Raw genomic sequence first — 144,179 nt, 5'->3', positions numbered from 1 at the left:
TATACTGTACTCGATACCATCTACTGTATGCTGCTCTGTACCATCACTCATTCATATATCCTTATGTACATGTTCCTTATCCCCTTACACTGTGTATAAGACAGTAGTTTTGGAATTGTTAGTTAGATTACTTGTTGGTTATCACTGCATTGTCGGAACTAGAAGCACAAGCATTTCGCTACACTCGCATTAACATCTGCTAACCATGTGTATGTGACAAATAACATTTGATTTGATTTGATTTGATTTGAATACGGGCCCAGGTGCCCAAGACACTACATTATTTGGACGGAGGGTTCTCCTCACCGAATACCCAGCTCGGTGGTGCCATGGTGGCCATTTTGCACCAGGAAGCTCAAAACAGATGGTTTAGGAATCCTTTGTTAGCAGTTAGCAATTTGATTGTATAGCGACAAAAGTTGATTTATAAATCTGATGAAAATAATAACATATTTTGCATGGAAATTTGTGATTTATAATTCAAACTTGTTTATGTATGTGTGATCGAAAAAAAATATGTTGTTCAGTTTGTGTTCATGTGTTTCCTCAGTTTCCCTGAAGAGCTGATCTATGTATGATCATAGTCCAATACAAATAAAAAAAGGACAGAACCTGAGATAGCTATCTCTTTCAGTGTCAAGAAACCATGTCACAATCAACTACACTTAATGTATATAAATCACTGTCTAGCTGTGAGAAGGAGAAACAGAGAGGGCATGATACAAAGACATAGACGGCGATAGTTGAAGAGAGACGGTTGGAGACTAAATGAAAAAAAGAAAGAAACACGAAGACAAAGAAAATAGAGAGAGAGGGGAGAGAGAGAGAGAGAGAGATCCTCAGGTCAAGCTGTTTTCCTGAGCAGGAGAATGAGGACCTCACCTTTCCTTGCGCTGGCAGTGGGGAAACCCCTCTGGGGCCGATCTGGCCTGCAGCGGCAGCCACATGTTCTTCCTCCAAGATCAAAGGAGGGCCCTTATTAAATCAGCTGTCATGCCAAGCTGGCACCATGCCAACCGGCGTGTTGACCTGCCAATCCCAGCTGTGCCCTGACCCCCTCAGTACCCCCTAATGAGTCTCCACAAGTCGGCCCCGCATGACCTCCCACACCCTGATCCCCCCTCCTTGTCAAACCCTATCCCATAACCTCATACCCCACAATATATCAACATTTCAAGGTTCGCAAAAATACTTAGACTTTATTTGTTTACTCCACTGAGACCATGTACAACAGACATTGTACCAGATGTTTGTATTGATGTCTCGCTTCACGTGGGAACCGTATGTTTGAGGAGGGCTGATGGAATCTCTTGGAACATCCCAGACACCCTTCATTCAAAAACAACCTCCTTCCTTCTCTTGGCAGCCGCTCCCTCTCTCCTATGTGCAAACAGCTGCGTGAGGAACGGAACATCTGTTAGCACTAAGCTAGCTAGCTAATTCTGCAGCGCTAGCTGCTGCTGAGACTCTGCCCTATCTGACTATTACTCTGCCTCGTGTCAGCTATGGGCTGGATGATGGATTTGAGGTAGGTTTAGCTGTCTCTCAAGGGGTCATGTCAGGTATTTCAATTGAAATATTGTCAATCCAAAGAATGAACTAAAATCCATATGAGAAATTGTTTGATCAATGACAATGCTACCCTACATTTCTACAGATAACATTTTTTTATTGCATTTGTTTGATGAGAAGTGCTCAGATTAGAGACCTATACTAATTCTAAAGCAGAACAATCTTCTAATAGTTCAATCATGGGTAAAGGATTTGGCTATTGATGATGACGCTACTGATTGGGAGAATATATTTCACTCATCAAAGAACCCAAACCATCAGTCAATCCATTTAAGCTCTGTCATAGGTCGTACTGGACACCAATTATACAATTTTATAAAAACAGGCTCCAAGCCCAAACTGTAACGTATGTTCCCTGTACACCTGGGGTTGTTCAATAAAGGGAGATGTTGTGTTTTTTTATTGGTTGTATTGCCTTTGGTCCAATAAAAACAATTGTTCACAAAAAAACAAGGCATAGTAGTGTCCAGTCTAGCAACATAAACATTTAGAGAGCTAGGGTTGCAAAAATCCTGTAACAAAATTCCCAGGTTTTCCAGAAAGATTTCTAGAATCAGGAGGGAATGAGCAGAAAATCCAGATGCCTCCAACTAGGATTTCTGGCAAACCAGGGAGTTTGGGGAAAGAAACCAGAATTTCGCCGCACTAAGGACAGTGTAACTTACTCAAAAACAGGTCTCACCATCTAATATGGACAATACTAGGAGACAAGCAAGGATGTCGAGGCAGAATGAATAAGGAAACTGGCCAAAGGAATAAGTTACATCAGGGCTTCAACTGTTCCCTTTCAAGTTCCGTTTGATGTCCGTTGAAGAAAGAACCTGTGGATATCCATTGATTTTCGAAGCAGTTCTGTATGTTTTGGAAACCCTTCTCTTTGATGTCTGGCAGATTTTTTTTTACAGATTGAGACTGTTTCCCTAGGTTATCCTACATCTAGGCTGTGTCCCAGAGGTCACCTTATTCCCTATTTAGTGCACTACTTTTGACCAGGGCCCATAAGGCTTTGGTCGAAAGTAGTGCGCTATATGGAATATGTTGCCATTTGGAACAGAGCCCTAGTGTGGGATACATAGTCAGCTGACTGTCCTGAAGAAAGGAGAGTGGTTAAAACGAGAGGAAACAAGGGAAAGCCAAAGGAAACACAGTTCTCTTCGGGACGAGAACCATGAAAAGCTCTCTCTTCATCCTCCTCTTCTGACTTGTTTTCTTGCCTTGTTCTCTCTATCCCCAATGAGGCTGCTTTCCTATCAAGCTTTTACTACAAAGTACCTGATTGAGTACCTGATTGTTCTCAGCTTCAGATAAGCACTCAAATTCTTTACATGTCCAGTATCCACCTTTGTTGCCGATTTGTGGGGTGACCGTTGTAGCACAAACAGGACTGGGAGAGGGTAAGCTCCCAGCTAGCACATAACGTTCTGAGAACCATATGTTTCTTAGAGCATGGTGAAAGCGTGGTTGTCCTATGGTTATTTAGCATACAACCTTCCCACAACTTTCTGGGAATGGTGCAGGCTAGTTGCTTGGCTTTGATTTTCTTGGTATTTCATTACTTTAACAGAATGTTCCCTAAAAGTTCAAACGTGGTTACCCGGAAGTTGTAGACATGCAGACCCACAATTAAGAGGAATCAGGCAGCTGGGGTTCTTGTTTGCTTGTAGCTGTCATGACGTTGGCCTGGGGGTAGGTTTATGACAGTCATAAGTACCTCTTCCCCCCTTTTTCCTCTCTCTACCCTACTGATGTTACATTTGCAAACACCTTGGTTAACATAGAGATTCTGGGAACATCAGAAGGTGGGGGGAAATTAACTATATTCTGGTAAGCCGACCAATTGAACATATGCGGTGGTACTTAATGAATATGATGTCAGTTCGGTTGTCATCTGAGACATTCTCATCAATGATATGATGACAAACTTATTGGATTCACATGGAATTGTTGTTCAATTTAAATGTTTGAATATTAAATTATTCGTGATGGGCTGAAATGTGATTTTAGCTTCTAAAACCGCCCCTGTGAAGGGACATGGGCTATAAAACTTTTCAAACACGCCCTCCTCTCCCTTCTTATATAAAGCCTTGACGATAATATAACCTCCTGTTCCGAGGATGTGAGGACGACGGTCCGATGTCAGAATGGTTCAGATAATAACTACAGAACGAAGCCAACATCAGCGTGAGCTTTGGTTGCAAATGGTATGAACTTTGAACTCTTATTCACTACAGAAGTGACACCTCCTAGCAGTTGAGTTATCAACAGCAGCTGCAAACGCAGGTTAGGAAGGAACAGACAGAGTATCCCGTCTACCACACAACGACGTTACTATAACGTAACCAATTGACCACCAGAGACATTCTTCAAAGGGCTCGGTTGGGCAACATGGCCTTCCATCTACCACCAACCTACCGAAGCGCAGCTCAGAGTAAATATTTATTGCATTTTCCTTTTCCAAATGGGCGGTAATTTAGAATGCATAAGATACTGTATTTACGATAGCAACCTACAACATTCTTTAAATGCTTTATATATTTGTATATGAGTTTGTATATGAGTTTCTACAATTTAGAGTTGGTTTGAGGTTTTTAAGTAATTGAAATTAGGCTATTGGAATTTTTAAACATATAGTTGTCCCATGTACATTGTGTAATTTAACAATGGTCCCTAACTTGCCCCATAGGGATATCCATAGTCAACCCGAATTTACCAAAGGCATTGTGGATGGCTGCAAACTTTCTACTTTTAAACTCGGACAAAACAGAGATGCTTGTTCTAGGTCCCAAGAAACAAAGAGATCTTCTGTTGAATCTGACAATTAATCTTAATGGTTGTACAGTCGTCTCAAATAAAACTGTTAAGGACCTCAGCGTTACTCTGGACCCTGATCTCTCTTTTGAAGAAATAGAAGAAGACCATTTCAAGGACAGCTTTTTTCCATCTATGTAACATTGCAAAAATCAGAAACTTTCTGTCCAAAAATGATGCAGAAAAATTAATCCATGCTTTAGTCACTTCTAGGTTAGACTACTGCAATGCTCTACTTTCCGGCTACCCGGATAAAGCACTAAATAATCTTCAATTAGTGCTAAATACGGCTGCTAGAATCCTGACTAGAACCCAAAAAATGTGATCATATTACTCCAGTGCTAGCCTCTCTACACTGGCTTCCTGTCAAAGCAAGGGCTGATTTCAAGGTTTTACTGCTAACCTACAAAGCATTACATGGGCTTGCTCCTACCTATCTCTCTGATTTGGTCCTGCCGTACATACCTACACGTACGCTATGGTCACAAGACGCAGGCCTCCTAATTGTCCCTAGAATTTCTAAGCATACAGCTGGAGGCAGGGCTTTCTCCTATTGAGCTCCATTTTTATGGAACGGTCTGCCTACCCATGTCAGAGACGCAAACTCGGTCTCAACCTTTAAGTCTTTACTGAAGACTCATCTCTTCAGTGGGTCATATGATTGAGTGTAGTCTGGCCCAGGAGAGGGAGGGTGAACGGAAAGGCTCTGGAGCAACGAACCGCCCTTGCTGTCTCTACCTGGCCGGTTCCCCTCTTTCCACTGGGATTCTCTGCCTCTAACACTGTTACAGGGGCTGAGTCACTGGCTTACTGGGGCTCTCTCATGCCATCCCTGGAAGGGGTGCGTCACCTGAGTGGGTTGATTCACTGATGTGGTCATCCTGTCTGGGTTGGCGCCCCCCCTTGGGTTGTGCCATGGCGGAGATCTTTGTGGGCTATACTCGGCCTTGTCTCAGGATGGTACGTTGGTGGTTGAAGATATCCCTCTAGTGGTGTGGGGGCTGTGCTTTGGGATTATATCCTTCCTGTTTGGCCCTGTCCGGGGGTGTCCACAGTGTCTCCTGACCCCTCCTGTCTCAGCCTCCAGTATTTATGCTGCAGTAGTTTGTGTCGGGGGGCTAGGGTCAGTTTGTTATATCTGGAGTACTTCTCCTGTCCTATTCGGTGTCCTGTGTGAATCTAAGTGTGCATTCTCTAATTCTCTCCTCTCTTTATTTCTCTCTCTCGGAGGACCTGAGCCCTAGGACCATTCCCCAGGACTACCTGACATGATGACTCCTTGCTGTCCCCAGTCCACCTGACCGTGCTGCTGCTCCAGTTTCAACTGTTCTGCCGTATTATTATTCGACCATGCTGGTCATTTATGAACATTTGAACATCTTGGCCATGTTCTGTTATAATCTCCACCCGGCACAGCCAGAAGAGGACTGGCTACCCCACATAGCCTGGTTCCTCTCTAGGTTTCTTCCTAGGTTTTGGCCTTTCTAGGGAGTTTTTCCTAGCCACCGTGCTTCTACACCTGCATTGCTTGCTGTTTGGGGTTTTAGGCTGGGTTTCTGTACAGCACTTTGAGATATCAGCTGATGTACGAAGGGCTATATAAATAAATTTGATTTGATATCACAACCTATGTGCTGTGATAATTGCGTTGTCTGCTCTATAACCTGTTAATTCATGATCGTGATATATAGGCCTAAAGGCCAGGACAATAGGAAGACACATTGTCAGAATAAATTCAACCACACCTTTGTTTTAGCACAAAACCGGAGAACAACCTCTGTCCAGTGAAGTCAACAAAGCATGTTGCATGCACAGTAACAGACAGTTAGTTATATGGTCTGAGCAAGGTCAAGCAAGTTCATGTTTCTGACATTTTTGGACCACTAAACAACTATAGATTTAGAACCATAGAGAGTTACCACAAGTCACAAAGAAAACAGGAGCTGCCTCCACTATTCCAACCCCATTTACACTTCAACATCATCGAATCAATTCTCCTTAGTCAAATACAATGATGACTATAAGATACCAACAACTATTTAGTTAAATATGTGGCTGTCCATAGTTCTGATTTTTGTGTACGTGTGTGTGTGCGTGCTCATTTGAGCAAGTAGAAAACCATGTTGACTCACCCTATTTGTAGAGAAATGCAAATGTCATCCTCCTCTCTTTCTCTTTCATGTTGCCGAAGCGATCTATCACTCTGTCATACAGTACAGGCTTGTATTTTTTGGTTGTCCTAGGATACCTGGCAAAAATGCTTGCTCGATAGCCTAACTTCCATTCATGGGCAACATTAGCTAGTTAACATTAGCCTTCTACATCTAGCTACATATTGAACTTTCATCCTCTTAAGCCAGGGCACAACAAGGTAAGAATTCATGGTTGGATCAGATTCACTGTTATAATCATTAACCGGTATGGAGAATTCAGTAAAACCACAAGTTCAAATCCATTTCTCCATCCATGGCTAATTTTTGGAAAGGGACAAAAAAACAGAAAAACATTCAAATAAATAATTTACCTTTGAAGAACTTCAGATGTTTTCAATGAGGAGTCTCTCAGTTAGATAGCAAATGTTCAGTTTTTCCTGAAAGATGATTTCTTTAGCAGAAATCGCTCCCTTTGGTGCGTCACGTTTGGCTACCAAAAAAAAATGAAAATTCAGTTATCAAAATGCCGAACCTTTTTCCAAATTAACTCCATAATATCGACTGAAACATGGTAAACGTTGTTTAGAATCAATCCTCAACGTGTTTTTCACATATCTCTTCGATGATATATCGTTCGTGGAAGTGTGCGTTCTCCTCTGAATCTCAATGGAAAATGCCTCCAGTTGAAGATTACGCACCAATTTAGACAAAGGACACCGGGCGGACCCCTGGCAAATGTAGTCTCTTATGGCCAATCTTCCAATGATATGCCTACAAATACGTCACAATGCTGCAGACACCTTGGACAAACGGCAGAGTACTTAGGCTCGTTCATGGCACATTCACAGCCATATAAGGAGACAATGGAAAACAGAGCCTCAAAAATTCTGCTCATTTCCTGTTTGAGGTTTCATCTTGTTTTCGCCTGTAGCATGAGTTCTGTGGCACTCACAGATAATATCTTTGCAGTTTTGGAAACGTCAGGGTGTTTTCTTTCCAAAGCTGCCAATTATATGCATAGTCGAGCATCTTTTCATGACAAAATATTGCGCTTAAAACGGGCATGTTTTTTTATCCAATAATGAAATACTGCCCCGAGAGTCTCAAGATTAAGGGAGACCAAATGCTCGCTCGTTTGGACCAGACATCATCAGATAGATGGCCTACACATAGAGAGACAGAGGGGCACTGTTTTGCTCGCTCGGATGCTTTCTCCTGTGAGATACATTCAGCCTCTTGCGATTTGAAGGAAAATGATGAAACACAAAAAACTCTAGACATACAAAAACCCTAGACAATACAAAAACTAGCATACCCACCCTCGTCACACCCTGACCTAACCAAAATATAAAGAAAACAGAGATATCGAAGGTCAGAGCGTAACAACTTTTTTTGTAAATAAACTATGCAATTTATGTAACACACAAATGCTATTTTATCTACTTATTGCTTGAGCTTTCTGAAATATTTTGGATGTTCAACACTTATAGACCCAGATTATATATTCATGAAAACAGAGTGACCCAAGTCTCTCCACTATGTGAGTACAGTACTGTGTGTGTGTGTGTGTGTGTGTGTGTGTGTGTGTGTGTGTGTGTGTGTGTGTGTGTGTGTGTGTGTGTGTGTGTGTGTGTGTGTGTGTGTGTGTGCGTGCGTGCGTGCGTGCGTGCGTGCGTGCGTGCGTGCGTGCGTGCGTGCGTGTGTGTGTGTGTGTGTGTGTGCTTGCACGTGTGCGTGAGAGAAAAGAAAGAAATTGAGCTGCAGTTCTGAGGTAGAGACACTGACTATAAAAAAACTCTAGTTTCGCCACTGGTTACAATGATACGATAATTGTGAATAGTCAGATTAATATAATAGTGTGTTTAAACATTTACATGCTTTGCAAAAAAAATCGATTTCCCTAATAATCCAGATTAAATAGATGGACACATCTGAAATCAGGCTACTTGATGGGATTTTTGATAAATGCAGAAAATTGTTCTACCACAGTGGCCATGCTATTTTTATGAAGACTATTTGATTCTGAGTTTATACATAACTATTTCTAAGATGCATACTTTAAATTGTATTGTAATTTGCGCATAAAAGGGAGGCTTGCGCTAAAGGTGCTGGCACATGCAGCAGATAAAACACACCGCTGGAATGCCGATTAAAACCAGGTGTTTTAATCGGTGTATGATTACTTCGATTATGACTTTACGAGTAAGGTGTTTACATTACTAATGCTGCAATCGCATTTCTGCAATAAATCCATTGAATAATTAATTATTAGTTGCGTGTAAACATTCAATCACGTGCAAGTAAATAAGCTATTTCAATTGGCTGATGCGCATTTTGAGATAGAGAAACGGTTTAAATTTAAATAGTTTCTATGTTCGCAAGTATGGCCCCTGCATATTTTATCTGGGACGGGATTCAATCCGATTGCGCTTTGTCCGCAATGCAAGTTTTAAAGCCAGTGTTCCCATGTTCTCAAAAACCACATTCACGGAAATGCAGCATGATGTAGGCTCAATCTGAAAATACCTTTAAATGACGCATTGTCCAAATCCCGATCAGAGTGGTTACATTTCTCCGGACCCATCCCTCAACTGTTTAACCCAAACATTTGGTGGGGTGACCAATTTGTTTGTACTCCTCTGTTATTTGTCACAAGCTTTCATTGGTAGGACACAGGACAGTCAGTAAGCGGGACAGGACAGACAGGAGACTACAGTGTCAAAGATTCGTACCCACACTAACATGGTACATGTGTGCACTGGGGGGCAGTGTTACTAACTGCTCGACCACCACTGACCACATATCATTATCCCCTCGTTTAGATAGGTTAGGCTGTTGCACTTTATAGACAGGATAGAGAAAATAGGACTCTTAATCCTCTGAAATGGCCTTTATCCACGCCCTTTCCTTAATTTCCAACATTTTTTAAATGATTGGACAGGATTCCAAAACATTGCTTCTTCTGGTCATGTGCTGTCAGATTACTAATCAAGGAGCAGAGGACATGAGGAGGGGAAAGTTTTCAGAAGAACCCACCTTTACAGAATTTAGAAATACAGTACTAACCATGGTTCTATTCAGTCTACTCAGGGATTGAATTGAAATTCTCTTCATAATTGTTTTATTTGCCTATAATTCTTTTGGAAAATTGTCCATTATATTCTGAGGAATTTTCCATCAGGAAATGAATTTCAATGTTGAATGTCCCCTCTGGAATTCTGAAAACATTAGTGAAATGTTTCGAAAAGATTCTCTTAAACCCTAGCTTTATATTGGAGAATGAGATATATAGAAGATCAACAACATGTTGTATGGCTTTTGCTATGGTTTTTCCATGCTCAGCCTCAGTCAACTACAGAGGTAGGTAGAAAATGACCTTGCATATCACATGGGTGGGATGGCATCAGGTTGCACCAGCGCATACCGCCACCACTTGAGCTTGCTCACACTGACATACTCAAACATGCAGAGAGAATAAACATACGCGTGCACAGCACAGAATTCTCTCTCACACAGACACTCCCTCTTTCCCTATCTCTCACACACAAGTGAGGATTCTTGTGCATTACACACTTTCATTTGACAGGGACTCACAGCGTCACACAGGCAGACACAGAGATACACGATACACCCAATTGGAAACACAACCACACACATTCTTGCCATACTGTAAGCACTGCACTGTCCCTATACCCGTGTCAGAGACTCCACATGCTGAACTCTTATCTCTCTGCCATGCACAAAAACACACACACACCCACAGCATCACTGTCCTTGTCTGTATCACAGACCTTCGTTCTATCAATCTCTCTCCCCAAAACACACACAGCTGGCACTGTCCTTGCCTGTCACAGATCTGTCCTGCAGTAGCTAGCTTGCTAAATCGGCCCTTTACTAAGCCATGGATGGAGAAGGAGATTTGGACTTGTGGTTTTTACTTAATTCTCTGTTCAGGTAAATGATTATGATGGTGATTCTGATCTAATCATAAGTTAATATATTGTGTCACTGGTCTGAGATGATTGAAGTTCAATATGTAGCCTAGATGTTGCCTAGCAGGCAACGTTAACTAGCTAGCTAACTTACCTGGTTCATTGTTGCCCATGCAAGGAAGTTAGCCTAGCATGCATTTTAGCTCGGTAGTCTTTGACAACAAACATTAAAAGTGTACTGTATGACAGAACCAATGACTGTTTTGCCAACATGAAGGAGAGGAGGACGGCATTGACTTTCAACTAGTGTTATGCAGGTGAGTGAGGACTCAAAAGCGACTTAACAGAAACTGAGTTTATTAAAGTCCAAACAGGGAAAACATAATCCTCAATCCTTTACAGGAGATGTCCAAACAGGGAAAACATAAATCCTCTAGTTGTTGAGAATTGCAGGACAAGCGGCAACAGACTGCAGGTCCCTTGGGTAGGCGCGGGCCGTAGCGGACAGAGACACCTGCTCACACGCAGCATCTGATGAAAAGGCAAAACACGACAGGACGGAACAAGGACACAGCAAACAAGAATCCGACAAGGACAGAGGCAGAAACCGAGAGAGAAATAGAGACCTAATCAGAGGGCAAAATAGGGGACAGGTGTGAGAGAGTAAACGAGGTCGTTAGGAGAATGAGGAACAGCTGGGAGCAGGAACGGAACGATAGAGAGAGAGAGGGATAGAGAGAAAGAAAGAAACCTAATACGACCAGCAGGGGGAAACGAAGAGAAGAGAAAGCACAGGGACAAGACATGACAATACATGACAGTACCCCCCCACTCACCGAGCGCCTCCTGGCGCACTCAAGGAGGAAACCTGGCGGCAACGGAGGAAATCATCGATCAGTGAAAGGTCCAGCACGTCCCGAGATGGAACCCAACTCCTCTCCTCAGGACCGTACCCCTCCCAATCCACTAAGTACTGGTGACCACGTCCCCGAGAACGCATGTCCATAATCTTCCGGACCCTGTAGATAGGTGCGCCCTCGACAAGGACGGGGGGGGGGGAGACGAACGGGGCGCGAAGAAAAGGCTTGACACAGGAGACATGGAAGACTGGGTGGACGCGACGAAGATGTCGCGGAAGAAGCAGTCGCACTGCGACAGGATTAACGACCTGAGAAATACGGAACGGACCAATGAACCGCGGGGTCAATTTGCGAGAAGCTGTCGTAAGGGGAAGGTTACGAGTGGAGAGCCATACTCTCTGACCGCGACAATACCTAGGACTCTTAGTCCTACGCTTATTAGCGGCTCTCACAGTCTGCGCCCTATAACGGCAAAGTGCAGACCTGACCCTCTTCCATGTGCGCTCACAACGTTGGACAAAAGCCTGAGCGGAGAGAACGCTGGACTCGGCGAGCTGGGACGAGAACAGAGGGGGCTGGTACCCAAGGCTACTCTGAAAAGGAGATAGCCCGGTCGCAGACGAAGGAAGCGAGTTGTGAGCGTATTCTGCCCAGGGGAGCTGTTCTGCCCAAGACGCAGGGTTTCGAAAGGAAAGACTGCGTAAGATGCGACCAATAGTCTGATTGGCCCGTTCTGCTTGACCGTTAGACTGGGGATGAAAACCGGAAGAGAGACTGACGGAAGCCCCAATCAAACGACAAAACTCCCTCCAAAACTGAGACGTGAATTGCGGACCCCTGTCCGAAACGGCGTCTGACGGAAGGCCATGAATTCTGAACACATTCTCAATGATGATTTGTGCCGTCTCTTTAGCGGAAGGAAGCTTAGCGAGGGGAATAAAATGAGCCGCCTTAGAGAACCTATCGACAACCGTTAGAATAACAGTCTTCCCCGCTGACGAAGGCAGACCGGTAATAAAGTCTAAGGCGATGCGAGACCATGGTCGAGAGGGAATGGAAAGCGGTCTGAGACGACCGGCAGGAGGAGAGTTACCTGACTTAGTCTGCGCGCAGTCCGAACAAGCAGCCACGAAACGGCGCGTGTCACGCTCCTGAGTAGGCCACCAAAAACGCTGGCGAATAGAAGCAAGCGTACCCCGAACGCCGGGGTGGCCAGCTAACTTGGCAGAGTGAGCCCACTGAAGAACGGCCAGAGGAGTAGAAACGGGAACGAAAAGAAGGTTCCTAGGACAAGTGCGCGGCGACGGAGTGTGAGTGAGTGCTTGCTTTACCTGTCTCTCAATTCCCCAGACAGTCAACCCGACAACACGCCCCTCAGGGAGAATCCCCTCGGGGTCGGTAGAGGCTACAGAAGAACTGAAGAGACGGGATAAAGCATCAGGCTTGGTGTTCTTAGTGCCCGGACGATAAGAAATAACGAACTCGAAACGAGCGAAAAACAACGCCCAACAAGCCTGACGCGCATTGAGTCGTTTGGCAGAACGGATGTACTCAAGGTTCTTATGGTCAGTCCAAACGACAAAAGGAACGGTCGCCCCCTCCAACCACTGTCGCCATTCGCCTAGGGCTAAGCGGATGGCGAGCAGTTCGCGGTTTCCCACATCATAGTTACGTTCCGACGGCGACAGGCGATGAGAAAAATACGCGCAAGGGTGGACCTTATCGTCAGAATGGGAGCGCTGGGACAGAATGGCTCCCACGCCCACCTCTGACGCGTCAACCTCGACAATGAATTGTTTAGTGACGTCAGGAGTAACAAGGATAGGAGTGGATGTAAAACGCTTCTTGAGGAGATCAAAAGCTCCCTGGGCGGAAACGGACCACTTAAAGCACGTCTTGACAGAAGTAAGGGCTGTGAGAGGAGCTGCCACTTGACCGAAATTACGAATGAAACGCCGATAGAAATTCGCGAAACCGAGATAGCGCTGCAGCTCGACACGAGACTTAAGGACGGGCCAATCGCTGACAGCATGGACCTTAGCGGGGTCCATCTGAATGCCTTCAGTGGAAATAACAGAACCGAGAAATGTGACGGAGGAGACATGAAAAGCGCACTTCTCAGCCTTCACATAAAGACAATTCTCTAAAAGGCACTGGAGAACACGTCGAACGTGCTGAACATGAATCTGGAGTGACGGTGAAAAGAATCAGGATATCGTCAAGGTAAACGAAAACGAAGATGTTCAGCATGTCTCTCAGTACATCATTCACTAATGCCTGAAAGACAGCTGGAGCATTAGCGAGACCGAACGGCAGAACCCGGTATTCAAAATGCCCTAACGGAGTGTTAAACGCCGTTTTCCACTCGTCCCCCTCCCTGATGCGCACGAGATGGTAAGCGTTACGAAGGTCCAACTTAGTAAAGAACCTGGCTCCCTGCAGAATCTCGAAGGCTGACGACATAAGGGGAAGCGGATAACGATTCTTAACCGTTATGTCATTCAGCCCTCGATAATCCACGCAGGGGCGCAGGGTACCGTCCTTTTTCTTAACAAAAAAAACCCCCGCTCCGGCGGGAGAGGAAGAAGGGACTACAGTACCGGCGTCGAGAGCAACAGACAGATAATCTTCGAGAGCCTTACGTTCGGGAGCCGACAGAGAGTATAGTCTACCCCGGGGGGGGGAGTGGTCCCCGGAAGGAGATCAATACTACAATCATACGACCGGTGAGGAGGAAGGGAGGTGGCCCTGGACCGACTGAAGACCGTGCGCAGATCATGATATTCCTCCGGCACCCCTGTCAAATCACCAGGCTCCTCCTGTGAAGAGGGGGCAGAAGAAACAGGAGGGATAGCAGACATTAAACATTTCACATGACAAGAAACGTTCCAGGATAGGATAGAATTACTAGACCAATTAATAGAAGGATTATGACACACTAGCCAGGGATGACCCAAAACAACAGGTGTAAAAGGTGAACGAAAAATCAAAAAAGAAATGGTTTCACTATGATTACCAGAAACAGTGAGGGTTAAAGGTAGCGTTTCACATAATATACTGGGGAGAGGACTACCATCCAAGGCGAACATGGCCGTGGGCTCCCCTAACTGTCTGAGAGGAATGTCATGTTCCCGAGCCCAGGCTTCGTCCATAAAACAGCCCTCAGCCCCAGAGTCTATCAAGGCACTGCAGGAAGCTGCCGAACCGGTCCAGCGTAGATGGACCGACAAGGTAGTACAGGATCTTGACGGAGAGACCTGAGTAGTAGCGCTCACCAGTAGCCCTCCGCTTACTGATGAGCTCTGGCTTTTACTGGACATGAAATGACAAAATGTCCAGCGGAACCGCAATAGAGACAGAGGCGCTTGGTGATTCTCCGTTCCCTCTCCTTAGTCGAGATGCGAATACCCCCCAGCTGCATGGGCTCAACACCTGTGCCAGTGGGGGGAGATGGTAGTGATGCGGAGAGGGGGGACACTGTTAACGCGAGCTCTCTTCCACGAGCTCGGTGACGAAGATCTACCCGTCGTTCTATGCGGATGGCGAGTTCAATCAAAGAATCCACGCTGGAAGGAACCTCCCGGGAGAGAATCTCATCCTTAACCTCAGCGTGGAGACCCTCCAGAAAACGAGCGAGCAACGCCGGCTCGTTCCAGTCACTGGAGGCAGCAAGAGTGCGAAACTCTATAGAGCAATCCGTTATGGATCGATTACCTTGACATAGGGAAGCCAGGGCCCTGGAAGCTTCTTTCCCAAAAACTGAACGATCAAAAACCCGTATCATCTCCTCTTTAAAGTTCTGATACTCATTAGTACACTCAGCCCTTGCCTCCCAGATTGCCGTGCCCCACTCACGAGCCCGTCCAGTAAGGAGAGATATGACGTAGGCGATACGAGCTCTACCCCTTGAGTATGTGTTGGGCTGGAGAGAGAACACAATATCACACTGGGTGAGAAACGAGCGGCATTCAGTGGGCTGCCCAGAGTAACATGGTGGGTTATTAATTCTGGGCTCCGGAGACTCGGAAGCCCAGGACGTAGCTGGTGGATCGAGACGGAGATTGTGAAAATGTTTTGAGAGGTCGGAGACCTGAGCGGCCAGGGTCTCTACGGCATGCCGAGCAGCAGACAATTCCTGCTCGTGTCTGCCGAGCATCGCTCCCTGGATCTCGACGGCTGAGTAGCGAGGATCCGTAGTCGCTGGGTCCATTCTTGGTCGGATTCTTCTGTTATGCAGGTGAGTGAGGACCCAAAAGCGACTTAACAGAAACTGAGTTTATTAAAGTCCAAACAGGGAAAACATAATCCTCAATCCTTTACAGGAGATGTCCAAACAGGGAAAACATAAATCCTCTAGTTGTTGAGGAGAATTGCAGGACAAGCGGCAACAGACTGCAGGTCCCTATGGGTAGGCGCGGGCCGTAGCGGACAGAGACACCTGCTCACACGCAGCATCTGATGAAAAGGCAAAACACGACAGGACGGAACAAGGACACAGCAAACAAGAATCCGACAAGGACAGAGGCAGAAACCGAGAGAGAAATAGAGACCTAATCAGAGGGCAAAATAGGGGACAGGTGTGAGAGAGTAAACAAGGTCGTTAGGAGAATGAGGAACAGCTAGGAGCAGGAACGGAACGATAGAGAGAGAGAGGGATAGAGAGAAAGAAAGAAACCTAATACGACCAGCAGAGGGAAACGAAGAGAAGAGAAAGCACAGGGACAAGACATGACAATACATGACAATACATGACAACTAGTCTACAAGTAGGATGAGTCCCAAAAAATGTTTTACTTATTGGCATGAGCACACACACACACATACACACAAACAGACAGACAGAAATCGGTACCATGGACAGCCACATGATATTTATCAACAATGATCTGTGGTTCTAAATCAATAGTTCTGTGGTTCTAAATCAATAGTTGTTTAGTAAACTGTCAAAAACCTTATTAACTTGCTTGCCCAGGTTGCAGGTCATATAACTCTTTTTTTGCCCTTTTTCTCCCCAATTTCTTGATATCCAATTGGTAATTAAAGTCTTGTTTCATCGCTGCAACTCCCGTGCGGACTCGAGAGAGGAGCCTTGTGTACTCCGAAACACAACCCAACCAAGCCGCACTGTTTCTTGATAAAATACCCACTTAACCCGGAAGCCAGCCGCAACAATGTGTCAGAGGAAACACCGTACACCTGGCTACCGTGTCAGCGTGCACTGCTTCCGGCCTGCCACAGGAGTTGCTAGTGCACGATGGGACAAGGACATCCCTGCTGGCCAAACCCTCACCTAGCCCGGACAATGCTGGGCCAATTATGAGCCGCCTCATTGGTCTCCCGGTCACGGTCGGCTGTGACAGTGCCTGGACTCGAACCCAGAATCTCTAGTGCCACAGCTAGCACTGCGATAGACCACTGCGCCACTCGGGAGGCCCGTGTAACTCTTTGTTAGAAACAATATTTGTTTTGTGGACTTTACCTGACAGATGTTGTTCTCCGGTTTTGTGATGAAAGAAACGTATGAGTAGTTCCATTTATTCTGCCACTGTGTGACTGTTGTCTTTTTGTTGTCTCGGCCATATTGTATTTCACCGTGGCGTATGAATAAATGGGTTATAGAGCAAACAACACAATCATCACAACATACATGTAGGTTGTGATATGGCTTTGTTTTACTGGCTTGGCTTGCCCACTGATTTTACCCACGCACCACTACTGATGCCAACTGGAGCATTGGGCCAGTCGTTCATACGTAAATATCACCTGTGCTAGCACAGGTGAAACTAACGACTGGCTAACGAGGCGACAAGTGACACACATCCTGACCAACAAGTATGAATCCATTCAGGGCAAGCCACATCCAAACAGAACCAACTTCAAAAACAAAATCGAGCAACACCGCAAAGCCTATAACACATCTGACCATAGCACTGGTTCCAATCCAAGTGTCAATGCCATTTATCAAACTCCAGGGGCCTCATTTATCAACTGTGCGTACATTTCTTAGTAAATTCCGCCCTACATGTGCAAAACAAATTATCGGGACTTATCCAAATGTTGCACACAACGTATATGCATGTTTTCATTGATAAATCAGAGCCATACTATATTTGTGCGCTCGTGAACCCCACCAGGAAAATGCCCTCCAGTCACCTATTATCAGACAGCAATACCGTAGCCTACCAATACCCCACCTGTTCTGAGCCCCACATGTTTAGCAAAAAAAAAATACAGTTGAAGTCGGAGGTTTACATACACCTTAGCCAACTACATTTAAACTCAGTTTTTCACAATTCCTGACATTTAAAGCCGAGTACAAATTCCCTGTCTTTGTCCCCATGTGCAGTTGCAAACCGTAGTCTGGCTTTTTTATGGCAGTTTTGGAGCAGTGGCTTCTTCTTTTCTGAGCAGCCTTTCAGGTTATGTTGATATAGGACTCATTTTACTGTGGATATAGATACTTTTGTACCCGTTTCCTCCAGCATCTTCACAAGGTCCTTTGCTGTTGTTCTGGGATTGATTTGCAATTTTTGCACCAAAGTACGTTAATCTCTAGGAGACAGAACATGTCCTGAGCGGTATGACGGCTGTGTGGTCCCATGGTGTTTATACTTTCGTACTATTGTTTGTACAGATGAACATGGTACCTTCAGGTGTTTGGAAATTGCTCCCAAGGATGAACCAGACTTGTGGAATTTTACAATTATTTTTCTGAGGTCTTGGCTGATTTCTTTTGATTTTCCCATGATGTTAAGCAAAGAGGCACTGAGTCTGAAGGTAGGCCTTGAAAGGCATCCACAGGTACACCTCCAATTTACTCAAATGATGTCAATTAGCCTATCAGAAGCTTCTAAAGCCATGACATAATTTTCTGGAATGTTCCAAGCTGTTTAAAGGCACACTCAATGGCACACTCAACTTAATGTATGTTAACTTATGACCAACTGGAATTGTGATACAGTGAATTATAAATGAAATAATCTGTTTGTAAACAATTGTTGGAAAAATGACTCGTGTCATGCACGAAGTAGATGTCCTAACCGACTTGCAAGAACTATAGTTTGTTAAGAAATTTGTGGAGAGGTTGAAAAACTAGTTTTAATGACTCTAACCTAAGTGTATGTAAACTTCCGAATTCAACTGTTTATATACAGTGCCTTCGGAAAGTATTCGACCCCTTGAGTTTTTCCACATTTTGTTGCATTACAGCATTATTCTAAAATTGATTAAATAAAAAAATACTCAGCAATCTATACACAATATCCTATAATAACAAAGCAACAACAGGTTTTTAGAAAACATTTTGCAAATGTATTCAACAATAAAAACAGAAATACCTTATTTACATAATTATTCAGACCCTTTGCTATGAGACTTGAATTTGAGCTCAGTTGTCTCCTGTTCCATTGATCATCCTTGAGATTTTTCTACCTGTGGTAAATTCAATTGATTGGACATGATTTGGAAAGGCACAAACCTGTCTATATAAGGTGCCACAGTTGACAGTCCATGTCAGAGGAAAAACCAAGCCATGAGGTCAAAGGTCATCCTGTCTGTGGTCATCCTATCTGGGTTGCCCCCCCCCCCCTCCCCCTTGGGTTGTGCCGTGGCGGAGATCTTTGTGGGCTATACTCAGCCTTGTCTCAGGATGGTAAGTTGGTGGTTGAAAATATCCCTCTAGTGGTGTGGGGGCTGTGCTTTGGCAAAGTGGGTGGGGTTTTATCCTTCCTGTTTGGCCCTGTCCGGGGGTGTCCTCGGATGGGGCCACAGTGTCTCCTGACCCCTCCTGTCTCAGCCTCCAGTATTTATGTTGCAGTAGTTTATGTTTTCGGGGGGCTAGGGTCAGTTTGTTATATCTGGAGTACTTCTCCTGTCCAATTCGGTGTCCTGTGTGAATCTAAGTGTGCGTTCTATAATTCTCTCCTTCTCTCTTTCTCTCTTTCTTTCTCTCTCTCTCTCTCTCGGAGGACCTGAGCCCTAGGACCATGCCCCAGGACTACCTGACATGATGACTCCTTGCTGTCCCCAAGTCCACCTGGCCGTGCTCCTGCTCCAGTTTCAACTGTTCTGCCTTATTATTATTCGACCATGCTGGTCATTTATGAACATTTGAACATCTTGGCCATGTTCTGTTATAATCTCCACCCGGCACAGCCAGAAGAGGACTGGCCACCCCACATAGCCTGGTTCCTCTCTAGGTTTCTTCCTAGGTTTTGGCCTTTCTAGGGAGTTTTTCCTAGCCACCGTGCTTCTACACCTGCATTGCTTGCTGTTTGGGGTTTTAGGCTGGGTTTCTGTACAGCACTTTGAGATATCAGCTGATGTACGAAGGGCTATATAAATACACTTGATTTGATTTGATTTGAAAGGAATTGTCCGTAGAGCTCCGAGACAGGATTGTGACGAGGCACAGATCTGGGTAAGGGTACCAAAACATTTTTGCAGCATTGAAGGTCCCCAAGAACACAGTGGCCTCCTTCATTCTTAAATGGAAGAAGTTTGGAACCACCAAGACTCTTCTTAGAACTCTAGAGCTCTGTCAGAGTGACCATCGGGTTCTTGGTCACCTCCCTGATCAAGGCCCTTCTCCCCCGATTGCTCAGTTTGGCCTGAATACTTATGTAAATGTGATGTTTTAAAAAGAAAATCAAAAGATTTCAATTAAATTAGCAAACATTTTAAAAAACCTGTTTTTGCATTGTCATTATGGGGTATTGTGTGTAGATTTATGAGGGGAAAAATCAATTTTATACATTTTAGAATAAGGCTGTAACGTGACAAAATGTGGAAAAAAGTGAAGGGGTCTGAATACTATCCGAAGGCACTGTATATATTGTTGTTGCCTGTTTTGCATGTTATTTTGGCATCAAAACGTGTCACATATCAGTTTGCAAACAGTAAAAAATATATATAATTGAGTAAATAAAGCCTCTTTCTTGAGTAAGGCAACTCCAAAATGCAGGTGTTTCAACCTAACTCAGTGCTTTCTGTGGTGGAGAGGCAGTCAGAGGCAGTCAGTGGAAAATATGGATTGTAGGTGTTGGTAATGTTCTCTAGTTGCGCCGTAATTGGCACAGTGTTCTGTAACTAATGGAGACACTACGTCACTGCAGAATCTATCGAGAGAGCTCAAATTCAAGCCCCCTGGGTGCTGCAATAGAGTAACATTACAAGTGCCCATCCAAGAAGGCTCAAGGTCATTGGCCATAGATAAAATGACGTCAAATCACTTTATATCTACCGTAGCCTTGATTGGACTGATCATGTCAACATCATGCTTTCAAAATCTTAGCTATCAAGCTAGACAAGCAGTCATAATCATGAATCAAGTCGACAATCTACTGGCAAATCATTTTCAATCCTTGTCATATGAAGAGAATTTATAGATAAAATGTATCGATGAGCTTCGGCCATTGGACATAAACATTACACAACAAGTTGGAAATCGCAAATTCAACAGTGAGTGGTTTGGAAGGAATCCGTGGCTAACTGCAAGCATTACAAAGCAATCACTAGTGTGCTATTCAGTGGAGTGGGTGTGTGGTCCATGTCTGAGTTTAAGGGTCTCTTTCCAAGCATAAAAGGATAAACATTCAAAACCATGGGCCAGAAAAGGATCCAGTATGACTTCTGCCGCATTCAAACACCCGAATATCTCAGACTTCAGTGAATTCACTAGGAAAAAACTTTTTGAACGGTCATCCAACTTGGACCTCTTTCTAGACCTCTGACCTGAAGATCACTGACGTCATGATTCAACCTTGTTTTTCTCTCTCCAGAGTTTCCAGTTGTCTTGAAAGCAACATAAATCCAGAGAACGCCAGACTATGATAAAAAAGTTTGATGACAAAATTTGCCCACAAGAAGGACAGCCGCACCACCTTCCTGTTCAAGTGAGCACAGCACAACAAGTCTAAAAATGTATTGTATGCTGCTGCATAAATGATGTAACATGCCACGGAGATATGTATACTGTAGCTAAAAAAGTAATAATAAGTGTATGTTGTGTAGTAAGCTGTTAGTAGCCCAAATAATTTGGTCCCTTTCCCCCTCATAACTTAGCCTACTGTTCTGACTTGGTGATGCACATATAGACTATACATGTTTAGAGAAATGTAATCATCAAACATTTTAAGAGCTGTCATTGTCTGCTTATATGTCCCCTTTATTTATCCTATGGTTCTGACTTGGTGTACAGGTAGAATACTGTAAAAACAGCCCAAGTTCTGAATTCGGTCGCTGAACATTTAAAAAGTGCTGAACAAATAGTTATATTGAATAGGTCTTCCTAGCTAGCTCATAATTGTCTTAATCAAAATTACGGATTGCCTCTTATCCACTCATCGTCTCCTTATGCCATAGTTTGTACATCCCAATTGTCAGTAGAAACCACATTTGTTTAAGCAAGTCAGCCATATCAGCTATGTTTTTTTTAAAGGCAGTAAAGGAGGCTGAATGAACTGTGTCGCTGCCAGACAAGGCTCCGCTAATAGCCAGGTGGGAGAAAAGCTCTGCAGTTGGGAGAGATTTATGTTGTCCTTAACAGTTTGTGGGCACATTTTGTCACCGTTATAGTGCAATTAATGTTTTGTTTCAGTTTGTGTTGTGTAGTGGCTTTGCTTGCATACATCAACATTTATTTTTTTGAGTTTGCCCCATCAAGATTTTCATGCTAAAATCGGCAATGTCCATACTGTGAAATATTTTAAATAGGCTACCTACCGGTCTAATTTACCTTCGATTATGCTTGGCTATTGAATGAGCGAAGTTAGGCTAATATTTTTTGTGTAGCGGAAATGAACCAGTCATGTCAGAAAAGGAGAGACATATGATTACGTAATAATTACGATTTCAACCTATATAATTAAAGTAAACTAAATCTATTAGACTACATGTGACTATGAGATCTCCTTACCAACGTCAAATGCATCGTTTTTTTCATTAGGCCTACATTTGATTATTTTTATTAGCCCACCATTATTAGAATTCCTGTGCATCAAACACTTCCATCCCCCCAAATTTGCTTGCAATAGAATTGATCAACCACTAGAAGTTGTGCCGTACGCATGGTCTGAGTTGTACGCCTAGATACGCACACTTTCTGTCAAGTTCAGAATTATAAATATCAATCATTGAGGAAGAACTGGAGCATGCAAGATTTAGAGCATTTTTTGTGGGCACGCACTTTTCATATATGAGGCCCCTACATTTTGGCGATTCCACGCCAGGACAGCCCCAAAATATTTTTGTTCTGATTGTTCTGCCAATTCTCACATAGGAACTTAATTGGAAAGAAGGATGTTTGACATGCTTTCTACATTTGTATCACTTTTTTATTTTATCATGAAGAAAGTTGCCATTTTAGGTCCTTTTTAGACCTATACATGCTTCCGGTAAAATACTATAATCCATGAACTGTACATGATACTCCTTGTGTAACCCAGTGTGTTCTGAAATATGGAGTATGATTGCAGCAGTGGTGTTTTTCCTGAAGAGACTGATAAAAAAGGTGAAAAAGTCGGAGACCCAGAAAGTAGACATGTTGGCCTCCCGGGTGGCACAGTGGTCTAAGGCATTGCATCGCAGTGCTTGCTGTTCCACCAGAGACTCTGGGTTGGAGCCCAGGCTCTGTCGCAGCCTGCCGCGACCGGAAGGTCCATGGGGTGACGCACAATTGGCCTAGCGTCGTCCGGGTTAGGAAGGGTTTGACCAGTAGGGATATCCTTGTGTCATCACGCACTAGCCACTCATTGGTGCGGCTGGCTTCTGGGTTGGATGCGCACTGTGTTAAGAAGCAGTGCGGCCTGGTTGGGTTGTGTTTCGGATGACGCATGGCTCTCGACCTTCGTCTCTCCCGAGCCCCTGTACGGGAGTTGTAGCAATGAGACAAGACAATAACTACTAATAACTGGATACCACGAAATTGGGGAGAAAAAGGGGGTAAAATAAATCAATAATAAAACAAAGAAAGTGGACATGTTTGTGGAGTGGTTGACTGTTGTGGAGAAGTTCAGGGGGCCTTGGTACCCTGACAACCCCAGCAAAGGACAGGAGTATCCAGAGCTGCTGCAGGCCTGTCAGGAGAGTGGGTTTCAGTACAAGGACCGTGGCCTGCCCAGAAAACTCACTCTGTGGGTGGACCCAGGGGAGGTGTGCTGCAGGTATGGAGAGAAGAACCATGCTTTCACGGTAGCCAGTTTCTTTGGTGATGAGGATGTGACAAAGAAGGTGAACAGCGCAGTGGAGGGTGACATCTCACTACCACTCTGGTTCATCCTCAGATGAGGACAGTGGCATCAGGGAAACCTGTTCTCCCCGTACCTTCCCCCAAAATTGCCACGCATACCAGGTGATCTACCCAGCTGCTCCTTTGTGGCGTCCTCCAGTGCCCAAGCAGCCCTCCACGTCCTCCTCACTATGTCTTCAGACACCAAGGCAGACCCACCCAGCCCTTCAGACACAACGGCTGGGCTCTGCCTGGCCAGATAGGGGGGGCACAGATACTAGTGTGTTACTCCAGGCCTCCAGACCACTGTAGCAAGTGTTGACTTTATTAGAATTAGCATGTTCAAGGTGCCCAGGTTCCCTGAGCTATTGAGGGTAGCCACTAGAGCAAAAAAATAGGTCATGGGCGGCATGTAGCCTAGCGGTTAAGAGTGACATACTCCATATGTTAGAGCACAATATAAGGAGTAAAAAGCATGTCCCCCCCCCCCCCCCCAATTAAGTTTCTATGTGAGAATTGCCAGAACAATCTGAGGTACCAAAAATATTTTCAGGCTGTCATGGCATGGAATCGCCTATTTGTTGGTTGCTCTCAATAAAGTTTTTTTCTGATAACCATTCAAAAGAGCCTATTGGCATGGAGTTGGCGTCTTATTATAGATTTGGAGACAAGTTATCCATCCGTTGGATTTTTTCTTTGCGTCCCGAAAACATCTTCCTCATTGTGCTTGGGAACAAGATACACTTGTGTCCAATACCAGACAAGTTTACCACTGTTAAAATGCTTAATTGTTTCCCTAATGTCGGGGTTCCATCTACGATTTACCCCAATATTTTACCCAGAAGGCTCAGAATTTTCTGTTTCCATCTACACGAGCCAGCACCATGTCTCACTGGGACATGGTTCCGGCAGACATGCTCTGACTTGGGGCCAATTCCAGGCCACTGGTACTTTTCAGCTGGCATTTACATGACAAGGCTAACTGTGAACTTTAATACCTCACAAAGCAACTGTTTTGATGATGCAGAGATTGTCAATTCTGATCCCCTAACTGGGGGGGGGGGGACTGTCTACAAAAAGTGCTGTAATTTCTAAACGGTTCAATGAAAATTATGAAAATACCCTCAAATTAAAGCTGACAGTCTGCACTTTAACCTCATAGGCATTGTATAATTTCAAATCCAAAGTGCTGGAGTACAGAGGCAAAAACACTGTACCAATAGTTTTGGAGCTCACTGTAGCTATCACACACAGAATTACCCACCCACGCACACACACACTACCAAAAATGGGCAAAGAGGAACTTGCAGCAGAAAAACAACTGTGCAACACCTGGCCTGACATGTCCTCACAATCAAAGTGCCAGGAGTGGAGAACCTGCATGCCCAAACACACCCACACAGTTTAATAATTTTGAATGCTTTGAATTTGTTTTTATCCAGAGTGAAGCATTACTATATGATTAGAAAGGAGCCAAAAATATTTCTGACGTCATGAAGATGCCTTGACTCGTGTGTCAAATAATTAGGCTATGGGGTGAAGTTTCCCCTATGCACAGACCTGGGCACACATCAAGTAAGTGCAGTCCAGTGGCAATAAGATGGAAAAATGTGCATTCTAGATCTGAAAAGTGATAATTCTCTAATCATTCTGGTGTGTCAACATGTCAACCTTGAAAGACTTACGGTCTCATGACTGGTGGAATTCAATCGAAGTACATTGCCAGTTAAAGCCTACTGCATTCTCATTGGCACATGTCCACACATTTACTTAATTTCATACCCAGGCATGACACAGCCACTGTCAGAATATTGCACAGAATTCCTTATGATAATGGATCGTTTGTGCCATAGCGTTCAACTGTGGTAAAAACAACAACAACATGGAGTTAGAAGTGGAAATGTACTGAGACGTTTTGGCTTTGGATTCTGCCAGGAATGTGGGTATGTATGGTATGTAAGTTGATTTGACCTATGCTGCAGGTCCAAACTTCACCATAACCCAAGGTGGTGGTGGTGCTACCTGTTGCAGCATGTGCTCAACCCTCTTTGATTGTTCCACTCTTTTTGTTTTAAATCAAGCCTCAAGAGCTACAAATGAAACATAGCGATGACTCATGTCCATCAATTTGAAAATAAATATTTTTTAAACGACAGTGAGTTTGTTATTTTGGGGTATACCCTGCAGACAATTTGCAGTTTCTGGTAGACAACGGAGAGTAGTCTGTCTGTTTGATCAATTTTGAAACGTTTCAGTAATATTACAGCAAAATATTCAGAACTTCAGCGGGACACTCTTTGAACAGATTATTAATATGATATTACAATGTCTTGATGAACATGATTTGATTGGTTGAGAGCATGTGAAATTCAGGCTTGTGTTGAGTTAGAGGGGGAGGATTTGTTCACTCTTGAGTTGATTCAAAATGTAACAAGATAGCAGGGCTCAATGAAATTGCACTCTTACAGATAAGAGAAAAGTTTGTAGATACACATGGTCTGGAGCTTGCTTATAGTGGTACGCATGTTTTCGAATTTCCAAGTTCCAGGTTGATGAATCACAAAGGTGGCCTGGAATCTTGATTGGATCATCATCATCTGGTCATCTGGAGTCAGCGGGATGAAAAGGGAATCCTCCAGAGATGCCTGTCCTCCATTGAGATTTTTATTTTATTTTAATTTTACCTTTATTTAACCAGGCAAGTCAGTTAAGAACAAATTCTTATTTTCAATGACGGCCTAGGAACAGTGGGTTAACTGCCTGTTCAAGGGCAGAACGACAGATTTGTACCTTGTCAGCTCGGGGGTTTGAACTGGCAACCTTCCGGTTACTAGTCACACGCTCTAACCACTAGGCTACCCTACAGTGCTGTGAACCAGCCCTGCCAATAAGCAACATAATTGTCACTTGGGGCCCTGCGACCACTAGGGGACCACTGACCAAGAGGGCCCCTGAAAGGTTAGGGCCGGCCCTGAAGACACTCCTCCTCCTCCAGTCCTGTGTCCCTCCTGAGCTGATTCACATATGTGATCTCTGGCCTGCCCCTTCTAGTGGTCACTAACAGGGGTGTTCTTTTGCCAATACAAAATGGCTGACAAACTGCAGTTATAACTTTACATGCTGAAATTATGTTGGATACAGTATGTAAAGTTATTGGTGTTGACATGGTCATTGTACCTACAGTCGTGGCCAAAAGTTTTGAGAATGACACAAATATTAATTTCCACAAAGTTTGCTGCTTCAGTGTCTTTAGATATTTTTGTCAGATGTTACTATGGAGTATGTTACTACTAAGATGCTTGTAATTATACTACTAAGTATAATTACAAGCATTTCATAAGTGTCAAAGGCTTTTATTGACAATTACATGAAGTTGATGCAAAGAGTCAATATTTGCAGTGTTGACCCATCTTTTTCAACACCTTTGCAATCTGCCCTAGCATGCTGTCAATTAACTTCTGGGCCAAATCCTGACTGATGGCAGCCCCTTCTTGCATAATAAATGCTTGGACTTTGTCAGGATTTGTGGGTTATTGTTTGTCTACCCGCCTCTTGAGGATGGACCACAAGTTCTCAATGGGATTAAGGTCTGGGGAGTTTCCTGACCATGGACCCAAAATATCAATGTTTTGTTCCCTGAGCCACTTAGTTATCATTGTTAGGCATTGTTCGTCACCAAACTGTTCCTGGATGGTTGCAAGAAGTTGCTCTCGGAGGATGTGTTGGTACCATTCTATATTCATGGCTGTGTTCTTAGGCAAAATTGTGAGTGAGCCCACTCCCTTGGCTGAGAAGCAACTCCATACATGAATGGTCTCAGGATGCTTTTCTGTTGGCATGACACAGGACTGATGGTAGCGCTCACCCTGTCTTCTCCGGACAAGCTTTTTTCCAGGTGCCCCAAACAATCGGAAAGGGGATTGATCAGAGAAAATGACTTTACCCCAGTCCTCAACAGTCCAATCCCAGTACCTTTTGCAGAATATCAGTCTGTCCCTGATGTTTTTCCTGGAGAGAAGTGGCTTCTTTGCTGCCCTTCTTGACACCAGGCCATCCTCCAAAGGTCATCGCCTCACTGTGCGTGCAGATGCACTCACACCTGCTTGCTGCCATTCCTGATCAAGCTCTGTAGTGTTGGTGCCCCGATCCCGCAGCTGAATCAACTTTAGAAGACGGTCCTGGAGCTTGCTGGACTTTCTTGGGTGCCATGAAGTCTTCTTCACAACAGTTGAACCGCTTTCCTTGAATTTCTTGATGATCCGATAAATGGTTGATTTGGGTGCAATCTGACTGGCAGCAATATCCTTGCCTGTGAAGCCCTTTTTGTGCAAAGCAATGATGACGGCACGTGTTTCCTTGCAGGTAACCATGGTTGACAGAGGAAGAACAATGATTCCAAGCACCACCCTCCTTTTGAAGATTCCAGTCTGTTATTCGAACTCAATCAGCATGACCTCCAGCCTTGTCCTCATCAACACTCACGCCTGTGTTAACGAGATAATCACTGACATGTCAGCTGGTCCATTTGTGGCAGGGCTGAAATGCAGTGTAAATGTTTTTTGGGGATTCAGTTCATTTGCATGGCAAAGAGGGACTTTGCAATTCATTGCAATTCATCTGACCATTCTTCATTACATTCTGCAGCATATGCAAATTGCCATCATACAAACTGAGGCAGCAGACTGTGAAAATGAATATTTGTGTCATTCTCAAAACTTTTGGCCACGACTGCAGTTGTACCAATTTGGAGAAAACCACTCAAATCATGACCACATAGAGGAAACAAGTGAGATTTGCATTTTAGAAGGTTGATGTACTGCAGTGAGCCTCATAGTAGCACGTTGGAGATTCAACCCTAAAGGGAATTCCCTTTTCTATGTTATATTGGATAATATAATAATTAATAATATACTGAAAGTAAAGTGTTGATTTCATGTTCCATGAGCTGTTCCACTCTTTTTGTTTTAAATCAAGCCTCAAGAGCTACAAATGAAACATAACGATGACTCATTTCCATCAATTTGAAAATAATTATTTTTTTAAAGACAGTGAGTTTGTTATTTTGGGGTATACCCTGCAGACAATTTGCAGTTTCTGGTAGACAACGGAGAGTAGTCTGTCTGTTTGATCAATTTTGAAACGTTTCAGTAATATTACAGCAACATATTCAGAACTTCAGCGGGACACTCTTGAGCTGAAATAAAAGATCCCAGACATTTTTCAAAAGCACAAAAAGTGTATTTCTTTAAAAATAATTGCACACATTTGTTTACATCCCTGTTAGTGAGCATTTCTCCTTTGTCAAGACAATCCATCTACCTGACAGTTGTGGCACATGATCATTACACAGGTGCAGCTTGTGCTGGGGACAATAAAGGGCCACTAAAATGTGCAGTTTTGTAACACAACACAACTTCACAGATGTCTCATGTTTTGAGGGAGCGTGCAATGGTTATGCTGCCTGCACGAATGTCCACCAGAGTTGTTGCTAGAGAATTTAATGTTAATTTCTCTACCATAAGCTACCTCCAACATTGTTTTAGAGAATTTGGCAGTACGTCCAAACAGCCTCACAACCTCAGACCATGTGTAACCACACTAGACCAGGACCTCCACATCTGGTTTCTTCACCTGCAGGATCGTGAGACAGCCACCCCGACAGCTGATTAAACGGAGGAGTATTTCTGCCTGTAATAAAGCCCTTTTGTGAGGAAAAACTTATTCTGATTGGTTGGACCTGACTCCCCAGTGGGTGGGCCAGGCCCACCCATAGCTGCACCACTGCTCTAATGAATTTGTTTCAATGGACTGATTTCCTTATATGAACTGTAGAGCAGTTAAATCTTTGAAATTGTTGAATATTGCGTTTATATTTTTGTTCAGTATAATATTTTATATTATAAAAAAATCACAGATTTGTTTTCCCACCACACAAGCATGCATGCATGCACACGTGCACACACATAACCTTAAAATAATCAGTTTCCCCAGAAAATCAAACTGTTTCCATCTCTTTGTTGCGCCAGTGTTTACACTCCGTGCCATGTCGGTGCCTACCTCAGGCAGCAGAGTGTGGGGGACAGGCTATGCCGCAGTGCCTAGGGGAAGCTCCTGTACCGGCCAAGCCCCTCATCCAATTTAGCCAGCCAGCGCACCATGGCTGGGAGCCCTGCTTTGCTCCAGCCCGTGGTGCCAGCTGCAGCCTGCATGCCCAAGCGTGCCAGCTTATAGCCCAGTAAGGAGAGTTTATGTGTGTGGGTATGTGTTATGTTTGTATGTGTGTGTATGGAGAGGGGGAGGAAGGGGCAAGGGCTTAGCCCCACATCCTGCAACCCAGCTGCCACCACAGTCGGCTGGTCGAAGAGACAGACACACACAATCAGGATATACATGTGTATAAAACAACAATCTATTCTAGGGGATTTTGTACCTTTCTATTTTGCATGAATTTCTTTCACAAGGTTAGGTATATGTATGACCTTGAAGTATAAACCACTCGTGTAGGGTGTCAAGCAACAGACATGCCCCGCCCACCTGAGGATCTGTCTTTTTCAGCCATTTATTTCCTGTGTTCGAGGGGTGCAAAATTACTCATGTGACTCTTTCATACTCTTGAATGTGCCTGTCGTTTTTTTCCCATTAATGTTACAACTGCAGAAATGTTTGTAATGACCTGTCAAACACAAACCAGAAATGGGCTCAATGGAATACATTGTCTTTCATCTATAAGAACGCTAAAGCTTAGTCTGAGATTTATTGCATCATCTCGACGGTTACATCACAACTTTATTTTGATGGGTGTTAATTTTTGTGGACTTGAAAATAGTTATTAATTAATACAGTTGAAATGTTTACAAATGAGATCAACTTCCGATAATGAACACAAAGTGGAGTCGCAATTCAACGGCTACGTATGTGGCAGGGTCTAGAGACAGTCACTGACTACAAAAAATAAAAACTGCCACATCGCGGACACCAATGTCTTTCTGCCGGACAAGCTAAACACCTTCTTCACCCGCTTTGAGGATGACACAGTGCCAACGACGCAGCCCGCTACCCTCCTCCTCTGACGTGAGTAGAACATTTAAACGTGTTAACCCTCGCAAGGTTGCTGGCCCAGACGGCATCCCGAGCCGCGTCCTCAGAGCATGCGCAGACCAGCTTGCTGGAGTGTTTACGGACATATTCAATCTCTCCCTATGTCAGTCTGCTGTCCCCACATGCTTCAAGATGGCCACCATTGTTCCTGTACCCAAGAAAGCAAAGGTAACAGAACTAAACGACTATCGCCCCATAGCACTCACTTTTGTTATCATGAAGATCTTTGAGAGACTAGTCAAGGATCATATCACCTCCACCTTACTTGTCAACAAAAACCCACTTCAATTTGCAATAGCCATTGTACTGCACACTGCCCTGTCCCATCTGGACAAGAGGAATACCTATGTAAGAATGCTGTTCAGCATTCAACACCATAGTATAGCTCCATAGCTCAGCATTCAACACCATAGTACCCTCCAAGCTCATCATTAAGCTCTGGGTCTGAACCACGCACTATGCAACTGGGCCAAGAACTTCCTGACAGGCCGCCCCAGGTGGTGAAGGTAGGAAACAACACCTCCCCTTCTCTGATCCTCAAAACTGGGTTCAAAAATGTTTACATATTTTGCATTGTATATACTGTATTCTATTCTACTGTGTTAATCTATGCCGCTCTGACATTGCTCATACATATATTCTTGATTCCATTCCTTTACCTAGATTTGTGTGTATTGTTGTGAAATTGTTAGATTTTACTGTACTTTTGGAGCTAGCAACACAAGCATTTCACTACACTCGCAATAACATCTGCTAAACACGTGTATGTGACCAATAACATTTGATTTGATCAGTCATTGTAAGTGTTTGCACCAAGCACTGATCTGTGGACAGTGAAGAGAAGAAAGGAGTGGCTAGAGGGCCTATGGTCTGAAACCATTGTCAGATCAGTTTGACTCATGTTAAATAATAGTTTGGGGTAGGCACCAATGATTTCAGATCTGTGGTTTGGGGAAACATTGTACCTGTTGTCTATGTCTGACTAAAGTGTGTGTGCCTGACGTTTTCAGTGTGGGACGGACCCACTGTGTGTTCATAAATGCATGCTGCTCAGACACTCTTGACTGCAGGGAGCCACTCCTGGAAGGAATCCGGTGTCCGCTTTCAACTGCAGTCTGGGATATGGAGACAAGGAGCGCCAACGCATCACACATCTCATCCTGCATGTGGGTCAGGGATGTTCTAAGATTCCAATATTCTAAGATAGGGAATTAATTTACGACTAAGATGTTGCTTATAGCCGCAATCAGCATTAGAAATGTATAGCCACAATCAGCATTAGAAACAAAGGGTGCTTACTGTTTTGGTGAAAAGCTGAGGGATGGGGCTGGATAAATTTAGCCACTCTCAAATTCAGAACTACAGTGAAGGAAAAAAGTATTTGATCCCCTGCTGATTTTGTATGTTTGCCCACTGACAAAGAAATTATCCGTCTATAATTTTAATGGTAGGTTTATTTGAACAGTGAGAGACAGAATAACACAAAAATCCAGAAAAACGCATGTAAAAAATGTTATAAATTGATTAGCATTTTAATGAGGGAAATAAGTATTTGACCCCCTCTCAATCAGAAAGATGTCTGGCTCCCAGGTGTCTTTTATACAGGTAACGAGCTGAGATTAGGAGCACACTCTTAAAAGGTGTGCTCCTAATCTCAATTTGTTACCTGTATAAAAGACACCTTTCCACAGAAGCAATCAATCAGATTCCAAACTCTCCACCATGGCCAAGACCAAAGAGCTCTCCAAGGATGTCAGGGACAAGATTGTAGTCCCACACAAGGCTGGAATGGGCTACAAGACCATCGCCAAGCAGCTTGGTGAGAAGGTGACAACAGTTGGTGCGATTATTTGCAAATGGACAGGGGACAGGACAACTTCACAGCATCAAAGCGACGCTGGACGGGGCCATGTACCGTCAAATCTTGGGTGAGAACCTCCTTCTCTCAGCCAGGGCATTGAAAATGGGTCGTGGATGGGTATTCCAGCATGACAATGACCCAAAACACACGACCAAGGCAACAAAGGAGTGGCTCAAGAAGAAACACATTAAGGTCCTGGAGTGGCCTAGCCAGTCTCCAGAACTTAATCCCATAGAAAATCTGTGGAGGGAGCTGAAAGATCGAGTTGCCAAACGTCAGCCTCGAAACGTCCGATACAATTATACGATACAAGGTGTTAAAATTGACCATCATTCATATACTGCTATTTTCACATACTGTACACAAGGAAATGGATTCATTTATTTGCAAAGAGGAGTGGGACAAAATCCCTCCTGAGATGTGTGTAAACCTGGTGGCCAACTACAAGAAACGTCTGATCTCTGTGATTGCCGACAAGGGTTTTGCCACTAAGTACTAAGTCATGTTTTGCAGAGGGGTCAAATACTTATTTCCCTCATTAAAATGCAAATAAATTTATAACATTTTTGACATGCGTAAAGGTAAAATAACAACCCAGACAGTTTTATGCAAAGTGGCTTAGAGATGGATATTGGTTAACACATATATTTAGTATTCTGTAATGTTACTATAGATGACTATCCATATAAACACTATCAACTAACTACCAACTGCAACTATTTTAATATGCAACCGTTTGCTAGGGGTTAGGTTTAGAGTAAGGGTTAAGTTTAGTAGATGGATGGATAGCTGAAATGTAGACAGGCAGGTGAACATCACTGAACCATCCCTGTGGAACCAGCCAAATAAAGTGAGAGGGAGTTTGCAACACTACACCCTCTCAAATAAGACAAGTGATGTGCATGACGGGGAAATTGGTTTCAAAGCACATTTGACTGGAAATCATAATGACCAAACTGACTGGAGATCAGATGTAACTGCATTCCCCAAGTCACCGATGGAATAGGGAGCAGTGAGCACTCACTGAACCGAGCATTACTCAACATAGTAAGTTAACCCATGTAAAGATCTACAAAATCGTCATATTGACAGATACACAGCATCAACATTGATTGAAACTTGAGATGTTTTAAAAGGTAGACTCAGCGATGCACAAAGTAAACCGCAATATCGGGCCGACTTCCGCAACAACTAAGAGCTTGATTCAATCTCTAGCGCTGAAGATCAATTGGAAATTACCTTCACATTTTGATTGCGCATTAACGCTGAACTTTGGCAATACGAATTTAATCCAGCTCTAAGAGCGCTGAAGCGAGGCTAAACTTCTCTGCCGTTTTGGTCCCGTAGTTACTGACAAAGTTGTAGGAGCACGAAGCGCACCGGTGCACATGCACAAAGAACATGCATTGGCACTCATCTCTATGGCCATGTTCGAGAACATGAAAACATGACGTAACATGGGCAAATTGTGACTGATTAATCTAAAAATAACAATAGTTATTTATAATACAAGGTGTCTAGTATGTCGAACGTGCCATCGCCAAAAAGGCTGAGTCTACCTTTAATGGCAATATGGCCCTTACACCTGTGTAACAATTCTATTGCTCATCATCACTTACAATCATAACTGTCATCCTTCATTTTACTATTGTTTATCCTTACCACCCCTTTCTTCATCAATCCCATTATTACCCATTTTACCAGTCATCATACTCATCTATGGTTCAAGAACCCTATCATCAACATCACTCAATTATATTTTAACTACCATCATCATCACCATTACCAGGAATATTCATTCATCTTTTATTTTTTTTACAACATTCATTGTCTTTAGCAACATCAACGTTGGCCCTTCTCCCTCGTTCATCTGTTGCTGGCCGGAAAAGCCTCCTGCGGTTGGGGCTCGGGCACTTCCTTCCTGGGGTGTAAGCCGATCCAGACTTCCCTCCACAAGAGCGAGGGATGGTCCCATTAACCTCGGGCAGACAGGGCACCCATGGGAGATGGGAATAGCACTGCCCTCCCTCCCCCCCCACTCACAGCGCATGAACGATGGGATGGAAACGCCAGCCTCCCATTGGTGGAGCCTCGATCGGCTGAGAACTGGAGACCACGCGCCATTGGTGTGTAGGAGGCAGGGTGGCGTGATCGAGTGGGGCAGTATTGTATCGATCTAGACTCATCCTCAGCCCTTGGCTGAAGCAAGGGCAAACATTACTCCATTTCTTACCTTTGTCATTGATATATTTGCCCAGTTAGGCCCTCAAATGAGACGGTTTGACTTATGTAGGTATTGGAATGGTATAGAGCTAGTGAATTCCAGTTGTCCAATTATGGAGCTAATGGGGAACTGAAATCACTTAATGTTGATCCTCATATTTATTAACAAAAGACAGAATTTGATTAACATTCAGCTGTGGAAGACATACTTCGGTGAATGCAATGTCAGCGCTGGTCAGAAAAACGTTGATTCTCCCCTCTTGCATACCAGTAATGTATAAAATGCTTTAAACCAATGAGTACCACCACAATGCTGGCGCAATTTTGCCTTTTTTAAACATTGTGTTTGTCCTACAGACTTCTGGGTAAAACCTCTGAGGTTAAATATAAGGGCTGGACATGCAGAAAAATGAAAGTCAGATAAATGAAAAGACGATTTTTGCTGGGGTCTCGGGACTGAGAAAAGAAATCCAAATGATTTATTAACCAATCATTTTTAACAAATGACAAAATTATCCAAATAACTTTTCCAAGAGCAACCCTTTTTTTCATTTGTACAAAAAAAAAGAAGTCAAACCTGCCCTCCCCCCTTCCATTTGCCACAATCCTCGCCATTATTAAGCATACCCAACGTTCACTTTACCAGGTAGGAGTTTTAAATTCTTTATTTTGCTGTGTGCCATGAGGAAACATGGCTGTTTGAGACGTTAACATGAATTTGAAGGGCAAAAGAGAACAGAAAAACAAAAGAAAACATCTGTAATTTGCCAACTTCTGAGGTAAATCCTTTTGGATTGAGTTGGTACCTCAAAACACAACTGCATTATAAAAGCAAAATGTGTTCCCTTCATTGAAGCCTTGAACCAGAGCAGGCTAAAAGCAGATGCGAACAATACAGTATTTTTCACATGGTTTGACAAACTAGTCTTGCCACAGGTTAGGAACGTCCATCACTATTTTCCCAGAAAACTCCTGACAGCAGAGTGAAACAGGGAAGAGAGAGCTTTACTGAGGCGAACAAAACACGCCACGATACACCACACAATTTTTAAGAGATACTTTCCTTAATAAACAAACCAACAAAAAGATGACCGTTGATTAGATAAATATAACTTCACATTAAGGAACCCTCTATAAAGGCTTTACAACTTGGGGAGTTTTTACACTAGTATACAAAACGGGCAGTATTGAATACCAAAATATCGTTCAGAAATCATTGTGGTAGTGCTCGCCAAATAGAAGGCTGTTATCAATCCTTCAAACAAACCCTGGTTCCCATCAGACATGATCTAGAACCCTGGTCATCACAGTTACATTTCCCCGGATGATTTGGTGGCACCCGTAATAATCAGGAGCAGATCTGGGTATATTATGATTTCACCCATTTGCTCACTATCCGGCAAGCACTAAAACAACAGTCACCATTCAATACATTACAACCACTACCCTGTAAATGTGGATTGAGGATGTATAACATATGTTTAAAAAGGAAATAACAAGAGTTAATCAACTACTTGCAACCCGTCATAAGTCCTTTATAAGGGGCACCTTAATGCAAATGCTCTTGACTGTGGGACGCTGTATATTCTCCTTTGAACTGGCATAAATAAAAGGAATGGCATTGTAAAAAAAATAAAAAAAAATAAAAAAAGTGAATTGTCTTTAAGTTACTAAATTCAAATATACACAGCGACTCCTTTATTATATACACCTATGTACAGATTTCTAGTTTTTTTAATCGAATACCTTTGAAATGGTGTTGCTATGAGGGCGGACTCTCTGGATACACACCTATCCCTTTGAGTGGTAATCATTGGGGTCAAACTGGGCAGCGAGACTCGGGAACCTCTGCTGTAGTATGGAGTATTACAGAGCTCATAGAAAGGCACTTGCTACCAACTCAAATACTGCAATGCTTTAAACAGAGCTTTCAGCCTAGAAAACCAAGAGATGTGAAAACCGAAAAAATGTGAAGGCCACATAGTAGGCACAGGGGTTTCTTTCCCCCGAGGCTGTGCTCTTGGTAAGGCTGGCGCGGGACGGCTGCAGACGGGCACGCCGGGCAAAGAAAGAGATGGGTGGGTTGCCGCAGTAACCTCTGTTGCAGTGGTCAACCGAGTCCCCCGAAAATCCCTCCCCCCCAGTCTCTGTCACAACCAAAAGGGCCCACTCACAATTAAACAAAATCACAATCAACAAACAAAAAAAGTCTTTATACAGGTTATTTCCCCCCCCCCTCCATTTTGGACTTTATCTTCGCTCATTTTAACAGTACAATTCAAACAAAGGCGAGGCCTCACTTTTCCTCGTTCAAAAGTAATACAATTATGCTTCATCTGTACATAAAAAAGAAACGCCCCCCTCGCGTTATCATCCCCCCCAAAACAAATCATTACAGACGACAGCAAATTAACTGAAAAGCCGCTCTTTTAATAGTACAATATATAGGATCCTCTCCATCTTTCCTCGGTCGGGGCTGTGGAGGGAGTCCGTTTCAGAGTCCTGTTTGTTCATACAAAATGGTCTTTGACGTCTTGGCCAGCCAGGGAGGCGTTGACATTTTTCCAGAGGTTGTCTTTGGTGGTGGTCCGGATGGGTGTTTTTAAGGGCAAACTCCGCAAAGTGCAGATCACATCCCCTTTGGACTGCACTCCGGTTTTAGAGTACTTACAGACGGGCCCCTTGCCTGATTCCGCTTCTACGTCCTCCTCGAACTCCATCTCTCCCTCTGTCTGCTCCTCCTCCTCCTCCTCTTCCTCCCCTCCATCACGCATCCTGGAGGGGGAGCCCATGAGCTTTTTGCGCTCCTGTTGGGCCTCATTGTTGTCTTTGAGCTGCGGTTGTTGACGTCCTCCAACGGGCCGCAGGGGCTCCCACTGGTTGTTGACGCTCTCGTCGATGGGGCCGCGCACCCTCCTCTCGCGCTCTTTTCTCCTCTTGCGTGTCCACCACACGCACACAATGATGCAGAAGAGCCAGAGTACACAGAAGACCACACACAGAATGGGCACAAGGTAGTCTACGCCACCAAGAGAAAGAGGGAAATACAGAAAGAGAGAAAAGAAACTGGGTTCAAATGGATTGCTCAACATAAAACACAGCAAAATTATAAAGCTGCAATATGTAACGTTTTGGGCAACTCGACCAAATTCATATAGAAATGTGAGTTATAGATCTGTCATTCTCATTAAAGGAAGTCTATGAATTGGTAGACCTGATCTATTTATATGCTTCCCGTGCTCAAGTTTTGTTTTTGAGTCTTTCACTTTCAGTTCGAACAGCTGCAAATACAATATTTTTGCAGTGGTTTAGATGGTACAATGATGCTTTTACCAATACTTGCTTGTTTTGTCATGTCAACTGAAATTAAGCAAATTATTCAAATTTTAGCAAACAGAAAATAGCAGAGCGATTTCTGAATAATACATCTTTAAGTAGAGCTGAGGCAAGCCAAGTTAGAATGCAAGGATGAAATACCATTCTCCCTACGTGCAGTTGGTCATCTTAAGGACTCATGACATTTAATAGTGTACATGGATGCACTACACGTGTGCAGACTGAGGTTGTTAGTGAGTCACCCCATTAAGGTAACACGCAGGGGTTTTTAAGCCCCGTTTTTGAGACGTGGGGTGACGGCCACTGACACGGTTTATGACCGCGGCTATAAAATCAATTGGCTTCAGCAGTTAAACTTAGTGCCTTTAGGAAGACAGCGCCTCAAATGAGGAATTGAAGGACTACAACAACACAGCCCTGGGGTCAACCTCAGGCATTTTACTTACCCACTGTGGGGGGCATGACCTGCGTTTCCACTTTGACCTCAATGACAGCCAGCATGACTGTGCTGTTGTGACGCTTAGACAGCGTGCCCACAATGGTGCTGGCCGCCTCTTGGATCAGACTGTGGTCAGGCTGCTCATCCGGCTGGAACGACTGGAAAACAGTAAAGAAAGGGGGAAGGGGTGAGAAAGAGGAAGTGTGTGTGGCATTTTATTTACAGGATTAAACTCCTTGAGTAGCATCATCCTCATCCTGTATCTGTGCGTGTGTCATTAAGTCTACGAAGCTGTGTGTGCGCACACGTGTAATGGGTAGTGAAACTAATCATTTAATGCAAGGCACATTAAAATCACCCCAAAACGGTAACGTGGTTAATGATCATAAGAACCTCTTACACAAACCACCAAAACACATGCCCCCAATTTCATTAATAATAAACCCCTCACCTTAACAGTAACCCCACCACACATTTCCATGCATACAGCTCCAGGCAGCACAGTTGTTACCAGACAATGCCCACTCTTTATCCCAATACAATCAGAGAATTGTTCCATGGACTTTAAGCTCAAATTAAATACAATAGACAACCATCAGAATCAGTTACAACAACCCCAGACCCAAGTCATTGGAATACCCCCAACCCAACTAGCAATTCAGACCAGTTCGAATGGTGGCGCCAACGATGCGGGAAAAAAGGGGGCCGGGGGGTGGCAGGACTCTTAATATTAGGATGGTATTTTTGAATGGGCGCATCTCTCTGCCTGTCCTGTGCGTTCAGAGCAACAATGTATTGATTGATTCATCACCAGCCACTGAACAAACCATCACACTGGGCCGATGTGGGTGGGCATCTATTTTAATAAATCCTCTGAATATACACCATCAAAGAAAAAAAAGCCTTTTTTACTTCATATTAGGCAGGTTCTAAGAAACATTTTAAAGAATAGAATATTGAGTTCAGTTATGTTACTGGTCTATGCCTATAGGCTACATGGCTGCACAATGCAAATGAAATCAGAAGTTTAAGTGATATTTTTAAAACAGAGCCCATGCAACAAAAAAGTGATTCTCAAACAGAGCCCAAGCCCTTTCCTTTTTGAGAGCTTGTAGGCGCCTGCATGTGCTTTAGAAACCTTAAACACAAAAAGGGGATCTATTTGCATATATTATGGTGTTGTGATGCCTGGCTGAATTCTGGCAAAGACCATGTTCTTTTATCTCAGCATGTCTACAGATTGTCCCGGTTTTTGTATGCTTGGAAATGTTGATACTGGAGACTTATCAGAAGAAACTGTAACCTAGCATTCATAGCGGCTAAGAAATGCTTTGCCATTAAGTTTAAGGTTGGTTATCCTCCCACAATGTTTAGCAGAAATGTCAAGTTATTTATCACTAGATTTGAATGATTACTAGATTAAGTGTATACTGTGCAACTTTCATAAGGTCTGATGCTTTATATGCAATACTGTACAACAAAAGGAGTCTGTATTGAAAACATGCCAATGTCAGGGAAGACAGCTATTTAGTCAATCCCTAGCTTCTGTGCTGCTCAGTCCTGGCTCTGGGGATCTGCTGTACTGATGGTAGTCACTCTGGCCTTGGCCTAACACACCTGAAACCAATAATTCATGTTTCACTAATATCCTAGAGTGAAATGGGGTTGGGGTGCTGCAGGGCCGTGGACCCCTAGGGGCAGGACGGGGTGACCCAGCTATAGTGTGTGCAATTAAAAGAGCTTTACAGTATTATTAAGGTCTATGATATGAATTATATGGAGGATATACTGTTTGTGTTTTAATGTGTGTTTTTATTAAACTTATGATTTCCAAACCCTTCCCTTGATACAGCCCCAAAAAAGACTAAGGAAGTTGTTGGGGAGAAAGTCGAGTTATTGACTAGACTGGTGAGGGTCTGCGTGCACGCGGCTCGGGTTGGCTGAAATTTGATAGAGGATGTCATAAAGACAAACACAAGTTAGGTCTTCATACAAATAAAGTAAGAACTGTTCACTTGTGATGCAATTGGTTAAAGGAGCAACACAATACTGATTATTGAATTATCATTGATCTAGTTCAGTTTAATTGCTTAAAAAATATATATTTTTATGTTTTTATTTCATCTTTAACCAGGTAAGCTAGCTGAGAACAAGTTCTCATTTACAACTGCATCCGTGGACAAGATAAAGCAAAGCAGTGTGACAGAAACAATAGAGTTACAAATGGAATAAACAAGCTTACAGTCAATAACACAATAGATAAAAAGAGTCTGTATACAGTATGTGCAAACGGCATGAGGTGTTACGGCAATAAATAGGCCATCGTAGCAAAGGAATTACAATTTAGCAGATTAACACTGGAGTGATAGATGAGCAGATGGTGTGTAAGTAGTGATACTGGTGTGTAAAAGAGCAGCAAAGTAAATAAAAACAATATGGGGGATGAGGTAGGTAGATTGGGTGGGCTATTTACAGATGGACTACGTACAGCGATCGGTTAGCTGCTCAGATAGCTGATGTTTAAAGTCAGTGAGGGAAATTGTAAGTCTCCAGCGTCAGAGATTCTTGCAATTCGTTCCAGTCACTGGCAGCAGAGAACTGGAAGGTGGCCAAAGTAGGTGTTGGCTTTAGGGATGACCAGTGAGAAAAACCTGCTGGAGCGCGTGCTACAGGTGGGTGTTGTTACCGTGATCAGTGAGCTGAGAAGGCAGAGCTTTACCTAGCATAGACTTATAGATGACCTGGAGCCAGTGGGTCTGGCGACAAATATGTAGTGAGGGCCAACCAACTAGAGCATATAGGTGGGTAGTATAAGGAGCTTTGGTACAGATGGCACTGTGATAGACCACATCCAATTTGATTTTACTAGCGTTTAAGAGCAGTTGGAGGCCACGGAAGGAGTGTTGTATGGTATTGAAGCTCGTTTGGGAGGTTAGTTAAGTGTCCAAAGGGCCAGACGAAAACAGAATGGTGTCGTCTGCATAGAGGTGGATCAGGGAATCCACCGCAGCAAGAGCGACATTGTTGATATACACAGAGAAAAGAGTCGGCCTAAGAATTTAACCCTGTGGTATCCCCATAGTGACTGCCAGAGGTCTGGACAACAGGCTCTCCGATTTGACACACTGAACTCTATCAGAGAAGTAGTTGGTAAACCAGGCGAGGAAGTCATTTGAGAAACCAAGGCTATTGAGTCTGCCGATAAGAATACGGTGATTGACAGAGTCGAAAGCCTTGGCCAGGTCGATGAAGACGGCTGAACAGACTGGTAAATAGGGGTTGCAACAATAGCGGCGGATCATTTTAAAAGGAGAGGGTCCAGATTGTCTTGACCAGCTGATTTGTACGGGTCCAGGTTTCGCAGCTCTTTCAGAACATCTTCTATCTGGATTTTGAGTGACGGAGAAGCTGGGGAGGCTCGGGCAAGTAGCTGCTGGGGGTGCGGAGCTGTTGGCCCGGGGTTGGGGTAGCAAGGAGGAAAGCATGGCCAGCCGTAGAGGAATGCTTATTGAAATTTTCGATCAACATGGATTTATCAGTGGTAACTCTGTTACCTAGACTCAGTGCAGTGGGCTGCTGCGGGAAGGTGCTCGTGATCTCTATGGACTTTACGGTGTCCAAAAACCTTTTGGAGTTAGAGCTACAGGAAGCAAATTTCTGTTTGGAAAAGCTAGCCTTGGATTTCCTGACTGACTGTGTGTATTCCTGACTTCCCTGAACAGTTGCATATCGGGGGGACTATTCGATGTTATTGGAGTCCGCCACAGGATGTTTTAAATAACTTTTAAAAAGCGACCAGGCATCCTCGACTGACGGGATGAGGTCAATTAGAAAGGCCTGCATGCAGAAGTGTTTTAGGGAACGTTTGACAGTGATGAGGGGTGGTCATTTGACCGCAGACCCAGAGTGGGAACAGGCAATGAGGCAGTGATCACTGAGATCCTGATTGAAAACAGCAGAGGTGTATTTGGAGGGCAAGTTGGTCAGGATAATATCTATGAGAGTGCCCATGTTTACAGATTTAGGGTTGTACCTGGTAGGTTCCTTCATAATTGATTGGAGATTGAGGGCATCTTGCTTGGGGTGTTAAGCATATCCCCGTTTAGGTCACCTAACAGAACAAACTCTGAAGATAAATGGGGGCAATCAATTCACATATGGTGTCCAGGGCACAGCTGGTAGCTGAGGGGGGTCTATAACAGGCAGCAACAGTGAGACATTTCTGGAGAGATTCATTTTTAAAATTAGAAGCTCGAACCGTTTGGACAGACCTGGAAAGTATAACAGCACTTTGCAAGCGCTCTCTGATCTCTCTCATATTTAATAATGGTCTCTCATCTAGCTTGATGACTGTGGCATTTCTGCATTTTTGTTCTAAATAGAGATGGCTAGAAGGGCCATGCATCATAATAGATTGCATAGAAATTCAGGAAATGAGCAGTAGATGCCCCAAAAACTGGGATGACCATCAGACCAAGCCAAGTTGTCCCCCTCACTTCAAAAACCAAAGTTGAGCGCCCGGCATGAATCTTCTATTGACATCAATGCATGATTTACCAGAATGTCGGAAAAGAACAACAACCTGCAGTCAGTTGTCCCTAATGGCGGAAGTCCGAGATGAGGAATTGATTTCGATTGGCTAGCCAGAGGAGCGGACTTACTATGGCAACTTCTACAGCATCCTGATTGGTGTAGGAGAGGTCACAGAGCACAAGGAGGGCGTGGTCTTTGGCCAGGGATCGGGTGGCAGGCAGGTATCTCAGCTCTGAACAGATGTTCTCCACCGTCGTGCCCTGGAGATTACACAGATACAGTTTGTGAATGTAGGAGGAAAGCAACTTGCACCACAGTGCTTCCTGTAAAGCTGGTACTTCCATTCTATGTGATAACATCAAACATCGGTGTGTACAAAGATATGACACTCACCACTGGCACTTTGGCCCGGTTGAAGATGAGCGTGATGCGGGCACAGCTGTTGTCCAGGTGCCCACTGTTGGGCTGGCACTTTGTGTGGTCGTGGGGTGCGGGCTCACCACTGCTGGAGGAGGATGAGCACACCCCCCAACGATGGCAGGGGGGCGAGAAGCAGGCGAGGTAGCTGTGCTCCTGGCACTCACGCCCACCTGGGCCCGCCTGGGCACATTCCTCACCCGTTGACTTTGATGACCCTGGGAGAAGGCACAGCCGCTGTCCGCAGAGGACCTGTGGGGGTAAAAGGTCAGAGGGAGGGGTCAACCACAAGCCTCTGGACCAATAAGAGGCCCCGTTTCAGTTTTGTACGCTCCAGGTATTGAAGTCCCAATTAGTTTAATTTATTACGAGTGAGTGTGTGGTGTGTGCACGAGCGATATGCATGTGTGAATTAGGCAAGAGTGTACACTCACCTTGGTACACTCCACTTTGCCATCGACACAGTGGCAGTTGTTGCACTCCTCTTCCCATCGACTGCCATGAAGGAATTGCAGGCCGGCATAGTGGCAGCTCTTCCCGATACCGATAACTACAAACGCGCACAGACACACACACAGTAACATACTGCTGTCAATCAACTGAAACCTCAGAGGCTAAGGTCAATTGTGTCTAGGCAGACAGTAAGAGCATGTTGTCATAAGACATGAAGGTCTTGATTCTCTAATGAAGTGACACTCATCCTCGTGCGTGCATCACGAGGGGGGGAAGTGAGACTCACACTCTTGGCACTGTGGGCCCGTTCGCCCCAGTGGGCAGACGCAGCGGAAGCCGTTGATCTCATCCACGCAGGTGGCACCGTACGCGCAGGGAGACGACTGGCACTCATCTATATCTGAACGAGAAGAGAGAAGATGAGAGGAAGGGAGATTATAATAATAATAACAATAGAAGGAATTATTTGGGGGATTTTCCCCCCCTTTTTGTTGATATGCAATTGTGATCCAATTATGATCTTGTGTATCTTTGCTGCAACTTCCCAACGGGCTCGGGAGAGGCGAAGCGCGAGTCATTTGTCCTCCAAAATATGACCAGCGAAACGGGGCTTTTTAAACACTCGCCCACTAAACCCGGAAGCCAGCTGCACCAATGTGTCGGAGGAAACAACGTTCTACTGCTGACCGAAATCAGCCTGCAGGCGCCCGGACTGCCACAAGGAGTCACTAGAGCACGATGAGCCAAGTAAAGCCTCCCCAGCCAAACCCTCCACTAACCCGGACGAAGCTTTGCCAATTGTGCGCAACCCTATGTGTCCAGGTTACGGCCGGGTGTGACAGAAGTGTTTTTATGCTTACTTAGACAGGCATGAAACAGATGGGAAGAGGAAGGATGGAGAACGATTGAACCATGGTATCTGGTAGGGAGGCATGTACAGTGGGGCAAAAAAGTATTTAGTCAGCCACAAATTGTGAAAGTTCTCCCACTTAAGAAGATGAGGCCTGTAATTTTCATCATAGGTACACTTCAACTATGACGGACAAAATGGGGGAAAAAAAAATCCAGAAAATCACATTGTAGGATTTTTTATGAATTTATTTGCAAATCATGGTGGAAAATAAGTATTGCTCCTAGCTAGCAGAAGACATTCTTATTTTCAATGACTGCCTAGGATCGGTGGGTTAACGGTGGGTTAACTGCCTTGTTCAGGGGCAGAACGACAGAATTACCTTTTACCTTGTCAGCTCAGGGATTCAGTCTTTCAACCTTGTGGTTAACAAGTCCAACGCTCTAACCACCTGCCTCACGAGGAGCATGCTTGTTGCGCGAATGCAGTAAGAATTCAAGTTGCTAGCTAGCATTAAACATATCTTATAAAAACAATCAACCATAATCACTAGTTAACTACACATGGTTGATGATATTACTAGTTTATCTAGCGTGTCCTGCGTTGCATATAATCGATGTGGTGCGCATTCGCGAAAAAGGACTGTCATTGCTCCAACGTGCATCTAACCATAGACATCAATGCCTTTCTTAGAAGTATATATTTTTAAACCTGCATATTTAGCTAAAAGAAAAATTAGCAGGCAATATTAACTGTTTATGACTTCATGCCTATCAACTCCCGAGATAACGCTGGTGTTAGAGTGCGTGCTCATGTTCTGAGCAAGGAACTTAAACGTTAGCTTTCTTACATGGCACATATTGTATTTTTACTTTCTACTCCAACACTTTGTTTTTGCATTATTTAAACCAAATTGAACGAGTTTCATTATTTGAGGCTAAATTGATTTTATTGATATACAAGTGAGGGGGAAAAGTATCTGATCCCCTGCTGATTTTATACGTTTGCCCACTGACAAAGAAATGATCCGTCTATAATTTTAATGGTAGGTTTATTTTAACAGTGAGAGACAGAACACAAAAATACAGAAAAATGCATGTCAAAAATGTTAAATGAATTTGCATTTCAATGAGGGAAATAAATATTTGACTCCCTCTCAAATCAGAAAGATTTCTGGCTCCCAGGTGTTACCTGTATAAAAGACACCTTTCCACAGAAGCAATCAATCAGATTCCAAACTCTCCACCATGGCCAAGACCAAAGAGCTCTAAGGATATCAGAGACAAGATTGTAGACCTACACAAGGCTAGACTGGGCTACAAGACCATTGCCAAGCAGCTTGGTGAGAAAGTGACAGTTGGTGCGATTATTCGCAAATGGAATAAACACAAAATAACTTTTTCAATCTCCCTTGGCCTGGGGCTCCATGCAAGATTTCACCTAATGGAGTTGCAATGATCATGAGAACGGTGCGGAATCAAGCCCAGAACTACACGGGATGATCTTCTCAATGATCAGGGCGGCTGGGACCATAGTCACCAAGAAAACAATTGGTAAGACACTATGCCGCGAAGGACGGAAATCCTGCAGCGCACGCGAGGTCCCCCTGCTCAAGAAAGCACATATACATGCCCGTCTGAAGTTTGCCAATGAACATCTGAATGATTCAGAGGACAACTGGGTGAAAGTATTATGGTCAGATGAGACCAAAATGGAGCTCTGGCATCAACTCAACACAGTGTTTGGAGGAGAAATGCTGCCTATGACCCAAGAACAACATCCCCACCGTCAAACATGGAGGTGGAAACATTATGCTTTGGGGGTGTTTTTCTGCTAAGGGGACAGGACAACTTCACAGCATCAAAGGGACGCTGGACGGGGGCATGTACCGTCAAATCTTGGGTGAGAACCTCCTTCCCTCAGCCAGGGCATTACATGGGTCTTGAATGGGTATTCCAGCATGACAATGACACAAAACACACGACCAAGGCAACAAAGGAGTGGCTCAAGAAGAAACACATTAAGGTCCTGGAGTGGCCTAGCCAGTCTCCAGACCTTAATCCCATAGAAAATCTGTGGAGGGACCTGAAGGATTGAGTTGCCAAACGTCAGCCTCGAAACCTTAATGACTTGGAGAAGATCTGCAAAGAGGAGTGGGGCAAAATCCCCCTTAAATGTGTGCAAACCTGGTGGCCAACTACAAGAAACGTCTGACCTCTGTGATTGCCAACAAGGGTTTTGCCACCAAGTACTAAGTCATGTTTTGCAGAGGGGTCAAATACTTATTTCCCCCATTAAAATACAAATCAACTTATAACATTTTTGACATGTGTTTTTCTGGATTTTTTTGTTGTTATCCTGTCTTTCACTATTCAAATAAGCCTACCATTAAAATTATAGACTGATCATTTCTTTGTCAGTGGGCAAACGTACAAAATCAGCAGGGATTCAAATACTTTCCCCCCTCACTATTATAGTAAGTTAAAATAAGTTAATTCAGTATTGTTGTAATTGTCATTATAACAAAAAAAAGGAAAAAAAGACACTGGCCGATTAATCGGTAGTGGCTTTTTTGACCCTCTAATAATCGGTATTGGTATCGGCGTTAAAATCATAATCGGTTGACACTAGTATCTGGGGCGGCCACCAGCTGCATTAAGTACTGCAGTGCAGCTCCTCCTTATGGACTGCATCAGATATGACAGTTCTTGCGGTGAGATGTTACCCTTCTCTCCCACCAAGGCACCTGCAAGTTCCTGGACATTTCTGGGGGGGAATGGCCCTAGCCCTCAATCTCCGATCCAACAGGTCCCAGACATGCTCAATGGGATTGAGATCAAGGAACCTCGCTGGCCATGGCAGAACACTGACATTCCTGTCTTGCATGAAATCACGCACAGAACGAGCAGTATGGCTGGTGGCATTGTCATGCTGGAGGGTCATGTCAGGATGAGCCTGCAGAAAGGGTACCACATGAGGGAGGAGGATGTCTTGCCTGTAACGCACAGCATTACGATTGCCTGCAATGACAACAAGCTCAGTCCGATGATGCTGTGACACCGCCCCAGACCATGACGGACCCTCCACCTCCAAAATCGATCCCACTGCAGAGTACAGGACTCTGTGTAATGCTCATTCCTTCAATGATAAACGTGAATCCGACCATCACCCCTGGTGAGACAAAACTGCGACTCGTCAGTGAAGGGCACTTTTTGCCAGTCCTGTCTGGTCCATCGACAGTGGGTTTGTGCCCATAGGCGACGTTGTTGCCGATGTTGTCTGGTGAGGACCTGCCTTACAACAGGCCTACTAGCCCTCAGTCAAGCTTCTCTCTGCCTATTACGGACAGTTTGAGAACTGATGGAGGGATTGTGCATTCCTGGTGTTAATTCGAGCAGTTGTGGCCATCCTGTACCTGTCCGCAGTTGTGATGTTCGGATGTACCGATCATGTGCAGGTGTTGTTACGTGGTCTGCCACTGCGAGGACCATCAGCTGTCCGTCCTGTCTCCCTGTCGTGCTGTCTTAGGCATCTCACAGTACGAACATTGCAATTCATTGCCCTGGCCACATCTGCAGTCCTCATGCCTCCTTGCAGCATGCCAAAGGCACGTTCACACAGATGAGCTGGGAACCTGGGCATCTTTCTTTTGGTGTTTTTCAAAGTCAGTAGAAAGGTGTGTCCTTCTGTGTCCTAAGTTTTCATAACTATGACCTCAATTGCCTACCTGTAAGCTGTTAGTGTCCTAACGACTGTTCCACAGGTGCATGTTCATTAATTGTTTATGGTTCATTGAACAAGCATGGGAAACAGTGTTTAAACTCTTTACAATGAAGATATGAAGTTATGGATTTTTATGATTTACCTTTGAAAGACAGGGTACTGAAAAAGGGAAGTTTCTTTTTTTGCCGAGTTTAGTTCTGTTTACATAGGTCTGTCCATAAGAGATTAGTGCCGACAAATTCAATATTGTTTTGACGTTGGCCGATTTTAGGTAGCTTCGCATCATTGAGACAAGGCACTTTTAAAGGACGGTTAACCTGCTACTTCTGCCCCCTACTTTTTCGAACATTCTGTTAAAAATCGCGCATCATTTCAGCGCCCTGCTGCTCATGCCAGGAATATAGTTTATGCATATGATTAGTATGTGTGGATAGAAAACACTCAGACGTTTATAAAACTGGTTAAATCACTGCTGTGACTTTAACAGAACGTGCGTTTCATCGAAAAGTGCAGGAAAATCTGATCACTGAAAATGGAAATAAATATCCATGCGCAACTTCCAGGAATTGTTAAAGGTGAACCGGATTAAATGAGGCCGCGGTTGCAGTACCTACAGCTTCCACACGATGTCTAGAGTCTTGTCATTTGCTTCGGCTTTGATTCTTGGTCAAACCGACAAGGGAACCGATTCCCTCCGGTCTCCGACCGGATGTTTTGGTTGAGATTTCTCCTGACATTTTTTCCAGACGGACACCTATAGAATTTACATCGCCTCCTGGTGAATTTTATCGCTTATTAACGTGTACTAATACCTAACGTTGCATTACAAAAGTATTTCGAAGTGTTTTGTGAAAGTTTATCGTCGACTTTTTTAATTTAAAAAAATGACGTTACGTTATGAAGCGCTATTTTTTTCGTTTATCACACAGTCTTCATAGATTGATATCTAGGCTATATATGGACCGATTTAATCGAAAAAAAGACCCAATAGTGATTATGGGACATCTAGGAGTGCCAACAAAGAAGATAGTCAAAGGTAATGAATGTTTTATATTTTATTGTGCGGTTTGTGTAGCGCCGACTATGCTAATTATTTTGTTTAAGTCCCCTGCGAGTCTTTTGGGGTGTTACATGCTATCAGATAATAGCTTCTCATTGTTTCGCCAAAAAGCATTTTAAAAATCTGACTTGTTGCCTGGATTCACAACGAGTGTATCTTTAATTCAATAGCCTGCATGTTTATATTTAATTGAACGTTTGAGTTTTAACTAATATTATTTGCATTTAGCGTAGCGCATTTGCATTTCCAGATCTCTAGATGGGACGCCTGCGTGTCAGGTAGGAGCAAGAGGTTAAAAGGAGGCTGAAATAAATCAAATCATTTTATTTGTCATATACAGTTGAAGTCATAAGTTTACATACACTTAGGTTGGAGTCATTAAACTCCTTTTTCAACCTCTCCACAAATTTCTTGTTAACAACCTATAGTTTTGGCAAGTTGGTCCGGACATACTTTGGGCATGACAAGTAATTTTTCCAACAAACTGTATCACAATTCCAGTGGGTCAGAAGTTTACATACACTAAATTGACTGTGCCTTTAAACAGCTTGGAAAATTTCAGAAAAGTATGTCATGGCTTTAGAAGCTTCTGATAGGCTAATTGACATAATTTGAGTCAATTGGAGGTGTACCTGTGGATGTATTTCAAGGCCTACCTTCAAACTCAGTGCCTCTGACATCATGGGAAAATCAAAAGAAATCAGCCAAGACCTCCAAAATTGTAGACCTCCACAAGTCTGGTTCATCCTTGGGAGCAATTTTCAAACACCTGAAGGTGCCACATTCATCTGTACAACCAATAGTATGCAAGTATAAACACCATGGGGCCACGCAGCCATACTGAAAAGGAAGGAGACACGTTGTCTCCTAGAGATGAACGTACTTGTGTGAAAAGCGCAAATCAATACCAGAACAGCAGCAAAGGACCTTGTGAAAATGCTGGAGGAAACAGGTACAAAAGTATCTATATCCACAGTAAAACAAGTTCAATATCGACATAATCTGAAAGGCCGCTCAGCAAGGAAGAAGCCACTGCTTCAAAACCGCCATAAAAAATCCAGACTACAGTTTGCAACTGCACATGGGGACAAATATCGTACTTTTTGGAGAAATGTTCTCTGGCCTGATGAAACAAAAATAGAACCGTTTGGCCATCACGACCATCGTTATGTTTGGAGGAAAAAGGGGGAGGCTTGCAAGCCGAAGAGAACCATCCCACCCATGAAGCACGGGGGTGGAAGCATCATGTTGTGGGGTGCTTTGCTACAGGAGGGACTGGTGCTCTTCACAAAATAGATGGCATCATGAGGAAGATAAATTATGTGGATATATTGAAGCAAAATCTCAAGACATCAGACAGGAAGTTAAAGCTTGGTTGCAAATGGGTCTTCCAAATGGACAAATACCCCTAGCATACTTCAAAAGTTGTGGCAAAATGGCTTAAGGACAACAAAGTCAAGGTATTGGAGTGGCCATCACAAAGCCCTGAGCTCAATCCTATAGAAAATGTGTGGGCAGAACTGAAAAAGCATGTGCTTTTAAAACAGGGAATTTTAACTTGGATTAAATGTCAGGAATTGGGAAAAACTGAGTTTAAATGTAAACTTCCGACTTCAACTGTACATGTGTTTAGCAGATGTTATTGTGGGTGTAGTGAAATGCTTGTCTTTCTAGCTCCAACAATGTAGTAATACCTAACAAAGTATTAGTAAAGTAAAGGAATTCAGAATATATAAATATTTGGGCGGGCAATGAGTCATTTTTCTGGCTTGGTCATCAAGAAATTCAAAGGCCATGACTGAAGCCAAGTTGTGTTGCGGGGATTTTAAGGTGGGGATCGCTTGTGTGTGTGTGTTCGGATGTGGCATGCGTTTGTACATTCCCTCTGCAAAAACAGTACCCAGTCATTCACCATTCTAGATAACTTGAGTCTTAAAGAGACTTGAGTCTTAAAGTCGCATTGGCTAGCTAGTGCTAGCCAACTTCTTTCGCCAATTATCTTCAGCTGGTTGCAGTTCAACCATGGCAAAATTGGTTTGATATTGGAAAGCCCATCTGAGGCTAGTTAGGGAGAGTCAATAAATTACACAATGTAAACTAAACAATATTAACATGTTGGCCATATTTAAGTTGTCTCATTAAATGCTTAAGTCATTGAAATTTGGAGCTATTGACTTTAAAATATTGTCGCATGTACGTGGGGTAATTGACTGATTGACATTCGATATCCCTATGGGACTGGTTGGGGACAAACAAAATTAACCATGGGCATTACTATTAGATTGAATTGATGATCATTTGGGACCTATCATCTGTGGGCAGGATTAAAATAAACCCAACCAAAGGAAAAATGTTAGTGCCCTCCCTTCATTCCATGATATACAATGTTATCCTATCATCTCATAAATCTGACTTTATGACCAAAATGCTCCTATTTACACTTTGTAGTCCATTTTGACACTATAATAAATGTTTGACTCATATTTATGCCACGCTCTTTAACGCTGACTAAATTCGAACAGTTTCTTGGTTATTTGGATGTCTAATATGCCACAATGTTAGAAGAGCATCTGATCTTTCGCCTAGCCTAGCCAGTGTGAGAACTGTGTAAAAGTCTGAATGAAAGACAACCACTAGTCATCTGACAAAGGCGAGAGAGGAGATAGAAATTTCAGGGTCATTGAATAATTCATCTACTCAGTTTATGTGCGTGCGTGTGCCTGAAACACAGAAAGATAGTTTGCGTGTGTGAGAGTATGTACGTGTGTGCGTGCGCGCGCCGAGGGAGGAAAAGAGGAAGGATGACCTCTACTCCCCAATAGGTCAAAGGGATGTGTCGCCCCCCTGTTCTTTCTGTCATTGTCATGGTTACGTTTGTGGTGTCCGACAGCTCGGGTAGTTGATGCATTGGTGTGTGTGAGAGTCAAAGGCCTGCTACACTGGACATTTCAATGAGCATAAGCAGCGTGTTTGCTCCAAGATGATTTGGATAACCGTATTGTGACTTACTGATACGACAGTCCGGTCCGGCGAACCCGGGGGCACACTCGCATCGAAACCAGTTGACACCGTCCACACAGATACCACCGTTGTAGCTGTAAAGAACGAGGGACGGAAAAAAGAAAGAGGGAAGAGAAAGTGTGAGAACAGTGAACATGAGGTTAGATAGGCCAAAACAGAGCGTACCTGTCTTGACTCATCTCACACATAACAGCAAAGAGGGGAGAGAGTGCAAGTGTGTGTGTTGGGATCCAAGTCACAAAGGCTAAATTCTGCTCATCAATACACACCTTTCAAATGCTAATATCTACCCCCCACTCCTCAATCCAACCCCTTCCAGCCTCCTTCCCCTCCTTGTGCTCCCTAGGTCAGCAGTGAAGAATGGAGGGGAGGGCAGGAGAAGAGAAGGGGAGGTGGAGGAGAGGTTGCTCCCCCGTTGTTCCTATATGGGGGAGGTGGAGGGACTCATTTAAGGCCCCCAGAGCCTCCATTGTCCCCTCCCGTTCATTTAAAACCAAAGCTGGGTTTCGGATTAAGGAACATCTTTCCTGTATCTTACGAGTTGGGGGGGGCGTTGAGACAATTCATGGTGGTTGTTGTACAGCAAAAGGGAGGTTCGAAACAGAGAAAAGGCATGACAAAGGGGGAGGACAGGAGGAAATGCACGTACCAGGGGTGAGGGTTACAGTCGTTGGTGTCTGGAGAAAAATACAAGATAAAGTCATAAGAAAGTGAAAACCATGCTTTAAAAATATATATATATGAATCTAAAATGGCAAAATCTTTAAGTTGCATAAGTGCATTCGAGTCAGGACGAGGCCCTTGAAATAGACATATCTACATGGACATGTGCAGGAGTAAGATTGAGGCGCCGAGAAAAACTCTGGGTTTTGTTTATCTTGAAGTGTACACTCATTCACTACTTCAAACAAATCTAAAAGCATTGGATTGGTGGTGTGGCCTTCGGGGGAGTTTCCACCATACCAGTCATTTCCTTTCAAATAAGTGAAGACGTAGCCTCTGTGCGACACTGGTAGCAGCGGTGGGATCTAAGCCACGACTTACTTTGGGAGCAGGTGGGGCCCTCCCAGCCCTCTTTGCAGATGCAGGTGAAGGAGTCGCCGCCTCCCACACAGGTGCCTCCGTTGGAGCAGGGGCTGGACACGCACATGCTGTTCTTGGCTGGAGTGAAAGGGACGGTGACAAAAATAATAATAAAGTGGTGAGATACGATATGATACAGATTGAATACATTGAATCGATAGAGACGAGAACGACTGTGATACAAACAGAGAGATATTCAAATAATGCATAAAAGCACCAAACCCCCTCACCTGTGTTACAGGTACTGCCGCCCCTCCCAGGGGGGCAGGCACAGCGGAAAGCGTCCCCGTGGTCATAGCAGGTGCCCCCGTTACTGCAGGTGTTGGCATCACACTGACTCTCACCTGTGTGCGCACACATTTTAGATGTCATACCGAAGATGCTTAGACCCAATAGACCTCAGTCTGTCCAATTTAAATTATGCAATTAATTTCATTCAACACATCTGATTAGCACACACGCAGACACTGCAGGGCTTGACATGACCTTTTTTTAGCCACTTGTCCTTCAGACAAGTAGGACAGATTTTTTACTTGTCAGAAAGCGCAAGTTATTTACACCCCCCCCAAAAAGGTTTAACACTATGGGCCAAAAGGATGATTGAGAATTGTATTGTGTGACTAGGGTAGAAAAATTAGATTAATTTGAGCATAATTCCAAATTTCCTACTTATTCTCACCTGAATCTTTTAACTGGGAATTCTTGATTTTGGAAAGATTACCAGAATTTTGCAATCCTATGAATGATGCTAGGAACAGCTTCATAAAATAATACCTGGATGACATTCAGAGTAGCCTATTTGTTTGATACACAGATTTTTTTTCTTCTTGTCCATTCATACAACATAAATCTATAATCTGCTTGTCTGAATGTTTATTTTATTCTTTTTAACTTCCTCCGGGCAAGCGTTAATGTCGAGCCCTACACACACTTACGGGAGTGGCAGGTCTTGCCCTTCCAGTTGTTGGTACACTCGCAGTAGAAGTCGTTGACCAGATCCACACAGAAGCCACCATTCTTACACGGGTTACGGTTGCACTCGTTCACATCTGAGGAGGAAGGAAGTAAAGGAAAATAAAATGTCAATGGCTGTGTTAAAAGGAGGTGGTGAATGGGAGGGAAAGGAAGATGGAGAAAGGGGAGGAAGAGTAGTATGGTGAAGAGGAGAAAGATGAGAAGATAGGAGTAGGAGAAGAACGACAGGGGGAAAGGGTAGGAAGAAAAAATTATTGGAGAAGGAGGATACAAAAAGTAGGAGGAGAAAAAGGAGAGCTAACTTACTAAGGTCACAGAGCCGGCCCTCCCACCCATCAGGACAGAAGCACTGGAAGGAGTTGACCCCATCGATGCAGGTGCCTCCGTTCCGACACGGACTACTCACACAGTCGTTTACGTCTAAAATAGAAAATTAAATAAATACTTTTTTGCCTTTATTTATCCAGGAAGTCCCATTGAGGTCAGAACAGGGGATTTCAAACTATTTGGGCCTGGGATCCCTTTTGTTATAGCAAATTCATCAGGGACCTCCGAGAATGGTGAGAATTTAGCAGTTTTAAAGCTAAAATTGCAGTGCATTTACGCTGAAAATAACATTTTTAGGGCATACAAGAAGTATAGAGTTGAAAACTGGATCAATGACGAGAGTACTGTGGATCCCTGTGAGCCTCCCAGGCATCTAAGGGTAGCATATATTGCAGATTATCTATATTACATTGCAAAGTTTTCACCCTCAATTTATTTCACAAAACACTCTGCCAAATCTGTTTAAATCTGTAGTTCCCAGCAATATTTATTTAAACAAAATAATTAAATGTAAAAAATAATCATTCTGGCAGCAGACCCCTTGCAGTACCGCCACAAACACTGGTTTGGGAACAACTGGGTCAGCAGACCTCTTTTACAAGGGAGACATGTCCCAATAACAATAACATCTGCTTTGTCCTGAAGTGTGCACTCATTCACTACTTCCCATAAATCTAAAAGCATTGGATTAGTGGATGCACGGGCTAGTGGGAGTTTCCGCCACATTTATTATACTAGTTCTCCTGCAAATCAGTGAAGGGAATTGAACAAAACACTTTGGTAAGAAGGAAAAATAATTAGGACATAGCCCTAGACTAGAGTGGTTGCCACAACCACTGAATGAGATCCTCAGGAAGCGATGTTTAAATCGGAGAACTTCTACCCAGACTGAGGTACCCAGTTAGACGGGCTGTCAGACAGGCAGAGAGACAGTGTCCAGCTGGAAAAATGGTTCCATTATTATAAGACATTGTAATCTTCTGCCATCATGGTCAGGTTGTATACCGGATGTATAAGGACCTTAACAGCTTTTTTAGCGACCAGAAGAATTGCTGTAATTTTTCAAATTTGTGGTTAGATATATATTTTTTAACCTTTATTTAACCAGGAAGGCTAGTTGAGAACAAGTTCTCATTTACAACTGCGACCTGGCCAAGATAAAGCAAAGCAGTGCAACAGTTTCCCATGGAACAAACATACAGTCAATAATACAGTAGAAAAAGTATATATAGAGTGTGTGCAAATGAGGTAAGATAACGGAGCTAAGGCAATAAATAGGCCATAGTGGCGAAATAATTACAATATAGCAATTAAACACTGGAGTGATAGATGTGTGCAAGTAGAAATACTGGGGTGCAAAGGAGCAAAAATAAATAAATAGATAACAGTATGGAGATGAGGTAGTTGGATGGGCTATTTACATATGAGCTATGTACAGGTGCAGTGATCTGCTCTGACAGCTGGTGCTTAAAGCTAGTGAGGGAGTAAGTCTCCAGCTTCAGTGACTTTTGCAGTTCGTTCCAGTCATAGACAGTAGAGAACTGGAAGGAAAGGGGGGCATTACAGTGTCCCAGAACCTTTTTGGAGTTTGTGCTACAGGATGCAAATTTCAGTTTGAAAAGCTAGATATAGTGTAGTCAACCCAGAAAACATCATTTTCAGGCTGTCACCTGGTTAAGACTTCATGTCTCAAATGTATATACTCTTGGCAGTAGGTGTCACTGAAAATTAGAATTGAAGAAAACCATGCTTGGAATGGAATTAAAATCATATTTAAAAAAAAAAAAATAATCAAAAACTTGATTATAAATTTTGAAATTGCAGTTAAAAAATAATGTTATATCAATGTTTTTATGAATATCGCTAGCAATAGAATACACATTTTGAATTACATAGTGCTGTCAGAAAGTACACACCCCTTGACTTTTTGCACATTGTGTTACAAAGTGCTATTAAAAACGGATTTAATTGTTGTTTTTTGTGAACGATATACAAAACTGTCATTGTTGAATAAAATCTTGTAAACAAAAATAAAAAATTAAACGAATATATCTTATTAGATTCAACCCCGAGTCAATACATGTTAGATTCACCTTTGGCAGCGATTACAGCTGTGAGTCTTTCTGGGTAAGTCTCTAAGAGCTTTCCACACCTGGATTGTGCAACATCTGCCCATTATTCTATTAAAAACATCAAGCTCTGTCACATTGGTTGTTGATCATTGCTGGACAACCATTTTCAGGTCTTGCCATAGATTTTCAAGCAGATTTAAGTCAAAACTGTAATTAATTCACCGTCTTCCTGGTAAGCCACTCCAGGGTAGATTTGGCCTTGTGTTTTTAGGTTATTGTCCTGCTGTAAGGTCAAGTCATCTCCCATTGTCTGGTGGAAACAAACAACCAGGTTTTCCTCTAAGGACTTTACCTGTGCTTAGCTCCAGTCCTTAACGATTACAAGCATACACATAACATGATGTAGCCACCACTATGCTTGCAAATATGGAGTGGTACGCAGTAACACTTTGCATTCAGGATCAAAAGTGAATTATTTTGCCACATTTTTTTGCCACATTACTTTAGTGTCTTGTTGCAAACAGCATGCACATTTTGGGATATTTTTATTCTGTACAAGCTCCCTTATATTCAGTGTCAATTATGTTGGTATTGTGGAGTAACTACAATGTTAATCCATCCTCAGTTTCTCCTATCACAACCATTAAATTCTGCAACTGTTTTAAAGTCACCATTGACCTCATGGTGAAATCCCTGACCGGTTTCCTTCCTCTCCAGCAACTGAGTTAGGAAGGACACCTGTATCTTTGTAGTGACTGGGTGCATTGATACACCACCCAAAGTGTAATTAATAACTTCACCATGTTCAAAAGGGATAATCATTGTCTGCTTAAAAAATAAAATAATAATCTATGCCCTTCTTTGCGAGGCATTGGAAAACCACCCTGGTCTTTGTTGTTTAATCAGTGTTTGAAATGGATTGTTTGACTAAGGGACCTTACAGATCAGTGTGTGTATGGGGCACAGAGATTGAGGCAGTAATCTCAAAAAATCATGTTAAACACGTATAGCACACAGAGTCAATGCAACTTACGTGACTTGTAACATTTTACTCCTGAAAATATTTAGGCTTGCCACAATACCAGGGTTGAATACTTATGGACTATTTGTAAACATAATAAAAATAAATTAAAAACAATTCCACTTTGACATTATGGTGTGTAGGACAGTGACTAAAACGAATTAGACTAATTACATTTAATACATTTTGCATTCTGGCTATAAAATGTTGAAAAAAAATCAAGTGGTATTAATACTTTGAAGGAACTGTACCTACAGTCGTAAATAAGATCCTAATTGAGCAAATTACACTCACTGAAGTTTCTGACATAGCGAATAGGCTACCAGTGCAGCAAGTGCTGCTGGCTAGCTACAGATTGAGAGAAGACTTGAAAGACACAAGATGGTGGGTCACACATTGTTGGGACTACTTCATGGAGCAAAAAACCTATTCATTTTAATAACAGAACACTTTTCTGAATTCATAACAGACCCCCTGCAACTGGACAATGACAGACTCCTGTTTCCACGAATCGAGGACAAAGACCGTACCGCCAAGTTAAGGTAGGTCAACAATTCTCCATGCTACACCAAACAGTACCTAACCTGTAACTCTCAGTATAATGGATACCATTTTTTGGGGGGAAGGGGGGTTAACTCACATTATCTGGCGTTACAATCTATTGCTAGTTGCTGGTAACTTTCTTGACTTGAAAACTAAATGGTTGCCAACACATGGCTAACATTTGTTTAACCAGCTAAACAGCTGCTCTAAGCGAAAGTGTTCGGAGTTACCTTTCTAGCTAATAGGCTGTGTTAAAAGTTTACACACTTCCTCTTCCAATTATGTGGAGAGGTCAAAATAATAAAAAACGATCTACCAAATCAATTAATTTTAAAGTGTTGATTACTTCTCCTTTCCATTATCATTCACCTGATAAGTCAAATGTTTTATTAAGTATGTTGGGGTCGCTGGGTTACCGGTTTGCCTGGGAGGGGGTACCTTGGAAAAAACAAGTTGAAGACCACTGCCTTAATACAACGCAGGCTTGCATAAAACATTGTGCTAGTTTACAGAGATCAGTTTAATTCCAATTGGAATCCAATCAGAGAGAATATCTAGGAATTGGGAAAGTACACCATTCACCTCATGTGGAAGGTATGGAAAATTAAAAATCAGTACAACCATTTCAATAACGGATGCAATAGGGATGTGCACGGTTATTTGAATTATTCAAATACTAATACTATACAATTTATAATTATAAGCCTCTTAACACCGAAATATTTTAAAAATAAATAAAATATCCATATAACATAACATTTCAAATGATTAATTTAATAAAACAAACCTTCAAAATGTAGTTTAGGATGTGCACCCCATAAGACAGGTAGATAACCGGTAGCTTTCAGGTGTGTAGCTTGTTGTTTATGTTGGCCAATCAAAATCGGCAAAGACGCTCAACGTGTAGAAAGTGGAGTGAGTTCACAAACAATGCAAGACAGAGTACAATTACAGAATTAAAAAGTTTGAGAAATGAGGAGTAGGCTACAAGCAAACCGGTAGGTTTTTAATTGGAATGGGGTTGGGGGGGCAAAATGTAGCCTCAATTGGCCTAGCAAGCTATAGCTGGCTTAGCTAGCTTCCCTAGGCTACACCATGCACTGTTATATGGGGTAATAAATAACATTGTGGCTGCTTCAAGTTGGCTAGTCTTGGCTGTAGCAGAGTTTCCTTGGCGTTCTCTCTCCCCCTCCGTCTGCTCGCTCCCATCTCACACACACATGCACACAACACCCCCTCCGCAGCTCCATGTGTGAAGTTACTGTCTTGTTGATTTATGTATACCCTGTATTAAGATTTACACAGACTAAACGTAAATTCCACAAATGTTTAGTGACCAATGTCTGTACTTTCATTAAAAAAAATTACAAATAATAACAATAGAGTAGAATTCCACTCTACCGTTTGTATTTTTGCTTAATTTAGATAAACAGATTGGGTGAGAATAAAGAGGGAGTCATTGAATGAAAGGTACAGACAGGAATTGAAACCTGGTCTCCAGTGGGGAAGTATTTTGCATTTACAGCATTATCCCATGCTGTTCAAATTAAAACAGCTTTTACTTGGTCAATAGATTTGCCTAATAACAGATGTGCATAAAAAATTGACATCTTTATTCAGCTTTCCCATAGGATGGTTTAATATTGATAATGTTTTACAGCTTTATGATTATGTTTTAATACGAAAAACATTGTATTATTTTATATATTTTAGGTTTATACAAACTTAAACTTCCTGAAAAGTGTAAGTCAGGGTGCATTTAAGGTTTCCAGGAATATTACCCCAAAATGTGTAAAGCTAATTGGAATTTAATTTGTGGAATTGACCCCAACCCTGGCCACTGAAGCCCAGGTCACATGAACAGACATACAGACAAAGACAGGAGACAGACAGACATACTCTTGTGGCAGTAAATGCGACTGAAGCCCTGGTCTAAGTTTGGGTGGCATCTTGATTTTCAGACAGTCATACTGTATCTGTACCATACGGTATTACCGGAAGTGCACACAAGGGGATAAATTCTTCACAAGGGGATAAATTTAGCCAATAGGGATCTTGATCCAGGGAGGGGATTGAAGGTCTCATATGCTCACACTTTATATAGACTTTCTTTTTCCACCCTATTGTGTTGTTTATTCCATGTGTAACTGTTGTTTGTGTCGCACTGCTTTGCTTTACCTTGGCCAGGTCGCAGTTGTAAATGAGAACTTGTTCTCAACTAGCCTACCTGGTTAAATCAAGGTGAAATAAACATTTAAAAATTGCCCAAGTCTACTGGTCACAAGGACAGATGGCAGCCATGCGGACCGACAGAGAAAGACGCACATACTTTCGTGGCAATAGGTGCCGCTGAAGCCAGAGTCACAGAAGCAGGTGAAGTTGCCGCGGGGCTGGCTGATACAGCGTCCCCGGGGGCCACACACGTTGGACGAGATGTGACGAAAGCCACCCTCGCCCGCGGAGTCATTGGTCGCCACGACAATGGTGCAGCTGTCAATTACTGAGAGAAAAAAAACGAGGGATGAATGAGGTGTCTGCCTCTACCTGATCCAGTGTCTAGTTCCCCTAGGTACAGATCTATTTAAAAAATAATAATAATTATGTATAGGGAACAAAACAAAAACCGGTCCAGAATCAGTCATGGTGTGTGGCTCTACCTTGGCAGGGGGTGGTCCTGCAGTGGTCCCTGAGGTGGGCACAGGTCTTGCCCTCGTAGCCATCGGGACAGGCGCAGTAAAAGTCACCCGTTAGGGCGTGGCACGGTGCCTCGTTCTCACAGGGGGTTGGCTCACACGGGTCTGAAGGAGACCAACCTGGGACCTGTGGGGGAGGGAAGGAGAACGTTCACACATGCAAGCATGTACACAAGCACGAATGCACAAACGAGTACTACACAGCCACATGTACACATTCACATGTACAAACAAGTTTTACATTTGTACTTAGTTTCATTTATTTTATCCACTTTATGCAAGTACTTCAGTTAATGAATCCTTGCCACCCAGTATGGACAGAAATGGTGAGTGTGAGTGCGGGAGAGAAAGAAAGTGTGTGAGAGGCCTTGCAACACTTCACACAAGTTGTTCTTTAAGTATATAGATAAACACAAAGGGCTAACCTGTGGAAGCCTGGCATAAGCTCAGAGGTACCTGAAGATCACCAACACATCTGTGTGTGGAGGTAGTTTGTGTGTGTGTGTGTGTGTGTGTGTGTGTGTGTGTGTGTGTGTGCGGTTTAAATTAATTTCAATTTCATTCAACCAGATAGTCCTCGGTGACATGGCGGCGGCTCCAGTTTCTACATTTTCTCTGTTCTCAGGGCATCAAGTAGGGAAAATTCACAACAAAAAACAGTGTAAACCATGGGGTACAACTCGCTGCCATTTAAGGCACTGAGTCGGTCAGTAGTGTGGTGCAACGGGGTGGGCTGATCCACTTGGGTTATGGTGCTCTCCTGGTCATGGTGCTCTCTCACAGATTAATACACACGCAGACACAAACTCAGCCTGCGCAGAGACACACACACACACACACACACACACACACACACACACACACACACACACACACACACACACACACACACACACACACACACACACACACACACACACACACACACACACACACACACACACACACACACACACACACACACACACACACACACACACACACACACACACACACACACACACACACACACACACACACGACAGATACATGCACCCAACTTGTTCATTTGACTTTCTGATGGGGCAGAGACGTATTTATTCTATTCTGTTCTGTTTAAAGGCTTCTCTGAGTGCTGTGGCCATGAAAAGTATGTGTGGGATGTAAACTGAGGGGTCTGAGGGCTAAAGGCTGGGACAAGTCCCATAAATCTAAGCCCCTCCACAGAAAAGGAAGAACACTTAAACACCCGGTCTTTCAAACAGCCCACCCAAAACCACCTGTAATGCACGTCTCAAACGCCCAATCCCAAATCAACTCAGTCAAATTGGTGTGCAGAAGGACATAGGGGTGTTAAAAGGGTGGGATAGGTGTGCTAAGAGATTGTGTGTCAGGCATGCCAATTGCATAGGTGTGTCATAGCAGTGCCTCGGCATGCCATACGAGTGTAGTAGGAAGGCAGGGGAGAAAGTAAGCCGGTATGTCGTCCTGGCAAAATTAATAGTGGGGGTACGCAGTACCGGTATAACATGAGCCTATCACAATAATTAAAACAAAATGTCAAGAAAACTGTAGGCCATTACTTAACATTACCATGTCAGCCACATGAAATCTGAGCGAATTGTCTTGAAACCGGGTTGTATATGCTCAAAATTGCGTTGTAGTTCGATAAAAACTAGTACATCTGGCCAAGGCGGAAATGAGTTGCCGATACAGAGACGTACGGAGAGCAGTGGATGCATGAAGTATAGGCCTAATGACAATCTCAAAACGTCATTACAATACACTTTGGTGTTTTGTAACAGAAGTCTCTTTCCATTCATCAAATTGTGAGTGCACAATGCACTGTTTGGATGTTGTAATCATTTTGTGAGTGCACAATGCACTGTTTGGATGTTGTAATCATTTTGTGAGTGCACAATGCACTGTTTGGATGTTGTAATCATTTTGTGAGTGCACAATGCACTGTTTGGATGTTGTAATCATTTTGTGAGTGGACAAAAGTGCACAGGTAGCCTACAGGAGGGCATTTTTTGAAAACATTGACTGGTTGTATTTATGTCACATTAAAATATAATGTGAAGTTATAATAGGCCCATAGGACATAGAATTACATAGGCCTAGAATCCCTATGATTAGCTAGGCTAACAACAAAATGTGTGCAAGCACTTACACACATAGGGATTCCCGTACCTGTAAGAAACTAAATAGGAATGTCATATGTACAACATGTTGAACATGTGCAGGAGTTTATAGTGTCATCATGTATGCGGTCTGAGTTTAGCAGGAGTGCATAGGGAAGTCATACGCATGTTGCGTTAGAGTAGCAGGAGTGCATTTGTGGCATATCAATGCAATACAAGTGTAGTAAGTATCATACGCATGTCACACGATGGTAACAGGAGTGTAAGAATAGAGCCACAATTCCACGACAGGCATAAATTTAGCTTCTCAATGCCCTGGAGTGACTGAGTGGGCACAGGGCCATAGTAGAGTTGCCTCATTCAAGAGGGTTCGTATTTATAGCCGGTTACGCCAAGTACAGGACTGGGCTCACAACCAGTACCGTCTGCCGTTCAGTCAAAGCAAAACAGTACAGCGCTGTCTGTGTGTGTGTAGTTCTAGGAGTGCGTGCGTGTCAATTCTCTTATGCGGGAGTTTTGCTTTGACTGAATTCAGGACATACCGTTGTTTTTAATCTCACCGTAAAACAGACTGTGCGCACGCATATATACCAAAAGGACCAACACTTGAAAGCAGCGCAAACTGGTCCCGAGACTTCGGCCTTTGAACTAATGGCTCACCTCACACAGTTCCCCGGAGAACTTGGTCGGGCACTCGCACACAAAGCCGTCCAAAACGCTGTGGCAGTGCCCACCGTTCTGGCAGGGCCCACTGGCACACCTGTTCCGCTGGATCTCGCAGTGCGTGCCCACAAAGCCTGACGGGCACTGACAGAGGTACCCCCTGGGCCCTTCCTGAAGGGAGATGGTGGGAAAATAGATATATCTGACATAGATCTAACACATGAGAATCCTATAGGACAAGGTATGACCTGCTAACATGTAAAGGACAAGTAGAATGCAAGAAAGGACTTGACAGTACATGATATGGATCCATGGTTAACAGGATATCTAGGTGAGCATGTCCTCTAGGGTTCAGTCTGAGAGCCTTCTTAACCTCCATTTACATACTAACTCTTGGTCATAGAGTACCAGTCAAAAGTTTGGACACGCCTACTCATTCAAGGGTTTTTATTTTTAACCATTTTCTACATTGTAGAATAGGGAAGACACCAAAACTATGAAACATATGGAATCATGTAGTAACCAAAAAAAGTGTTAAATAAATCCAAATAATTTTATATTTGAGATTCTCCAAAGTAGCCACCCTTTCTCTCAACCAGCTTCATGTGGAATGAATTAATGAACAGGTGTGCCTTGTTAAAAGTTAATTTGTGGAATTTCTTTCCTTCTTAATGCGTTTGAGCCAATCAATTGTGTTGTGACAAGGTAGGGGTGGTATACAGAAGATTGTCTTTTATCAAATATGGCTAAGTCCATATTATGGCAAGAACAGCTCAAATAAGCTAAGAGAAACAGTCCATCTTTACTTCATGACATGAAGGTCAGTCAATCCGGAACTGTTCAAGAACTTCTAAAGTTTCTTCAAGTGCAGTCACAGAAACCAAGCATTATGATGAAACTGAGGACCGCCACAGGAAAAGACCCAGAGTTACCTCTGCTGCAGAGGATAAGTTCATTAGGGTTACCAGCCTCAGAAATGTAAGCATTTATTTGGGCTGCAGAGTTCAAGTAATAGATACATCAATTGTTCAGAGGAGACTGAGTGAATCAGGCCTTCATAGCCAAATTGCTGCAAAGAAACCACTACTAAAGGACACCAATAATAAGATGACTTGCTTGGGCCAAGAAAGATGAGCAATGGACATTAGACCTGTGAAAATCTGTCCTTTGGTCTGATGAGTCCAAATTTGCGATTTTTGCTTCCTACCGCCGTGTCTTTGTGAGACGCTGTTAGTGATTACTTTAGAATTCAAGGAACACTTAACCAGCATGGCTACCAAAGCATTCTGCAGCAATTCACCATCCCATCTGGTCTGCACTTAGTGGGACTATCATTTGTTTTTCAACAGGACAATGACCCAACACACCTCCAGTGATTGAGTTCCGCATCAGATGACCTGGCCTCCACAACCCAATTGAGATGGTTTGGGACGAGTTGGACAGCAAAGTGAAGGACAAGCAACAAACAAGTACTCAGCATATGTGGGAACTCCTTCAAGACTGCTGGAAAATCATTCCAGGTGAAGCTGGTTGAAAGAATGCCAAGAGTGTGCAAAGCTGTCATCAAGGCAAAGGGTGGCTACTTTGAAGAATCTAAAATACATGCTGATTTGTTTAACACTTTTTGGTTAGTACATGTTCCATGTGTTATTTCATAGTTTTGATGTCTTCACTTATTCTACCATTTAGAACATAGAAACCATTAAGAAAAGCCCTTGAATGAGCAGCTGTGTGCAAACTTTTGACTGTTACTGTATATAGTTCAGAGTTGAACGTTTTACATGAAATAATTAAAGAAATGGTTGAGCAGATAAAAAAAAAAACATTCAATTATTGTCTGTGTGGCATCGAGTCACAAGGTCCAGAGAAGGGCGCATACCTTACACGTCGCTCCATTCTGACATTGGCTGTGGCAGCCCTTGACATCTGAGATCGGTGAGAGAAAGATGGTTACACACAGAAGGGTTTTTAATAACTATTGCAAAACAGACCCACCATTTTAATGTGCAATCAAGGCAGGTAATGTAGGCATTTTGTTAATGAATTGAAGACGTAAAGTTAGTCGTCTTTATGAACAAAGCAAACAGTGCCTTTAGAAAGTATTCACACCCCTGTACTTTTTTAAACATTTTTTAACACCAATTTAGATTTTTTTTGTGGCCTACAGACACACGCCTCATAATGGAATTATGTTTTTAATTTTGCTCTATTAAGTCATAGGAAACCTATAGTTCACAAGTAAACATTTAAAACAAGTCACATAAGATGCATGGAGTCACTGAAATGCTATTTAACATATTTGAATGACTCCCTCATCTCCATACCACACACACAATTATCTGTAAGGTCCCTCCAACAGTGAATTTCAAAACAGATTCAACCAAAGACCAGGGAGGTTTTCGAATGCCTCACAAAGGTTACCTATTGATAGATGGGTAAAAAAGAAAGAAACTGACATTGAATATCCCTTTGAGCATGGTGAAGATATTACACTTTGGATAGTGTATCAATGCACCCAGTCTCACTACAAAGAAACAGGTGTCTTTTTAACTCAGTTGCAGGAGAGGAAGGAAACCACTCAGTGATTTCACCATGAGGCCAATGGTGACTTTACAACAGTTGCTGAGTTTAACAGCTGTGATAGGAGAAAACAGAGGATGGATCAACAACATTGTAGTTACTCCACAATAACCTAATTGACAGAGAGAGAATAAAGCCTGTACAGAATAAACATATTCCAAAACATGCATCCTGTTTGCAATAAGGCACTAAAGTAATACTACAAAAAAAATGTGGCAAAGCAATAGACTTTGTTATGAATACAAAGCGTTGTTTGGGGCACATCAATTACAAAACATTACGGAGTACCACTCATATTTTCAAGCATAGTGTAATGGATATGCTTGTAATCGTTAAGGACTGCAGAGTTTTTCATAATAAAAAAAGAAACTGAACGTAGCTAAGCACAAGCAAAAATCCTAGAGGAAAACCTGGTTCAGTTGGATTTCGACCAGACACCAAGAGATCAATTCACTTTTCAGCAGGAAAATAACCTAAAACACGAGGCCAAATCTACACGAGCTGCTTACCAATTAGACAATTTTGACTTAATCTACTTGAAAATCTATGGCAAGACCTGAAAATGTTGCACAATCCCGGTGTGCCAAACTCTTAAAGCCAATTTATGCGCCATCCGAAAATGTGTCGGAGGCACTATATGGATGGACGGTTGGTGCGATGCAATTACAGAGCATCCGGAGGCACGCAGAGGCCAAATGGAGCTCTGTACCGCATTGGCATGCGCCGGCCCAAAACATTTACGATGCGGAGGGCTCCTTAAAGCTCAGCATTGACATGATTGCGTATATACTGGCACTCACGCGCAAACTCACTTCCTTGACAACTTCCTTCACAACAACTCGGCAACGCGCAAGTATAAATGCCCTGACTTCTGCACAGGCCGTATCGCATAAATGCTGTACGTCCACTGCAGACATCAGATTAACCAATCAGAGCCTTTTAGAGACTTACCCAGAAAGACTCACAGCTTTAAATCGCTGCCAAAGGTGCTTCTACAAAGTATGGACTCAGGGGTGTGAATACTTAAGTAAAATAAGATATTTATGCATGTTCATTTTCAATACATTTATGTTTGCAAATTGTCATTGTGAGGGTAGAGTATAGATGGGTATTTGTATATAGTTGATGCATTTTGGCTGTAACAAAATGTGGAGTAAGTCAAGGTTATGAATACTTTCTGAAAGCACTGTATGCAGTTGACAAGAAGCTATACCCATCATGCAATAAAAACCAGAGGCAAAGTTGGTGAGTTTTACAGAGACAGCTAAGGAGATGGTGGCCTCTTTGGAAAGTGACAATGCTAGAACGTGCCAATGTGACGTTGCCCAAAGCCTAGAGAGACCGAGAAGAGTGGTAGAAAAACACGGATCAGTAGCAAGAGTGAAAATAACGAGAGAGAGAGCGAGAGAGACTGTGACGACAATAAAGGGGAAAGGAATACTGACTGATGTCACAGTTTTGTCCGGACCATCCTTGAAAGCAGTCGCAGTGATATCCGCCAATTAAGTTTTTGCAAGAGTAAGCGTTTACACACGGTTTCCCCACACACTCATTCGCATCTGTGGAGGCAGGACATGGGAGTCAGTCAATGGGTAAAGGGAGGAAAGAAGGAAAGTGAGGTAAGAGAGAGAGAGTAGAGGTCGACCGATTAAATCGGAATGGCCGATTAAATTAGGGCCTATTTCAACTTTTCATAATCGGAAATCGGTATTTTTGGGCGCCGATTTTGCAGACTAAATTATTATTATTTTAAAAACCTTTATTTAACTAGGCAAGTCAGTTAAGACATTCTCATTTTCAATGACAGCCTAGGAATGTTCTTACCTTGTCAGCTCAGGGGATCCAATCTTGCAACTTTACAGTTAACTAGTCCAACGCTCTAACCACCTGATCACATTGCACTTACACGAATGCAGTAAGCCAAGGTAAGTTGCTAGCTAACATTAAACTAGTCTTAAAACAATCAACGACTGTCGTTGCTCCAATGTGTACTTAACCATATACTTTTAAACCTGCATATTTGGCTAAAAGAAATCCAGGTTAGCAGGCAATATTAACCAGGTGAAATTGTGTCACCTCTTGCGTTCATTGCACGCAGAGTCAGGGTCTATGCAACAGTTTAGGCCGCCTGGCTCTTTGCGAACTAATTTGCCAGAATTTAACGTAATTATGACATAACATTGAAGGTTGTGCAATGTAACAGGAATATTTAGACTCACGGATGCCACCCGTTAGATAAAACACTGAACGAAAAACACGGAACGGAACGAAAGTTTTGTTTTCAAGGTGATGTTTCCAGATTTGACCTAAGGCTCGTATTTCCGTGTGTATAGATAAGTCTATGATTTGATAGAGCAGTATGCCTGAGGGGTGGTAGGCAGTAGCAGGCTCGTAATAGTCAAAGGTATATGGTTTAGAGAAAATAGTCGACGCATTATAATTCCTGTAATAACCTGCGGCTGAACTTGAAAGGGGTTCCTTCGTTATTTTACCGTTCATGTCTTCCATAGAGAATGTCTTTACTCCAAATAAGGTCTGTTTCGTGCAGGCTTAAACCGCCGAGGCGTTTTTGGTACCCGTGTAAATCTCACTAGAATAAGGTAACGTTTGTCAACATATTTTCATAAACACTCTACAAAAAAAACTTTGCTTATATTTAGCCAATATTGATCAGTCACCTTGTCCTATGGATATCTACACAGTTATACGAAACAGACATTTTAAGTGAATCTAAAAATATCCTATGGATTAAATGAATGAAGGAACTGCTTTTCAGTTTTTGCTAGGTGTCATGGGAATTATGACTCACACTTTGGTAGTCAAGTCTTACTATGCCCATTATTAAAATAGGATTTCCTGCATATAGAAATTAGTTTGTTTTCAACATTCATGTTATGAGACTAAATTGATTTTATTTATGTATTATATTAAGTTTTATTTTAAGTGTTCATTCAGTATTGTAGCAATTGTCATTATTACAAAAATGTGTATATACAGTGGGGCTAAAAAGTATTTAGTCAGCCACCAATTGTGCAAGTTCTCCCACTTAAAAAGATGAGGCCTGTAATTTATCATAGGTACACTTCAACTATGACAGACAAAATGAGATTTTTTTTCTCCAGAAAATCACATTGAAGTGTTTTTAATGAATTTATTTGCAAATCATGGTGGAAAATAAGTATTTGGTCAATAACAAAAGTTTCTCAATACTTTGTCATTGCCAACAAAGGTTATATAACAGAGCTTATATAACAGAGGTCAAACGTTTTCTGTAAGTCTTCACAAGGTTTTCACACACGGTTGCTGGTGTTTTGGCCCATTCCTCCATGCAGATCTCTAGAGCAGTGATGTTTTGGGGCTGTTGCTGGGCAACATGGACTTTCAACCCCCTCCAAAGATTTTCTATGGGGTTGAGATCTGGAGACTGGCTAGGCCAATCCAGGACCTTGAAATGCTTCTTACGAAGCCACTCCTTCATTGCCCGGGTGGTGTGTTTGGGATCATTGTCATGCTGAAAGACCCAGCCACGTTTCATCTTCAATGCCCTCGCTGATGGAAGGAGGTTTTCACTCAAAATCTCACAATACATGGCCCCATTCATTCTTTCCTTTACACGGATCAGTCGTCCTGGTCCCTTTGCAGAAAAACAGCCCCATGATTTTTTCACCCCCATGTTTCACAGTAGGTATGGTGTTCTTTGGATGCAACTCAGCATTCTTTGTCCTCCAAACACAACGAGATGAGTTTTTACCAAAAAGTTATATTTTTCTTTCATCTGACCATATGACATTCTCCCAATCTTCTTCTGGATCATCCAAATGCTCTCTAGCAAACTTCAGACGGGCCTGGACATGTACTGGCGTAAGCAGGGGGACACGTCTGGCACTGCAGGATTTGAGTCCCTGGCGGCGTAGTGCGTTACTGATGGTAGGCTTTGTTAATTTGGTCCCAGCTCTCTGCAGGTCATTCACTAGGTCCCCCCTTGTTGTTCTGGGATTTTTTCTCTCCGTTCTTGTGATCATTTTGACCCCACGGGGTGAGATCTTGCGTGGAGCCCCAGATCGAGGGAGATTATCAGTGGTCTTGTATGTCTTCCATTTCCTAATAATTGCTCCCGCAGTTGATTTCTTCAAACCAAGCTGCTTACCTATTGCAGATTCAGTCTTCCCAGCCTGGTGCAGGTCTACAAAAAAAAATTCTGGTATCCTTTGACAGCTCTTTGGTCTTGGCCATAGTGGAGTTTGGAGTGTGGACAGGTGTCTTTTATACTGATAACAAGTTCAAACAGGTGCCATTAATACAGGTAACGAGGAGCCTCTTAAAGAAGTAGTCACAGGTCTGTGAGAGCCAGAAATCTTGCTTGTTTGTAGATGACCAAATACTTATTTTCCACCACAATTTGTAAATCAATTCATTAAAAATCCTACATGTCATTTTCGGGATTTTTCCCCCCTCATTTTGTCTGTCATAGTTGAGGTGTACCTATGATGAAAATTATAGGCCTCATCTTAAGTGGGAGAACTTGCACAATTGGTGGCTGACTAAATACTCCTCCACCCCCCCCCGTGTGTGTGTGTGTGTGTGTGTGTGTGTGTGTGTGTGTGTGTGTGTGTGTGTGTGTGTATATAAAATTAAAATAAACATGGTTTTTAAATATTTAAAATCGGCCGATTAATAGGTATCGGCTATTTTGGCCTCAAATAATCGGTAGCGGCGTTGAAAAATCATAATCGGTCGACCTCTAGAGAGGTGAGAGAAAGATGAGTGAGAGGGGGAAGAAAGAGGTGAAAAGGCACATTGAAGCCCCACCACCAACACATCAGCACAAAAGGAGTCCACGAATGGGTCTTCTTGTCAGTCTCTCCCACTTATAACAAACTACAGTAAAGAACTGTACAAAATCCCTTTAACATACAAAGGTTTGGGTAAAGCTCCCCTTCATTTCTGGCAAGTGGAGGGAAATGTATAAGCCTATACTACAGGTGGGAGCATTACACTATCCCTGAATCCTAAATTGATCCCGAGTCCCTCCTCCTCCTACGCACACTACATGAGTGGCAAAGAGTTGAAAAGGAGGTTGTGGACTGCATCTCCTCCACCTGTCCTCTCTCAACTCCCTCAATCCAGCTACCCAGATAACTTGTTTGTGCCTATCCCGTCAAAAAAGCAGATGACACCTGAGACGCTAATATTTTTAAACCACCTCCTCAAAAAAAAGAAAGAAAGCCCTGCTGCTTATTAGCACATTAAATATTCAGGAGGGGGGGCTGTGCCTGGGAGCATGGCCAGTCCACTTGCACACCTGTACTCCTCGAAACCCAAACATTCAACGCTCAGGTAGTAAGGGGAGACCAGGTTACGGTTCCAGCTTTGTAAGGGGAGACCAGGTCCCACCCCGGAGCTTGTTTCCAGGTCATAATCCTCTCTGGCACACCACGCTTCCTCTCAACAGGTACGAGTGGATAAATAAAAAAAGATAAAAGAAGAATGTGACACGGGACTCTGGTCATAGACAATAGCACTCATGACTTGTGGTCATTGAGGTTCGAGTGTAGCGGTTGCCAAGCAGTTTCCGGTGTACATCGCTGTGCTCTGAAGGCACCCGCATCGTGTTGCGGACAGTAGTCATCTTAATTTGAGCGGCCCAGTGTAATGACCACAGGAGTAATGTAGACTCAATGGGGTGGAAGGAAGTACACACACAAAAACACATATACAAACCAATCATACAGGATTGCACGGCTACCGATAGCATTGCTCATTGTAATGTGATTGGATGTACACATTTTATTCCTGCAATGTCAATGGTTGCAATCTGAATGGACATGGCATTACTTCCTGTAATTTGAGTGGAAGGGAGGGAGAGGGGGGGCTGAGAATCAGTAAAGCACAGTGCACTACTTTTGAGAAAAAAATATAGCAGTCTGTAGCGCAGGTACATCGGTCCATTAATACAGGACTAGCAAAGGCCCAGTACACTACTTCAGTGAAGAAAAAAAGGGTGTACAGCAGCACCCTCCTTCCTGGGATTATGGAAGAAACTATTGGTAATTGTCATGAGAGTGGACTCTCCACTGATCAATGATGTACTTAAAAGGATAGTTCACCAAAAAGCTAATATCAGCGGAAGTAGCTAGATTCACAAATCCAAAGAATGGATTGCCGTCTCTCGCGGTCGATAGACTTCAGTCATTGCAAGTAAGCAGATATGTACATTTGTAATTTGGATGAACTATCCCTTTAATGTCAGAAAAAATAAAATTTGACCGAGTGTCACGTTTTTTGACCAATCAATTCTTTATATAAATATATATATTAGAGTTGTATTTAACCCCCTTTTTCTACCCAATTTCATCGCTGCTCAGCAGTCCCCTGAAACATGACCCGCCAAACTGAGCTTCGTAACTCGGAAGCCAGACGCACCAGTGTGTCGGAGGAAACACTGTTCACCTGACAAGCAGTCAACCTGCAGGTGCCCGGCCGACCACAAGGAGTCATTAAAGCGTGATGAGCCAAGTAATTTAAATTTTTAATTTTACCTTTATTTAACTAGGCAAGTCAGTTAAGAACAAATTCTTATTTTCAATGAGGGCCTAGGAACAGTGGGTTAACTGCCTGTTCAGGGGCAGAACGACAGAGGGGGTTTGAACTTGCAACCTTCCGGTTACTAGTCCAACGCTCTAACCACTAGGCTACCCTGCCGCCCCCTAAAGTAGGCCCTCCCTTAAGCCAGACAACGCCGGGCCAATTCCACGCCACCCTAAGGGACTCCCGATCATGGCCAGTTGTGATATAGGCTGGGATCGAACCTGGATCTGTAGTGACACCTCTAGCACTGTGATGCAGTGCCTTAGACCCCTGTGCCAATCGGGAGGCCCAGGGTCAACATTTTTTACAATGTATTTTCCCCTATATATAGACATGCCCTATGTGTTTTTTCTTTTTTTTTGGGGGGGGGGATTTTTCCCCCTTTTTCGCCCCAATTTCAGAGTAACCAAATATTAGTAGTTACTAACTTGTCTCATCGCTACAACTCCCGTACGGACAGGCTCGGGAGAGACGAAGGTCGAAAGTCATGCGTCCTCCGAAACACAACCCAACCAAGCCGCACTGCTTCTTAACACAGCGCGCATCCAACCCGGAAGCCAGCCGCACCAATGTGTCGGAGGAAACACCGTGCACCTGGTGACCTTGGCTAGCGTGCACCGTGCCCGGCCCGTCATAGGAGTTGATGGTGCGCGATGAGACAAAGATATCCCTACCGGCCAAATCCTCCCTATCCCGGACGACGCTAGGCCAATTGTGTGTCGCCCCACGGACCTCCCAGTTGCAGCCGGCTGCAACAGAGGCAATACACTATGTGCTTTTAATAAAATCAACTTTATGCCTGATATTTTGGGCACACTGATTAAATAATTAGAACACACAAGTGACTGAAGAGGGAGCCAAAGATCAAGATCCCCTAAACAGAAAAATAAATGGGAAAAAAAAGTGTTCTGGACTCTCCTCCAGTTACTGCTGGCCTTTGCAGATTATGCCATTAAGCTCCTAAAGTAGCCGGTAGGTAATAGGCTACAACTGGGGTGGTCAAACTTTTCTATTTGGAGTGCCAATTTATGATTTTCATATACACATTCAGGGAAGTTTCATTTAATTTATAATACAATCTTTGTATCGCAATCATTATGGGGTAAATCAAAATTCTAAAGATCACTTTATTACTAACTATGTAAAAATTGCCTACATAAAGCCAATAAACAAAAACATTGCAGCCTGAAGGTATAAAATACCCTGATAAAATATCCTATAAATTACATTGTTTATGCACAGCCTGTCTGCAAGGAACTTTAAACATTGTAACAACTAACTTGGGTCTGGCCTGAAGCATGCACTAGCAAACTTGCAACATTGTATAAAATATTGTGGCCCCTCAGAGTTTCCCGTGCCACTGAGCTCTGAACAGAGAACGCTGTAGGCTATTTGCACAAGACCATATCAGGCCCTATTTTATGTTTCCACCGGATTAGAGGATAATTTTTTTTTCCCATTTCCACACTAGGAGCTTGAAAGATTTTACAAATAGGCTACGTTGAAGAACTATTGTCATTGTCAATGGACAAAGACAGATTTAGTTTACTTGCTGTTTGAGGTGAAGAAAATATCTTTGAAAAGCTTCAGTGGTGGTAAGCTAAGACAAGTCAGAAATACTAAATCAGACCCACAAATGGGCACATTTATAGACCTACATTTGCACACAGGCCAGGTAGCCTAGGCCTACTTCTATGCATAATCAGGTGCGTGTCCTTACTCAACTTTGTCTTTTGTCTGTAGAGCTCCTGTCAATCAATAAATTGACAACTTGTAAATGGAAAGAAAAAAACTAAAACTTTTACTCACAAGTGTAGCCTATGTTGTGTGGGTGACAAACAACGTGTCCACTGACAATTATAATAATAAATTAATGCATTAACAAATTATCGTAACCAAATAAACATTGTACATTAGATATTATGGGAATTCACAGTAAATATACTACTGGTGAGCCATCCCCGTAGCCTCCGCAATGGATTAGTCCACTGAGACACGTCTGAATCAAGAAAGGAGTCTCGTCTGCCATATATATATTTTTTTAAATAAAAAGAATAATGCTATACGACACTGCTTGATAATTTAAAATGTATTTAGTCAACTAAATGGGGTCAGCCCTACTTTAATGGATTGTTGTAAAATCATGTCTGGATGCACCACTGAGACACTCATGCAGTCTGATTTGGGTGGGGTGTGTGATCAGGGGGTCTTACCGATCTGGCAGGTCTTCCCACCCCACTGTGGGGGGCACACACACTCAAAGCCATTCTCCAGATCGATGCATGTCCCGCCCTGGGCACAAGGACTGGACGCACATTCGTCCAAGTCTGAGTAAAACCAAAAACACAAAATTAAACAGCACAAACTCATTGACACACATTTGGCATACTATACTAAGTCAGTGTTCAACATTTAACAATGCATCACGTTTAATATGAAATAATGTGGTGACCGATTTCAATTGAATACAACCTCTACTTTGTTATCCAGTAACAATTTCTATAAACACAATGGCCCGGTGTGGCTCAGATGGTTGAATTGAATGCATCTTTATTGATTTGCCGAAGGCATTTGACACCGTGGACCATGCTTTGTTGGTGCAAAGATTAAGGTTGTGGAATTACTGGTCATGCTCTAAATAGGTCATTTATAAACCAATCAAATTGTACACAATGTGTAATGGCGGATGGTTGTAAATCTGAGTCCATAAAGTTGTGCTCAGGTGTTCCGCAAGGTTCTATTTTGGGCCCACTGTTGATCATTTTGCATAACATTGGGGATTATATTGAAACAGTGGATGTTTGTTTTTATGCAGATGACACTGTTCTTTATTCAAGTGGTAGTAGTTTATCTTAAGCATTTGAAAATGCCCAACAAGCATTTAACACCATATAACAGAATCTGTATGATTTGAAGCTGGTCTTGAATTCAGGTAAAACAAAATGCATGCTATGTTCTAATGCCAGGCATGTTACTAATCATGTCATTGCTACATTGGATGGACATACTATAGAGCAAGTCAAAGGGTACAAATATTCGGGTGTGGGGGTTGGTGACAAGCTGAGCTTCACTGTTCATGTGGAGAACTTGATAAGGAAGCTCAAGATAGGTTTTAATTACTGGCATAAGGCTTGTTTTTCTCTGAAGGCCAGGAAGGCTCTGGTACGATAAACATTACCGGCAGTCTTTTGTGAGATATATATATGCCTCAACCACTAACTACCCTGAGCACACTTGATTCAGTATATCATGCGGCCCTCAGGTTCATTATCAGTCAAAAACGTCTAACACATCCTTGTGATTTCTACAGCGCCGTCGGCTGGTCGTCATTGACCTTGCAGTCTTAAACACTGGTATATACACTGAGTTATAAGGCCATATTGGGTAAAATGCCACTGCTATTCTTTAATCAGTTCAGTGAATAATTATTAAAATTACAGTCCCATTCTCATTTGCTTTTAAGAGCAGCAAGAATTAGAACAGGTCATGTTAGAAATAGCTTTAGTTACTCAATTCCATGGTCCTGGAATTCTCACATGTACATTTTAAAAAGTCACGTTGGTGGAGTTTAAAAACACCTGGTCAATGTAAATATCATAGAAGAGTAACTGTCTTTAGGTCAGTTGTTTTTTAGTTATGACATGTAACTGTATGTGTCTATAGTTTTGTTCAATGTGTTAGTGCATGCAAGTTAGTCTGAAACTTTGTTCCCCCTGCTGCTGTTGGACCAGGTTTCTTGAAAAATAGATTTTATCTCAATGAATAAAACCTGTAGGCCAAGGTTGTGGGTTCAATTCCTGCAGCGATCACATAAAAAAACAGGCACTCAATGTACTGTTAGTCACTTTGGATGAGATTGTCTGCTAAGAGGCATGTATGACTTTAGATAATCACCTCCCCTATAAAACAAAGGTCGCAAAATTCCAGTTCTCAAAATATCCAGGTTTAGAGGATTACTGAGTGTCCTGCTAATTCCATCCTGATTCCAGTAAACGTCTAAAGATTGATAGTATATCATAACGCTACCCTTCGCTACAATTCACCTCCGGCATCTTGTTAAAGCGTACCTGAGCTCACTAGTGCAGATGAGTTGGCTAACTGCATTTCATTATTTTAAAAGTGACCACAAAGCCTATTTTCAGGAGCTTGTTGCCAGAAAGCATCAATAACTTATCGCAGCACCACATGCTAAGAGTCTTACACAGTCACTGAGAAAGAGGAAGGGAGTTAGAGAGCAATAAGATAGTTAAAGGGGGAGTCCAAGAGATGCAGTTGAAAGAGAAAGAGCACAAGAAACATGAGATGTTAGAGGTAGAGTCAGAGATGCAAGAAAGAGAAAAAAGACAAATAAAGCAAGAGCAATAGAGAAAGCAAAAGAGCAGAGAGAGAAAGCAAAAGAGAGCGAGAGGGAAGACTGTCATGGTAGCATAACACGATTAGCATAATCCAGGCCCCAGCAGATTAGCTGCTATTAAAGCCCTCTCCTTGCACTTCTGATACAGGCATGGAGAAACAAACACAGGACTTCTGCAATCATACAGTCACTCTCCATTACCAGTGCAATACTTTAGGCCAGATAGCTACACACTTTGGGGGACTAGGGAAAGCAGCTTGATGGGACAGGTAGGGGTGGGGGGGGGGCACACATTGTGTGTATGTGTGGAAGGTGCAGCGTATTCTCCACACAATGCCACCAATGCGGCCTGGTTCAAAGAGAGGGCAGGTTATGCAAATCACCCTTCCGGGTGAGTCTTCTGCCCGAAGGGTGTCTAATCCTAGCCCCTATGAAGCCGGGGCCCCCCACAGGAGCACACACACTCTACTGCAGGGATGGCCACCAAGGAGAGGGAAGGGGTTAAAGGAAGAAGAGTGGGATGGGCAAGCTAGATGGAGAGAAAACAAGTCACAGGCCCTATTCCAATACTTTCAAAATGCACGATAAGAGTAGGATAAGATTGGCGCAATAAAATATGATTCTAGATCTGTGGTTTAGGGGCAAGTTCCACAGGAGCTGTTGGAACGAGGCCAAGGTTCACTGTTTGTATCAAGCTCGGAGGGAAACGCAAGCATCACAAAGGAAAGTGTCGGAGACGGTACAGATATGGAGACAAAAAGGGGTGGTGTTCTCACCGTTGGCGCAGGTCGGCCCCTCCCACCCCGGAGGGCAGTGGCACTCGAAACCAGAAGGGACCTCGTGGCACGTGCCGCTGTTGGCACACGGGTCGGACACACAGGCGTGCTCAGCTGTAGAACACACACACACGTGCAGATACACAAACACATCACTATACAAACGAGCAGGTCAAAATCTGGGAAAAGTCCTAAAGGGGTCAAAATGCAACAGGACCTTTAAGCCCACCTGGCGTGGTAACTAGGGTAAGAGGGCAGAGGTCAAATGGGAACAGGCCTTTAAGCCCTTCCAAAGTATTTGTGAAAAACATGGAAGTGGCCAGCGCAGAGCTAGGATCTAGGGGAAGAAATAGAGCTGGGCCTTTAAGCCTTTTTGAGTGGTAGCTTGTATTCTGTGTCTCACCTATCTCGCAGGTCTTGCCAGAGTAGCCGTCGGGACAGGCACAACGATACTCATCCGGCTCAGTGTTCATGCAGGTGCCGCCGTTCACGCACGGCTGGTGTCTGCCACAGTAATTCAGATCTGGGCATAATTACACAAACAGATTAGGAACACTAAATCAAGCCCCCCCCCCACCTCTCTTACACTATCATTCTGGTTCTCTACAGCACCCCACCAGACACTGTGTGCAGATGTGAAATGACTGGAAAGGTGTAAGCCTATCCTGAAGGCAAGACAGAGCTAAAGTATTCCCATATAGCGCATTTTTAAATACTGTTCAGTTCTACAAAAATAACAAAAAAATACTTGTCTGGAGGCTAGGGGAATTTAGATTTGGTAAGCACACACTGGGTGCGTCCCAAATAGCGCAAAAGGGGTGTCATTTGGGATGCACCCCAAAGTCAGCCAACATAGTATTATGGAAGTGTACGATGTATCAAGCCCTGAGGCTGTTCTGTGTCCCCCCCTAAAGGCCTTGTGAATAAATAAAGAGGGATTGGACCCCACTAGGGACCTGTGTACCTCCTCTCATCCTAGAAAGTACACAGTGACTGAGGGCAGAGGGAGGATTGGGTGTCCCTATGGCCACTACAGTAAAGTCTTGACACTAGTATCCTATCACCATGCTAACTTCACCCTAAGAAGCACGACAGACGGTACACAACGCAAAGATTTGGAGTGTAATGCAGTACGAGAACGTAATTTTTCATCACAAAATGGGTAGCTCCTTGTAGTAAGTAGTTCCGCCTATAGGCTTTGCATCATATAAGCAGTCTACTGTTCAAACTATAATTCAAACATTGTAGCCTACTGGCAGGCACAAAACAAGGTAATGTAAAACAAACCTCACCTTTCATTACAAGTAGCTATTATGTAAATATGCAGTTGGTTCTTTTTCAAATTAGCGTACAGTAGTTATTTTTCTAATTATTTCTTTGTCTTTACCACAAAATGGGAAGACAATGAGAATCTCTGCCATTGCCCCCTTGTGAAAGTTGCCATTTGAGAGTCCAGGAATGCATGCAAAAAAATAAGAAGAATCCACACCCAAGTATAATAATGGCGTGAATTGGAGCGATTAACACAAATGAACAATTACTATGTGTTAGGTGTTTATGCTAACAGCTAGAGGGATTTCCTCTGCTGTAACCATCAGTATCAACTCAAATAAACACCCTGTTAACAGTAACGCTAACAAAAAAGTAGCATTACTACTATCACTATGTACTAGCCGTGTTGTGTTTATATAACTATGCCAACAGCTAGAAGGACGTCCCTTTGCAGTAGCCACAAGTTTCCATCTCCACCAGTCATTAGCGGGGCCCGATTGTCAGCTCTGGTTAGAGGTTCCCTCTAGGATCAGTTTTCCCTTGCCAACTCCAAAGCTTAAGTATTACAAAGAGTGAAGAAACCAAGTTGATCTTAGATTCATTATCTGAGGCAACTAAAAACAACAGTCAGGCTTTGGGCCGGTGTCCCGATAGCGATGGAAATTAGGGTTACTAATTGTTAAAACAATGCATTTTTCCCACAACGGCCAAAGATGTAACATGCGTTGCCCAAAAAGCAGACAGAACTTTGCCTAAGTGAGTCGTTAAGGCAGTGTCGATACTGATAGGATCGGAAGAAAGGCAACGCGGCTCTCAGATGAGCTTTCAACATTGAATTCTTACCTTAACATAATTATTCCATAATACTGATGATGGATCAGCTCCTAGAGAGATATTAGCTATGGCTGCAAATATTGAGGTGGCTTATCCTAATGCTTAACCTATAATAACACATTAACTCAAGACTTGGCACATTGCGCACGTGGTTACATATCATGAAATACATTGAGGTAGAAATTAGATTGCTAATTGTAGGCTAAATACATTTCAATTGAATGAACAACCTATGTAGCCTATACATCTGTTAATTCAATCATCTCGGTTTTCATTTGATGCACCTTTTTATGCTTTGATTGTAACAATTGCAATGACATCAGCAACTTCGTATTTGTAGTCAGCTTCATTGTGAAGTTATCAGTCGTCACAGAAAGACATCTCAATTGTGTTTAGAGATTTTTGGTGTATAAAATGAAGCTGTAGGGGGAAAACGCATCTAGCGACAGACTTAGCCGTTCTACGAGTGGTCTGAGACAGTCTAAATAACAAGCTCTTTCAACTGCAACTTTAGTAAATGGTTTTGGGAAACACTGCTCCTACGGAAGTCCTCACAATGAACTTAGCCTTAAGATGCATTTGGGAAATCAGGCCATTTTCTACTTTAATTTGTGCATTATGAATAGGGAACAAAGAAACAAAAACAGGATCAGTTACTAAGGGGATTGGTTTGTCTCCACAGCAACCAGCAATGCTGACGCCGCAACAAGCAGCAAATCTGCTTGTTGTAATAGGCAGTAATGCTATTTGTTACAGTGCAATGGTTTTGCGTCTCTGGAACTAGTGGGCATGCTCTGGTCACGGCAGCAATGTTCCAACATCTAGTGGAAAGCCTTCCCAGTAGAACGGAGGCTGTTATAGCAGCAGAGGGGGACCAACTCAATATTAACACCCATGATTTTGGAATGAGATATTCAACGAGCAGGTGGCCAAATACATACTTTTGGTAATGTACTGCAATGCATGCATGTACAGTTGAAGTCAGAAGTTTACATACACCTTAGCCAAATACATTTAAACTCAGTTTTTCACAATTCCAGACATTTAATCCTCGTAAAAGGATCACAACTTTATTTTAAGAATGTGAAATGTTAGAATAATACGAGAGAATGATTCATTTCAACTCTTATTTCTTTCACCACATTCTCAGTGGGTCAGAAGTTTACATGCTACCAAATACTAATTGAACGTATTGGCTTTAAATTGTTTAACTTGGGTCAAACTTTTCAGGTAGCCTTCCACAAGCTTCCCACAATAAGTTGGGTGAATTTTGGCCCATTCCTCCTCACAGAGCTGGGGTAACTGAGTCAGGTTTATAGGCCTCCTTGCTCACATGCTTTTTCAGTTCTGCCCACAAATTTTTCTATAGGATTGAGGTCAGGGCTTTGTGATAGCCACTCCAATACCTTGACTTTGTTGTCCTTAAGCCATTTTGCCACAACTGTGGAAGTATGCTTGGTGTCATTGTCCATTTGGAAGACCCATTTGCAACCACGCTTTAACGTCCTGATTGATGTCTTGAGATGTTGGTTCAATATATACATATCATTTTTCTACCTCATGATGCCATCAATTTTGTGAAGTGCACCAGTCCCTCCTGCAGCAAAGCACCCCCACAACATGATGCCGTCACCCTCATGCTTCACGGTTGGGATGGTGTTCTTCGGCTTGCAAGCCTCCCCATTTTCCTCCAAACATAACAATGGTCATAACAGCCAAACAGTTATATTTTTGTTTCATCAGACAAGAATACATTTCTCCAAAAACTCATTTTACTGGGGATATAGATACTTTTGTACCCGTTTCCTCCAGCATCTTCACAAGGTCCTTTGCTGCTGTTGTGGGATTGATTTGAGTTGAGTTTTAGTTTATTTTTTATTTTTACAGGGACAGTGCACATTAATCAACGTTTCAGTAAAAGTGCAGGTTTTAGCCAGCCGGCTAATTTTCAACCGCAGTCCCTGGGCAGGTTATTAAAAACAATAGCAACATAGAACAAGCAAAACATAGCAACATAGGACAAGCAAGACGTAGTATACAGACAGAGCAACATAGAACAAATTTGCACTTTTCGCACCGAAGTACGTTCATCTGGAGGAGACAGAATTCGTCCCCTTCCTGAGCGGTATCATGGCTGCGTGGTCCCATGGTGTTCATGCTTGCGTACTATTGTTTGTACAGATGAATGTGGTACCTTCAGGCATTTGGAAATTGCTCCCAATGATGAGCCAGACTTGGACGTCTACAATTATTTTTCTGAAGTCTTGGCTGATTTCTTTTGATTTTCCCATGATGTCAAGCAAAGAGGCACCGAGTTTGAAGGTAGGCCTTGAAATACATTCACAGGTATACCTCCAATAGACTCAAATTATGTCAAATGGAGGTGTACCTGCAAAATAATCTGTCTGTAAATAATTGTTGGAAAAAGGACTTCTGCACAAAGTAGATGTCTTACCCGACTTCCCAAACTACAGTTTGTTAACAAGAAATGTGTGGAGTGGTTAAAAAACATGTTTTAATGACTCCAACCTAAGTGTATGTAAACTTCTGACTTCAACTGTGTGTGTGTGGTTCGCTTTTCATACACACACGTTCAAAATTTAGGGGTCACTTAGAACTGTCCCCAAAAAATGTGCCCATTAAAATAACATCAAATTGATCAGAAATAAAGTGTAGACATTGTTAATTTTGTAATAGACTATTGTAGCTGGAAACGGCAGATTTTTTATGTAATATCTACATAGGCGTACAGAGGCCCATTATCAGCAACCATCACTCCTCTGTTCCAATGACACATTGTGTTAGTGTTGTAACTAATGTGTTAGAGTTAATGTTTAAGTTAATTCATTGAGCTGTATCTAAAGACATTTCTTTACAGTTATTTACATATGTAATTGTATTGGTTAGTATTGAATTACACTTTTGACTGCAAGTTCCAGAATGCCTTGCAACAGGAATGAGAGAGATAACACGCCAGTTATGTGCAGGTGCAAGGTGATTAAGCTGATTTTCTGCTAGCATCTTACCTGCATTGCTCTGTAGAATCTAAAGTTGTTAAATGTAACGTGAACAAGTATTATTCCTAAAAGAAGCTTTCATATCAAACCTGACGTCCGAGTCATTACTTTGATGACAGTTAATCTAAAAGTTAGCTAATCCAAGATTATTTTAGAAGGCAAATTGATCATTAGAAAAGCCTTTTGCAATTAGGTTAGCACAGCTGAAAACTGTTGTTCTGATTAATGAAGCAATACAACTGGCCTTCTTTGGACTAGTTGAGTATCTGGAGCATCAGCATGTGTGGGTTCAATTACAGGCTCAAAATGGCCAGAAACAAAGACCTTTCTTCTAAAACTCGTCCTTCTATGCTTGTTTGCAAAAATGAAGGCTATTCCATGCGAGAAATTACTAAGAAAAACACCAGTCTCAACGTCAACAGCGACTCCGGGATGCTAGCCTTCTAGGCAGAGTTCTTCTGTCCAGTGTCTGTTATTTTGCCCATCTTAATCCCTCTCTTTTATTGGCCAGTCAGATATGTATTTTTCTTTGCAACTCTGCCTAGAAGGCCAGCATCCTGGAGTTGCCTCTTCACTGCTGACGAGACTAGTGTTTTGCAGGTACCATTTAATGAAGCTGCTAGTTGAGGACTTGAGGCATCGGTTTCTCAAATTACACACTAATGTACTTGTCCTCTTGCTCAGTTGTGCACCAAGGCCTCCCACTCTTTCTATTCAGGTTAGAGACAGTTTGCGCTGTTCTGTGAAGGCAGTACAGAGTTGTACAAGATCTTCAGTTTCTTGGTAATTTCTCTCATGGAATAGCCTTAATTTCTCAGAACAAGAATAGACTGACGAGATTCAGAAGAAAGGTCATATCTGGCCATTTTGAGCCTGTAATCGAACCCACAAATGCCGATGCTCAGATACTCAACTAGTCTAAAGGTCAGTTTTATTGCTTCTTTAATCAGCAAAACAGTTTTCAGCTGTGCTAACATAATTGCAAAGTGTTTCCTAATGATCAATTAGCCTTTTAAAATTATAAACTTGGATTAGCTAACAACATGCTATTGGAACACAAGAGTGATGGTTGCTCATAATGGGCCTCTGTACCCCTACGTCGATATTCCATTTAAAACCAAATCTGCCGTTTCCAGCTATATTAGTCATTTACAACATTAACAATGTCTATACTGTATTTCTTATCAATTTGATGTTATTTTATTTTAATTTTGCTTTTCTTTCAAAAACATGGACATTTCTAAGTGTCCCCAAACTTTTGAACAGTAGTGTATACACACACACACAGTATAATATGCGCATGCATCTAAACTGGTCATGGTCAGTCCGTATTCCACACCACCTTTGTTACATGCACAAGGTATTGTCGTCAGACCTCAATCCCAAATGACTGGGAAAGACTGGCATCTACCTGGGTGGAAATGTCCCTTTTAAAAATGTACAGTATTTGACTTGATTTCACTTCAAATGCAAGCCATGGTGTGCCTATGCCTTACCTTTGTCACACAGCAGGCCTCCCCAGTTGCGCTCACAGCTACATTGCCAGGGTATGACACAGGTCCCGTGAACACAGCCTGGGTAGGGGACACACTCGTCACAGAACTGGCCCTGCCAGCCATAGTTGCACCTATGGACATCAAGGGCAAGCGTCATCAACACACACATGGTCATTAGGGCACGCAATGGAAAATGGTTGTCACAGAATGAGCATGTCTCAAGGGACAAGTCCAGGTAGACAATGTTTCAGTAAGTTTTCCGCTGAAAAAGTCAGGCCATTGTCAATCACAAACCAATCTGTGAACCCTTTGGCTGCACTTGTGTGGATCAGAGAGGATTGAATAAGTGTAAAGCATTGTATGAATAAGCTCACCTTTTCCTTGTAATAGGCGAGGTGGAATTGTAGACAATTACAACCCTTTCAAATCATGCATAGGAGCTTAGTTGGGATTGGGCGAAAGAACAAGTAATTCTAAATGAATCCAAACTCTTTTCACCCATCCCTCCATCCATCAAGGCCTTATGCCAACTAATCTTAGCAGAACATTCCAGGGCACTAGAGGTTAAGAATACTTCCATAGTTCCATAGGGGCCAATACCGTTGGGGGGAGGTTCCTAGGCTGTTGTGGCGGTACGCAGTGTGTGTGGTGAGTCAAAGCATCAGTGCGTGTGTGCACCAATCATTTCACACAGCAGCACCCTGCTATTCCAAGGCCAGCGGTTTTCCGATACGGAGCAGTCAGTCAGCCCAGCTGTCTTGTCAGTTTTGGAGCGGCTGGGGGTATTTTGAGCCTTGCTCTCCTGCAGCACGGGCACGTCCAGCTGCTGCTCCTCTCACAGGCAAGGTCTCCATAACTCTGCTAGCCGCATACCTAGCATGCTGCTCCTCCACTGTATAGAAGGCTTGAGAAGTGTCCTGTTAGCAGTAGCTCAAACACAAGTACAACATGACCAATTGCAGCTGTGCGAGTATTTATGCTAACAGCTAGAGCAGAGTTGCCAAACTAATTATGCCACGCGGCCGCATGGCACCAATGTCTGGAGGGCTGCACTTAAAATGTATTATATTTCCTCAGTGTCAAAATTTGCCTAAAATAGTCTTTAGCTTTCATTTTGATAACTGTTACCAAGCTAAACAGAGTGAAAAGACTAACTATCCTTTCTATACAGAAAGTTCATTTCAATGTGGGACGGCTTGAATGGGCTTGCATGTTTGACACCCCCGCCAAGGATGTGCCCTTGCTGTAAGGCTAATGCTACGCTAACAGGGGTAAAATTCCTCAGGCTAACAGTTTGTTAGATCTTTTGCACGGTTGAAGTCAGTTAATTTGCATCAGAGGCCAGTAAACGGTTTCCATTCTTCCATTGTTGTCATGTAAGAGCATAAATAGCTTCAATCTTACTCTGTATTTCAAAGGTTTTAGATATTTAGGCCCATTCTCCATTTATACTCAAACTAAAAAGACATATTTCTGCATAAAGTATTGCCATTAAAAAAAAATGTATTTCCACACTCCTTATAAATGTGCTTTACAGTAGTAGACCCTAAAGAGCAAGAAACAAACTATGCTTAGCTTCACTATAGCTGTGAATGTCTCCAGCCTACACATCAAATATGGCTCCAGTCCAAAACCACCTCTAATAAACTCCTTTGAGGTATCCAAAATAGCCCCTGCCCCCCCTTCTCCCACTGGAGATCTTTCCAAACACTCTGTGCCTACGAGGCTGCCCAAGGGCGATTGCGTGTATATTTAAACTTAAGTGTACACTCTGCTCATGGGGTTGCCAGGTTACGCGTTTACTAGTAATATCACATAGTATATTTCCAGAACCCTATAGACCAATATTTCACATTTTGTTATTTTTTCCCCCAGAAATGAATGCTTATGGGTATCTGTGTCTGTAAAAGGACTATTATTAGATTTTAGATTAAAATTAGCTGTCAAAACATATATACTTATCCATTGTGAAAATTACATTCCAGCTAAACGTGTATTTTACATACAGATCTTATTACTGTGTGTGAGATATACATCTCTCCCCGCAAAAAAAAAGAAATGTCCTCATTGTCAACTGCATTTATTTTCAGCAAACTTAACATGTAAATATTTGTATGAACATAAGATTCAACAACTGAGACAAACTGAACGAGTTCCACAGACATGTGACTAAGAGAAATGGAATAATGTGTCCCTGAACAAAAGGCAGAGGGGGGGGGGTCATTAGGTACTGCAGTGCATCTCCTCATGGACTGCACCAGATTTGCCAGTTCTTGTGGTGAGATGTTGCCCCACTCTTCCACCAAGGCACCTGCAAGTTCCCGGACATTTCTGGGGGAATGGCCCTAGCCCTCACCCTCCGATCCAACAAGTCCCAGACGTGCTCAATGGGATTGAGATCCGGGCTCTTCGCTGGCCATGGCAGAACACTGACATTCCTGTCTTGCAGGAAATCATACACAGAACGAGCAGTATGGCATTGTCATGCTGGAGGGTCATGTCAGGATGAGCACATAGGAGGGAGGATGTCTTCCCTGTAACGCACAGCGTTGCGCTTGTCTGCAATGACAACAAGCTCAGTCCGATGATGCTGTGACACCACCCCAGCCCATGACAGACCCTCCAAAGTAAAGGCCTCGGTGTAATGCTCATTCCAGCGACAATAAATGCAAATCTGACCAACCCTGGATGAGACAAAACCACGAATCATCAGTGAAGAGCACATTTTGCCAGTCCTGTCTAGCGACGGTGGGTGTGTCCATACGCAACGTTGTTGCCTGGTGAGGACCTGCCTTTACAGGCTTACGGCACCTTCATGCAGAGGAGCCGGGACACAGGTAATCTTTCTTGGTGTTTTTCAGAGTCAGTTCAAAAGCCTCTTTAGTGTCTTAAGTTTTTATAACAGTGACCTTAATTGCCTACCGTCTGTAAGAGGTTAGTGTCTTGACGACCGTTTCACAGGTGCACAGGACGTTTCTTTTTTCACTGATATACACGCATACTTTTAAATAATTTTAAAAAACTTAAAAAATATTTGCAGAACTTTAAAGTAATTTGTGACATTTGAATGTGTAAAACATTGCAGTGCTACTTTTTTCTCTGTAAGTGAGGAAGATATAGCATTTTCAAAAGAGACTATGATTGTCGCTCTGAAATGAAACTTGTCTGTCACGGAACAATCCCCATGCCATGATTGGATATATAGGGTTTTGGAATTAAACTTCACAGGTAGGCGCAAATGCTCAGGGTGACACGTTGGGTCCAATTTGAGCCTCTGTTACACTTTGACTAATGCTAGAGTCCATTTAAGAACAGAGGTTGCAAAATACCATGAGTAGTCGAGGAGCATTGTAAGGGCTCAACAATGTGTCAGAAAAAGTCTACTGCTTCGACCAATATAACATGTGTATCCACCAACACAGTAAACCGCTGCAGCTCAAGACCTCGTCTTGAGGTCTTCGTTTTTTAAATATCTGTACTGTCGGAGCCCGCTGAGAGGTGCCTCATTTTTTAAAAACTTTGGATCGAGTACGATGAGGCCTTTCAATTGGATTCATTACAGAGCGAGGAAATGAGGTTGCCGCTCACTCAACCCCGGCACATTCTGAGTGGCCTGTTAGCAATAATGTGGCTCGTACCAGCGCTCCCTTCCTGATGACGGCAGGGAAGCCAGTCAGTCCATCCGGTAAGACGGGGGAGTTGGTTGGGGGAATGTGGGAAGTTTAGGTGATTGACAGGATATTGTGTAATATCCTCCGTTCACAGGGAAACAAATACATCAGGCTCTCCATTCCGTAGCCATTTACACACGTACCCTTATATGGATTGAAAATGGCAGATTCGGATACCGATAAGCACCTAAATTGGAGCGCAGTGGCTGTACAGTAACATGCTATACATGACGTCAGAGCTCACGGTCTATGCATCACATCTCTGTATGGGTCTTAACTGACAGTCATTCTGAAGAAGTTGCCCTGATCCCTACCGCTAATGGGAAACTTTTGCAAATTGTCAGATTGAGGGAAAAGCTGTAAATTATCAGGGCTCCGTCTATTTTGAAAGATGAGGATTAAATACCACTTAAATACCACTTTGATGTCATGCAAGCAAGCCAAACACCCACGAGTCCAAATGTGCACTTCACATTTCCATATCATAAAACTCAGTGTCAACGTTTATGATCACTATGTTTGATGTACAGTTACAAAGTGACATGGCGTTATACCATTGAGTTGCCCTGAACAGAATGAGTCAGTTGTACGTGAACACAAAATGCTGCAGGCTATATCTCAATGCACTCATGACTCCATTCTAATGTTCAGCTCAACCACAAATATTGATATCATATTTCTAAGTTACATCGTAGGCAGAAAACCTTGGTCATAAAACAATATGACGTTGTATCGCTTAGCTCAGTGCAAATGATTTGTGATAGGGAGATGTTAAAGGAGCTTACTTGCATTCCCCCGGGACTGAGCAGTCTCCATGTAACAGGTTGCAGCCTTGCTTGCAGATCGCTGTGAGAGAGAAAGAGAGGGAGTAGAGAGGGTGAACGAGAACAGAGTATTAACCTCTTTAACCTCTGGGGGCAGTATTTCATTTATGAATGAAAGGCGTTTGTTTTAAACAAGATATTTTGTCACGAAAAGATGCTCGACTATGCATATAATTGACAGCTTTGGAAAGAAAACACTGACGTTTCCAAAACTGCAAAGATATTGTCTGACTGCCACAGAACTAATGCTACAGGCGAAACCAAGATTAAATTTCATACAGGAAGTGAGCCAGATTTGAGGCTCTGTGTTCCAATGTCTCCTTATATGGCTGTGAATGCGCAATGAGAGAGCCTACACTTTGTCGTTTCCCCAAGGTGTTTGCAGCATTGTGACGTATTTGTAGGCATATCATTGTAAAATTGACCATAAGAGACTACATTTACCAGGTGTCCGCTCGGTGTCCTCCGTCGAAACTATTGCGTAATCTCCAGGTGCGTGCATGTTTCCATTTTGAACAGAGGAGAAACCAAACTGCCACGAGTGACTTATCATCGAATAGATATGTGAAAAACACCTTGAGGATCGATTCTTTAAACAACGTTTGCCATGTTTGTCGATATTATGGAGTTAATTTGGAAAAAAGTTCACGTTGTAATGACTGGATTTTCTCAGCCAAACGTGATTAACAAAACGGAGCAATTTCTCCTACACAAATAATCTTTTTGGAAAAACTGAACATTTGCTATCTTTTCTTGTTTTTGTGAAAATGTTGCCTGCTGAATGCTAGGCTTAATGCTATGCTAGCTATCAATACTCTTACACAAATGCTCGTGTAGCTATGGTTGAAAAGCATTTTTTGATAATCTGAGATGAGTGTTAAAACAAAAGGCTAAGCTTGTGACCCAATATATTTATTTCATTTCATTTGCGATTTTCATGAATAGTTAACGTTGCGTTATGGTAATGAGCTTGAGGCTATAATTACGCTCCCGGATAGGGGATTGCTCGTCGTAACAGGTTGAGAGCAAGAAAGAGTAAGCAAAGGGGGGGGCAGATGGAGAAGGGCTCGTTTATTTGCTTTCACTCAAAGTGCAAAACATGGACCCCCAAAGAAAACCTCTTCTCCACCCTTCTCTAACCCCTTGACTACTAAGGTCAAATGGGGTGATTTAGTGAGCCCAGCCATCTCCCCCAAACTACCACCAACACCCCGCTACCTCTTTTACACTGCAGCTAGCCCATTCTAAAAAGGCCGTCCACACCAATTACAGTAACATTAATTTTTTTATTAATTCTAATTCAAGTGAACAGGAGTGTTCACACTACAGTGATAATTACAGAAAGAGTAGAGAGCGATAACGAGAGGTATTGTTTGGATCCACGACTAACAGCGCATCAGGCCATATTTTGACAAAACCTACTGTCCTGCTGATGTGCCTTTCTGGACATTGCAGACTGTCGAGAAGAGACCATTACTGCTCCAAATGGTTGCCCAAATCAGGCCTAGGACAGATTATTTTGCAATGAAACATTAAACGCAGGGCTTTTAGCAGTTATTGAAATGGCGTATCCACTGCAGTTTACAGTCTAGAATTCTTTACTCAAATGTTTTAAATAAAAAAATCTATAAATAAAATGCATTATTGCATTGTGTTGTTATAGCCTGGGTATGATCAAAAACCTTAATTTGGGGAGATTTGCGCTGCGTGCCGGCGGGGACTGGAGCGAAGTAAACTATCCATCGTAGGTTGTCATTTCATAATCTTATTAAAATATATACTTCACTGTAAATTCATTAGGTATTCACTCTACTGTTAGGGCTAATATTTAGCTAATGCATAATGGTTTCATACACTTTAACCTGGGCGACACAGTCATCACGGTTCACTCTGCGCATCTATGCATCTGGCCTCTCAGCTACTTGGAATCCTCGGACAAAATAGACTACAATCGCTTATTGTAAACTTAATTCATACCATTATAATTACTACTACTCTATCGAGGAGATATTCCAGCTTGCTGAATGTAAAATAGGGATGTTTGAAAGGAGAGAGAGAGCGCACGTGATGGTGTGATCACGTTTGCCAGTGACAACATTGTTGCACTGATGCATTGCAAAATGGTTGCACAGGACAGAGGAGCACAGTGAAAAAAAGAACCCCCCCAAAAATACTACCATTAGAAAAATGTAAAATCCCTTGCAAACCAGTTGAGCTACAAGGAAAGCAATGGCTTGATGTAAAAGACACGCAGGCTAAACAGCGTTTGTTGTTGAATTGCTACATTTAAATATGAGTTTCAATATGTTTTCATTAGATGTACATTAAAGTATTAATTGCAGTGTCACTATGACAATGAACACACTCTGAAGCACCGAATGGTCGGTTATCACCTTATTGATAGGTCTACAGCATGGAGTAGGATGCGTCCACCAGCTGACTGACAGGTGTAGCCTACTACAGAATGATAAACACCCAGTCCTGAGACAGCCTCTGTGCCAGTGTGTGTGCATGCTATTTTCACATGACAGCTGCAGCACGAGAGGGAATAGACAGGGGTGGCTCGTCTAACAAGCTTTAAAAAGGTGATCTCAGTAATATCTCTTCTCCACATAATGTCTATGATAAAGTAGTAAGTAAATTTCAATCTTTGAGGTGAAATTAAAATGGACAACATGCTTTAGAGACCGTTCAACTAGCTGCCAAGCATCTGCCCTGTTGCCCTACTACAAAAAATGTGCCTTCGCAGATTAAATGGATTTTTGGAATTTTCTGAAATACTTTATTTTATGAATTGCACATTAAAATGCCAATTTCTTGAATCTCAGAAAAGACCACCTCTCCAAGAGTGCACTCGTCAGACTTCATGTAGTGGCCACTGGGACACTTGAATACTGGTAGGAAGCTACTTTGAGTTGGATGGGTCACACTGTTAGGGACAAAGAACGGCTCAATTTGACTGCTTGCCAGTAAGAGATATCAGCAGCAGAGCAAATTCAAATCAAGTAAAAAACATGTTTGTTTCAAAAGCATAGCTAAATAGCATATCTACATCATTCACTCGGAGTCACTGGCACTAGCTTGCGGTCTCTGTTGTAGAAAATAAAATAGGCTTATATAAATGTTGACATTTTGGCAGCAGAGGCTGTTGGTATGTTATGAATTTTGAATTGTGAATAAAAGTCAGGGCACCTGTCTCCCTGATGGACATTATTTATGGTCAGAGTGGCCTAGCCGGCCATCTTCAGTGTATACAAAAAAAAATGTAAAACAAATAGAAGGTCAGAGGTCGAAAATAATAATAGTTTAAGAATCTGAAATGACTTCTTTCAAGAGCATGATCAGAAAATAAACTAATGCAGTCATACACTAAAACAATTGGAATTTAATGTTAAAAAAAGGGGAAAAAAAGCTGAAATGTTACAATATAGCAGCTTTAAACTGACTACATTATATCGGAAGCATGTACTCCGCAGATCAAGGAGGATTACCAATGTACTATAAAAATCAGGGGAGCGGGCCATTTACATTTATCAAGCAGCGGAGGCCATAGACCGGCTTTTAATAAAAAGGCCACTGTTTATACCTATAGCACTTGGACTAAAGAGCTCAGAGCTTGCTAGCATGCGCAGTACCCATATACCATTGCCACCTGATGGAATTTGTCCCCTCCCCCGCTGAATTGGGATCATATGCTAACGTGCCAAGATCGCCAACTCACCCGTCTGGCAGTCTTCGCCCATCCAGCCCTCCAGGCACACGCGGTTGCCGGACTGCTCGCAGCGGTAGTGGCCGAAGTAGTCGTCACGTGGCCGGCACTGCTTGTTGCACTTGCTGCCGTAGTAGTTCTCGTCACACTTGAGACGGATGCGATACTCGAGGCGCGCCACAGGCCCATCGTGCTGGATGGTCTGCCAGTGGTCGCCAGGGTTGATCATGCCTGTGTGGATGCTCCGCTCAATCAGCAGCTCCTCGTCATCTGCCAAAAAAAGATTAAAACGAAAGTTTCAGGTTATGAAGAAAAACATTTTAAATAGTCCTGACGGTCAATGGAATTGTCAACAGAGAATGGCATTTGCACGGGTGTAATCAAGGTATAACATGTTAGTATTCATTAAAATTGAAGTTTGTTAGATCAGGTTAAATCGTCAATTTGCAGTCAGATTTACTTTATTATAGTCATTATAAAATCAAGAGGCATCTGAGAAGAAGGGCAAGCCAGCGGTGGCAAACTAGCCCAGCAGGCAGAATCTGAGCCCATTTAATCACGCCCGTGAGGGGTTAAAGTAAAGAAGAAAAACAACAGGAAACTCAACATTAAAACTAGACAGAAAGTACGTAGAATTTCTTATGGACCTATACATTTTCAAATAACTACTATTTTTCTAACCTGCAAATTTATTTTGACAAACAAAATTGGTCCGCCAAAAAATCTGTGCAGCCCTCCATTGAATTTCAAAACCCCAATATGGCCCTCGAACCAAAAGGTTAGCCCACCCCTGGCCTAAAGCTTAATATAGTTGGTGACCCTTGACCTAGCGCATTGTCATTGATGGTTGCAAGAATACACCAGGACTGCGCATCAAAATTGATTCCTTGTTACCGTTGGTAAATAGGATTCTACTTTATTGCTTCCAACAATTCGATCAGTGATAATGAGGAGACTGAAAGGAAGCAAACTTTCACAAGACACAACTTGCCCCGATTAACCTGGGAAGACCTGCCACATCCAATTCAGCAGTGTCCGAATTATTATCTCACTAGCTCATACAGAAACAACCAACAAAGAGTAGATTAAAATCTGTGGTGTGAGGGAGATGCTCACATGGTGGTCCAGTCGGCAAATGAACACCTGAATTTGAAGTACCCAACTCAATCTATAGCAAAACAACCATTTTGCTATCCTCAGTGGTGTATGCTAATACCACTATACTCTTTGCATCCAAACAGGCATTGCAGTTTATTGGGGGGGTGGGGTGGAAAGGTGCTAGCCCGCAGCATGCTACGCTCACAATTACTATTCAATCTCTCTGCTCGGCCAACTCCGACAATGAAGGCACTCTATCACAGTGGGATCAGAGACGACAAACAGACGCTGTGGAAATAGGGGGCCTGCGATTTCCTCTGCCCCAATGCTCCGGGCTGCCCCGCCTCCCTTGCGTTCCTTTACAACACATATCCCAATCTCATGAGCGAGCGCGCGCACACACACACAGACACTTCCTCTGACAACATCGGACAAATTAAGCAACAATAACAGAAATAACCCCCAGTGCTTCCAGACAGAGAACAATGGCCCCCGGGCAGCGCTGTTCAGTGTAAACACTGAGCCGTCCACAGCACTTCCTGCTTGATAAACAACGCAAACAGCCTTTCAGGCGCTTTCCTGAGGTCCCCGGGGGCCCTACTGGATGACATTATGTTGGTGAGTCAACACACACGCTAAATCTTATTGTGCCTCTGGTCATCACATGCATATACACATACCCTTGAAAGTCAAGACATGGCAATAGGTGACATGTCTGGTGAGTATGAAAGAAGACATTTTCAGCTTACAGAAATTGTGTACAGATCCTTGCGACATGGGGCCGTGCATTATGCTGAAACATGAGGTGATGGCACAACAATGGCCCTCAAAAGCTCGTCACCATCTCGGTGCATTCAAATTACCATTGATAAAATGCAATTGTGTTCGTTGTCCATATTGCCAAATTACATCGAGGCGGCTTTTGGTAGAGAAATTAACATTAAATTCTCTGGCAACAGCTTTGGTGGACATTCCTGCAGTCTGCATGCCAATTGTACTCCCTCAAAACTTGAGACATCTGTGGCATTGTGTCGAGTGACAAAACTGCACATTTAATTGGCCTTTTATTGTGTAATGATCATGCTGTTAAATCAGCTTCTTGATATGCCACACCTGTCAACAAAAAAATTCACCCCACCACGTTCATAGAACGTCTCATTACAAAATGCCCAGTGCTGCTATAACAGCCTCCACTCTTCTGGGAAGGCTTACCACTACATGTTGGAAAATTGGTGAGGGAATTGCTTCCATTCAGCCTCAAGAGCATTAGTGAGGTCAGGCAATGTTGGGCTATTAAGCCTGGCTCGAAGTCGGTGGTCCAATTTATCGCAAAGGTGTTCGATGAGGTTGAGGTCAGGGCTCTGTGCAGGCCAGTCAAGTTCTTCCACACCAATCTTGACTAACCATTTTTTTTATGGATCTCGCCATGTGCACAGCGGCATTGTCATACTGAAAATGGGAAAGGCCCTTCCACAAACTTGGAAGCACAGAATCATCTGGAATGTCATTGTATGCTGTAGTGGTACAATTTCCCTTCACTGGAACTAAGGGGCCTAGCCCAAAACATGAAAAACCACCCCAGACCATTACTACTCCAAACTTTAGTTGGCACTATGCATTGGGGCAGGTTGCGATCTCCTGGCATCCGTCAAACACAAATTTACAGAAATTTGACAAACTGACTTGCTGGAAAGGTGGCATCTTATGTAGGTGCCACGTTGAAAGTCTTTCTACTGTCAGTACCAGGACATTATACTGCCAATATTTGTCTATAGAGATTGCATGGCTGTGTACTCAATTTTATACACCGGTCAGCAACGGATGTGGCTGAAATAGCCAAATCCACTAATTTGAAGGGGTGTCCACATAGATTTGGCCATGTGTACCTAGATATCTAGTGTATTCCAAAAGTTCAGACCACGTGACAGCTTTATTCTAAAATGAATTTAAAATAACATATTTCCCTCACCAATCTACACACAACTCCACCATAATGACAAAGCAAAAACTGGTTTGTAGAAATTTTTGCACATAAAAAAAAAAAAAAAAAAACAGAATACCTTACTTACATAAGAACTTTTGCTATTAAACTCAAAATTGAGATCAGGTTTCCAGTGAACATCCTTGGTTTCTACAACTTGGAGTCCACCTGTGGTAAATTCAATTGATTGGACATGATTTGAAAAAGGCACACACCTGTCTATATAAGGTGCCACAGTTGACAGTGCATGCATGTCACAGCAAAAACGAAGCCATGAGGTCGAAGGAATTATCCGTAGAGCTCCGAGACAGGATTGTGTCGAGGCACAGATCTGGGGAATGGGACCAAAAAATGTCTGCAGCATTCAAGGTCCCCAAGAACACAGTGGCCTCCATCATTCTTAAAAAGGAAGACGTTTAGAACTACCAAGACTACCTAGAGCTGGCTGCCCGGCCAAAATGTGTAATTGGGGGAGAAAGGTCTTGGTCAGGCAAGTGAGCAAAAACCCGTTAGTCACTCTGACAGAGCTTCAGAGTTCCTCTGTGGAGATGGGAGAACCTTCCAGAAGAAGGACAGCCATCTCTGCAGCACTCCACCAATCATGGTCGAGTGGCCAGACGGAAGCCAATCCTTAGTAAAAAGACACGACAGCCCGCTTGGAGTTTACCAAAAGGCACCTAAAGAGTGTCAGACCATGAGAAACAAAATTCTCTGGTCTGATGAAACCAAGATTGAACTCTTTGCCCTGAATGCAAAGTGTCACATCTGGAAGAAACCTGGCACCATCCCTATGGGGAAGCATGGTGACAGCATCATGCTGTGGGGATGTTTTTCAGTGGCAGGATCGAGGTAGCGATGGAGTAAAGTACAGAGAGATCCTTGTTGAAAACCACTATTCAGACCATTTCATTGTGAATACATTTGCAAGAATTTCCCCCCAAAATGTTTTTGATTTGTCATTATGGGGTGTGTAGGCACGTGAAAAAAATCAAAATCATTTTGAATTGAGGCTGTAACAAAAATTTGGAAAAAGTTTAGGGGTGTAAATACTTTGAAGGCACTGTACATACGATTATTACATTTTACTATATCAAAGTGTCTTATAAGATGCATGAAACTATAATAATAAAATAAATCAAATCATAGCAGCAGCTCTGTCAGTGAGTTAATTAATGTGGATGCCACATACTTTGCAGTTTGGCAGCCATTAGAGCATGGTGACATCAGCATGGGGCTAAAGGGCTAGCGCCGCAGCGCTAATTAGCCAGTAGCTAGCCAACCCAGTCAGCTTATATCTGCCTTAATGGCTTACAGCAACACTATTTTAATTTCAAGACAGGACCAATGCCCCGTTTGCATCGTGATGCATTTCATTATGTGGTATGTCAACGTCATGCAATATCGTTGTTTCACAAAGCAAGACAAGCTGGAGGAGAGTCTGTCAGAGGTTTAATTTGGGAGAATGTTAAATAGGGCATTTTCATTTAAGACAGGAGAAACATACAGTTTCAGTTGATAAAATGTTTAGTTAAGTTACTTTTTCCTCAACTTGTTTCTAAAAGCTTTACTGTAGCTAGCAACCTCCACCTAATAATCCTCAAACAAAAAACACCACTACCATCACAATAATCTAAAAAAAGGGGAGGCAACAGGAAGTATAAATTGGCTTAAATGCCAATGTGTATTATTTTTTTAACAAAACAATATTCACTTACAGCAACAGGTAATTGTTTACAAGTTGCTAGCTATCCCGTAAACCCATCGTGGAAAACCACAAATGTTCTGTGGTTTGGTAACTTCCTGTTCTTCGATGGACTCTGGACGGACTGAAGACGCACAGTATACGTTTCGAAACTGAGCCTACAACTACAAGGGGGCATTGGAATTCCTCTCCATTGTGGAGAGCGCAATTGAAATGAATGACATCCGGCGCAAAGTAATGGATTGCTTATGGTTAATGTGAATGACGCACCAGGCCGTGGCCAGACACTGATGAAAAACAGATGAAATTGACATTAGTTCATCAAAAGTAACAAGTTCCATAATAAAAACAAGTGTGGATGCTCTTCCGTACTCATCGTTGTCCGTCAACATATGAGCCACTGAAAAGCCATTGGATGATAGATTTATACAAGCTCTGTGGCCGCTGCCTAAACACAAAGTCAGTACCTGCAGCATTCACCAGGATACACCATCAGAATGCATTCAGTAGTCTGCAGTTAGTAGTACATTCAGGAGGACATCCGTGGGACCATGCGCAGACTCACACTAGCGTCCATCACCTCTGCTCACAACCTATATTCCTCCATCAGTTCTGCCTCTTCCTCACAACATTTCCTCAAGCAGTAAAAAGGGGAGATGGGAGCACACCCAGAGGACGGCCCAGGGAGAAAACAGGATACAGCTGCCAAGTGGCAGACCTTCGGAGCTAAAACCCACACAAGTTTTTCTGAAGCCATTTCCACCAATAGGCCTATAGATTGTTATGCAGGGTAGGAGCAGACCAGTCTGTGTGAGGTGGTTGACAGAGTATCTGACAACAAAATGTTCTACAACCACTTGATTTGTGGTCGGGACTTGGAAGTAGTGCCGAGTGGTATATGACCCCAATCCTATCCAAAAAATAAAAAAAGTTTGTGCCCATGTGGCAAAAGTGGGGCAAACACACACACACGTGTAGTTGCGCACACACACTCAGGATGAACGCTTTGTTCAATTATCATATATATAAAAAAAGTAAAACTGTAGGATTTATTACGCAAAAAAAGTGAATCAATTTATATTTTTTATTGTGGAGCCCATGGCACTCCATGTGTTTTCGTCGAGGCAAACCAGGATATTTCCAGATATCTGAACCACCCATTGCAACACACCTAACCCTCTTATCGCCCTAGAGGAGTGGTATATTTAATCTCAAATTGCATCGCTTCTATTAATCTAAACTCTGTGGGACTAAAACAATGGCCACCTAGCTACTCTCTGATGTCCCCTTTGATCAGGTAGGACTATTATGATTGGAAAGTGGAGACATTACAAAATCGTGACAATCACCACTAGAGATACTTTGCTAGCATTAAACTCAGTCTCCAAAATGGCAGATATTTGCAATGGCTAATCAACTGCTAATCAACAGTAAATAAGACAATCGTTTTACTTCCCACAGTTCGCCATGATGATTAACTATCCAGCTAATACAGTTCACCGTTAGCAAATGCGCCAACTCTATTCCTCCAGTTACAGTAGCGCTACATACAGTGTTAATAAAGTGTCTCTCCGAAAATTGAACGGTGGTAACCATGGTAATGGCAAAGAAAGGAAGGGTGAGTGGCTGTATGCAATTCTGTACTCACTGTTGCGGGTGGAGTTGTCCCAGTCCCAGGCCTCCACGATGAGGGAATACGCCCGCTAGAGAGAGAGAGGAGAGTCAGAACTCATGACCATCGGGGCTCTAAGATATGTACATTCTGCCAAAGAGCATTATTCCTGAACTAGGAATGTGACACAGGAGCACCTTGCCTAGAAAAAAAAGAGCCATGGGAGACACATGGCCTACGCACAATGTGTGTTGAAAAATAGGGGTGTCAAATGATTAAATAAAATAGAGTTAGTTAACTACATAAAACCATGTGACGAAGAGTAAATCACATTTTTGAAATTGTTCAAAATTTTACCCTAATTAGGATTAAAGACTTAAAATATTGGGTTGTAGGTACAGTGGGGCAAAACATTATTTCATCATAGGTACACTTCAACTATGACAGACAAAATGAGAGAAAAAAAAATTCCAGAAAATCACATTGTAGGATTTTAATGAATTTATTTGCAAATTATGGTGGAAAATAAGTATTTGGTCAATAACAAAAGTTTCTCAATACTTTATTATATACCCTTTGTTGGCAATGACAGAGGTCAAACATTTTCTATAAGTCTTCACAAGGTTCACACACACTGTTGCTGGTATTTTGGCCCATTCCTCCATGAGCAGTGATGTTTTGGGGCTGTTGCTGGGCAACACGGACTGTCAAAGACCAGGGAAGTTTTCCAATGCCTCAAAGGGCACCTATTAGTAGATGGGGGAAGCAGACATTGAATATCCCTTTGAACATGAAGTTATTAATTACACTTTGGATGGTGTATCAATACACCCAGTAACTACAAAGACACATGAGTCTTAAAATCTGTTATGGCTGAGATCTCCGTACAGGGACCAACATCAGGGGAAATTTCAGAGTGACAACTAAAAATACAACTTCAGTAACATTAAACATTCTTGAAAATGCAAGTGTCTAACACCCTTCAAAAGATTAGAATCTTGGTAATCACACTACGTTTTCCAAATTAAAATAGCTATTACAGAGAACAAATCCCATGCTTTTGTTTGAGAAGAGCAATCAAGAACAGAAACATTTTCCGCCATGACACATTTTACACATTCACATCTGTAGGCAAAATTATGACTTACATTCTGATATCTTGCTCCTATCTCTTCCCGAGTGTCCCATTGATCAAATGAAGTGACGTTTTCTTTGATAAAATCCATTTTTATAGCCTAAATCGAAACATTTTGTAAATCGTTTGTGCCGTGAATTCCATCTTTCAATTTTTTTTAACGGAGCATTCGGCGTGATTGCCCTCTGTAAACAATCGTTTTTCTAGTCATGGTGGGTTTCAGTGCATTCCTCTGGATGTTTGCAAAACAGCCAAACGTCATTGTTTTTTTTGCAGGGAGTATTGACAGAAGTGTGCCGATTTGAAGACAACGATAAATGACTACCTTACGCACCAATAATTTTAGCTAAGCTTCATTGATTGACTATATTTCTGCCCAATGACCACTGATCTTCTTAATCTAGCTGGGTAGCTAGCCAATGAGCTGAGGTAAACGCCAGTATGTAATGGTTTGGGGTTGGACCACAATTCCTTGTTTGTAGTCGCACGCGCAGGGAACTCCATTCTCGCCTTGGCGATCAGAGGAGTTGCTGTAAGGCTTTTTACGGGCAGCTATATTTCGGAAAGTTGTAGTTGCAACGATTTCATTGAAGATATCATGGCAAATAAATCATGTAAAGCAAAGTCAAACTCAAGTGAAAGTGAAAAAGTGAAAATGAGAGATTTGTATGAGGAATCTTGGAGTGTTATGATTCAAACGAACTGAGGAGCTGTTTCTGCAAGGACAGGACGTACTTATGGATGGGTAAGTGCTAATGTCGTTTTATGAAATATAAAAATATTCTATATATTTTTAAAAATTTCAAAAATGTTTTTTTTTTTGCAATGATACATACATACATACATACATACATACATACATACATACATACATACATACATCAGAGTTCAATGGAACACCTTAGTGACTGTTCCCTCTGCTCTATACAATACATATGTTTACTTTATGTGATGATAAAAGGCTCATAAAATACAAATATTTTTTTATGTTTTCTTTCACAGTGATAGCGACTCCGACTGGGAGCCCCCGGTACCAAGGGGGCACTACCTGTGCCCCCAGTGGTGTTCATATGCCACAGTTCATTACTGCAGGCATGACTGTGCCTCAGGGCCAAAAGGGCACAGCATGGAGGCGTCGTTGTGTTCTGTGTCGCATAAAGTGCACCACTTGTTCAGTTTGCCTCTGCTTTACATCAGAAAGAGACTATGGGACATGGCACAGGCAACAAAATATTATAATGAGGACTTCCAAGGGGTGTAGTTTTTTTCATTAAAACAAAATAAAATAAATTACATTTATTTTTGTGTGTGTGTTAGAATTGCTTTTTGATATGTTGTATATAGTTATTTGCACTGCTGTAAATAGGTCATTTCACCAATTCAGCCACTTGGATACATTTAGGAAACTTGTTTGGGACACCTGGGTGACTTCATGCTAAATGTCATGTAGCTCACCCATTCCTGAAGTTATCAGTCTGAAACTTTGCACACCTACAGTTGCCCTCTTGTGTTATCCATCAAAATTATCTCCAGCATTCTATTCTAGTACATGTGAAAATGATACTACAACAATAAAAACAGAATTATGCTCTCTTTCTCTTTTCTTCCACCAGATCTACTGTGTGATATATTCTCCTACATTCAATTAACATTTCCACAAACTTCAGAATGTTTCCATTCAAATGATACCAAGAATATGAATATCCTTGCCTCTGGGGCTGAGCTACAGGCAGTTAGATTATGGTATGTCTTCAGGCAGAAATTGAGAACAAAGGGATGAAGCCATAACAGGTTATTAACTGCAGGAGAGGTAAACTGCTCAAGGATTTCACCATGAGGCCAATGGTGACTTTAAAAACAGTGAGTAAGGTTACACAATGTGATTACAGTCAAGTCAGTCAGATTAATATAATAGTTTGATTAAAATGTTTGCATGCTTGGCAAGAAGGATCTCTAATAATCCTGTTTACATGGACACATCTGAAATCAGCCTACCTGATGGCACTCTGATAAATGCAGCAACGTTATTTTTGCTTAGCATATTTGAATGATTGTGGGGTTTTAAAATCGGCCTATTCTTACTTCGATTTTGACCTTACCCAGATGATAAGCAAAGTAAGGTGTTTGCATGACTATTGAATACTCTGCCTGCTGCCATAATCAGTTTAAATATTGAATTATTACTGTGCATATAAATTCAGTGTTTAACTTCTCTAGGGTAGAGGGCAGCAGTCGGAATTTTGGATGAAAAGCATGCCCAAATGAAAACGGCCTGCTACTCGGGCCCAGAAGATATGATATGCATATAACTGGTAGATTTGGATAGAAAACACTAAAGTTTCCAAAACTGTTAAAATAGTGTATAACAGAACTGATGTGGCAGGCAAAAACCTAAGAAAAATCCATTCAGGAAGTTTTTTTTTGTGGTTTTGTAGTTTCTATTCAATGCCACTAACTTAGGACATTGACTTAGGACTCAATTTGCAGTTCATATGCCTTCCACTAGATATCAACAGTCTTTAGAAATTGTTTCAGGCTTGTATTCTTATGAGGGAGAAAGACCAGTCTGAATGAGTGGACCCTGTCACAGAGCTTTTCATGCGCACGACCGAGAGTGTGCATTTCTTGTTTACCTTTTATATTGACGACGTTATTGTCCGGTTGAAATATTAGATCAATTAGGCTAAAAACAACCGGAGGATTGAATAAACATTGTTTGACATGTTCCTATGAACTTTACGGATACAATTTGGATTGTCTGCCTGTTTTGATTGCGTTTCAGTATGTGGATTACTGAAGAAAACGCAAATACAACTGAGGTTTTTGGATAAAAAGAGACTATGGAACAAAAGGAACATTTGAGTAAATTAATGTCTTCTGAGTGCCACCATATGAAGATCAAAGGTAAGGGATTAATCTTCTCTATTTCTGAGTTTTGTAAAGCTTCTGCTTGGCTGGTTACTGTTTGTAATAATTTGTAAACTGGGCTATGTTCTCAAATAATAGTAAGGTATGCTTTCAACGTAAAGCATTTTTAAAATCTGACATCGTGGGTGGATTCACAAGTTAATATTCTTTAAAACTATGTAAACTATGTTTTGTTTTCTGAATTTTTATAATGAGTATTTATGTATTTGAATTTGGCGTCTGCAATCTCACTGGATGTTGGCCAGATGGGACGCTAGCATCCCACATACCCTAGAGAGGCTAATGGTTGTGATAGAAAACTGAGGATCAATCAAAAACAGTTCATCCACAATACTAACCTCATTGACAGAGTGAAAAAACAGAAGTCTGTACAGAATAAAAGTATCCCAGAACATCTATGCTGTTTGCAACAAGACAATAAAGTAATACTGCAAAGAAATTTGGCAAAGTAATTCCCTTTTTGTCCCAAATACAAGGTATTGATCTGCCCCAAACATATTACCACTCCATATTTCAAGCATAGTGGTGGCTGCATCATGTTAAGGGTATGCTTGTAATCGTTAAAGAGTGTGGAGTTTCTCAGGATAAAATTTAAAAAAAGGAATGGAGCTAAGCACAGGCAAAATCCTAGAGGAAAACCTTGTTCAGTCTGCTTTCCACCATACACTAGGAGATCAATTCACCTTTCAGCAGGACAATAACCTAAAACAAGGCCAAATCTACACTGGAGTTGATTACCAAGAAGACAGTGAATGTTCCTTAGTGACCGAACTACAGTTGACTTAGATCTACAAGACCTGAAAATGGTTGTTAAGCAATTATCAACCAATTTGACAGAGCTTGAATAATTTTTAAAATCTTACAATCTAGTTCTGCAAAGCGCTTTGAGACATTCCCAGAAAGACTTACAAGCGTAATTGTTGCCAAAAGTGATTCTATCATGTATTAACTCTGGGGGTTGAATACATACCTAATCAAGATGATATGGGATATGAACTTGCAACCTTTCGGTTACTAGTCCAACGCTCTAACCACTAGGCTGCCCTGCCACCCCAGTATACAGTTGACAATAAAATGAAAATAATAATAATTTAAAATTCTATTTGAATGAAAAGTCAAGGGGTGTGAATACTTCCTGGAGGCACTATTTTGATTACAGGGTAGGAAAAGTACAACATCTAAGTAAACACTTTTCTAAGTAATAATAACAGATAAAACCAAATCTGAGTTAATGTAAAATGTCATACAGCCATTAGATCTAGCCTAGGCTACTTCTTATCCACTAGTCACAATTTGATAGAACTAAAATTGGAGTCATTTGCTTAAAATCTTTTGACCTGAAAACTACAGAAAAAAATGCAAAAAATTGAATGGATGTCATGTTCTGATTAAAATGGGGAAATTAAGACTTGAATCTAGAGGCATTCAGCCATTGCATTCTGAACATTCTCATTTGGTTAACTAGCTAGCTACTTCTGAGCAAATTAAGTGTTTGCTGTTATCTAAAGAAAACACCAGGGGAATGGGGTTAATGGTTGAATGTTCTATAAAATGTTCCTTAAGTGTTACTCAAAGCTGTGCATAGTGACTGTCTTAGCACCGCAAGAGAGCTTGCTATACTGCTGCTGCCGCCCGAGAGCAGTGCGCATTGTCTACCGAGCTTAAGGGTCCGTGCAGGAAAATGTTTTTGGGGTGAAAAAAAAGTGCGATTAAATGAGTAAAAAAAAAAAAAATTACATCTAAAAGTGAATTACAGTTAACGCGTTAAATTTGACAGCCCTGGCTGAAACGTGTCAGTTTCTACATTAGGGTTAGTCAAATCCAACACCTCATGGTACACAGTCCTGCTGGTTTACTTTCCTCCCCGGTAGGTACATTTATTGACAGGCAGGGTTTCCCAAACTCAGTCCTGGGGTCCCCCCTTGGTGCATATTTAGTTTTTGCCCCAGCACCACACAGCTTATTCAAATAACCAAATCATAAAGCTTTGATTATTTGAATAAGCTGTGTAGTGCTAAGGCAAAAACCAAAACATTCACCGGGGGGGGACCTTAGAACAGAGTTTGGGAAACCCTGGATAAAGGACACTGATTGGAAGGAAGAACCAAGGTCGTGTTCATTGGGGCATACAACAGAAAGGGTTTCAAAAGTTTAAAACGTTTTGCTGGTCCAGGTAGTCCCCCGCCCTCCCAGTTTGTCAGTTGTACTGTGGCCTTTGAGATATCAAGAACTTGTCATTGTGAGTGGTCGCTGTATATTCCGGTGATTCAGTCCATCTTTCCTTCAATTTTTTGGAAAGAAAAATAGTAATCCTATCATGATTCTGTTCCTCCTCCTGTGAGGCATAAGATCTACTTGTCATGTTGATATTCACAGAAAGTACAAAACATTAGTAACCCCTTCCCAATATTGAGATGCACCCCTTTTTGCCCTCAGAACAGCCTCAATTGGGGCACGGACCAGAAAGCGTGCCACAGGAATGTTGGCCCATGTTGACTCCAATGCTTCCCACAGTTGTGTCAAGTTGGCTGGATGTCCTTTGGGTGGTGGACCATTCTTCATACACACAGCAAACTATTGAGCGTGAAAATCCCAGCAGCGTTGCATTCTTGACAAACAGGTGCACCTGACACCTACTACCAAACATCATTCAAAAGGCCTCTGAATGGCACACATACAATCCATGTCTCTATTGTCTCAAGACTTAATTCTTTAAACCGTCTACTGCACTTCATCTACACGGATTGAAGTGGATTTAACAAGTAACATTCACTTTCACCTGGATTCACCTGGTCAGTCTGTCGTGGAATGAGCAGGTTCTCCTAATGTTTTATACACTGAGTGTAGGATATACCATGACTGAGGATACTGTACTATCAGTCAGGCGATGGGGAGCAGAAACGGAGTCAGACTCAAAGACCCATCCCTTCCCCCTGGGAATGAAATCATGACATAAACGGAGCAACTGATTCAGGCTACTTCCCCCTTTAGGCATTTAATAGAACGATTGGTTGTTATCCAAAGTGGAGTTGTAACTCCACTTTGCCCGCTGGTAGGCAAATTGGACATTTTCATATTTCTTACACCTATGCAATGCTTTCAAATCGACACGTGCCTCTAGGGGCTGTCGCTGTCTAGACCGGACTAATAACACTGCCACCACTACATTCAACCCTTGTCGTTAGTCCTCCTACCCTCCACCATTTCCAATGTGATGTAACATAACTTCACAAGCAGTCTCATTAGCTGACAATAAGCGACAGCACACACACGTCATAACATGACCACCGCTGGGGTAACAATCTAGCTGGCCAGCAGGTCACACTGCTAGGCAACCAGCTGACCTAAATAGCCACTTTGCAGGACTCACACTATCATGTCAGTCATCAAGGGCAAATCTCCACTATTTATGACTACCGCTGTGGCTATGCCACTGATATATGCACTATACGTTTAGTGAGGAAGATTGTAAAGTTCGTATGACTGGGAGAGGCACAGAAGGAGAGAACGGACTGTGGTGTGTGTGTTGATCTGATCGAGGGGATCCCACTGGCTGGCTGTGCACTGCTGTGGGATTAAAGTGGGTTGTCTGGGAGGGTGTGAGTGTGTAGAGAGATTGGGCAGAGGCTGGGGATGGGAACAAGGAGCTTGGCTAGGGCATGCCTAGGATGGCTGCCTGCCTGTCTGCCACCCTCCTGTCTGATGCAGACGCACAACAGATGCCTCTCCAAAGATGGATTATTTGACATGGATCATCCCATGACACGCAGTGCAGCTTCTGACCCCCCCCCCCCCCCCATGGGTGGGCCGGCTGCCCCGTCTGTGTGTTCATGCCTCATATGAATGTGTGCATTTATGGGGGTCCTGAATGGTGATTGTCTGTTTAAGATGTGTGCATCCATGTGGGGGGGCTGCCCTGCAAGTGACCAACACATCTGTCTGGGTGTGTGGAATCTGAGCATGTGTAGCCTTTACATGAGACAAAATGTGCATGCGCATGCGCATGTCTACACATGCATTTGTGTGTGGTGTGGTGTGGTGTGGTGTGGTGTGGTGTGTGTGTGAGAGAGAGGCAGTCGTTAGCGCTAGAAAGGAGAATATTTCTATTACGTTTGTGTGCATGAGAAAAACAGAGCGGTAGCACGAGAGGGTGTCTGTATTCTTGTGAGTATATGATAAAGAGTGATGTTAGCATCAGGAGAGAGAGCGTCAGTAGCGCGCGAGAGAAGAGGGGGCCAGTCAGTCTCATTTAACACACACCCCCTCCCTCAGTGATTAGGTGGATTAAATGACAGCTGCCGCAATGGATGGATTTGGGGGGGGGGGGGTAAAGGAGGAGTGTGGGGGGGGTAAAGGAGGAGTGTGGGCAAGCGATGGAACAAAGACTCAGGTCCCCAACAGTGTCAACCCCCCCCAAAGAGACACCGGTGCTCCACATTCCAGAAAAACACACACTGAGGGCTCAAAATACCTACAAACACCAATACCCCCACCCACATGCTTATGGGCACACATTTGATTTTTTTTTTTTTAATAAAACAAAAACAAATGTCACACCAGATAGGTGCAATGAAATGTGTTGTTTTACAGGGTCAGCAATAGTAGTACGACGCCCCTGGATTACATTAGGGTTAAGTGCTTTGCAAGTGCATTACACACACGCCATAAGTGAGATGAACTTTGTTCTCCCCATATTGTACACCCCAGGCAATAGGAGCCGCTTGCTGCTGATCATATGACGCCTAAACACGTCTAGAGACAAGTCTGGGAACCACAATACGAGACTGCTGTTCTAAAGTGTGTTGTAAGAATATAGGTTCACACGCACAACAAAACCTTGGACCATAGTTCACATGCACAAGTGCCCTTGGATGCTCGACACCCACCACCTAGACCCTTAGAGGATTACAGGATTTAAAACCGTATAGGGGGATATGGAGAACGAGACACGCCTTACACCCCTTGACCAATAAAGCATTATGACTACGTTAACAAGGATGTCCACCACTCAGACTTAGGCTAAATAGGGAGGTCTAATTGGCTCACACCTTGTCAATCGGGGGAGTCTAGTGGCTACAGGCTGAGAGCATGGTACGGGGGGGGGGGCTGAGACTGCCACAGGTTCCCACACCAGGGAATGAGGGGCAGAGTTGGCTGTTGGGAGAAGAGGATTGGAGGTTGTGGCCTTATATTATAGGGCTGGGGAGTTGAGAACGGTGGCAATTGAGTGGTGAGGTGGTGGGTTAAGTCTCCCCTGGGTACAGATGTGGATCAACATTCACTCCCGAATCCTAGGGCTGTGACAAGACCAGTGTCGCAATATTTTTTTCTATGGCAAATATGAAAACACGAAGCCGATCTAACTTTGTCCTTTAAAAACCTGCTGAATGTACAACTGCGCGTGAGAAAGTTTGGAAAACAAATCAAATGTTACTCTGGATGATAACATGTTTTCAAAAAGAACTTAATTTGCTTCTGGTATCATTCCTACTAAATCCCTTTTTTTTTATAACCATTAATGGGGAAGAGCATAATTGACCCAAGATCAGCATCTAGTGGCAGGGTTGAGGGAGCCTTATTATTTTAATAATCAATAAATTACAAAAAATAAAAATATAGAAATGCAACATGTAAAGTGTTGGTCCCATGTTTCATGAGCTGAAATAAAAGATCAAAGAAATGTTCTATGCACACACTTATTTCTCTCAAATGTTGTGCACCAAGTTGTTAACGTCTGTTAGTGAGGAAAGCTCATTTGCCAAGATAATCCATCCACCTGACAGGTGAGACATATCAAGCAGCTGATTGAACAGCATGATCATTACACAGGTGCACATTGTGTCACAACAATTCCACATTAGTCTCAAGTTGAGGGAGCGTGCAATTGGCACGTTGACTACAGGAATGTCTACCAGAGATGTTGGCAGAAAATGTAAACGTTAATTTCTCTACCAATGTCAGTTTAGAGAATTTAGCAGTACGTCCAACTGGCCTGACAACGTGTAACCACGCCAGCCCTCCACATCAGTCTTCACTTGCAGGATTGTCTGAGACCAGCTACCCGGACAGCTGATGAAACAGAAGTATTTGTCTGTAATAAAGCAATTGTGGTGAATAACTCATTCCGATTGGCTGGGCCTATGCCCTCCAAAGCTCACCCATGGCTGCTCCCCTGTCCAGTCATGTGAATTCTGTAAATTAAAGGCATAATGAATTTATTTAAAATTGGCAGATTTCCTTATATGAACTGTAACTGAGTAAATAGTTTAAATTGTTACATTTATATTTTTGTACAGTAAAAAAAAAAGTATTTAAAAAAATTACAACAAAAAAAGTGCACAGTAAATATAGATAGCGGACCAAGAGGTCCCATCAAGCCAGGTAGTTGAAACCCAGACACTGGGATTGGTTAGCGCCACACTGCAAGGCATTTTGGGAAAGGGAGTTCATGCAGAAGTAAAAAGAATATGGACATGCCACTTTTTATGATGTTGATATTTGCATTGGGTGGAACTAAGTTAATCATTCATTTTGATAGCTGAAAGTGTCCAGGCAACGTCTCCCTTGAAATAAATTGCGTGGGTACTTATCCTGAGAAAATAAAGAATTTACTTCTGTGAAATGCTTAACAAATAAACCCAATCAAAAAGTTGCGTAATCAAAGCCTCGAAAGTCAGCCATTAAATATATATATATTTTTTAAATAAAATAAAGTACCCCCTTTTGTGATTACAATCTTGTCTCAACGCTGCAATGCCCCAACAGGCTAGTGAAAGGCGAAGGTCAAAACATGACCCGCCAAACTGTGCTTTTATCACCCGCCCTCTTAACCCGGAAGCCAGCTGCACCAATGTGTTGGAGGAAACACTGTTCAACTGATGACAGAGTCAGCCTGCAGGCACCTGGCCCGCCACAAGGAGTCGCTAGAGCACAATGATCCAAGTAACGCCTCCCCCCCGGCCAAATCCTCCCCTAACCTGGACGACGCTGGGCCAATAGTGCACTTCCCTATGGGATAGAACCCCAGGCTGTAGTGACGCTGCATCACTGCAAAGCAGTGCCTTAGATCGCTGCGCCACTCAGAAGGCCAAATATATATTGTTTACATTTCAAAATCAACCCCTAATCCCTATTAGGCACTTCATGTAGTGCCTTCATAAAGTATTTCAAACTAAGAATTTTACACATTTTATGTTACAACATGGAAATAAAATTGATTTAACCGTCTGTCCTTTGTCAATGACCCACACAATACACTATCAAAGTGGAAGAAAAATACATACATTTATGAAAAATAAAATATATTGAAGTATTCAACCCCTAGTCAAGACATGTTAGAACAGCCTTTGGCAGCGATTACAGCTATGAGTGTTTTGGGGTAAGTCCAAGAGCTTTGCATAACTGGATTGTACAATATTTGTCCATTCTTAAAATCATACAAGCTCTGTCAAGTTGGTTGTTGATTACTGCTAGACAGCCATTTTCAACATGATTTAAGTCTAAACTAACTAGGCAACTCAGTAACATTCATGTCGTCTTGGTAAGCAACTCGTGTATATTTGGCCTTGTTTTAGGAAACTGTCTTGCTGAAATGTGAATGTCTCCCAGTGTCTGTTGGAAAGCAGTCTGAACCAGGTTTTCGCCGTGCTTACTTCACTCCAGTTCCTTAGATCAAATATAACCTCATCCTTGCCGATAACAAGCACATGCATAACATGATGCAGCCACCACCAAGCTTGACAATATGCAAAGTGATATGCTGTGATGTTGGATTTGCCCTTAAACATAACGCTTTGTATTCAGGACAAAAATATCATTAAATTTTGTCATTTTTGGGGGGAATATTTTTATTCTGTATAGGCTTCCTTTTCACTCTCATTTAGGTTAGTATTGTTGAGTTAGCCCATCAACTCCATTTGAAAATCCCCATTAGCCTCATGGTGAAATACCTAATAGTTTCCATACTCTGGGTGTACGAGTTAGGAAGGATATCTGTTCACTGTAGTGACTGAGTGTACTGATACACAATCCAAAGCATAATTGATAATAGCTCTAAGCATGGTGAAGTGTCTGCTTTTTCTTTATTCACCCATCTACCAATAAGTGCGCTCCTTTGCGAAGCACTGGAAAGCCTCCCTGGTCTTTGTGGAAGAATCAGTGTTTGAAATTCACCTCTCAACTGAGGGGAACCTTAAAATGAAGGGGTCCATACAATTTAAGCACATTTTTACTCCTGTACTTATTTAGGCTTGATTAAAAAAAGGGGGTTGAATATTTGACAATAAAATTCAGGCTGTAACTAAAATGTGGAAAAAGTCAACCTTGGCTTCTGATATGCTAAACAGAACTTGCCCAATGCTTTCAGATCTGAAAAAATGCCTAAGGTTTAAGTGGCCCCTAGCCTGTCCACCATTCGCAGGCACATCTGTAGAATTCAGACGATTGGATAGTTAAGAACGATGGTAATGTCGCCATCTTGCTTCCAACTATCCAGATTCTTTCAGGGGCCATATTCATAAAGAGTCTCAAGAGTTAGGAGTGCTGATCAAGAATGAATATCCCCCGTTAGGGCTGCACAATTAATCTAATTCACATCAAAATAACAGTATTGACATGTGCAATATCCATGTTGCATGCAATACTTTGAACAGCCACGTTACATCCGTTTTTATAATTTACTCCATTTGTCATCTCCCCCCCTCTCTTGCAGCTGCTTCCCACACACCAAGCCCCACCTGTCACTCAAGCAGCGCAGTTCCTCCTCCTCGGTTACATTCACTAAGTCTGCATCCTGCTCTATTAGGTCAAATTCAGGTCTGTTCCAAACAAGAGCGATGCAGTTTCCACTTTGCTTCTTAATATAGATAATTAATTTATGATTCCAAACAGTTCACCCAAGTGTTTTGATCTATCACAAGTCATATCGCAATTGCAATATTTATAAACATTTTTTTTAAATGGCCCATATCATGCAGCCCTACTTTCCATGTAGTCTTATTCATTGTGATCTAAAAGGCAAATCTGACACTAAAATCTTCACTTCTACTCTGAGTAGCTTGATACATACAGCCCAGATCTACAGGAGTGGCTTGGGGTTGATATGGAATTCAGCGTGCTCTACCCTGCTTTGTGATGCATCGATCACCTGATCTCAGGCTGATTTGGGACACAGCGAGGGAGGACAAGCTCCTTTCTGTGACCCACTGTCAGCTCAGGCTGACCTAAATCCCCTCGCCATGGTCACCCCTGAAAAGGTTGCCATGACCCTGTCAGTGCACGCCACTCTGCGCTCCGAGAGCTCTGTCACACACCTCGCCTGCAGCCACAAAGTGGTGTGTGAAAGGGCAAGAGAGCTTGGATGGTTTCTTTAAAGTCTGTCAGCCACTGCCCTTACAGATGGAGGGAGACAGCGCCCACTTCCTGCTTTGTACTTTCCAAGAGAAACATCAGGAAAATATGCAGACTTACTTTGAGAGCCCCCCACCCACCCCACCCCCTTCAGTAAAGCACAGAGTCACCAAAACAGCTGGGGGACATCCCTTAGTTCCCTGCTAAGCCCCAAGGTGAAGAGTTTTTCCAAGGGAATGAGGATTCTAGAATCAGCCACTTCCTCGAAGAATTAGAGTGACAGGCCCCTCCGATGATTTATTGCCCTCCAGGGGACCAATAATGGGTGTGCATGTAATCTTCATTCATCTGGGATGTCCATCCTGGCTTGTCCATCCTGGCTTCGGTTTTACCAGGGCTGAGTCTATGGGTTGGCCTATCGCTGCAGAAAGCTTTGGTTGCCATGCTGGTTAAGTGTACCTTGAATTCTAAATAAATCCCTGAGTGTCACCAGGCAAAGCACCCCATCACACTTCCTCCATACTTCACAGTGGGAACCACACATGGAGAGATCATCCTTTCACCTACTCTGCATCTCACAAAGACACTGTGGTTGGAACCAAAAATCTCAAATTTGGACTCCGATCAAAAGGACAGATTTCCACCGGTCTAATGTCCATTTCTCATGTTTCTTGGCCCAAGCAAGTCTACTTATTGGTGTCCTTTAGTAGTCGTTTCTTTACAGCAACTCAACCATGAAGGCCTGATTTCACGCAGTCTCCTCTGAACAGCTGATGTGTCTTGAATTCTGAAGCATTTATTTGGGCTCCAATTTCTGATTCTGGTAACTCATGAACAGATCTGACACCTGAAACCCCACCTCTTTAAGGAATACCTAGGATAGGATAAAGTAATCCTTCTCACCCCCCCCCCCCTTAAAATATTTAGATGCACTATTGTAAAGTGGTTGTTCCACTGGATGTCATAAGGTGAATGCACCAATTTGTAAGTCGCTCTGGATAAGAGCGTCTGCTAAATGACTTAAATGTAATGTAAATGTAGATCCACTGCAGGAGAGGTAACTCTGGGTCTTCCTTTCCTGTGGTGGTCCTCATGAAAGACAGTTTCATCATAGGGCTTGATGGTTATTGCGACTGCACTTCAAGAAACATTTCAAAGTCCTTGAAATGTTCTTTGCTTATTTGAGTGGTTCTTGTCAAAATATGGACTTGGTCTTTTAACAAATAGGGCCATTCCTGTATACCTTGTCACAACTGATTGTCTCAAAACGCATTAAGGAAAGAAATTCCACAAATGAACTTAAAAGCACACCTGTTCATTGACATGCATTCCAGGTGACTACCTCATGAAGCTGGTTGAGAGAATACCAAGAGTGTGCAAAGCTGTCAAGGCAAAAGGGTGGCTACTTTGAAGAATCTGAAATAAAATAAAAATGTTTATTAAGCAATTGATCAGTGACAAGTGAGGAGCAGAAAGCCCAAGGCACACTCCCTCATAGACTATTTATGAGCCCTAATTTGTCCTCCCAAGGATAGAGGGAGTCTGGCCCACCATGTACTTCCATAGGCAGAATGCAACTTCATGGCCTGTATAGTACAAATGAGTGCTGTTTGTACTGAATGGTGCCCCTGTGCAAAGAGTTTAAGGAAGGAGCCACTACCAGCCACTGGGTCAAAAACATTAGCGATTGAAAACAACCACCATTGGAGTCTAGACTTTGTCCCAAACTGCCAACGAAAATCATGTGTTGGGGGGGTGACATTATGTCCCTCTGACGGGTAGGAGAGAGAAAAGAACAATCTGCTGCCCAATCATCACCCACTCCCCAAGTGCTCTCCTCCCATGGGGGGAAAGAAAGAAAAGAAAAATCACAAAGGTACCTGCTGTGGGTGCAACTTGGTGGTGGACAGCTACGCCCAACATCCATCCTGGCAACATTGAGGTTTCCAAAATCCACCAGAGACCAAGGTGAACTCTGATATCTTCCCTTCACAACATCTCTGAACTTGGGTTACGGGACATCAAAACTCTTGCAAACATTCAGCTGTTAATAGTCACAAGACAGACAGACAGACATTAGGTCAACTACCAGGTCTCAGCAAAGAATGACAATGGTCAAAGCCCCTCCCCTCCTGTAGGAGAAGATTTTAAGCCGGAGTAATGACAGGGAGCAGGCGGTGGTGAGAAGAGAGCGGGGGTGTCAAAAAAAATGCAGAGGCCTATTCTCAGGCAAACAGGCAATGTCAGTGATATTTGCTCTCCTGCACCCCACCCCCAGTCTTCCCCATACTGATGCTGCAGAGGGTGCCTGTCAGGCTTCGTTAGCTCCCTTTCACAAGTCTTCAGAAAGTCCCCCCCTCTCCAAAAAAAAAAAGACAGGATGACCCTAACCGCAACAGGAGCTTTTGTACCTCTGGGGTTCTTCCCAGGAACCCCCACCCCGAGCTCTGTTGTCCCTCTACCAATCTCCCCAGGGGGTAGGCTAACCCTCCCACCAAAATGGACAACACACTCCTTGCAACAAACCTGCGTGGACCATTTCAGAAGCAGACACTGCTTGTGTCGTCATTGTACAACCGAGACAGCACCCCACTTCTTACACAATACCAAAGACCCCTCTGTTAAGAAGTCGTCTTGATGCGGCTCGCATTTCCTCCACCACAATTGGCATTTCTTTCGCTAAGATTTTACTGCGACACAAAGCAAACAATGGCTTTGTGGTGGGGCATTGTGGGCCTTGCAGGCACTGAGGTCCATAGAAGCTGACATGCACTTTACACCTCGCCTAGGAAAGGAATCCAGACATTAAAACCGAATTCGACTATTGAATTTATTAGAAAATGTATTCATTTGCATAAGTTAATCATAGGACATGAACAAAATGCATAATATATGCCATTTAGCAGACGCTTTTAGTGATTCGTATTTTCCTGTACCTTTGAAGCGGCACAGGAATGCCCCTGCCTGCATGCACAGTCCCAGCCAAAAGTTGACACCTACTCATTCTACAATGTAGAATTAGTTAAGACAAAAACTAAGAAATAACATATGGAATCATGTTAAATTAAAATATATACACTGCTCAAAAAAAGGGAACACTTAAACACAATGTAACTCTAAGTCAATCACACTTCTGTGAAATCAAACTGTCCACTTAGGAAGCAACACTGATTGACAATACATTTCACATGCTGTTGTGCAAATGGAATAGACAACAGCTGGAAATTATAGGCAATTAGCAAGACACCCCCAATAAAGGAGTGGTTCTGCAGGTGGTGACCACAGACCACTGCTCAGTTCCTATGCTTCCTGGTTGATGTTTTGGTCACTTTTGAATGCTGGCGGTGCTTTCACTCTAGTGGTCGCATGAGACGGAGTCTACAACCCACACAAGTGGCTCAGGTACTGCAGCTCATCCAGGATGGAACATCAATGCAAGCTGTGGCAAGGTTTGCTGTGCCTGTCAGCGTAGTATCCAGAACATGGAGGCGTTACCAGGAGACAGGCCAGTACATTAGGAGACGTGGAGGAGGCCAACAACCCAGCAGCAGGACTGCTACCTCCGCCTTTGTGCAAGGAGGAGCACTGCCAGAGCCCTGCAAAATAACCTCCAGCAGGCCACAAATGTGCATGTGTCTGCTCAAACGGTCAGAAACAGACTCCATGAGGGTGGTATGAGGGCCCGACGGCCACAGGTGGGGGTTGTGTTACAGCCCAACACCGTGCAGGACGTTTGGCATTTGCCAGAGAACACAAAGTTTGGCAAATTCGCCACTGGCGCCCTGTGCTCTTCACAGATGAAAGCAGGTTCACACTGAGCACACGTGACAGACATGATATGCTGGTGCGGTTGGCCCTGGGTTCCTCCTAATGCAAGACAATGGTAGACCTCATGTGGCTGGAGTGTGTCAGCAGTTCCTGCAAGAGGAAGGCATTGATGCTATGGACTGGCCCGCCCGTTCCCCACACCTGAATCCAATTGAACACATCATGTCTCACTCCATCCACCAACGCCACGTTGCACCACAGATCGTCCAGGAGTTGGCGGATGCTTTAGTCCAGGTCTGGGAGGAGATCCCTCAGGAAACCATCCGCCACCTCATCAGGAGCATGCCCAGGCGTTGTAGGGAGGTCATACAGGCACGTGGAGGCCACATACACACTACTGAGCCTCATTTTGACTTGTTTTAAGGACATTACATCAAAGTTGGATCAGCCTGTAGTGTAGTTTTCCACTTTAATTTTGAGTGTGACTCCAAATCCAGACCTCCATGGGTTGATAAATTTGATTTCCATTGATCATGTGTGTGATTGTCAGCACATTCAACTATGTAAAGAAAATAATATTTCATTCATTCAGATCTAGGATGTGTTATTTTAGTGTTCCCTTTATTTTGTTGAGCAGTGTATATTTTATTATTTGAGATTATCCGAAGTACCTACCCTTTGCCTTGAAGACAGCTTTGCACATGCTTGACATTCAACCAGCTTCACCTGGAATGCTTTTCCAACAGTCTTGAAGGAGTTCCCACATATGCTGAGTACTTGTTGGCTGCTTTTCCTTCACGCCGCAGTTCAACTCATCCCAAATCACCTCAATTTGGTCAGGTGATTGTGGAGGTCAGGTCATCTGATGCAGCACCATTCATCACTCTCCTTGATCAAATAGTCCTAACACAGCCTTGAGATATGTTGGGTCATTGTCCTATTGAAAAACAAATGAACCCAAACCAGATGTGATGGCGTATCGCTGCATTGGTAGCCATGCTGGTTAAGTGTACCTTGAATTCTAAATAAATCACTGACAGTGTCACCAGCAAACCACCATCACACTTCACCGAGGGAACCACACATGCAGAGATCATCCTTTCACATACTCTGCATCACAAAGACAAAGCGGTTGCAACCAAATATCTCAAATTTGGACTCAGACAAAAAGGACAGATTTCCACCGGTCTAATGGCCATTGCTCGTGTTTCTTGGCCCAAGCAATTCTCTTGTTCATAAATGTCCTTTAGAAGTGGTTTCTTTGCAGCAATTCAACCACAAAGGCCTGATTCATGCAGTCTCCTCTGAACAGTTGATGTTGAGATGTGTCCGTTACTTGAACTCTGAAGCATTTATTTGGGCTGCAATTTCTGAGGATGCTAACGAAGGGACTTATCCTCTGCAGCAGAGATAACTCTGGGTCTTTTCCTGTTGTGGTCCTCATGAGAGCCTGTTTCATCATAGCGCTTGCAAAGTTATTGAAATGTTCCGGCTTGACTGACCTTCATGTCTTGAATTAATGATGTACTGTTGTTTCTCTTTGACACAGTCTTTTACCAAATATCTTCTGTATAACACCCCTACCTTGTCACAAATGTATTGGCTGAAACACATGAAGGAAATTCCACAAATGAACTTGCATTCCAGTTGACCTCATGAAGCTAGTTGAGAGAATGCCAAGAGTGTGCAAAGCTGTCAAGGCAAAAGGGTGGCTACTTTGAAGAATCTAACATATATTTTGATCGGCTTAAAACTTTGATTACTACATGATTCAGTATGTTATTTCATAGGGGATGTCTTCACTATTATTCTACAATGTAGAAAATAGTACAAATAAAGAAACCCTTGAATGAATAGGTGTCCAAACTTGACTTGTACTGTATGTCTACACTTTGTGTAGCATTAGCAATTATGCTAACAATAACCATCCTCTGGTAGAAATAGAAAGGCTTTCACAATTTTTACAAATTAAATATAGCCTATGCCTACCTGGCAGGATGACTCACTGAACACGCTTTTTCTAAATTAAAAGATATCCATGTGACATTGTTACATACTGTACAACGATACACCATGACATTTCAAATTATTAATTTAATACAACTTTAACCTGTTACTCCTACCCCCTACTTTTTCAAACATTCTGTTAAAAATCGCGCAACATTTCAGCGCCCTGCTGCTCATGCCAGGAATATAGTATATGCATATGATTAGTATGTATGGATAGAAAACACTCAGACGTTTATAAAACTGGTTAAATCACGGCTGTGACTATAACAGAACGTGCGTTTCATCGAAAAGCTCAGGAAAATCTGATCACTGAAAATGGAAATATATATCCACCCGCCACTTCAACCCATTGATAAAGGCGAACCACAATAAATGGGCTGAGGTTGCAATACCTACAGCTTCCACACGAAGTCAACAGTCTTGTCATTTGCCTAGGCTTTGTTTCTTGGTCAAACGAAGAAGAGACAAGCCATTTGTTCAAGTCTCTGACCAGATATTTTGGTGAGATTTACCCGGACATAATTTCCAGATGTACAGCTAAAGAATATACTTCGCCTCGTGATCAATTTGATCGCTTATTAACGTTTACTAATACCTAAAAAGTTGCATTACAAAAGTATTTCGAAGTGTTGTGAAAGTTTATCGTCGACTTTTTTAATTTAAAAAAAATGACGTTACGTTATAAGACGCTATTTTTTTCCCGTTTATCACAGTCTTCATAGATTGATATCTAGGCTATATATGGACCGATTTAATCGAAAAAAGACCCACTAGTGATTATGGGACATCTAGGAGTGCCAACAAAGAAGATGGTCAAAGGTAATGAATGTTTTATATTTTATTTGTGCGGTTTGTGTAGCAACGACTATGCTAATTATTTTGTTTACGTCCCCTGCGGGTCTTTTGGGGTGTTACATGCTATCAGATAATAGCTTCTCATGCTTTCGCCGAAAAGCATTTTAATAATCTGACTTGTTGCCTGGATTCAAAACGAGTGTAGCTTTAATTCAATACCCTGCATGTGTATTTTAATGAACGCTTGAGTTTTAACTAGTACTATTAGCATTTAGCGTAGCGCATTTGCATTTCCAGATGTCTAGATGGGACGCCTGCGTGTCAGGTAGGAGCAAGAGGTTAATGTTGTTTATGATGTGCGCCCCATAAAAAGACCAGTAGCATTCACGTGTTGTTTGTTGTTCATGTTGGCCAATCAAAGCTTCTCAATGTGTAGAGTTCACGGAATTAAAAAAGTTAGAGAAATCAGTAGACTACAACGAGCAACCAACAGTTGTTTTATCTGAATGTTACATGACCAAAAGTATGTGGACAACTGCCTGTTGAACACCTCATTCCAAAATCATGGGCATTAATATAGAGTTGGTCCCCCCCTTTGCTGCTATAATAGCCTACAACCTTTTGGGAAAGCTTTCCACTAGATGTTGGAAATTTGCCGGGGCCTGCTTCCATTCAGCTATAAGGCCATTAGTGAGGTCGGGCACTAATGTTGGGCGATTAGGACTGGCTCGAAGTCTGCATTTCAATTCATCCAAAAGGTGTTCGATGGGGTTGAGGTCAGGGCTCTGTGCAGGCCAGTCATGTTCTTCCACACAGATCAACAAACCTTTTCTGCATGGACCTCGCTTTGTGCACAGGGGCATTGCATTGTTGAAAAAGTGAAAGGGCCTTCTCCAAACTGTTGCAACGAAGCACAAAATTGACTAGATTGTCATTGTTTACTGGAACTAAGGGGCATAGGCCGAACCATGAAAAACAGCCCCAGACAATTATTCCTCCATCAAACTTCACAGTTGGCACTATGCAGTCGGGCAGGTAGTGTTCTCCTGCAATCCACCAAACCAAGATTCGTCCATCGGACTGCCAGATAGTGAAGTGTGATTCGTCACTCCAGATAACACCTTCCCACTGCTCCAGAGTCCAATGGCGGCGAGCCTTAAACCACTCCAGCCGATGCTTGACATTGTGCAGGGTGATCTTAGGCTTGTGTGCGGCTGCTTGGCCATGGAAACCCATTTCATGAAGTTTCTGACACAGTTGTGATAACGTTGCTTCCAGAAGCAGTTTGGAAATCTGTAGTGAGTGTTGCACCTGAGGACCAACGATTTCTACACACTACACGCTTCAGCACTCAGCAGTCCCGTTCTATGAGGTTGTGTGGCCTACCACTTTACGGCTGAGCCATTGTTGCTCCTAGACCTTTACACTTCATAGTAACAGCACTTTGTTGACCGGGGCAGCTCTAGCAGGGCAGAAATTTGACAAACTGACTTGTTGGAAAGGTGGCATCCACTGACAGTGGCACATTTAAAGTCACTGAGCTCTTCAATAGGGTCAGTCAACTACAGGTGATTGTTTATGGAGATTGCATGGCTGTGTGCTCTATATTATACACCAGTCAACAACGTGTGTGGCTGAAATAGCCAAATCCACAAATTTGAAGGAGTGTCAAAATACAATGCTTAAACTAGAACAGGGAGAGGCGCTGGCGTTCATTTGCTGCAGAAGTAAGCTGAAAGAGGGGAAGAGACACAGTAGCCGACTCAGCTACAGCCACGACTAGCTAACTTAGTAGCTGACTAGGCTACAGCCCCCCGGCCCCCCCTTCTGCTTGCTCCGGCACATGGCCCTTCAGTAGCTGCAGCAAACGAGCACCAGCCTCGCTCCCTGGTTGTAGTTTAAGCATTGTTGTGTACTTAAACAAAATTGAATGTTCTATTTCTAAAAACATTTTTAGATTGAGTGAATACCAAGGCAAAACTGAATCGGGCAAAAAAATACAACTGATTTTATAGGGCCCAAGACCTCCCACAAACACACACCAAAAGAGAAATTCCAACTGGTTTTCATTTCAGCCGCAGGACAAATTAAATGCTGGGTCATGTTCATTAGAGCACCTTGTAGCAAAACGCAACAGAACGAGCATGGACAAGTTCAGATAATAGCCTACCTTCCTGTTTCACCCAGTTTCTGAGCTGTTTTGTTCATACTTAACATAACCCCGTTCTGGAACATTACAAAAAAAATACAGCTATCTGTAGTGTTCTACGACTCACGAGACCGAGGTTAAATGGCAGCCCTAGTGCCTGGCCATATATCCTTGTACAAGAAAAAAAAAAAGTAGACAAGGCCATTTACTGGAGCAGTGTGCCAAGAGATGTGGCGCTTAACGCTGAGAACTTGGCCGGCACGCACACACTCCGCTGTGTGTAAACACACGGCCCATTGAGCATGCCGCAACTATGCCAACAAAGTCATTAGCCATGCACCAACAATAAAACAAACACCTCCCCTCTGGGGTGCTAATAAACCAGTGTAGGGTTCAAGGGTAAGCACCTAAATGAAGGGGGGGGGGGGTGCACACACAAATATTCACTGACATGCGCCCACAGACACAATGTTCATTATTTTATTTGCCCGAAAAGCACTTCGGAATCATAAACCAACACAGGGCTCTATGCTGACATTTTCTTTTTACAATTAGCATGTGTACCTCAGTTGGAAAACGTAGGCGTTTAAAGAGATTTAGGAGCACAATTAAAACTGAGGTAATAAAGCTAGAATCCTTCAATTCTCCTAGGCGCATTCCTAAAGAGAAAATTCCAGGTCGACAAAAATATTCAGACACACATGAGTTAAATGGTAGCACTGTAAAGCCCTGCAACAGTCAAATGCATGTCATTGGGAACTCCCAAGTTCCAGATCAATAAAAAGTATGAGCAAGGATTTACATACATTTTAAATGATTTAATTCCAAAATGTAAAGATATTCATACAATTTAGGGCCTACCCATTTTAAGGAAACAAACAGAGGAATCCACTAGAAACTATTGATTAACCCCATGACAGACCAGAACGATGACATAGGCTAACACCAGTTTCAGACCGGGTGCATCTCAGCCTCGGGCCAAAGTGGCTTCCTCCACTCATTCCCTTCATCTGCACTGATCTGAGGAGACAGGTTAGGTGAGAAAGCAATGCGTCTGAATGACTGAATCCTAACTAGATGCTTTACCACCCTTCTAAATCATTTAGATTGCCGACAGTGGAGGAAAACGAGACAAGGAGAATGTCTGATTATGGAGTGCACTGGTTAGCCATGGGTTGCGATGCAGCCCACCTTGACCATCAATTCCCAACCAATTTACACTGACCAAAAATATCAAATACAACAATATAAAGAACTAAGTAAATTGAAATCAAATTAGGTCCTAATCTATGGATTTCACATGACTGGGAATGAAAGACATGCTCCCGAGTGGCGCAGAGGTGTAAGGCACTGCATCTCAGGGCAAGAGGCGTCACTAGAGTCCCTGGTTCGAATCCAGGCTGTATCACATCCAGCCGTGATTGGGAGTCCCATAGGACGGCGCACAATTGGCCCAGCGTCATTCAGGTTTGGCCGGGGTAGGCTGTCATTGTAAATAACATTGTTCTTGTGACCACCAAGGCAATAGTTAAATACAAATATGCATCTGGTGGTCACACACACATATATATATTTTTTTTAAAGGGATGGGGCATGGATCAGAAAGCTGGTCAGTATCTGGTGTGACCACCATCTGCCTGATGCATCGCAACATGTTCGCATAGAGTTGATCAGGCTGTTGATTGTGGCCTGTGGAATGTTGTTCCACTCCTCTTCAATGGCTGTACGAAGTTGCTGGATATTGGCGGGAACACGCCGTCGTGCAGGTCAATCCAGAGCATCAATGGGTGACATATCTGCTGAGTATACAGGCCATGAAGAACTGGAACATTTTCAGCTCCCAGGAATTGTGTTCAGATCCTTGCAACATGGAGCCGTACATTATCATTCCAAAACGGGAGGTAACGGGGGTGGATGAATGGCACGACAATGGGCGACAAGGTCCCGTCACAGTATCTGTCCATTAAAATTGCCATTGATAAAATGCCATCGTGTTCTTTGTCCAGAGTTTATGCCTGCCAATACCATAACCTCACCATGAGCAAAATGCTCACCCACACAAATGCCATGCATCTGCCCAGTACAGTTGAAAATTGTGATTCATCCATGAAGAGCCCATTTGTCCCGTGTGCCAGAGGCCATCGAAGGTCAGCATTTGCCCACTGAAGTCAGTTACGACGCCAAACTGCAGTCAGGTCAACACCCTGATGAGGACGATGTTGGAGGCAGCTTATGGAAGAGAAAGGAACATTCAAATCTCTGGCTACAGCTACACCTGTGTAATGTTCATGCGATTTAATAAGCTTCTTGATATGCCACACCTGTCGGGTGGATTATCTTGGCAAAGGAGAAATGCTCACCAACAGGGGTGTAAAACCAATTTGTGCACAAACAGAAATTTGCTTTTTGTGCACATAGAAAATGGGATCTTTTATTTCAGCTCATGAAACATGGGACCAACACTACGTATTTATATTTTGTTTAGTATATAATAAGCCATTTAACAGACTTCTCCAAAGCGACAGTGCAAGCATACATTTCTCGTATGGGTGGGCACCAGCGGGAATCAAACCCACGATATTTGAGTTACAAGTGTAATGCTCTAAAAACTAAGCTAAAACAGTACCACGCTTCATAGCACATCTCGGCCTGCCTGTCGTCAGAGGAGCAGCCAAACTAGTCTCCACCGGCCTAGGGCTACATCTACCATACTGCACCTGGGGCGCACCAGATAAAGCAGCCATCCCACAAGCCGGGGAGGAGGGGATAGAGAAAGTGCTTTGGAAATTATGATAGCACAGTCCCATTTTGTTGCGCTCCACCTCCACCTATGGAGCCACTGATAAGTTTAGTTGTGGCCCCCACCCCCATCAAAGTTGCCCATCCCTGCTCTAAGCTGTAGCCGCTGCAGTACAGACATGCACATTACGTATATTGTGGGATTCTGGCATTCCCAGGTACTGCAGCAGCCCTACCTAGCTCACACTCAGAAAGCTCCAAACGTGCAAAATGTCAGGTGTGCACCAAAAACAGACCAATGGGAAGAAGCTCATCATCCATTCACAACTTAATCTGCTCATTTGCACCATTTGAATAGTCTAGTGGACAGCTATCTAAACTTGTAGCAAGCATGGTCAAATTACACCCTCTACCTTAACAGCCTTGCGAAGCCTAAATCAGCATGTTTAGCCACTAGTTCCTGATGGAGCCCCAGCAGCGTACGATGAAATTGCCCCAGACGCTGATCTTGGGTCAGTTTAGCATTTTGCCCATTAATGGTAAAGGTTAGGATTGGTCCTAGATCTGTACATAGGGGAAACTTCACCCTGGAGCTAGTGCAAGAGGATGCATGCTTAGTGAGTGCTTATGCAGCAGCCAGGCCACCTCAAGCTGAGGCCCAATTTTATTTCAAACATGTTCAAGAGTCAAGTGAGAATTCAACTGGCCGTGTAAAAACACTCTTTAATTACATAGGTAAGGAGGACCGGTGCATCTGCACGCAACTAATTTACCAAGTTGCATCCCAAATAGCCACAGATTCCCTTAAGGGCTCTGGTCAAAAGCAGTGCACTAGAAAAAAATAAAAATAATAATAATAAGGTGCAATTTGGGATGCACTCCAAGAACGAGGAAGACAAAGGCCACACGACTGGGTTTGAATAGAGAAACAAGTAGGCTACCTGCTACAATCACAGACTAAACACATGCACGAGAGACCCACACCATCTTGCCCGAAGGGAGTTTATGGAAAATCAGAGAGAGCAATCAAAGCTTTAGGTGCGTTTACCTAGCTACGGTCACCGTTTAGAATTTCTGAGCCGACTAGTTGAAAATACTGCCGATGTGCCCCTTGAGCAAGGCACTTAACTAGAGTGACTTACGGGAGCAAATAGGGTTAAGAGCATCAGCTAAAATGTAATGTGCAATAACATTTTCTAACCAAAAATCAATTGAAGTCAATGTACCCCAAATTAGCATGCCCAAATAATCTCACTGATTTGTTTAATGAATGGTATATTGTGGGGTCATGACCTGGTGGTTCACAAACTTATTATTTTTTTAAACTGTTGAAACCAGTTTGGGAACCTCTGATATGGTGTAAAAAGCAGGGGGAAGCTTGGGAAGGGGTTTCATAGTTGTTCACCTTAGGAGCACTTGGCCTTGCTAATTGAGTGTCTTCGGTTTAGGGCTGGGCGGTATACCGTATATTACGATATCCCGTTATTGATGCACTGATCCGGTTTCAGTTTTTACTTTATCCTACATAACCGTCTTTGAATGTTTAGTTTCTTAAAATGTGATACGCTGTGTGTAATGTCCATTTTTAGTTTCCTTCATTCGTTGTTCCTCAAAAACACAAAACACTTGCGTTCCCTTAGTCAGGCAATGCAACAATGTTGATGACAACAATGCTGTTTTCACTTTGCTAAATCCAGTAGCATTCTATAATTACACTATTAGTTTGTGTTTCTTACATCTGCAAACAGCTAGTTTGTCTTTTCTTTGCAAGTGGGCCTAAACCTTGTTCGCCGCTAATGCTAATTAGCTGGCAAGCTAGCTAAGAAATGTACTGAGTCAGAGCAAACGTAATTAGCTATACAGCCTGATAATACCAGTGAAGGCATAGACCTACATCAGCATGTTTGTGCAATAGTGTCTTCTAAATCAAGAGGAATATGCAAAGCATGAATGTTAGCTACATGAAGTAGCTAAGATAATACATTTGTAGACAAAGATTCAAGTTCCCTAGGAAACAAGTGATTCCTACCCTGTCATTTTCACTTGTCGTCATGTCAAACACTATTTTTTTAAAGCGCCCACTATTATAACTATAGAATTAGAATAATCAGTCTATTTCCATGATTCCAAAGTGTGGTTCAAAATCAGAAGTCAAATCGCAATAGCATCATTTGGTTAACAATAAGGCTTAGATTGTCTGCCCATATCATACAGCCCTACATGGCAGTGTGGAAATGCTCTCAAAGGAAATGCAGAAACTAATGAAAATGCTGAACAAAATGTTTTTGGTTGAAGTTGAACCGTCAAACCAAATCAGAATGGAGAAAGCCATTGAAATCACTTAGGATGCATGTGTTGCCACCCTAGGGTCACGCATCACTCAAAGCAAAAAATGTACAATAAATAGAATAGAAGTAAAACTGTCCATTTATGACAATTTTGGCCATATCACCCAGCCATACTTCTAAAAATACCTTCCTCCCATGACCGGTGATGGCTGGGGAGAGGAGAATACAGCCTCTTAAGTGTGTCCATTCCTTCCCCTTTCATGGGAAGATGTTGCAAAAAGCCCCACACAGCCTCAGGGTCAAAAGAGTGAAAATCTTTATTGTGCTGGCAGACAAAAAGCGATTTGTTTGTGTCAGAGGAAAGGGGAAAAAAGGCCAGAGATAGATTCTCCGGGTCTTTGTCGACAAACTTCCTGGCAAACTCAACGACAGCTCTTTGCACAACGTCCCTGCAACGTCACGACAACACAACTGTAGCGATTGAGAACAACATGTCCCCGAGTCTGAACATCCACTGACATTACATCTGTGGACTGGCATAAGAATAAAGAAGAAAAACACAGTATACGCTTCATAAGGTTGAATTGGATTTGACCTTGTTGAGTTGTCACATGTGCTCTATTCTTAAAAATATAATTTATTTTATGGCACAATATTGCAAATGGATTGAGTCCCACTCCCCAAAGCTTATTAGTTATAAAAATCAGTATGAAAGGCATATTGTTAAACACACTATACAGCTACAAATAGTGAGTGTAATTACAAATAGACTATACTAAACAAGTTAAACATCTTACCAGTGATGAAAGGTTTCCCCACACACACAGCTATGTCTAGCCTACTTGGAAATGTGGGGATCTGGTGTCCCCCACCGAATAGCCTGAAGCCACAGGGCTCTTCTCACAGGCTCCATTACCCTAAATCTGGAGCATTGCGAACAGTAGGGTGGGATTTTTTACATGTTACATGTACATTGACCAACACTAGGTCTATCCTCGACTAAGAAAACTCTTGGTCGACCAAACCGTCTGTTCTTTAGAAATAAATACAATTCCATGTGTAGACATGTGTTTTTATCAAATATATGCACGGAGCTTGTCTGATGCTTTAAGTGCACCGTTTGATTAAATAATTAAAGACACAAATGACTAGAGGAGTCCGACCGCAATTGATTTGATAGTGCCGGACCAGGATCAGACTTGCTGGAAGCGAGTGACTAGCACCCATCTTCTCACTCTCCTCCCTACTGCAGAGACCACCACAAGAGTTGTCAGAGTTGCTGAAGCTGCAACGTAATTACAGCCATTTGTCTGATTAGTTCTGTTACCAAAATCACTCATTTGTTTCGGAAGACATTCCCTATTCTTTCAAACCTTGCACTTTCTGTGACATGTCACATGCATGCATGCGACCTATAGCATATCATAATAACAAATACATTGGTAATAAACTCTGAACACAGTAACAGCAAATATGGATGCAGAGGACGTGATACACGAAATGGGGAATGTCTACCTGTTGCTCAGGAGGTAAAGGGGAAGTCAGATGTGTGGAATAAATTGATCTAGTTGTGGAAATTACTGGAGATATAGAAAAAGACAAATGTAAGGAGAAAGGGCTGCATACATATTACGTGTGCCAAACAAGTGCTGTTAGATTACTATATAATTCTGCCCGTTTGGAACAATGTAAACACTAAATATGCATACAAGAGAGTGTATGGTTTTTGTTAAGCAAAGGACTAAAATCGCATTAATTTGTGAACACATTTTCCAAAATGGAACAGTTCATTTGTTTATGGTAATTATTCAAGGGTCACTTTATTTTTATTTAATAATTTTAAAACGCTTGATTGCATTTCAAATTATGAATGAATCGTATGCTGTGTGAAGACTAACGAATGATTGATACAGTAGCATATATAAAGTAATTTAAATAGGCCCAAGTAAGTTATGGTATTAAGACTAAACAGGATGTCCCCTTTGGCCTACAGCTCGATGTTGGTTATACAAGGCTGCTATACGAAGCCTACTAATGACAATGACATGAGTTATTATAATGATGATCATAAGAATAACGAGATCGAGGAAAAGGAGGGTTATTATTTGACAACTTGGAACAGTGTAAACATTAAAATTATAAATACCAACGAGGCTGTTCTAATGAAAAAAAAGTGTAAAGCATTTAATACAGCATAGAAAAGATTAAAAACAGCCAAATTTGTGAATTTTTTTATCCAACGTGTTTGCTTGAGGCTTGGTGCTCAGGGAATCAGTTTGCCATTAAAAAAAACATTAAACCCAGCAACATAAGCAGGATCTGTAGATATTCTGTATATGGATGATTTATGAAGCCAGGCACATTTAACAGTTTGGCTATTGATCATAGACCTAATTAAACTGGGGTTTCCTCTCTCCTCACTTTCTTAGTTGTCTAAGGCAAGGGCTCTTTTCTCATCTCCTCATTCTGTTGTTGCCTCTGCCGCATTGTTCTACAAAATGCTGGTTAACTTTGCTATTATTGGGTCTGAAACTTTAAAACTGTATGAGCATATTAAAACAATGTTTTTAGATTATATATATATTAAAACTAGGGTTGCTAAGGGGAGTAAACTTTCCGGGAAATTTCCAGAAACATTCCATGGGAAGTTAAGCCTGAGAATTTGGGGAATTTTGGGCTAAAGTTATAAGCTAACAGTGAACCTTTTCTGTGAGAATCATCTGGCCAAGTGCATCAAGTTCCCTCAGTGCTACAGAAAGCAACCTCTGACAAAAAACCCTCTACTTCTATTTGTGGTGAAAATTATGAATCAGACACCTTATCGATAGCAACAGCTCATGGGCCTCCTGGAATTAGCTTTGTTATTCAATGGAGGAACGTAGACAGAGAAATGTCTTGCTCAAGCTGTATATGCAACGGGTTCACCTCCGATGCTCACAGGCATGGGTATTGGAAGAGATTTCTGAATGTTCTTCGCCCAACGTACACCCCTCCAAACAGACATGCTTTATCTACAAATTTGCTGGATGTAGAGTTCAACAGAACTCAAGTGAAGGTGAAGTAAATCATAGAGAAAGCAGACTGTATTGCAATAATCTCTGATGGGTGGTCGAATGTTTGTGAGCAAGGAATAATTAACTACATCATCTCCACCCTTCAACGTGTATTCTACAAGAGCACAGACGAGAGACCGACACACTGGTATCTACATTGCAGATGAGCTGAAGGCAGTCATCAATGACCTTGGACCACAGAAGGTATTTGCACTGGTAACAAGGCTGCTTGGTCTAAAGTGGAGGAGTCCTACCCTCACATCACATCCATTTGCTGTGCTGCTCATGCATTGAATCTGCTCAAGGACACAATGGCCCTGAAAACAAAGGAAACATTCTACAAGAGAGCCAAAGAAATTTTTAGGTATGTGAAGGGCCATCAAGTTATATCAGCAATCTACCTCACCAAGTGAGAAGAATAAGAGCACCAGATTGAAGCTGCCCAGCAAAACCCATTGGGGTAGTGTTGTCATGAATGACAGTCTTCTGGGAGGGGAAGGAGTCTCCAAGAAATGGCCATATCACAGTCTGCCGATATGGACAGCCCCATCAAGAGGATCCTCCTGGATGATGTATTTTGGGAGAGAGTGGTAAGCAGCCTGAAACCCATAGCAGTAGCCATTGCACAGATTGAAGGAGACAATGCCAACCCGTCTGATGTTCAGAAGAGGAGAAATCTGAACTTCCCTGCCCACTTCACCATTGCTACAAGCAGAGGAAACTGCAGTTCAGAAATACATCAAAAAGTGTGAAGACTTCTGCCTGAAGCCCATACGCCGCAGCATACATGTTGGACCCCAAGTATGCTGGCAAGAGCATCCCGTCTGGTGCAGAGATGAACAAGGACTATGGTTTCATCACTACCATGTCTCACCACCTTTGCCAAGAATCTTGCCCTCATCCAGGCTGTCTGGCGAAGTACACTTCCAAGCAAGAGCTTTCGGATGAAGATGCAATATGGCAGTCATGCCAACATATCTCAGCAGCCACCTGGTGGAAGGGACTTTGCGGATCTGAGACTCTCTCCTGTTGCCTCAATCACCCTCCAAATCCAACTAACATCAGCTGCCTCAGAGCACAACTGGTCCTTGTTTTGGGAACACACGGTTTGAAAAACTGGTGGACAACTTGGAAAATTCCGCAACAAGGTTGGAAAGTGACAGTGATGAGGCCTCAGTCTGATGTTCAAGAAGTGGCCATTGAGGGCCAGGGAGAAGACATGGAAGCCTGAGAGGAAGAGTCTAGAAACTAAAGCTTTGGTTATCATTTTACAGACGTATGTTGAATATGTTTTTGGGAGATGTGATGGATCATTCGGCAGACTCAATAGCCTCGGTTTTTCGGATGACTGCCTTGCCTGGTTCACCAATTACTTTGCAGACAGAGTTTAGTGTGTCAAATCGGAGGGCATGCTGTCCAGTCCTCTGGCAGTCTCTGTAGGGGTGCCACAGGGTTCAATTCTCGGGCCGACTCTTTTCTCTGTATATATATCAATGATGTTGCTCTTGCTGCGGGCGATTCCCTGATCCACCTCTACGCAGACGACACCATTCTATATACTTTTGGCCCGTCATTGGACACTGTGCTATCTAACCTCCAAACGAGCTTCAATGCCATACAGCACTCCTTCCGTGGCCTCCAACTGCTCTTAAACGCGAGTAAAACCAAATGCATGCTTTTCAACCGATCACTGCCTGCACCCGCATGCCCGACTAGCATCACCACCCTGGATGGTTCCGACCTTGAATATGTGGACACCTATAAGTACCTAGGTGTCTGGCTAGACTGAAAACTCTCCTTCCAGACTCACATCAAACATCTCCAATCGAAAATCAAATCAAGAGTCTGCTTTCTATTCCGCAACAAAGCCTCCTTCACTCATGCCGCCAAGCTTACCCTAGTAAAACTGACTATCCTACCGATCCTCGACTTCGGCGATGTCATCTACAAAATGGCTTCCAACACTCTACTCAGCAAACTGGATGCAGTCCATCACAGTGCCATCCGTTGTCACTAAAGCACCTTATACCACCCACCACTGCGACTTGTATGCTCTAGTCGGCTGGCCCTCGCTACATATTCGTCGCCAGACCCACTGGCTCCAGGTCATCTACAAGTCCATGCTAGGTAAAGCTCCGCCTTATCTCAGTTCACTGGTCACGATGGCAACACCCATCCGTAGCACGCGCTCCAGCAGGTGTATCTCACTGATCATCCCTAAAGCCAACACCTCATTTGGCCGCCTTTCGTTCCAGTACTCTGCTGCCTGTGACTGGAACGAACTGCAAAAATCGCTGAAGTTGGAGACTTTTATCTCCCTCACCAACTTCAAACATCAGCTATCCGAGCAGCTAACCGATCGCTGCAGCTGTACATAGTCTATTGGTAAACAGCCCACCCATTTTCACCTACCTCATTCCCCATACTGTTTTTATACTGTTTTTTATTTATTTACTTTTCTGCTCTTTTGCACACCAATATCTCTACCTGTACATGACCATCTGATCATTTATCACTCCAGTGTTAATCTGCAAAATTGTATTATTCGCCTACCTCCTCATGCCTTTTGCACACATTGTACATAGACTGCCCATTTTTTTTCATACTGTGTTATTGACTTGTTAATTGTTTACTCCATGTGTAACTGTGTTGTCTGTTCACACTGCTATGCTTTATTTTGGCCAGGTCGCAGTTGCAAATGAGAACTTGTTCTCAACTAGCCTACCTGGTTAAATAAAGGTTAAATAAAAAAATATATATATTTTTTTAAATTCAATATTCCCTTTGTTGTTCAGTGAAACCATCCCATGTTTAGAATAAACTCAATTAAACTTCAGTTCATAACTGTTTTTTACTTCTATAGGAAGGATTAAATCATTTGCAATTATGTCTACTTATGACAAAGTAAAAGGTTTGTATTCATGACAAATATCCAATGCAAAAACATCTACATTGAAATGGTATTAATACTAATTCCCATATATTTCTCATTAATTCCCACCTCTGAATATTCCAAAATGTGCAACCCTAATTAAAAACACAAATGAATTAAAACAAGTCATTGCCGAGAGTATGTGGACACCTGCTTTTCGAACATCTCATTCCAAAATCATGGTCATTAATATCGAGTTGATCCCCCTTTAATGCTAGAACAGCCTCCACTCCCCTGGGAAAGGGTTCCACTAGATGTTGGAACATTGCTTCCATTCAGCCTCAATAGCATTAGTAAGGTCGGGCACTGATGTTGGGCAATTAGGCCTGGCTCGCAGTCAGTGTTCCAATTCATTCCAAAGGTGTTTGATTGGCTCTGTGCAGGCCAATCACGTTCTTCCACACAGATCTAACAAATCATTTCTGTATTGACTTCGCTTTGTCCACGGGGTCATCATCATCCTCAAACACAAAAAGGCATTCCCCAAACTGTTGTTAAAGTTGGAAGCACAGAATAATTTACAATGACATGCTGTAGCATTAATATTTCACTTTATTGGAAATAAGGGGCCTAGCCTGAACCATGAAAAATAGCCCCAACCATTATTCCTCCTCCATCAAACTTTACAGTTGGCACTATGCATTGGGGCAGGTAGCATTCTCCTGGTATCCGCCAAATCCAGATTAATCCTTCGGACTGACAGATGGTGAAGTGTGACTCATCACTCCAGAGAATTCATTTCCACTGCTCCGGAGTCCAATGGGGGAGAACTTTCCACCACTCCAGCCAACGCTTGGCATTGCGCAGGGTGATCATAGGCTTGTGTACGGCTGCTTAGCCATGGAAACCCATTTTGCGAAGCTCCTGACAAAGTTATTGTGCCGACGTTGCTTCCAGAGGCAGTTTGGACCTTGGTAGTTAGTGTTGTAACCAAGGACAGGAGATTTACACGCTTCAGCGGTTCCATTCTGTGAGCTTGTGTGGCCTATCAGTTCTCGGCTGTTGCTCCTAGACGTTTCCACTTCACAATAACAACGCTTGCAGTTGACCGGGAAAGCTCAAGCAGGGCAGACATTTGACGAACCGACTTGTTGGAAAGGTTGCATCTTATGTCGGTACCCCTTTGAAAGTCACTGAGCTCTTCAGTACAGACCATTCTACTGCCAATGTTTGTCTGTAGATATTGAATGGCTGTGTGCTCAATTGTATACACCTTTCAGCAAAGGATGTGGCTGAAATAGCCAAATCCATTCATTTGAAGGTGTGTCCACATACTTTTGGCAATGTAGTGTAGCAACATGGTCTTGGAAAAGTAATTTCAACAGCACAATGAGTTTCAGAACCGTGGACAGTGACCACTATCCAATGCAGGAGAAACTGCATAATATCATATTTATTACTGTTGCACCATTGTTCTTATGTAATAACCATATACAATTCAGAAGCAGGTCTTAAGAGTGATGACTGTCCCATCCCCACAGCCTTCACAATGGATTAGTCCACTCTGACATGCGTGAATCAGACAGGTGTCTTTTTTTTTTTTTTTTGCTACTGCTCGTCTAAACACATCTCGGTCGACCAACAGACTATCAGCCCTAAACACAGCAGCTTTTTTGGCCTGTTTTGTCATTTCTGTATAACTAAAAATGTACTACGAAGTTGGCTCTTTTACAATAGGGATCAATGGGAAAGAATGTTTGTTGTCCCCAATTTGTGGGTGTGGTCGAGTGGAATTCTTTATTATGTGAATATCGACCCGTTGTATAGCATGAGCCATATCAGTTAATTAAAATGGCAACATTGTACATACCGTGGAAATTATGGCATCACAATAGCAGTCAGCCATTGCAAGTGTACCCATAAGTTTACCAGTCAAATTGCCAGGGTTAGAGGTTCCAAGAAGAGTGTATTCATTCTATTTCTGCGTGCTGCTGCATTGTGGAAGACTGATTTGCTACAACACCTTCCTTGTTTCAACAAGGTACAAAGTTTTATGTGATGAAGAGTCCACGTTACGGCAGAAACGGACTCAACACGAACGCCGGCCGTCCTGTCTTCTGTCAGCTGTTCATTCCACACATTGTTTTCTTCATGATTGTGCCAGCCATATAAACCCTTTATCTTTTTCCTGGTTAAATAAGGCATTTTGGTTTCAGGTGACTTGCACACATCGTATAGGTAAATCAGATCTTGTAGTCACATTTTCCAACCCCTTCTGAAAATAACCATTATTACACCTCAACCTAATGTAAATTATGATTTTAGCACATTTGAACATGAGCTACACACTCCATTACTGTAGTCCAATAGATAGCCACCTGTTCTCTAAATTCACTAAATGCACAATCAGTAGTGTAATCAACATGGTGGCTGGGACCCTAGCTTCCCAGGTGAGCCTCATACGAGTGTCTCTGTTCGAAGGTAGTGCACTATATAGGGAATAGGGTGCCATTTGGGACATAGAACTCTGCTTCTCCACTGAAAGCACCATAGGGGGCAGGAGAGAGGGAGGGAGCCACATTATTGTTTACTAAAGGCCTATCTAACCGTTGCCTGGCGACGGCCCCGGCAAGCTCCCAATCAGGTGTGGCTGTGCTTGCTGGTTAGCCTTGGATCAACTGTTCCACTGCCAGGCCCAGGGAAGTCTATCGACAAACGGAAGCCTTCCTCACAGTACAGATCAAGGGAAAGATAATTTATTGAATAGGGCAGTTGATAAAGTAAAAAGGGAAGAGATTAAGAGAAGAAAGGAGAAAGGGGGTGATAGAACATTTATCAATTGATTAAGTGACAGAAGTTAGTTCTATTGTATCCCCATCTGATAGCACATGCAGTGCATCACCCTAGAGTGAACCCCTCCCTCCAAGCTTACCTAATATCTGTGAGTAAGGGCAACTTCAACTACTGCTGGTAGGCCATATGGGCTACTAGAAACCAGGCATAGATCATGGATTGTGTGCGCGTCAGCCCGCAACAAGGCTCCAACTGGACATCTGGCCACGGCTGACAGTCAATACTACACTATCTTTGTTGCTTCAGTGAGCAACCTGTAACACACAGCAGTGAGTAGACCAGCTAGCTGTGACATCTGCCACTGGAGTAGTAGGGCACTGTGCACATTTCAATAGTGTAATGTGGCTTCCACACCACTGACAGTCCAAATCTATACTTGTGAGGGCAACTACCTAGGAGGCGTCCTCAGAGTGTTTCATTGAACCTAACTTGTGTTTTAAGAGAGGGGAGGAGCGCTACTTGAGACTATTGAGATGCGTCTGCGGAAGCAGCTGCTGGGCACTTAAGGTAATGACAGGGGAGAAGGACAAGAACAGGTCTCTTTGCCTGTGTTCTAAAGCATACATGTTGCATAGGGAGACATATCCCTTTCAGCTCCCTCAGGATGATCAAGGGAACGAGGAAGTTAAGTTAGTGGATGAGAGAAAAAAACATTTCAGATCTGCCTGTGGTGGTGAGGGGGGAGGGAGGGAAATGGGTAGCATTAGCTAGCACTATTCAGTTGAATCTCTACAAAAAAAAAAGTATTTTTCAACCTATAGCTTGTTCTCCATCTTTTTAAATAGTGAAGCAACATGTTTCTCCGCCCTTTAATTTCCATGACTGATAAATATGGAAATAAGTAAATGGAACCTGACTTTCTAATGGTGAGCGAGTGGCGTGCCTTTTCTTGTGCTCTTGTCTGCAGCAGACAGTGAGCAATACACATAGTAAGTATCCTGATAGGCTGGGGAATTTCCAGAGAGTTAATTGCCCTTTTTTTAATGGATTAAGTTGTGTTTTGTAAGGGTTGCTAATCTTAACCTAATTTTCCAATTAATAAAATGTGCCGGGGGGGGCATTGGCCTACTGAAAACGCAGACAAACTCATTTGAGACTGCTATTCTCTATACACCTTTACATTCAAATACAACTGTTGTCTTATCATAGTGGTGAAAATAAGTATGCACTTGCCTAATCCGTATGCACACAGACAGACACGGTGAGGCACACGCAATTGCGCCCAAGGTGCCACCTGCCACCCACTCAGACAGCAGGGGAAGCTGCGTGAGCTCTATGCAAAGAGAGCGGGATCAAGAACGTCACCTTATATGCACTGCCTCGCTTGCGTGTAGGCAGCTGTAATTTCGTTTTAATAAGAGCTCGCCACAAACTAGTGCACTCGGACGCTCCGAATAACGAACCCACATGATAATCGAAGGGGACACTAGCCTTGTGTAGTACCGTTGCAATTGAGGTTACTGCTGTGACGTGGACCCAAGGGGATTCGGGTCTAGAAAATCAACAGGGAGCTACAGCAGTCACCCCAAATCACACGAATGCATCATCATGACTAGAACAACAATCGTATAAACTCTAGTATTTCGGTGGCAAACGCTACCTTGTAAATGATTAAGCCCGTCGACACGAAACTTATCCAGTGCCATATACTACTGTGTATAGCACTGACAAAGATAAAATAAAACATTGGATTATCCTAAAATACACTATGGTTTATTAAAACATTTAATGGTGGTGGATTGATTAGGAAAGATGTACACTTACCGGCCATGCGTACTGAAAAGAGATGAGAACCTTGCCAGCATCGTTGATTTTGTTTTGGTTATTCTTCGTATTCTTAAAAGAAAAAATATTTCCACCAAGAACGTGTGTAGATCCAACTCCGTAGGTGCAAGAGCCAGTGGTTGTGACCTCGGTTTGGTACTCCTTTAAGCAAATTTTTAAGTAAGTATCACACTCGTCCCGACTACAGTGCAGATCCTGTGAGTTCCTTGTGCCGTCGCAGCATTCCCCGTCCGACAACTCACCGTTCACATTCTGAACGGTAATCAGTTGCAGCTCAAAATAGCCAGAGCACTTGGACACCTAAAAATATTAGAATAGAAAATAATTACTGAAAATTCTTTGTTTGGTCGGTTGACTATATGCGTGCGTAAACCGATAGTGGTGCACGCGTCCACCGGGAATTTGATGGAAAGGCTACGAGGACACGCCTGACGCCCAAACCGATATTTAATTTCAGAATAGGTTAGAGTTAAGGTCAGGTTTAAAGTAAAACTCCTTTTTACGTTTTGGCTAGTCGGTTTATGCGTCAGTTGTGTCCTTATAACGTTAGTATCCCCCGAGTTTGATAAGCTTCTTTACCAAGTAATTAATAGTTGGGGGATAATTGGGTCAATAATATTACAATGTTGTTTACTCATGTAGCCTACCTTTGGCACAACATGTTCTGTCATTAACCTACAAAAAAAAGGCCTTTCTTTCCAAGAAAATGCATTGGCTAGTAGTGCATATGTGTAGTAGCCTATGCATGAGGATCCTTTGCCAATGTCGTTAGAAACAATTAACTGCAATGAAACTTAACATGTAACGTTAGGCTATTTAAAATATAGCCAAATGACAAGTGCATGACAGCAAAATGGAGTGTAACAATTCCTCACACTTCAACCTCGTCATGGTTACAATGCATGATCACATGATTCAATTGACGGCTGCGTAATTTAATTATCGATTAATATCTGAATACGAAATAGGTAAATAAATAGGCCCACGCCCACTAACTCTTGACAACGATTGTTTATAAATCAACATTTATTTGGCGTAATATTTGACAACAGCCCTCTTACCTCCGTCCATATCGTCAATAGGAGGCACAGTATTGAGAGGCAATTCGTAATCCTTGTACAATTCCACATGCCTGCGAATAATTAGTATGTCATAGGGAAAAAACGATCCAAAACGGAAAAGAGCCGTTGACCGGCGACACAGTTCTCCGCTCCTGACATGCAAAATTCACAGCGTGCTTTTTTTCCTCCGTATATTTCCAAAATTCACCGAAATATTAGCCTACATGCGTGTGTAGCAAGCAGCCGACGCAGCGTTGTGATGGTCCAGCCACAAGAACCTCCGTCAAATCACTCCACAGCAACTGATATGTTTCCCAGCTACAGCACGCCTGATGATGTATTTTTGATTGGCAGTTCAACAAACCACTCACAAATCCGAATTCTTGCAATTGGCAAGAGCCGTCCCTGAGCCAACCAAAGGCACTGGGGGCGGAGTATTTCCAAAAACCTTGAATTACATGGCTTGGGTAAATGAGAACTGAGAAACCGCATAGACAGACCTATTGGACATTGTATTGTGTAATAGGCTATGTCTATCAGGTTACAGGTTATTTAAATACAACATTTGAGAAATATATCAAAATACAGGATAATGTGCCCACCGTGGTTTTGGTTGTAGGTTTGCAATTGTATTATCAGGGTTGGCCTACGTCTTAATTCCGCCGCTCACAGCCAATTTACAGCGGGTAATATGCAATTTGTTTGCACTAGACTAATTGTTGTGAATCTAAGTTCCCTTTTCAAATGTCGAATGAAAGTCTTGTGTGAATTAACATTTTCGGCAAATAGCCCACAACATTGATTTAACTTTACTCTAAGCATGGGCTTTAAATGGGTTTTTAAAATAGCTTAAAATAACGAGGTTATCGATTTATCACAGCATAAATTGACCCACACAGACGGTGGGCTTTGCTTAATTAATGTAGTTGAGAGCGCCCTCTTCCGTATATCGGCGCATTAGGCTACCAGTGTGGATAATGTGCTTCAATTTTTGCAGTATACTGTGTGTTACTTGTGACTTCGTAATATTGAGTTACTTAAGGAAAGCCTCCAATTTTTTGTCCGACAGGAAATAAGCAATAAAGGCCCTCCTTCAGCAAACGTCATTGACATCCATTGCTTGTTCTGGCACTTTGCCAAACAATCCACTCATAGCTTGAGAAATCCTGACATCCTTTTAGGTGACCACTTCCTACAGAGGAGTCATAGCACAAGTTTCTCAACACCCCACCATCAGTCTGCATTCAGTCACACAAGCATCTTATCGAGCACCTCAAAGGGAGCCTGGAGTGTGTGTGAGAGAGAGAGATAGTGTGTGTGTGTGTGTTTGCATGCACATGTGTGTATGAACGTGAAGACGATTGACAAAGGCTGTGTGTGTGCCAGACAAGGCTTCCCCCTCACCCGCCGGGCACGACCCTCTCCTTTCACCAGTCCAGCGGCATCATGTCATCAGATAGGGATGCAAATAAGTGCCCAGATAGCCCCAGCAGCAGCATTGGCTCACTGGTGGAAGTGTGTGTAGATGAGGTGGGTGGGGGGTAGTGGTGAAGAATAGGATTATGAGGTTGGGGTGGGGGCTGGAGGAGGAGGGGTGTTGGGCACTGTGGGGGGGGGGTTGTAGACCTCCCTCCCAGGGTTGGGGGGTAAAGTGGATTTATCTCCTCATCCATTTTTCATGGGTTCTTCCTTTGAGATTTGAGAGAGCACCCCTGCCTGAATGTATGACCTCTTGCTTCGACTCTCTTTTATCTTGAATCATTGAGGAAAGAGGGTGGGGGAGGGCGGTTGTGAAATTGTTGGTGAGGCACACGTTGGTGACGTTGTCAACCCACCCATGTATATGATTACATGGACAGGGGGGACCTGATCCTAAAGCACTCCTACTCTGAGGTGCTTTACAATGTCAATGGAATACCAACCTTATGCTACTGATATTCTTAAGCCAATGTATACATTCAATTACTTTCAGATTACACCAAGTGCCTATATAGGGGGCAGGGACTAGTGGTTACTGCTGGATGGGGCATGTTCCATGCTTTGCTCTAAAGGGGTCTAAGATTGAGGCCAGTTCCAGTACTTTAGATATTATTCATCCTACCTTCCTTCCTCCCTTACAGTGATTTCTGTTCTACATGTGACTGGATAGGTGAACGCAAGGTTCTTTATATCCCATTTACCAGACTTTTCAGATAAGTCCTGTGTTCCAATTCTGTTTCTGTAGTATGAGGCATCTTGATGTACAAGTAAATCCCCTGAGTGCTGAGCAGAGGCATCAGGTTCCATTTTTAGTCTTTGGTATAACTCAACTGGGGTTGGAACTCCCAACCTTCCAATGTCAGGCCAAACACTAACCACAAGGCCACTGAGTTGAAGAAAAATATTCAGCTATTTTACAATGCTCATACCCAAGAACCCCTTAGGCATTTTTAAATATGGTTGCCAACGCACTACATAGCAGACGATTTAATGTTTGTTAAGCGTAGCATGGGGCTGAAATGGAATAGAGCAAAGCAGTCAGATTCTCAGACTAAGCGAGAATAGGCTTTCTGATCCAGGTGGATTTGGTTGGCTTTTGGGCTCATCTAGTAAGATGTCACAGATAGAAGGGAGTGACTAAAGGGATGTCAAGCCAATTTATAACCCTGACACTAACTCATTAGTTAATTCAACAAGGGTTTGCTGGTCAGTCATACCACTTTTCCTTTTCACTAGATATAAACTTAATGTATAGAACGTACATGATTCCTCCATTATGTGGAACACACAACCGGATCCACCAACATACATTTTTCGGCAAGTAATCAAATCAAATGAAGTTTTATAGGTCACATACACATATTTAGCAGATGTTATTGCGGGTGTAGCGGAATTCTTGTGTTCCTAGCTCCAACAGTGCAGTAGTATCTAACAATTCATAACAATACACACAAATCTAAACGTAAAATAATGGAATTAAATAATAGGCTGAACATACTGGCAAATATTACTTGGGAGAAAAAAATATTTTACATTGAAGAGTAAGTGAATGAAAATTATGAAAACTATCAATGAAAATCCAACATTATATGTTGTCATGACATACTGTATGTGGGCTGGTACCAAATAACATATGTGTGCTATGTATAATTTTGGTCCCAGTTTCTCTCAACCTAACACTGCTAAGGTCCTAATTTTTGTCCAAAAAGGGTTTCCAGAGGGCAAGAATATTCATTCTGCAAATGAACTATTCGAGACCAAAGCCCTAGGACTGAGAACAGAGTGAAATAAACTGCTTAGGTATGTTTTGGCTGCCTCCCTGAAATCAGAAAAATACATTTGCTCACGTAGGATATCCTATCCCGCGACGATCTAAAAGCGGCGACTACTCCTGTCTTCCTCTTGACTTTGTTTTGAATCGGTCGCGAACCCTCACATCCTCTCTGAAGTTCAAAAATGGTTCATGGAGGCATGCAGAAGAACAGAACTGAAATAATGGGTGTGTTTGAAATTGACTACATTACAGTTGGATTATGTGGAAACAAATCGACAAATCACTTTGCATAAAAATGCCTAGATAAAGACTTCACAAAAACCAATAACCAATGCATGGTAAAGGGAACCCACTGGGCACTGACGTCAGTTCAACATTCATTTTGATTTACATTTGGTTGAGTTTTCAACTAACATGAATTCAATGTGAAATCAAAAAAACATTTCACAGTTTCATTGAATTTAGGTTAAAAGTTGGGTGGAAAAAAAACACAAAATGCCATTAAATTGATTACTTTTTTGCAAATCCAATCAGTTTTTCAGGTTGACTCAATGTCATCACAAAGATTTTTGGGGGTTGAAATTAAATGGAAACAATGTTGATTCAACCAGTTTTTTCCTAGCGGGAAGTGTTGCAGCATCTGAGTTTGCAGGTCCTATACGTTGTTACCATACAGACCTCTTTGGCCCAGGATCCCATGATAAGTGAATGCTTTTTTTCCATGCACCCTCCTCCTTTCCCTCGCTTCCTCCATAATAGGACTCGGGTGACCACATGTCCCAGATTGTGCGGGACAGTCACGCATTTTGGGCCTTTGTCCTGTGTCCCCCAACAAAACCATCCCACATTTTATCAACATTAAAGCACCACTAAGTTGATCTGTCCCATATTTCACTCAAACTTCACATTCATTTGAAGATAATTGTCTCTTTTGCAATCACGTTGCGCTTATGACAAGATATACGATGCCTTCAAAAAGTATTTATACCCCTTGACTTATTTCACATTTTGTTGTGTTACAGCCTGAATTCACAATTGATTAAATCTATTATCTTCTCACCCATCTGCACACAATACTCCACAATGACAAAGTGAAACCATGTTCTTAGAAATATTTGCAAATTTAATGAAAATTAAACGCAGAAGTCTCTCATTTACATAAGCATTCACGCCCCTGAGTCAATACCAGTTAGAATCACCATTGGCAGCGATTACAGCCTGAGAGTCTTTCTGGGTAAGTCTCTAAGAGATTTGCACACCTGGATTGTACAATATATGCACATTATTCTTTCCAAAAACCTTTAAGCTCTGTCAAGTTGGTTGTTGATCATTGCTAAGCAGCCATTTTCAGGTTTTTCCATAGATTTCTTTGCCAATTTAAGTCAAAACTTTAACTAGGCCACTGAAGAACATTCAATGTCATCTTGGTAAGCAACTCCAGTGTATATTTGGCTTTGTGTTTTAGGTTATTGTCCTGCTGAAATGTGAATTTGGCTCCCAGTGTCTGTTGGAAAGCAGACTGAACCAAGTTTTCCTCTAAGATTGTGCCGGTGCTTCGTTCTATTCCGTTTCTTTTTATTAAAAAAACTCCCTAGTCCTTGCTGATGACAAGCATACACATAACATGATGCAGCTACCACCATGCTTGAAAATATGAAGAGTGGTACTCTGTGATGTGTTGGATTTGCCTCAAACATAACGCTTTGTAGTCAGGACATAAAGTTAATTTCTTTGCCAAATTTTAGTGCCTTATTGCAAACAGGATGCATGTTTTGGAATATTTTTCATTCTGTACAAGCTTCCTTTTTTCACTATGTAGTTACTCCACAATACTAACCTAAATGACAATGTTCTCATTCATCTCTACAACAGTTTTAAAGTCACCATTGCACACACTGTATATAGATTTTGCTATTGTGTTATTGACTGTACATTTGGGGCGGCAGGGTAGCCTAGTGGTTAGAGCGTTGGACTAGTAACCGGAAGGTTGCGAGTTCCAATCCCTGAGCTGACAAGGTACAAATCTGTCGTTCTGCCCCTGAACAGGCAGTTAACCCACTGTTCCTAGGCAGTCATTGAAAATAATAATTTTTTCTTAACTGACTTGCCTAGTTAAATAAAGGTCAAATTAAAAAATTCCACGTGTAACTCTGTGTTGTTGTTTTTTGTCGCACTGCTTTGCTTTACCTTGGCCAGGACGCAGTTGTAAATGAGAACTTGTTCTCAACTGGCCTACCTGGTTAAATAAATGTCAAATTAAAATAAATAAAACATTTTTCTCATGGCGAAATCCCTAAGCGGTTTCCTTCCTCTCTGGCAACTGAGTTAGGAAGGACGCCTGTATCTTTGTAGTGACTGGGTGTATTGATACACCCTCCAAAGTGTAATTAATAACTTCACCATGCTCAATGTCTGCTTTTTTATTTACCCATCTACCAATAGGTGACCTTCTTTGCGAGGCATTTCGAAAACCTCTCTGGTCTCTGTTGTTGAGTCGGTGTTTGAAATTCACTGCTCGACTGAGGGACCTTACAGATAATTGTATGTGTGGGGTACAGAGATG

General features: G+C 42.7%; 1 protein-coding gene and 1 pseudogene across 2 annotated transcripts; one reads left to right on the top strand and one right to left on the bottom strand.

Annotated features, from left to right (window-relative positions):
- Positions 1-1,009: 1,009 nt before the first annotated feature.
- Positions 1,010-23,873, top strand: LOC123990360 (annotated as a pseudogene).
- An 11,308-nt stretch (positions 23,874-35,181) lies between these two features.
- On the bottom strand, positions 35,182-138,702 carry jag2b (jagged canonical Notch ligand 2b). Of its 2 annotated transcripts, XM_046291792.1 has the most exons (26): positions 138,364-138,702; positions 137,282-137,602; positions 99,616-99,670; positions 93,199-93,456; positions 89,439-89,499; positions 84,983-85,113; positions 78,767-78,886; positions 78,364-78,477; positions 75,447-75,560; positions 68,091-68,204; positions 65,945-65,991; positions 64,063-64,236; positions 61,244-61,406; positions 60,916-61,086; positions 54,930-55,043; positions 54,584-54,697; positions 53,879-53,992; positions 53,610-53,726; positions 53,215-53,242; positions 52,554-52,639; positions 44,198-44,311; positions 43,893-44,008; positions 43,435-43,710; positions 43,170-43,301; positions 38,516-38,666; positions 35,182-37,752 (listed from the first exon to the last, which is right to left on the bottom strand). In XM_046291792.1, the coding sequence occupies exons 1-26, from the start codon at positions 138,430-138,432 to the stop codon at positions 37,244-37,246; spliced, it is 3,783 nt and encodes a 1,260-aa protein (XP_046147748.1). In that variant the 5' UTR covers positions 138,433-138,702; the 3' UTR covers positions 35,182-37,243. The 2 variants fall into 2 exon arrangements, with proteins under 2 accessions (XP_046147748.1, XP_046147749.1); XM_046291793.1 differs by lacking the exon at positions 68,091-68,204.
- Positions 138,703-144,179: the final 5,477 nt, after the last annotated feature.

The sequence above is a fragment of the Oncorhynchus gorbuscha genome, linkage group LG12 (genome assembly GCF_021184085.1).
Source record: "Oncorhynchus gorbuscha isolate QuinsamMale2020 ecotype Even-year linkage group LG12, OgorEven_v1.0, whole genome shotgun sequence".
Classification (NCBI taxonomy): domain Eukaryota; kingdom Metazoa; phylum Chordata; class Actinopteri; order Salmoniformes; family Salmonidae; genus Oncorhynchus; species Oncorhynchus gorbuscha.
The sequence above is the reverse complement of the archived record's forward strand: the minus strand, read 5'-3'. Positions and strand labels throughout refer to the sequence as shown.

Coding starts and splice junctions, on each gene's coding strand:
- jag2b (XM_046291792.1), bottom strand. CDS start 138,432: ATGTGGAATTGTACAAGGATTACGAATTGCCTCTCAATACTGTGCCTC. Junction 68,205..75,446: donor TGGGAAGACCTGCCAGATCG/GTAAGACCCCCT, acceptor CTGCCTCCACAG/ATGCGAATGAGTGTGTGGGG. Junction 61,087..61,243: donor CAGGACCACCCCCTGCCAAG/GTAGAGCCACAC, acceptor TTTTTCTCTCAG/TAATTGACAGCTGCACCATT.